At 41.3% G+C, this 135,248-nt stretch overlaps 1 protein-coding gene across 3 annotated transcripts; it reads left to right on the forward strand.

The window, feature by feature from the left end:
* Positions 1-55,424: 55,424 nt before the first annotated feature.
* Positions 55,425-121,666, forward strand: MPPED1 (metallophosphoesterase domain containing 1). Of its 3 annotated transcripts, none has more exons than XM_052790571.1 (8): positions 55,425-55,536; positions 56,607-56,702; positions 69,962-70,227; positions 75,374-75,555; positions 91,164-91,389; positions 110,358-110,473; positions 115,156-115,269; positions 118,869-121,666. In XM_052790571.1, exons 3-8 carry the CDS (start codon positions 70,076-70,078, stop codon positions 118,985-118,987), a joined length of 909 nt encoding a protein of 302 aa, XP_052646531.1. In that variant the 5' UTR covers positions 55,425-55,536; positions 56,607-56,702; positions 69,962-70,075; the 3' UTR covers positions 118,988-121,666. The 3 variants fall into 3 exon arrangements, with proteins under 3 accessions (XP_052646531.1, XP_052646530.1, XP_052646532.1); XM_052790572.1 differs by lacking the exon at positions 55,425-55,536 and adding an exon at positions 55,986-56,117; XM_052790570.1 differs by lacking the exon at positions 56,607-56,702 and having other exon boundaries at positions 55,429-55,536.
* Positions 121,667-135,248: the final 13,582 nt, after the last annotated feature.

Consider the following 135,248-nt stretch of genomic DNA (forward strand, 5'->3'; position numbering starts at 1 on the left):
TTTTAACATGGTGGATCATGATACGCCTTATTGAGCATTGCATATCTACAAATTCATAAGCTGCTTTCCCCTTAACTGTCTTATGAGCAGTTTTCCATTCAGAAAAATGCTTTAGCAGCTAGAGAGGTAGAAAAACGTTACTAGAAAGAGTAATGGAGATTATTTTTTTTTCTTCCTGCTTGGATTCTAACCACCGAGAGGGAAAGATGATAATACTAATGAAGAACTGGAACATACCACCATCACTACAAAGATTAGAGTAGATCCTCCATCACTAGTACTCACTCCATCCTGGTAAAAGGCATGTTTTACCAAGATGAAGGTTACATCTCAGAGGAATGAGGATTTGATGCATAAAGAGCTGGGTAAAACTTCATGACCTGCATTATGCAGGAGACTGGATACAGCAGTCTCCCTTAAAATGATAAGGGACACCTATAAAAGCTGCAAGAGGAATTGCACAGAACAAGGTTGTATGTACTACCTGTTATGAGATTACGCCACAGCGGGTGGAAGAGGAGGACAAGGACCTGTGGAAACATGCAGCTGAAAAGAACACCTTTCTTAAAGTCCTGTTTGTCAACTCTGTTGCCACAATACTTTTAGAGGTGGTGATGTGCCTTTGTGCTCACAAGGAGATGGGCAGCAGCATTTTTAAATGGTTTGGCTTTAGGAAGTGACAGCATAAGGGAGCCAGAAGGGAAATATCACAGAAAAAGAAAAAAAAAGAAAAAAAAAAAAACCAGACAGACAGACTAGGGAAACAGTAGCTGAGCGTTCAGATTTCTGTGCCAGTGGATGTTCTAGAGAAAGAAAATGGATGGTGAGAACACCCTCCCATTTAAACAAAAAACATACCAGCTGACAGAAGCTAAGGCACAGCATATTTACCTGAACTTCACAGAAAGATGTAGGAGGTGCTGAAATGCCAGCATTGAATCCTATCCTGACTACAAAGGGGATGATTTGAGTGGGGATCCCATTACTCTGTCCATCCACTAACTTTAGACCAGAGTAGGATCAGAATTTTAACTCAATGACTCCTCCACAGAAGCCTTCAAAACAGTGACTTTATGCTAGTACAAGCTCTGGCTCCTGATCTGGTACAGATTACTTACCATTGTATTCTCATCATTGGCAGCCCAGTTACTCGCAAAATGAATTTCACTGATTATTGTGATTACAAAGAAATATGCTGCATTGCTGCTGTTTTAACATGCTATCCTCTCAAATACCCAGGTTTGCACAGCCTGAAAAGATCAAGCAACTCAGAGGAAAATACTGTCTTGGGTATTTTAGGACTATGCCAGTCATTTCTTATCTTAAATCCTGGATAGTCATTAACTGCTCTGACTGCATGGGACAGCAACAAGAATTACAGTAACCCAACAGATAAGGAAGCTTTTGGGTGCTTTTAGGAGACATTTTATGATCAGTCTATTTAAAGTGAACTTGTCCTTCAAAAATGGCTACAGCTGGCTCCGATTTCTTCTTCAAAGCTCTGATCAGGGCACTCAAGCAGAGGTACTTTTTGTTGTTCCCTTTCTTACTGTTATCCATGATCTGCAGTCAGTTATCTGTGTGCTTTCCCGGTCTAATCAAGGCCCTGAACATGCAAGCAACACTGAAGCATGTACATACTCATCAGCAGGACTACTCTTGCATATAGACTTCTGCAAAGACTGTCTCAGCAGGCTCAGAATCGTATATTGCAAGATAAAGTGTAGGGGCCATGGCCTCTACTCACAGTCCCTTTATTCTTCAGCTTAGCTCAAAACCAGATGTGGGGAGTAACATGGCTCTAATCCACACAGGCAGTCCTCTCTGTTCTGTAGAACATACCATGACAGCAGTTCAGAGGAAAAAGTTGATTCCACTTCACAGAGGACTAATATTGTGAAATTTTATTTTGTTCCAATTCAAAGCCCTGCACCCACCCCACTCCCCCCCCCAAAAACCCAAACCAAAACCAAAACACTCCCAGAAGCCCCAAGACTTCCAGAGGCTGCAAATTTCAACTGCAGCTTGACACAGCAGCTGCAGAGGTGGGTGAGTTGGCAGGACATTTTGCCGAGTCATGGTAGGATCCCATAAGACCCCTGCATCAGTTCTTTTGGACCTTTCCTGAACCCAAAATGTTTCAGTTTAAACATTAACAGCAGCAACAAGACTGTAGGAAAATTCCAATAGAAGTTCTTTAATAAAAATTTTTCCTGACTCCACAATTCCACGAACAATTTAAGATTGTTTCTCAGGACACCTTCATGCAGACGGGAAAGAAAAATAATCTGTAATGCAGCCTGCTCCTGCAGTTTTCCTCCTTCCCCACCCACTCATCCTGCCACTGAGGGCTAAAGTGAGATTTGTGTACCAGTTCAAAATTCTGCATTCTTCAGGGAGGCCCACAGTACCAAAGCTTCTCTCAAGGCTTTCCCTTTAATTTGCCATAATATGAAAAGGGCCTAATGCAGTTGAAAATTAGATAATTTTGTATTGCAGCATCTGTTCAATTTACTGCAGGGAGAAGAACTCTTCCAGCAAAAACATCTGGAAGACCAAGCACCAGCTCAGGGCATCAATTCCTTTACCAACCCAAGTCCTAGCTATCTGTATAGTAGGGAGCTATGTAGTGGTGGAGATTTGCATACAAGTTTCCTAAAACCAATATGCTTATTTTGGTGCAAGTGTATGTATGTACTTATCCCCTTGTTTAGCTGCAATTTTTACTGCACATGATCACCAGTGTAAGAGCCCATTGCCATAAAAACTTAATCTTAAGCAAGAAGTATGTTGCTAAAGAGGTACTTTAGATCAAGTCCTGACTTTATCCAGTAAGCCTGGTCTATTAACAATAACAACTCTTATCCTAAACAAAACCTGTGTTGACCAAGTAGAGTTCTATTCCAAAGTAGGTGCCTTCACTGAAATATAAACACATGTAATTCTTTGTGCTGTAATTAAATACATTTTAATTCAGTTATTCTGTTCATCCAACACAGCTGAACTGAGATAAGCTTTGATCAGGGAGCCTGCATCTCCCCTGCTTTGACTGTAGCCCAGGCCTCTTCAGCTGTGACAAATTGGTATAAAATACTCCAGCTGTCACCTGGAAAGACAAATGAGTATTAGGTAGATGGCAGCAGAAAGTTAGGCCTGTAGTCTTGTAGCATGAAGATTGTGGTGTTGTCCTGATGAGAAATGACTAGCAGAGCAGCACCACAAGACAGTCAAAGGTTCAAAATGAGAACAAGCAAGGTTCTGTCTCCTATAATCCCGTAGTAAGCAACTCTGTTGCCATCTCTAGCTATGCTCAGATTAGCTAAGGATTGTAACAGATAAGAAGTTTCAACCACTTCCCAGTAAACAGAACAGTGCTTCTAAACAGAGAAGTGTTCAAAGCAGGGAGAAGATGATTTCCCTCAGTGTCTTTTAAGAGAGAAGGGAAAAAGAGACTGTCTTATTTCACAATAGGATCTTTATAAGAATACTTGGATGAAGCTTCTTTAACTACCAGAATATTGTTTAACTTTTCAGAAGACTGAGCGGAGTCTTTTATGGAAGGATAAGCTGTGTTCCTCACATTTTTAGATATTCGAACACTTAAAATGCTGATGCTGAGCACTGTTGTGAGCATTATCCAGGGAAGATGAGCATGTTTTAGGCCGAAAGACTAGCCAAAGTAAATGAAAAATAAAAGTTAGACCTAAGAATACAGGGTTTTAATGGGCACAATACAAGTAAAATTCAGCTCCCATAGAACTATGCAGCAATAGGCAAAGAGCATATTTTGAGTAGACTCATGCTGCACTTCTCAACACACCAGACAAATCTGATGGAATGAAACTAGCACGATCACTGTGGTTTAAGAGAAACTTCCAACATAGAAGATACCAGAAAATACCCAAGCTCAAATCTTTGCCTCTTGACTTTTCTACACCACCAACCAATGCCTCCTCCTTCCTAAAAAAATAAGTCTATACACCCACGGGTGTTGATATTTGCAGTTCTTCTAACCTGAGTTTGCAGAGAGTTTATCAAAACGAAAGGTCAGCAAATATTCATTCCTTCCTTCTCCCACATTTTCCCCAAGTCCCAGGATTATATTTCAGAGTCCTATTCTGACTGCACGTGCAATTCCAGTTGCTGTCAGGGAGCCCATGGTTCATGGGCCATGCTCATACAGATACCAGCCCCGCTTCCCAGTACTGCTGTGAAGGACTCAGCAGTGATCCCTCTCCAGCATAGAAAGTAAACATCCCTCCCCAAAGCCCTCATACTGAAAGCTTGCTGCTTCTCTATGGCAGAATGCTTGTCTCACACTTACATGTTTTTCCAGTAATCATCTTTAAAGGAACCAGGAATCAGGGTAGCCTAGTAGTCTGCTTCATCCTTAGAAGCACAGCCTGCTCAGTTACACACTTGCAGAGGCTTTTAAAATACATCATCCTACCCAAACACACAGTGAAAATTCCAGAACCATTTGGAAAACCCAATTATCATTTTCTGCTAAATGAGTTCTTCTCCCTAAGGGCTCTCTGGAGGAGCCAATGCTTTAGTGCGCTAAGCTACCTATGAGATAGCTGAAGCTCAAACTAACTCAATTCCTGACAGGCAGCTGCAGTTTCAGGTGGTGTGAAATGGCAAATAAAAGCGAAGATTATCAAATAGAATTAAATGCAGCATCCTCAAGAGGCCTTGATATAGAAAGGGTAAAATTCCACTCACTTTAATCCTGCATATTATCCTGTTCAGCTGAATGGGCATAGCTGCATGAATAAAGACAGAAGGATTTGGTCTCATATGCTTACTGCTTCTCTTTTCAAATTGTATGAAATGCACAGTGTAGACCTACTAAAAATGTTGCAGTTTGTTAGTATTATTATGTCATCAGAGATGGGTTGGATTAACATAGGTATACTAAATTACAGTGAAAGTAGTTTACAGAAGAGAACAGGATGGTAAGACTGGTTCACAAAGGTGTGCTCAGAAAGCTCATGAAATCAGGAAAAATGCATATTATCACTAAGTGAAAATACAGGAAGCAGAAGCTACTGACTGCTTGAGAGCTCCCAGATAAATTCTCATTGTACTTCAACTGATCCTGCTTTAATTACACATCTAAAAGAATTTGGAATAAATTTCAATCAAATGCCTACAGTAGAATTATAGAAAAGCAAAATCAGTACTTGTCCCACCAATTTCCAAGTGAATGTAAAGAATCCTTGGACACCAAAAAGGCCAAATTAGGTGTATGTAGATATCTACATAGGTCAAGACCAAGACTGCAGATAGCACATGTATGATCTTGTTGATGTTCAGAACCTGCTTTAAATACAGCATCTCAGGTTTCTCTCTTTATACCTAGAAATAGCCAACTTAACCTACACATAAGCCTTTATTGAACTGACACTGAACATGGTGATATCTACCTTCTACAGCTTTCCCTGTAGGTTTTGTCTTCAGCTAGCATGTGATTAAATGTTCAAACAGGGTCTCAATTCTCATCTGCTTTCAACTCAACAACTCAGAATAACATAGAGTTTTCTACTGGCTTTATTCAGCCTTCAGTTATGCACTGAAGTTTGCACCAGTGGTGTGCAAACCTTGCCAGATCTAAATGACAGATCACCAACTCTGCAGAGTGCAAAACAGTAGTGGTCAGCCCTGTGGGAAGCTTGCACTGCATGTGCTCGTTCAAATTGGACACAACGGAGGTGTAGTAGAGCCCACAGCTGTATCTGTAGCGGAAGGATACCACGAGCGGCTGGACAACAACTGCAAGCGCTGCCAGCTGTGCCAGCCCGAGTCGTCTGTCCATCACTTTGTGCTCCCATTGCTTGCCAGCCATGGCTTGTCAGCCTGGGACTGCACACGCCGTTTTGGGAAGAAAGCACAATATGAACTTTCTCTCTGTGTACCAAAGTTACATAAACGTTACTCCACACAAAGAACTGCCAGGATACAGCTCAAGAATGGCTCCTATACCAAGCTATAGAAACTGTAGCAGGTTTCCAATTTGCAATTTCAAAAATTATTTATGATGAGGCCAGTATTGTACAACTCTCTTCTGCACAAAGACATTGATAAATATTCATGACTTAGGTCTCATAGCACAGAAAAGGGGAGTATTATCCTCCCCTAGTAAAGATAAGGGAAAGAACATACAGAGAAGTTAAATGACTTTCTCAGGTTCACATGGGAAGTTTGGAAACCCAGAAATAGAGTCAGAGCAGAGACTTTCGAAGGGATTTCAGGTGTCTCCATTATACAACTCAGAGTGGCTTAATGCAGTGACTGTGAGCTCTGTGCGTGTTTGAAATCAGGCCACTTGAGAGGATCCACAATTAGGCAACCATTGCTACAAATGACCTTGGCAAAACTTAGTCCATATTCTTGACTCCTGCTCCACAGTCTTTAGTACTGCAAAGCACGGTGTGCTGTCCTACTAAGATACATTGGGAGCTAATTAAAGACTGTAACTTATCTTTAGCAACCCAAAAACTAAAGCTCCACGTTCATTAAGCACTGTTTTGTTTCCTAATCTGTTCAACAGAGTTTAAATATGTTATTTTTAGACTGGAAATTTGGGATAAGTCCTGGGTTTTGTAGAATAGTTATGCTCCAAGAAATCCTTTCGCTCAAAAAAAGATGATTACAACAGTTTCTATAAATATAAATTGTTTTACAGACAAAGACAGACATTACAGTTTGTTCTAGTTTTCACTGAAATAAAGCCAGCAAATCTCTCATGCCAGTACTATAACAATAATCATGCTGATAGTGTTACTTCAGCTTACGAAAGCCAAAATCCAATATGCTACAAATTAGATCAAGCACCAAATAAAATTAAGCAAAAGATAAGCAATGCTAAAGGAAATGAATACTAATAAAAAATGAAATGTTTACATTTCTTTGCTGGGTTCAGATACAAGCTTGACATATACAAGCAATCTTATGCTGAACTATAGCTTTCTTTCCCCTTGTCGTCGTCTGCCCTCCCTCATTTTTTATTTTTTTTTAAATTTAATAGCAGATTTTGCAGACAAAGATATTATGAGAGCGCACACTTTGCTTGTAAGGATACTGGCTTTAGGACAGGGGAAGGAAAACAGGGCTTAGACCAATTAAAAGCTTTAAAGAAGGCAAATCAATTAAAAATGCCAGAGGGCAGACATTGCTTAGAAAGAGAAGAGACTTTGACAAATTTGAAATAGCTCTGTTCTACAAGGTCTGTAATGGCAAACAAAAATAAGTTGCACTCATATACAGGAATACTCACAGGAGAATAAGGCATCTGATACATCATGGATAATACAGATCTATGCTTTCACAGGCTGAATAAACAAGCCACATGACTGAGTTAGTGTTTGGTGGGTACTTTGAAGATGAAAAGCAACATATAAAATGTGAGGTGTTATTCTTAAGACACCCAAGGCAGCCAGCCTTCAAACTCAGCTGCTGAATTATTAGTCTTATTGATCTGGCATTGCATTATTTTTTTACATCACAAAACCCGTTAGTTTTCAATAGAACCCAGGCACTGAAAAGACAATAGTCATAAAAAGATTTGTCATTTGGGACTTCAAAAAATTATATTCCAATTTTGGTAACTTACTAGGAATAAGAACCAAAACTGCCATTGCTGAATGTATCCTTTGACTGTAACTATAATTTAAAAGCTTTGTCCAATGTAATTTCTTCTTTTTTTCACACAGTGATTCCAGGCCAATTATTTATCCCCCCTCCCTCCCCCCTGTAAGAATAGTGTTTTGAAGTCAGCCAATGAAACATGTTTTATTTAAGGACTATATTCCTAGAGCAATGGATTCTTTGGAGACCTAAAGGTTGCAGAGCACTTCATTAGTTCCACATAATGAAAGAATGGTGCAATTGAAGGAGGTCTCTAAGGGAGAATGGTGTGAAAATTAGAGACCCGTCTGCTCACTTGCAAAAAAAAAAAAAAAAAAAAGAAAGAAAAAAATTGAGAAAAAGGAAAAAAGGAAAAAAGGAAAAAGGGGAGGGGGGAGGAAAAAAGGAGAAAAATGAGAAAAGGAAAAAAAATTGTGGATTTTCTAAATAAAGCACACCGTCTCCATTCAGCCCATGGAGAAAGGGTGCCTACTCAATCCTCTTACCGTTGACAATATAATAAAACCAGAGGAACTTTTTTGAAGTAGATCTGCACATTCCACATTTGGATTGAGGGGCAATGGACTGTTTAAATTGCTATTTACATTTCCAGCTGTTTTACCAGTGATTTGCCCAACTTAATAGCTCTTTAAGCTTTTAAACAAGAAAATAGCTATTCTCACGACTCAAAGAAGAAACCATGGTTATTTCAGACTGCCTCTATTGTAAAAGGCTTAGACCCCTCTGTCTTTATAGATGCCCTTGCCTTTATAGTACTTCCCTTTTCCATCTCCTCCTACTGTCTAAATCTTCTTCCATTTTTTACTTCACTTTTTACATTATATACTTTTAGCAACATAATGCATCTTTACTGATACTGCTGATTCAAGGAAAATGTTTGCAGGCAGCCACCAAGGTTCCCAAGGGAGACCTAAGTTTGCAAGAAAATTAGATTTGCGTGTATAATCTTCTGCTAGTTATTGGGGAGTTAGCCAATGTTAAACAAATGCTCTACAACTATTGAAAAATGTGTATTTATTTATCCACTTTCCTCTGGGGATGTATTAAAAAAAAAAACTAGAAGTGTGTACAGGCATACCATAAACTGTATTTTCTGCTTATTTTTCAGGCGAAGTGGAAGAGGAGGGCAAAGGGGCAGTCCACAGATAAGAATGAGACTAAGATAAAAGGTTAAAAGGGGGGGGGGGGGAGTTATTTCATAGTGGCTCTATAAACCACTGCAATTATTTTGTTATAATTTGAACCCATTAGCTTGTTTAACCTGGCACTAATAAACTGTAAAATCATGAAGAAGAAATTCAAAACCAAAACCTGCCTCCTGCTTTTCCCCTGATCAAAGCTTCAATGTTTTCATTTTATTAACTCTAAATGTCTCCTCTGTTTACAGATGATTGCAACACTAGTCAGATAGTGGGGCAAACAATCAAATCCAAACCTTGCAGAAAGTGGTAGCAGCAACTCTGAGTAAAATTTTTGAAATTAATACAGTTCACTAAAGAAAATTACAGTAATAGTTGGAAAAATGTAAGTTATTTTCTTTTTAGATTGTACCCTAACTTAAATATTTTGAGAGAAAGGAATTGCAGTTGGTATAACACTAAACATCTGTGATTTTGTTTTAAAGGTAACACTTCATATTTAGCAGTCTATATATTCTACACTAAAATTCTCGTTTTTTGTAAGGATTGTAAAAGGTAGTTTATGATCCCCAAACTAGCATATTGGCTGCTGATGAGCAAATGTTTGTCCTGGTGTCGTGCACTGGCACATCACTGACAACATTAACAGTTTCACGAGGCAAGATAGGACCAAGAATCAATGTGTATTTGAATTACTGTGGTTATAAGAAAATTGGCTTGTAACTGGAATATCTGTTCCCTTCAAAAAGGAAGGGAAAAAGCCTGCACATCTGAGTCACTGAAAGGTGACAAAGTTCTAGAGAAAGCAGGTTTAAAGGTAAATCAGGTGCTATCTTTCCCTCCAAAGAAAAAAAAGATTATCAAACAGCACAAAAATCAAGGTCCAGTAGGAACTAGAAAAAACTGGAAAGACATCCAAAAATTCTAAGTACAATTAGACTTTATGAACTTTGTCAGTGAAAAGAAATTCCATTGACTTCTATTACTCTGCAGGAGGGTTGAAAACAAGCAGTATTTGGCAGAATTTTTTCTGAAAAACTGTTTACTTCAATTTTGAAAATTCTGAGGCAGATCTGCTATTAATGTCAAAAAGAAAACAAATATACATGGGGCAGGGGGAGATGATTTTGTAAACATCTAATGTGACAAATCCAACCCAGCTTACGAGTACTGGTGAAAAACCAGCACTCTGCCTAAACATATAGTGTAAGAACACATGAAAATACTGAAAGAATAGCTTGAAAGGAAGTTCCTTAGAGCAGGCATTCATCTTGTGGCACTCAGTTCTAAGAAACTTGATGCTTTCCCACCCTACACAAAACAGATTTTTGGTTATACATAAAATAACTCCTGTTTCTACCATGTTCATTGTGTAGCAGTAAGAAAGGAAGACTGCAAATCAGATCTTGTTCTATGCTAAGGAGTTGCTCTATGAATTTAGTTACACTAGGTATATTCCCCCGACCTTGGTTTCAACAACTAAAAATAGCATTAAGATCAATCTTCATGGAAGTTTCTAACAAAACAAGAGGAGAAAAGCTACTGTATACAAAGTGAAAAGAATTAGCTTATGGTCCAAAGTCTATTAATAGCCAACAAACCTGTGCAGTAGAGTAGCCACAGGAAGTCACTCTGAGTAAAGAAATATTTGAAAGTAAAACTTCCCAGCACTGGCCAACATTAACAGCAGATGCACTCCTGTGAACAGCTCTACTAGAAACAATTGTTTATAATAATGAAAATAGGTACAATCACAGCTGCAGGATCAGGACCCACTCCTGAGCTGCCAGGAGCCCTGTATTAGAAAATGCATTTGCATTAAATCACCATGACTACTTTGTCACAAAGATGGAAGTTTTACTGCCAAAGGAACCGTAGTAAAAGGCCAATGACTCCACCCAAGCACTCTACAGCATATGAACAGTTACACATTTTATGCAGCATTCAGCTGCCACAGCCACCAGATCTCAGTAATGCCTCCTGGCAAATCTTGTTAGGCTTCTTCCTGCTCCATTAAAATCACTGGAGGTTAGGAAAGAAGGATCAAATCTATTTTGTGTTGCCTGAGGATCTGTTGCTGCAGATCCTCACGTATAGGTCTTTATACTCACCTATTTACTCACACAGGTAAGATTCAGCCCACAGATTATTTATTTTCTAAGAATCTGCATAATACAGATAGTTCTTAGTGCCCACGAGGTAGGAGCTAATCTGACGCAAGCATATTGTAAACGTGGATTAACACACAGTTTAGATGCCTGAAAGGCACAGCAACTCTGAAAGCAAGCACAAGACTGGCAGGTTATCTTCACCTCTGATCTCCTCTTCCAATTTCACAGTCTGCCTCCACCACTCCAAAAAAACCCCACCAAAAAGTGCTCCCAAGGACAACCAGGGCACAGAAGGCTCTACATCCTTCTCCCAGCAAGGCTGCTTCACAACCTCTTTGCAGACAGCCTGCCTAAGCATTTCCAGCTGGGTGTTAATACACAGGGTGTACACTCACCTCCCCAGGCTCCTGCAGACTCTCCCTGGTGTGCCTGGGCTTACACACCTGCAGCCCCTCTATCACAGTGCCTGAAGGTGACTGAGGTGGGGGGTGGAGGTGGCTACACCTACACAGGCTACACAAATGCAACAGCAGAGGTGAAGGCTATAAGAAACTACCGATTATTCAACATACATATTCCCACCTTCGAACTTCTTGGTATTATCTTCCCCAAATGATGTTATGAGCACAGAAGGGGATTTACAGCTCCAGAAATGGTGTTGCAAGCAGAAAAGTTTAGAAACAAAGGAGTTACTCTAATCTTTATTGCAGGCTGTTACATTTCCAAAGGCGTGCAGGTACTGGGAGATTGTTTGGAGATGAGGGATTGTTTGGCGAGATACACCCAACTAGCCATGCTCTCATGCTGCAGGAGATGCTCTGAGGTCTGAGAAAACGACCAAACTGCTTCCCCTGGGTACTGGAGAGAGGAGTCTCAGTATAACCCTGGCCCACTGCGAGGTTCACCAGGGAGGAGTCGGTCTCTAAGGCATGGCCAATTTCCAGTACTTCAGAGGAACTAAGCAAACACTAACCCAGAGTACATCTGGCTAATTGTATAGTGGGAGAAAAAAAATCTTTCTTGACCCCAGTGGTTACCCAGCTAAACCCCTGAAGCACAGGCTTTTATTACAACCATTATCTTTATGCAAATGATGATCATGCTGAGGACTTATTCTGCCTGTTACATATGAAGGCAAGAGCTGAATGAATGATACATTCTGGACAGATTCTGTGGCCAGAAGGGACCATTCATGCCAAAGCCAGTTTGAAAGAATATCTTTTAGAAAGATATCCAAACTGCCTCTTAAAGACTCCAAATGATGTCAATCATGCTGCCCCCTTCGTCTATTGTAATGTTCAGTTACCCTCACTACTAGGACACTATCTGAAATTGATGTAAAATTTATCTAGCATGAGCTCTTCCCCATCAGACCAGTATTTGCAAGCCTGAAAAGCAGTGATAAACTGCTTGGTTGCATTGCTCTGTGAACATGCCTACTGATGGCAGTTTTATAAAGAGCTCTGCTAGCCCTGCACTGCTCTATTTCAGGCTTCAGTGGGTGTCGTGGTTTAACCCCAGCCAGCAACTAAGCACCACACAGCCGCTTGCTCACTCCCATCTGGTGGGATGGGGGAGAGAATCGGAAGAGTAAAAGTGAGAAACTTGTGGGTTGGGATAAAGACAGTTTAATAGATAAAGCAAAAGCCGCGCACACAAGTAAAGCAAAACAAGGAATTAATTCACTACTTCCCATCAGCAGGCAGGTGTTCAGCCATCTCCAGGAAAGCAGGGCTCCATCATGCGTAACAGTTACTTGGGAAGACAAATGCCATCACTCCAAATATCCTTCCCCTTCCTTCTCCTTCCCCCAGCTTTATACACTGAGCATGACATCATAAGGTCTGGAATACCCCTTGGGTCAGTTGGGGTCAGCTGTCCCGGCTGTGTCCCCTCCCAACTTGTTGTGCCCCCCCAGCCTACTCGCTGTGAGGTGAGAAGCAGAAAAGGCCTTGACTCTGTGTAAGCACTGCTCAGCAATAACAAAAACATCTCTCTATTATCAGAGCACAAATCCAAAACATAGCCTCATACTAGCTACCATGAAGAAAATTAACTCTATCCCAGCCAAAACCAGCACAATGGGATTCATAAGGTGTCAGGGAAATTCTCTGTCAGATGCTGAAAGTTCTGCAAGGGAGCTAGGCAAAAACATGTTGGTTTTTTTCTTGGATGGAAAAACCAGACATACCAGAAGCAAAGAAGCAAAATGAAAATGACTCCAGTTTACAAGCTATGGCACAGAGCATGGCTGCAAGGCAAACTCTTTTATTCTTACTTATGCCTCTGTCCATTCCAGTAATATATATTGGCCACACACAAAAAGGCTGCTTGATCTCAACCTACCAAAACCGACCCTAGGAGAAAGCACAAGCAGGGAGAGAAAAAACAATTAGTGCAACAGTAAGTGGGATCTGAGACAGCAGGATGTTTCATGCAGCTATTGCCACAAACTCAGTGTGATGGCTCAGAGCTCTGAGCACTAGAAAGGCACAAACCATTAATCTAATTGTAATGGATAAAACGTGGGTTCTTGACAGCTGGAGATATTGCAACCAAGCATAGCAGAGGCCATCTTAGTTTATATCTTCTTGTTCCAGAAATGGCCAAGACAACAGAGAAGAGCAGTCACACACATCATCTGGCATTATGGAAAAACAGCTCCTCAGCAGCTCTGGGATGTGCTCAATCAATAGTTGGAAAATACTATTTGGTTGCACATTGAGTAGTAGCAGGTGCACCTACTATGCAGCTATTAAAATGCCTGTTCCCCCAATCAATTCCTTACATGGATACTCCTTGGCCTACAGACGTACCAGTTTTCAAAAGCCCTGTCACTTAAGGCTTCGCTCATCTGGCTCTGTTGCCACCACCACAGCAGTCACACAAGCACACGTGCACCCGTGTTAGGTTAATCACTGTGCTTCCTGCAGAACACGCTTCCTTTTTTGCTGGGTGACAGATGTGTGAATGCTGTGTCTGGTGCCCTTCTGCACTCATTTGCCTCCGTCCTTTACTCACTTCAGATCGAACAGGTGTAATTTTTGCTGTTCGCACAGTCACCCCACACCTGCTACCCTGCTAGGTGCACTTCCTTTCAACTGTAAATAACAGCCCCACAGCTAACAGAGAATTGACTGAAAACTGTTTCTATGCCTGGTGTCTGACTCATGTTGATGTCAGTCTAAGTACAGTACACACAAGCTGAAAAATCTTTTAGTCCCTAAGGTCAGAAGTACAGCAAAATTTGTGTTCCTTGACATTAGCCCACCCCAACATTACTGCTGAAAATCCTATGCTGAGAGTCCAAAATACGAGTGTATGTAGAAATTGCCTCCCCTAATTCTTTTTAGGACGCTGAGAGATGGGAAGCATTAGCTGAATAAAGATGCCAGGCAAAGCAAAGACTTCAGACTCTTCTTGTGGATCACACCAAAGAGTATCATTCAGTGTGGTTTTGCTGAGTTTCTTTTTTAGTGCATGAAGTTCAGTCACTGAGGATACAGTGTGTGTCTGCATGAACAGCCTAACTTGCCTTTAAATGCTCTATGCCTTAATATGCCTCCTGCCTGCATGTGAAAGCCTTTCACAATTTGATTCCCAGACTGTAAGTTCTGACCATTTGTAAATATGTAAAAATGTTCAAAAAGTGTGTAAACATGCAAAAATGCTCAAGATTAGATCCCTGGCACGCTGTGTTATGTGAATGCAAATATAGCTAGAACTCTGGTCCTCTGCAAGTACAAATCCTAAATTTGCTGCATTCAAAGAACCTCAGCCTCAGAAGCCAAATTTACATAAACTATTCCACTAGCTGTGCAGAGGGGAAGAAGCACGACAAGCTGTAAAGTGTAGGTGCAGCCCTGCGAGGCTGAGAACCAGAAGGGATGTCAGAGCTTGCGCAGCACATCTGTGTAGATGTTGCCTGCATCCTGATACATGTGTGCTGTGGTTCTTCAGAGCAATTGGCAGCAAAGTTTGCTCTCTGCCAGAATCTCTCTTAGCAGAGTCACTACAGCATGTTTCCAAGGCAGAAGAGCTTCTCTGGGGCCTGGTATTAACATTTTGGCAGACAGTCCTTTATGCTGTTCGTGAGCACTTCTGTTCCGAGGCGGGTATATATATGTGGTGTATATGGCACTGAGACTAAATTTCTCATCACTACTTTGCCTTCTGGTGGGAAGTTAACATATGCTATTGCTCAGCAAAGGACAACATTACATTGTAGTTCTGTTATTTAAAACAATAACAACTGTCTCCTGCATAGAAAACTAATAGGCCCTGTCCCCAGATGGCATAAATTAGCATGGCACCACTAATGTCTGATTTATAACAACTGAAGATCCAGCCTTCCCAATATACCACATGATTAAGCATGCACTTTACTAGCCTGGAAATGTCTTGAGGGCCATGTAATTGTGTGGTAATGAACTAAACTTTTAATTAAGTTCTCATTTTGAATTAGAATCAATAAGTCAATAAATAGCCTTCACTTGATTTAGATGATAAATATGCACAGCTGAGGCTGCGCTCTATGTCCTCCCTAGTTTTCAGGCCCTCCTTTCTCCTTCATATGTCAGAATCTAATGAAGGAGCTCTGAAGTATGGTCCTAATACATTATTGTCACACATGGTGATAATACTGGTAGAGCTAGGAGACTGCCAGGTTTCTATTATAAATCCTGTTCCCAAGGTTTTATAGCATGTGTTTCAAACTGCAGTCAGCAAAGTTGTTTTTACAAGGAGCTGTCAGCCCCAGTGTGAATTTTTGTCAAAATAAAATTAAAAATGGATATGATTGATTCAACCTGTCAATTTTTCAGGATTTCTGAAGCTATTTTTGCTAACCTCTGGCATAATATGCCTTAGACTTGAAAAATGCAGTTTCATAGCAAGCTTTTAAACAAGACTAATTGCTGATTTTTGTTGGAAGGAGAGAAAGGGCAAATAGGTTTGTATGGTGGTAATGACTCTTATATTTTAGGACTAGACAAGACCTTTCTGACCATCTAGTCTGACCCTTTGAATAGCTAGGTCACAGAATTTCACCCAGTAATTAACACATCTGTCCCAGTAACTTCCAGGTTGAATTATAGCAGATCCTTAGAAAGCTATTACCTCTCACTGGAGGGAATGTCACAGGCAAACTATATAATCCAGTACTTGGAATGGCAGAGCAGAAGTTATCACTTCAGACTTCTACTCTTCACTGTGATTCTGACTCACTGTGTGGTCTTAGGAAAGTAACTCAATTTTTCTGATTTCTCCATTTTTCCATCTTCTGCAATGAGGCAAATAATATTTAAAAGCCTCAGAGAGGGGGTGGTGAGATGTAATAAATTATTTGAGGAATGCTTTGAACTATTCAGATAAAAGATGCTATTCTGTAAAAGTAAAGAAAGCCACTACCATGTATTCAGATTTGAAAGCTGATTAGTTTTCAGAATGTGTTCTTTCTCTGCATTTGTGTCATGTTAACAGCTACTGCGGAATAAATCTGGTTAGGTGAAGAACTGAATCTCACAGTCCATTGTTTCAAATATTTTAAAAAGAAATAGTGTAAAAGTTGGTTTGGCTATTTTCACTCAACTTGCAATATTTTTCTCTGATAGAAAGGGTGGTTTTCATTATGACCAGACTTTGTCTTAGTTTCCACTGGATAAAGCACCTTTCAGTGGGACTCTCCTAGGGTCGCAAAAACCGTCCGTTTCTTGGCTGTCCAAATATCTGGTAGAAAATTGGGTTCTGGAGAGCAATTTCTACCTCTCTGAAATTAATGGGGCAGTTTGCACTCTGGACTCTCACTGTGGCTGGACACTCAAAAACTAGAGGGTTTCATCTTCAAGACCGTGATAATAATGCTTGGCACTGGCATGAAGAACAATTCAGACCATTATGCTTTAAAAAATACCCAGCATCATTCAACTGGAATATCCAGGACCCTTTTCAGAGTGACTTTTACAATTAAGTTCCAATAATAATCCTTATCATTTAGCGGCTATACCTACCCTGCTAAACACATCTGCTTCAAAAAGTGATCTTTGGCACTTAGGCTAGTGACACAGAGTGACCTGAACACAGACTGGGTATCCTGCTGGTCCAAATTGCCACCTCTGTGTCCCTAAGAGATTATTATTATAAGTTTATTGCAGCTTTCTAATTCAAAGTGTCCAAAAAGCAAGGGAGAAGTAGGACAGCAAAGAGGATAAGGTCCACAGTCTATGGTACTGCAAGTTCAGGGAGGTGCTCAGCTGAGTCAAATTAGTTAGCTGGCCCACTGAAGGACCATCACAATGAAAACCTCAGAGATATGTGCTGGGGACACCAGCTCTGCACATCTCGGCTCCTGGCCCTTCACTATTCACTAGGACATTTTCTGTGCAAGAGACCACAGCTGGGGCATAATGACTCCAGGGGCAGTATCTCAGTGGAGAACATGAAAGAGAGAGGAGGAATACACCAAAGCAATCATTGCTGCAGTGTGGTCAACCACTGCTACATACAGTGACTTTCTTGCAAGACAGAAAGTGTACGGGGAATTCTCCCAAAATAATGATAAAACTTTAGACTTACAGAAGTGGTTAGTTTGGATCAATGGAGCTATGTAGCTGGTCTTAACCTGTTTTCCAAGGTCTGTACAGCCAGGTGCTTTAGAAATAAAATTTCTATGGTAAGAACCTGTGTTCTTTGCCTCTGTGTTTTTCCAGCCCTGTTGAATTAGAAGTTCAACACCACTTTAGAGTGCTCAAAGCCTTTGTAGAACTCAAGAGAAATTTGTGTGATGGTTTGGGAGGTCTCAGGCTCTGAATCCTGGTCACGGAGAAGAATGCTAGACTGAAATCTAAGTTTAGGAACATGCCCTAAGCTCCCAAAGTCAAAAGTAGCGACCAGTCTCAGCCCTATCTGGGTGGGCTGAGCTAACAGTACAGAGAAATAGTGGACCAGACTGTAGAAGTAGCACTGGCAGCCTGATACAGCTCTACTAAAGTCAGTCTTCATCAGCAGAAACTCTGATCGTTCATCTATGAACAACAGAAGAGAAAGAAAAGCTGTTTATATTTTTACTTCAACTGGAAATTCTTTAGCAAGCACGAGAAACGGTTAGCTTTCTAAATGGCATTCACTAGTGCTTCAACAACTATAGCAGTTCTGCCTGACTCCATACAACAGCTTTAAGGGGGTGGAGGGGCAGGGTCAAAGCCAGTAGTAACAATTCTGATGATCGTTTAAATAGACACAAACAGCATTAGCGAGCTACTATGATCACATTCAAAGAATGTCTCCATGAAGGAGATACCGATGCATCCTGGTTCTGTCTGGAACGCACTACAGAAAACTTCTGGGCAGCAGGAACTGGATGAAAAACATAATTTTTCATACAATTGAAGATCAGGTTTTTAGCAAAATGAAAATTCTTTTGGGAATGCTCTGTTTGCTGTCATCATTTCCTATTTTTAACTAAAAAACCCAAACCTGAAATCTTTTGACAATGCATAAAAAAGTGGGATTTCAATGGTATTCAGTCATTTGTTGGGTACTGACATTCTCCATAGAAGAGAAGAAAAAGAAAAAAAAAAAACAAAACCAGACACTCAATATCCAGGCTGAGTGTATGTTTGCTTTTCCCCCCCATCTCTCTCTTGCTCTCTGTCCAGCTGCTGTCAATGGCAGAGTCACAACTTCAGCCATAGTTTGTAAGATGCTTTTGTAAAATCCTTTGTCTGCAAAAACATCTGGAGGACAGTAGATTCTCTTCTGATTAGGAAAGAGAAAAGATCTGCCATCAAAAAATGCAGAAAACTGAATAATCAAAGAGAATGGAATCAAACATCAGGGGTAGCATGGGACCTGCTATGTAGGCATTTGCCACAAACTCTCTGATATCCTGTACTTTGTCACAGCACTTGCATATTGCATAATCTTTACTTCACTGTAATGCTTGCTTTGCATATTGAAATTATATCTGCCTGGTGAGAATAAACAGATGCAAGCTTCTCTGCGCAGGTTCTGACTTGGCTGGAGAGGAGCATCCCTGGTTTAGAAGCGGGGTTGGCATGGTTTTGCATTCTGAGAAGTTTACATTGCCTCATGGCAAAATCTTCAGGGTGGTGATTATTTCACACATGCTTGTATGAAACTCAGCAGGATGGTTTTTGTTGGCCTTACTAGCTTCAACTACACAGAAATACCAGATAATATGTTCTTGTTCACACACAGTTTCAATGTCTTTTAGCAGTTTAAATGTGGTTGTTACTAGCAGGGACCAAAAAAGAGTCAGGAAAGGGCTTCTGAAGAGTATGCATCAGCAATTAAAACTTCTCGAGCTGGGGAAAGTTTAGATTCAGGACAATGTTAAACACAGGATTAAACAGCCTACAACATACCATGATTTCAGCAACCACTTAGAAACAATATACCAAATTCATTCTTGATTTATAGTATTACAGTGGGGTTCTACCAAGAGGTGAATTTAACATGCTGACACTGTTCAGTGAGAAATGCATAGATGTATAAGTAAGCATCATGAAAGCACTTAAAATTTAATTTCTCAGAATGTTTTCCTATCCCTTTGGGCATCAGTGGTGACCAGAAGCACAGTGGAACAGAGCTGGTCAGCAAAGGCTACAAGTATAAAAATACAGAGGAAGAAGAACCAAAAGCCATTCCTTTAAGTGAACAATACTGTTTTGTTATGACTATGTTTGAATATCTACAGTCCAGATTAGTTCTGAGCATAAAGAATTACCAGAATCACCTTTCTCTGTGAGGTGAAGCTCACCTTTGTCACAGATAATTTAAGAGTATAAATTGCCACATAATAGTTACTCATTGCTGTTGAGCCAACATCATTTCCCCTTAGTCTCTAGAGTTGAACAGTCTGTGAACAGGGTGATACAGACTGTGGTGTTGGGATAGGACACCAAAAAAACCCCAGACTGAGAACAGTATTATACCAAAGAGTTGGATGGTTTTCCTGATCTACCTCCTGACTCCAGAGCTGGCAGCTGCCAGATGTATGCCTCATATTTCAGAGTGTGCCAAGAACAAGCCCTTACACAAGTTCTGACACAGAGGATGACAGTGGCTTTCCTGGACGCCCCTCTTTCACTGTATGGTAGACACAGGGTTCCTGTAAACACCAGCTTAAGCAGCTTTTGCTCCCACTGTCAGGAACTGAGGTTAGTCAATAGCTCCTGTGCAGGCAGAACCATGATACTAATCATACGACATTTGCCTAGACAGGGAAGCACACTACTTACAGGTCACAGCTTGGCCAGCACTGATGCAGAATGGAAAACTGAATTTTACTCTCTTTTGGGTTACAAACATGGGGTTAACTGTTGCTGTCCTCATTCCACTAGACTTCATACTGAAAGTAGTGTGGAAAGAGAAGACCATTCCATGTATTATACACAAATGTGAATGTTACTGTGCAAGGAGATTCACATCATAGTAAGATCCTTTGCTGTAATGCATCACATTACCAACAGGCAGAAACCATATCCAAACAAATTGCTGGCTACCAGCTATTACTGGTGGGATTTCATATTTTTTTTTAATGTATTCAGGCTTGTGGGTAGGTGTCCCACACACCTTTGCCCTAAGGCTATTTTCCTTACAATGCGGAATAGCTCTTTTTTCTCATTTACCAATGTGCAGCAGCAGACAGCCAGAAGTAAGTGGGAATGTTCAGGGCAGCCATATGGGACTAGGTACAAAGAAACTTAGGAAGGTAACTGCACAGCTAACAAAACACTGTAGCACAGATGAAATTAACTTGATACTCATCAGTATTTATTCCACTGTGACAGTGCTACTAATCTCAACAGAATTAAAAGCTCCAGAGCATTTTGTCAATGATGTATGGCACAGATCTCTTTATACTGATACAGTCAGCTTTCCACCAAGCATAAACCACCCATGTAGACAAGCCCACCGTGAACACGTAGGGTGTTTACAGCGGTTGGCCTGTCATGCAGATTAAGTCTGAGCTGGAGCAGCCAATCGTTTTGATCTCCTGGCAGCGTGCAGGGCAGATGGAATATTCATCTTCTGAAATATCATACCATGCAATTTATAATAATCAGGGGACTGATGAGAAAAATCCAGACTGATATTATGGAAAATGGGCCATTTAATAATCTTGTTTCGGCAGACTTAGAGAAATGGGTAAGAGATTCCAGACATATTTGAAGACTTCGAAGGCACCAAGGAAATAATCCGTTTAATTCAATAAAAGTCCAGTCTGGAATTGCCTCATTTTCAGCTCGCTTGACATTTGCTGAAATTTTTGGTGCCAGTACAATAAAATTGCTCTCTCAGTATAATTAAAGCACTCAGTAACATATTGTTGAATGAGACATTCAGTGTCTGAATAAACTTTTTGTCCCAGAACCACGGACATAAAACATTTTAACATAAATGGGACATGAGAACTGAGAAACAACATTTGAATGTAGAGACTGGTCAGGACTCCTCTACCTCTTAAGAGGCTCTACCATTCCAGGCTGGCTTCTCCTTGCATTATAGGATGGGACTCCTGCTGTGCTCTGCACGATTTCAAAATCACACTTTAAAAACTTCAATTCACAGTGTATTTTTTTTTTCAGATGGACCACTATTGACACACTGTGACACCTCTGTCCAGAATGGAAGCTTGTTAGCTACATTATAAATCACATCACCACAGAAGCAGATGGCCTGTGGGTGCATGTCACTTTGCACATGCTGCAGCTTCCTATGCAGTGGCTGGCTGTAGGGCTGAACCATAACACAATACTAAACCATCAAACTAATATTTATGACCTTATTTGTCTTCCTAGACCAATGGATATAACCCAACTTCATGTTTCCATTGATGGAATGCATCCTCTGACTGGACATCGAAAGGCAATGACACAGGTCTTATTCAACTGCCACTGCCTGCAAAAACCTCGCTAACAGCAAGAAAGGAATCACAGTTCACAGCCGACAAAGGTCAAGAGCTTAGCATCTAACACAAGCACAAAGGCAGACGGGATACTCCTCTCTCACCTGTTAAAGGCAATGGAGAAAAATATCTTGTCAACACAGGCTGTCAGTGCCCTGCAGCTACTCCATGAACTGACATCCTAATATGACTAGCTGATATTGTAAAAAACAGTGACTGCACAGAATCATTTGCCTGGTTTTGTGTAATGCAGTGCTTTCACATTCATTTCCCAGGCCATTTGTTTGCAAATTGGCCTCTTACTTCACCAGTGAAATTGAAAGACAAATCAGTATTAGTAAAGAAAGTACAGAACCTGCAAAGCGTAACACCAGGGCTATTTGGCATTTCAGGTAAAAGGAATACATTGAATAAAGATTACAGAATAACTGATTGAAGAACAAAGATGACAAGAAATGATACAGACCATTTTATTTGCCTAAAAGTGAAGTGCTCCTGACAGAGGATGGATGGATGGATTTACTTTTACTCAGAAACACCGTCCAATTCTTGAAATGCCCACAGAAAAAAATTCAGGAAGTACAAATGTGGTCCAACGTCAAACAAAAGATGTAATTTCAAGTCATAAAACAACAGATTTCAGTGGAATGGCACATCCTTCATTTAGTCTGCAGATTGCGCCACACAGCTACAAACAAAGCAGTCCCTAAAACTTTGTGGGTGGCAACACAAAGGAGGCATAGAGACCCTCTGGATATATTACCACATTATGGTACAACTCTGTTTATTAAGTCAATCTTTCATTCTCTGCTTTAAAATGTCTACAGTTATTTTCCCTCTTCCATTCTCCTCCACTTCAGTTGTACAAATGGATTATTTGAACAAGTCTAACCCAGGCCACCATGGCAGCCCTGAGGCTGAACCTCAGCTTTTTCCTGTGGAGGCGAAGCAGGACACCACACGGCTGCAGGACTCGTCCCCTCCCTACCAAGGGGCTGTAGGGCTCCTGGGAAGCACCCTTAACGGATGAGGGCTACCCACCAGTATGTTCCACTCCTGCCAGCCTCTAGCTGCTTCCATGCAAAGAAAATAGAGGGTTTACTGGGTGCCTTACCAAGGTCTCATGGTTTCTGTCCCTGGGATCGCTTCTGTCAATGGAAGGAGGTGGGCAAAGAGCTCCAACACTAATGCCTTGTTAACAGGAAGCCACCTGAGCAAAAGACCATCCTACAGGAGCAACTGCCCTGTTGCACTATAGGGATGACAGTGATGAGAGGGGCTGAGCAACTGTACAGGGTGATTCAAACTGTTTACCCTACAGGAATTCCAGCCCCTTAGGCATACTCTTCCATATACAAGGGTAGTGACACTTTTCTCTGTTTGTCCTTTTTTCTTCTTGCGTACTCCCGGGTACTATTTGTAATTTCATTTCCTATCCTAAAGCATTCCACAGAGGCATCATTCACTACCTTTCACAATACAGTGATTAAAGTCACCAGCAATGAGATTTTTCTCTCTCTTAGAATGTTTTTGCTATCACACATAGCTCACGTAAGGTTTGTGCAGAGTTTTTTTGTCACAATTCTCAGAAGTAAATGAAACAATTTAAAAGCAGAATAATAGAATGATGGCGATTGCAGTTTGCTGCTGACCTGCTGTGGGGTGAGTTATTGCTCAGTAATTAGAGCTCCGAAGACCATTCTATACTTTTCTGTGCTTCACTAGCACTGGTACAGCATTGCTTCCTGCTCTAACACTGACACAGAAGTGATAATTATTTGCAAGACTGCTTTCTAGCTACCCAGACAAGATGTGCTGGTTAAAACATGACATCTCAAACATCATCCTTGTCTTAGAAAGTGACTAAAGGAATCATCAAAATGCATATCACCATCTGGATCGAGTCAGGATCATTTCTGGTTTGTGTAACTTGCCAGAGAATTGGTGGGTTATAAACACAATTGAACATATATTGGCTATCCTAAGGAAAGGCAAGGAAAAAAGCAAACACTTTAGACAGATGCGCTCCTATCATCCTGATCTTTATGCTGCCAATACAAATAAAAATAATTAAAGCAGAGATGGCTGTAATTGGCAGTCCCCAATATTTGAGATCAATAGAGCAATAAAGAATGTATAATGCGACTTTGAGTTAATTGCTCTACTTGGTGCGGCCAGAACTCACGTCCTTCTGTAAGTACAATAATTCTCGTTAGTTGCGTAGGCCCAGGATACCCCAGTTTGATCCCTATATAATATTGATATATCTGATAGAATTACAGAATAATAGTCAAAAATCTGTCTGGTGGTTTCTTATTCTGCCAACATTTGACAGCTCTGTGTCAGCCTCAGGAGACCATTGAGTCCATCTGGAGTAAGGCACGGTACATTGCAGTGGATTATTTGGGGCTCAGCTGCAGAGTTGTGGTGTCTTCCTCATTTCAGAAAGGATACAATAGCTCCACATGAGTTGGGGATACGACACTTTCAGGATGACCAAAGCAACTGCATTTTTATCTGTCTCTCTTTAGTTTTTAAACCAATGATAGGAAAAAGTGATGTTGTTTTTGGAACAAGTGAACAATAGTAAGTGATGTGGAACACTCCAAAGGCAAAGGCCAAAATTAGTACGTACTTGATCAGGCTGCAGATTTTTGCTGCTGAACTTAAGGCCATGCATTCACTGCCATCTCTTTCCCTGCCACCCACCCAAAAAGGGCAGTTGTTATACCAAATTAGCAGGAGAGACATTGACAGAGTAGAACAGAGGGTAGGGAGTTAAAAAAAAAAAAAAAAATTCCTTTGTACCCCAGTAAGATAGTCTCATCATGATCTTTAATTAGGACTGGTGATCTCATTGAAACACTCTGGGCAGTCTTAAGGCAGTCTCAAGGGGATAACATACAAACCCACATTCAGCTAATGGTAGAAATTGAGAAAGAGCCTTCAGATAAGAACTGCACAAATATTTTGAATTGTCACTTCAGCCAGCTTCTTCTTAAGACTATTTGTAGAGGTGCCAGTGCATGCAACTTTGGTCCTGCAGCCAGAATCTAGTATACTGACCTAGCGATGCTGCAGTCAGAAGATATTTCACTTCTTCACAGTGTGGTCTTATTGAGGCTGCATGGACTTAAGATGACATTTTTTCCACAGCTCCTTGAAAACCACCATTCTTGTGAATAATGTGGCGCACTTTGTATTAATTTGACACAGTTTAAGTTACAGGTATTAAAATGCAAGGAAATTGCCTTCAACAATTAATTAAGAGGTGTCTTCAGCTGAATACAAATTTAGAATTGGTCTCAATCTCTGAAAGTTACCACCAGTATCAAACTTACAAAAAGTGCAGGCTAGCAGAAAGCAGCAGAGCACAGCAGTAAATCTGCAAAGCTATTAGTCTTCTAGATGGCTGTTAAAAATACAGCAGAAGCTGATGGATCTACATAATCTCAAATGTAAAAAGTCACACCTTTCATTCAGAGGAGTGCTTTACAACCGTTAGTTAAACCTCACGACACTGCAGGGAGTTAGTAAAATGCTAATGCCAGTTTTGCAGATGTGTAAATTAGCCCATTTATCATTTAATATTTGAATGTACTTGATCACATCCAGGGGAAACTGAACTGGAACCTTTGTATGTATTGATTTTCCTATGCTAGAAGATATGATATCTCCAGAGACTTAGAGAAGGAACATTCCTTTTAAAAAATAAAATGACTTGGAACAGTAAAGACTGTTTAATCTTTTACCTTTCCCCAACAAAATTTAAAATAAATATTCTCCCTCTACTGTGCCTAACACTCCAGAAAAAAGATATACAAGTTTAGGAAGGTATGAATTAACTTACTGTTTCTCTATTTTATTTGTCTACTAAACATTTTCAAGAGTCCTTTTCCTGTAGAGATAATTAGAGATAAGCGTGGTTAAATTACCAACCTACTTTCAAGTCAACCTATTCCTAGATACAAGGAAGCAACACCAGTGCACAACAATATAAAACTATGATTTCCAAGGAGGAGGGAAAGGCAGATGAGAAGAAAGTGAATTCTTGATTTTTCGGAGAATTTGGAAAACCTCAAGTCCATTTGCTCTGGATGACAAATTTAGTTAACACTGGAAGCTTTCAAAAGATGAAACACATTGAAAGAATAGATGGAATAAAATATTTGGTGTTGTGCAGCCTCAGTGCCACACTCAGTAAAGGGTAATATAAGATGTCTGGCCTCTGAAGTCAACAGACACTTGAATGAATGGCAAAAGGACTGGTGGTAACTCTAGCATATGGCACTTATCAGATGTGTTAAGGAAGGCTTGATCTTGTAATTTAGTGGGCAGGAAAGCAGCTGAAGCTGAGTGGTCCTAAGGCTTTCAGCTCTCTGCCCACTTCCCATCTGTTTCAAAATCAGGACCCAGCAGAGAATACATTGCAGAATAATCACGTAACTGATCACACAAAATTACATGGTGCCTCCCCAATGAGCTGTATCCTATTTTGATTGTAAAACCTTTGGGAAAACACAGCAGATGCTGAACAGGTAACTGAAAGGGACAATGAAAAGAGGCCTGAATATGATTGCTACTAACATTACAGCTGTACAACTTACTACGCCAGGGGTAATCAGATCTCATGTTCTGGGCAGAAAGCTGAGTCCTGCACCACCTAAAGTGATATTTACCTCAGTTCTCTTCAGCCTTAGTTAGTCATGCTGTGGCTAGGTAAACTTATCCAACTTCCTTTGAAGCATCATGTCCTGACAGCTGCTAGGAACAGGATATCTGACCTGATAAGTATAGTAAATCCTAAATTCGTGGAAAGGCCTTGTTTGAGCCTACTCTTTGGTATTTCCTTTCCTACGGAAATGGGCAGAACTGTCAGCCACCTTGGAAACTGCAATTGATCCAGGATGAGGGGCTCATTGCCATAACAAAGATGCAGACAAAATTGTTTTTTCTTCTCAGCATGTCTACTATTCAAACATTTTGGTCAAGCCACACACAGTAGGTTCAGCTTTGAACTTCCAGCCAGAAAGTGCTCCAAGGCTGTGCTCTTGACCATGATGCCTACTATAAAGTGCTGCACTAAATAAATATCTGACATGTATCCGGGACTTATTCACTGGAAGGATCCCAAAGTGTTTTGCATGCTATATATAGGAATCACTTCATCTGTCACCAAAATGTGGTTACATCTGAAGGGAAAGGGAGGGCAGAGAACAGAAACACTGCAGCAATGATGTGAAAAATAGATCAACTAATTTTAAAGGCAAATGAATTGTCATTCTTGAGCCCAAATCACAGCCTTTGAATCCCACTTATTTAACAGATGTCATGAAAATCTTCAGTGATGCCCTATTGTCAGGTTCTTGGCTCCCCATTACTGCTGAAACACAGTGGTCCTGCGCAGCAGCTCTGATGTGCATTTGTCCTTTAATCGCAATACCATTTTAAATATAATTGGGAACACCAGGAGGACTTGGCATGACACAAAGTCCAAACACTGGAGATAAGGCAGCACAGAAGACTGATAATAAATTACCTGACAACAGACATCCCTGTAGTTCCGGTGCTTCACAGTCACTAATATATTCATCCTCACAGCAACCCTGTAAAATAAAGATAATCAGTTACACAGAGGAACCAAAGGCTCAGGAATACTCGCATCCTCCATAGCCAGCAGCTGTTCTTCAGATGAGACCACAGTGTTATAGCCTCATCAAGGCCTCTGGGCAGAGGCTGAAGACTGGCCCTTCTCTCTCTGGGGACTGGACAAGCCCCACCAGGGTTTGGGACCTCAGTTGCTCGGGCCTAAAGCACTCTCAGGGTCATGAAATAGGACCGACAAGGTGCAGTTCGGTGGCTTCACTTCTGGCTGTTGCTGCAGGAATGAAGTGTGTTCTAGGACATCTTCCTAACAGCTGCTAGGCTGTCCCCAGCATTTGAGTTCCCGTTTACCATCAACCATGGAGCTGGACCTCTCCTTTGGCTCTTCCCTAATGCCACAAACTCCATCTCACCCTGGGGCATCTAACCCTCCCTTCAGCTCAGCTTAACAGCTCTCATTGGGAATGAAGCATTTCCAAAGCAGCAAGGACAATGCTAGTGTTGGAGAAGGAAGCCAGTGGCTCACTAGAGCTTTACACCATCCATGGCTTCAAATTGCTGTCATTCATCTTCTACCTATAACCATGTTTCAAAGGGACTACACGGGTGACAACTCTGGTAATTAGTTCTGGCGCTTTTCACCCTGAGGTTACAAGTTCACTGTCTCCCTCAGTTAAGGCCGAAAACCACCCTTTGGTGCTTTCACTGACAGGCCTGTTGGTTGCAGCACAGTTCTACCTGTTTCACTGGAAAATTTTTTTTTTAATAGAACAGCATTGTTTGTGTGCAGCAAGAGTGGGGCTACTACCTGGGGAAGACCAGGAGACAACACAAGGTGGGCAGTGACCTCACCAAAAAGGCACAGTCCCCCAGCACCGGACACAGACAAGCAGAGCAGGATGGTGACAGCAACAGGTCCTCCCCAGCGAGCATCAAGCAAGGCAACAAGGCAGGTCCAAGGTCAAGCTAGGAAATCCAAACACCACAGGACCAGCACTGCAGACAGGGAACCCAGAAGCACAGCCTAGGCTGGGACTGAAGGCACAGCCTAAATGGGCAGATGGTCTGGTGGGGGCTCCAGGTGAGGCCAGTCAGGGCCACCAAGGCCCACGGTATTACCCTGGAGTGACTACACCTCATAGTGTTCTCAGGGCCCCGACAAGCATTTTGGTTGAATGCTTCCCAAAGAAGTGTGTTTTTATAAAAAAACCTGAAAGCTTTTCACACAGATCAAATTTGGAATTGTAGTGTTGAAAAACATATAAAGAAAATCTCTGCATGTGATAAAAATGCACTACAATTTTTAAAGCTTTTACTTTCAACAGAATTTTATGACGGACAGAAAAATATAAAATATTCCTCCTTGCCTTTCCCAAGTAGACGAGAGTTGCACAATGCAAATCTAGCACTGTGTTGGATAGAAATGACCATGAAGAGAGCAAGATCTTTCTTTCCTATCTCCAGAAGACCAGATGTTAAGTCAGTGAACCTGTGAGAATAGTCTGAAACCCTCAGTCTTAGCAGGAACGTAGGATTTGCCACACTGGATCAATTAATTGACTCATGAAGTGAGAGGAGTATTTTTGCAAATACACGGTGCTGCAAAGGAGTTGAGAAAGCTTACTTGGAATCTCTCCTGTGAAGTGAACTTCAGAGGCAGACTGATACCTATTTCAGAACAGTATGAAAGAAATACATGCTGCTCCTAGCAATGAGATACCTCTTCTGTAGATAAAGCTAGCAAGTTATAAATTATGAATTAGCTTGCATTTTTAAAAAACAATTAAAGTGAAAATCCGTCTTTTCTCTGAAGGATACACTTAAATTCAACTGCTTCTGACTGAAGCAAATACATAGTTCAAATCTTCCTGGCTTGTCCAATCTGCTTTATTTAAAGCATTTCTGTTTCCTAGCAAGCTACTCTAAGAATACAGGCAGTCCAGGAAAGTCACATGCAGTTGAATTTAGTGAAGATGTGGGTTTTCACATGTCCTTCAATATTTGCAATTTTTTTTTCAAAACCCAGCTTTTGGGGTCATGTGAACATGTGAAAAATATCAACTTCCATTTAGAAAAAGGGAAAAAGGAAAAAGAAGTAAGCTTTCAGCCCCTGTGGTTGCAATGAAACATTTTGAAAATATGGATCGTAAATTCTCACAAGTCTGAAAACAAACAAAAAGAACCTTATATTTATTATTTTAAAAATTTAATTATTTTTAAGCCAATCACATAATTTGGGGAGTGGGGTGGGTGTCTGCTCCATGATATTTGAATGCCTGGTTTCGAAATGCTGGACTTTATAGTATTATTATTTCCTACCTATTTTATATTTATAGCATTGAGGCCTAAAATTCCAAGTTTCAGCAGAGTAGAATGCTTTCTTCTCCTGAGGTGATAAATCCCTGAAAATAATGGAAATACTGATGGAACTTTAACTATACTGTCTCAAATGAGACACCATGATTTTTAGTTTCTAATTAAATGTACATTTCTTCCAAAATTGGCTCTTACATAACTTGTAAATCATTTTGGTGGCAGCTCAGAGGGAAATAAGGGGAATGTTAATCTTGGCAAGGTTTATCTTGGCAAGTAAAAAAGAATCTTCATCTGAACTTAAAATTCTTAAAACCTCTTATCCAAACAATGTATATACCGGGTAAAAGAGTTCTTTAGAAGGAAAAAAAAAAAAAAAAGCATCAGCCAGTTTAAGCTTGCAAACAAATTGACAGGTATTCTGCTGCCTCCCTGTGGAGGCTGGGATGCCTTACCTAGAAATTCTTTTGAAAGCAGAATCCAGTGCAAGAGCATTTTTAGTTCAAGCCAATTTGCAAGAGTATTTCTAATTACCTGTCTGGTTAATAAGTACAAACAATGCACTGGAGCAATACAGATGAATGCTGAAGGATGTCAAAGTACTCACTGGTCAGCCCACAGGAGGAAATGCCGTTAAGGTACACTCTGGTGTGGGTGGCTGCACAGTCCCCAAGCTCTGTATCTATCTGTTCCTGGACTAGGGGCTAGGATTGCACTTTGAGCAACCAAGGAATTGCTGTGGCATCCTGCTACACATTCCCACTACTCCTTAACTAAGATTAAGAAGGGAAAAAAAAAAGTTTTCTACTCGTTTAGCCCCAAACCTGCTCTCTAGAGAGTTAATGCAGCTAGGGAAGCAGTAACCTGGCACCAGTGCCGAGTTAGATGGGCTCAAACTGCTATGAAAATGTAACTTCCACCTTGGGTGTCCCTCATCCCTGTGGGGCACAGCAATGTGCATTTCTATTCTGTGCCACTCCTGAGGAAAAACTATGGAGACAAATAACTCTGACCCTTCACCAAAGAAGGAAGACAATGCTCATTTTACAGAAGACAGTAGCACAACCAAGAGGTTCTGGAGAAGCCTTTTGTAGGGAGCGAAGCATGGTGTTGCCCTGGAGTGACCAGGCACAGAGCAACCGCGCAAGGAGATGGGACACCAGCTGCACTTCTTGGCTAGCACTAGAGGAGATAATGAGCTACTGTTGACTCAGCAAGCACTGCCTGCCAGAATAAGGTCATGTCAGCAGGTCAGCATTGCCCTGCCCGCCCTTCTTTAGCACTGGAAGGACTGATCGGATCTTTGTTGTTCCTCAGCTCGTATTTCTGCTTCCCAAATTTCTTCAGCAACTGGCACTCTCACTGCCATGTGACCCAGATGCAATGGAGCCTTCTGGCACTTCAATTGGGGAAGAAAGAAGAAATGGTGATCGGATAAGATTGCCTCTTTGGCACAAAGAGCCTTAATCTGTACTTAGCTCTTTGTCATATCTCTGACCATGCTTTCTTGTTTTGCTTCTCCCTTTCCCCGAACTTTTTTTATTCCTGTGAAGGTGGCACGTTCTCACAGGGAGCTACTTGTTCTGTCTAGGATGGCCACATGTCCAGGGCTGACCTGGACGGTCCTGGAACAGAGGTTTTTACTTCGTGACCACAGCCCTGTTGAGTTTGTAATTACAGAAAGAGCAAGAAGGACATGGGTTCTCACCTGGTTTACACCCTACATGCTGATTATCTGAATTTACTCATCCAGAACAGATGTCAGCTGAGCAAGAGATGGAACACCAGCAATGGCTCTATTTTCCACTTCATGTAACTATGGAAGCCGGTTGGCAGGATTTTTTTTTCCTGACAAATTTCTCACGTTTTTTTTTTCTTCTGTTGAAACCCTGAAAGGAAATTTCAGTTTGCAGATTTTGACCAAAAAAGTGAAACAACTTCCACAAAACAGCAGACACTTCAGGGAAGGGGAAAAGTTATTTGAAAACCTAAGAAAAACACTACTATAATTCCTAGTACCACTTTCATTTGCTATCTTATATCTGTCTTTCTCGCAGGGAGAAATATTTTTAGGGGAAAAAAAAAAGGATTTTTGGAGGGGATTTATTCCAGTTCCGTGCTCTCTAAACCCCTTCTTCTCAAAGAAAAGGGCACAGAACTCAAAATAGAGTGTGTGGGAAGAAATGTTCTGTCACCATTTTTCTTCTTCCATGGAATGAAAAAGAAAACGTAACAAAGTAAGTAAAGAGCAAAAAGTCCTCTCATTTACTTTCTTCTCACCCATTCTCCATCAAAAAAAATTTGGATCACAACTCTTCTCTCACATTTCAAGTAAAACAAGGAAGGCAAATCCCTTTGCCGAGGGAAAAGATAAATTATGAAGAAGAATGGGTTTTGGTGCTTTCTGTTGTTTATGCACTTTTTCACCTGTGGGTAAGGAGAAAGAATGGAAAAGTTTTAAAAAAGCAGGAATTCTGCCCCCTTTGCCAAATAGAAGAATATGACTATTTTTAATGAGTCAAATGTTCCTGTTTTTTCAAAAGCCTCAAACACTATCTCAAAAGCTTAAAAAAAAAAATCCATAAAATATTTACTTTTTAATGCATCACTTCTGAGGCTGCATTAGTGATTAATGAATGACCTAGAAGAAGATGCCACCTAATGACTGATCTATAGATCGAGGGAGCAATCTATCTATGTTTTTATCTGTCTGTCTACCTACTTATCACGCATCTGAGTACTGCCCCGATACAGGTGTTTATTCAGCCTGTGGCTGTCAGATCAGACTCTGTGCTTAGCATTTTCACCCAAATATTAAAAACAATGGGCATAAGGATTGAAAGCTGGGTAGAGTGGTAGAGATAAACTACTATGACTGTGTGTAGTATGGTCTTTAGCAGAAATACTTGAGTGCATCTTTAAGTCTTCCAGGGCTGAGGACCTGAGCAGTGCCACCCTTCCCTCCGCTCTCCCAAGTATGATATACAGTTACCTGAAGAGCACAAACAGGCAGAGGATGCGTGTATTTCCTTTCTTTGGAAGGAGGGCATTAAACTGCGGGGCTTCTTTTCTCAAGGCCCCATTCCCACGTAGGACAATCTGTTGGATCCCAGTTGTAACAACTGAGTACGGGGCCCACAGTTTAGGCAAACAACTGGCCGGCACATCGATGGGAAACCGAGGCAGGCAGTTTTTCCAGTTAGCCTGAAAGGAAAAGGAAGAAACACGTTTGGGCTGCAGCCTGCGTGTATTAGAGTTCATTTATCCCCTTTCCTGCCTCTTGGGAGGGGAAGAAAACGTCTCAGTTTTTTTCTTCGCCCGCGTGTATATCTACCCCGAGAACTGCTCGTCCCCACCACATTTTGCCTAACCGGCGCTCGGACAATCGGGTGCTTTGGAGCAGGTTACCGTGAGCGACTGACCCGCGGGGAAGACTTCCAAGGAAGCAGCTGGCAGGGGACACTCACCCCGCGGTGGCCCAGCAACGCTCCTCCCGGCAGGGCTGCGAACCCCTCGAGCGGAGCCAGGAGGCGATGTCCAGCACAGCTGTGGCCGACTTGGGCTGAGGGACGCCGGGGTCCGCCTGCGCCCGGACCGACGGCCAGCCCGCGGAGGGGAGAAACGGCCGCGGGGAGCCACCGGGCCCTGCAACTAGAGAAAACGCGTGCCCAGATGAGCGAAACCCGCCGGGCTCTGCCCTAAACAAACCGTGGTTTTCCACCCGCGCCGCCGCCGCGCGGCTCCCCGACGAAGCGCGAACCTGCGGGCCGCGGCCCGCCCCCGGGGCTCGCCGACGCGGCGCGGCCGTCGCTGCCGCAGGGCTCACCCTTCCTCTTGACGTTGGTCGCGACGAGCCGGGAGGCGCCCGCCCGGCCGACCTCCCTCGCTGCCGCCGACAAAACAGGCGAAAGCGCCTTCGGGAGAAGCGCGGGAGCCGCCTCACGGCCCCGGCCGCTGCCCGCCCGCCGCGGCGCTTCCCGCCGCCGGCCACGAGGGGGCGCCGCCGCCCGCCGCTCGCCTCAGCCCCGCGGCGAGGCCGAGGCCGGGCCCGGGAGGCGGCGGGGCCGCGGCCGCCGCGTGAAAACCCGCCGCGTGAGCTCGGGGTCTGGGGTGAGGTGGGTTTGGGGTTTTTTTTTTTTGGTTTGGTTTTTTTTTTTTCCTTCCCCTACGTAAATCCTTGCTGCGAGACGGGGGCGGACGGGAGGGGGCCTTTCCCGGCCCGGAGCTCCTCCCGCCTCTGCCCCCGCAGGGCGGGCGGCGGGTGAGGAGGAGGCAGCAGGCCCTTGAGGTGTTCCCGACTAAATATCTTGAAGAGCCTATTTAAAAAAAAAAAAAAAAATCAGTTTGGAGGGGAAATGTCTTAATTAAACACACGTTATTTACGTATTTTTCTTATTTTTACCTTGGTCCCAGCAAGAACGTATGATGCAAACACTCACCGAGCCATCACCGTGCTACAGGAGACGAACTTCTCTTTTACTTCAAAAATGATTAAGAGTAGCTATTTCTGAATTCTGATTGAAACGGCTTTTTATATTTTAATGAAAAAAATCGACATTTTGACACTTCAGTCTAATAAAGAGAGGATTTCTGCGAGTACTACTGTCTTGTTTTGAAATAACATGAGTAATACATAGAAAAACAGAAAGGCTGATAAATGAAGCCTGTGAAGCAGATCCTTGATTTTTTTCCCAAAGTGAAAAAGATCATTTCACTCATTAAGTATTGATTTAAATGAAATTGATTTGAATTTAATGAACCAAATTAGATTTTTCTGAAGTAGTTCTTAAGTGGCAAATTTCTGGCCAGCTCTGTCAGTTTTGCTACATCTGCGATAGTCTGCAAATTTCTCAGTTTCAGGGAATGTTCCTTTATTTCTTAACACTTTTGAAAGTCTGTTTCTCTCTACCTAAATAAGAATGCATTAATTATGGTTATGCTGAAGAGAGTGGTGGAATACAGGCTTCCATGCTTTCTCTGTTTCAGTTCTATACATTTCCATCCATAGGTTTACACATCTACATGTACAGATGTGTTCGGAGCAGTTCAGGCTACATGGAATTTCACCGAGACAGGCGGATTAAAAAGTCACAGCTCCCACTTCACCTCTCTTGCTGAAGTAAGTCTATGCTTCCATCCCCGTGTAGTGAAGCACGCCTGTACCCATGCTTGCTCTCAGCAATGCTACTTTTAATGACCTCAAGCCGCTCTAAAGAGAGTAATCACTAAATTTACATAAAACCGTTTGGAATTTTTGTTCCAAACCTTTCCTGAAATAAAAAATGTTTCAGAGAGAAAAATGTTGCCAGAAAAAAAATCATTCAATGCACTGATTTTTCAGCAAAATCCTAAAGAATTCTCCAAGAGGTTAAAACCACTGAGTTGAATGAGTTTCTTATCTTCCCTTATTCCTTTTAAATAAACACATATCTAAACCAAAAGAGTATCTGCCTACAGGAAAATATTAAAGAAAAAAGCCTGTTTTTTAACTCACCTTTGATTTTCAAACCTTTAGAATTTCTATATTCAAACTATTCTCTGCAATCACAAAAGCTGAAAACCAGCCATTTTTGAGGGGGGTATAATCATGATTCCAGCAACTGAGGCACCAAGGAAAATGCTACATGTTGTGATGAATTGCAAGAGAGAGCAGCCCTTGTGAAGGGATGCTCAGATGGTGAAGAACGGCAGCAAAAACTGAGGCAGTAATCTGCTTCACTGCCAGTGGCTGAAGAGGCAAAAGTCAACGAAGAGATGACGGACACAGTCCAGTGTCCACAGAATGTGTCCCCACACAGGGTGCCTTGAGCTGGCAGTGGGACAAAGCCCCCGCAGGAGTATGACGGGCAACTTTGTTCATCACCAGCTATTTCGCACAGAGCACTATACTGAGGGAGGTGGCCCTAATGCCTTTTGCTTCTCGGCTACTGTTTGCTAAACTGCCCTCAAACTTCGCAGGTATTTATAAGCACCGTTGTTTTCAAGTGGGGCTGGGGACCTCTGTTCAGAAGAAATTAATACATTATTTAATTTGGAAAGCGTACTAAATTCCTTTTTTAGTTCATTACACTTCACTCCCCAGTGAAAGCAGCTCTGTCATTACTCAGTCAAGTAAGACTGCTTTGATATTTACCTGAGCTCAAAGAATGCCATTTCTCAATCTTACTAAAGACGACAAGTAATAATTAGGAGGGGGAACACTGTCTGAGGAATAAAGGATAATAACAAAGGCAGCATTGCATCTGTTGTTAAAATACTGAAATAAAATAAGACTAGGCTTGTACCATCCCATTTTCTTTTACAAATGGTACGGATTTAAGGCTGATTAATCTCATGTGGCGTTATCACCATCTTCCTTAAATGAATGTTCTTGCCAGGTCAGGTTTGGGAGATGAAAGGAATATGTTTATTTTTAAATTTCTGTCACTACAAAGTTAAAATAACATGGGTACCTATGTGCGCACCTTCTAGTGAATCACGTATCACGCTCATCCACTGCCTCTGCTGGAATCCTTGGACAGAAAAAATGATACTTTTACTGCGATCATGGGCTGTTGGGAGAGCAATTCCAGAGGAAGGCAGCATGTTTCAAGAGAATAAGGAACAGGGGAGGCCGCAGACCAGAACCCAAGCACTGGCTCTGTTATGTTCCAGGTACGAGGCAAACACAGAGGTACTCCTCTGTGACTCTGTTCACTCCTCATCATTTGCCATAACTATTTTATCACAAACTCTTTGAATGCAGAGACTGTTCCTCCCCATGAGTACACAGAGTGCCTAGGATGGTGGAGTTTTAATATCAGCCTAGGCTTCTATGCTCTACTCTAATGCAAATGATAAATGAAAAGCTTATTGTGTCTTCACACTGAAGACAGTGCCTCAAACACAATCATGATAAATGCAAAACAATCTTTCTCATTTTATGCAGGTCTCTTTTTGTTCTGCCAAAACCACAAACAAAGCAAGAAAGAAAAAGAAGGTAAAAATAGCACATTTAGTCTTGCATTCCTGGTAGGGCTTTGATGACAACCACACACAGTGGATTATATATACTTCACTTCCCAGCTAATAACACAAACCATTCATTCCTTTCCAACAGACTATACATTCCAAAAATATTTCATGTATGTTTAATAGACTGATTATTTCCTCCATCATGTTACTAAAGGCAAATTAAATATACCTAATAATCCCTTCCAGTTCTATAGCCCCTTTCATCCAAAGGTCCCAAAGCATACTACAGTTGTTAATTTGCCATGAAAAACACCCTGCCATGGAGCTGTGTGAATAAATTATTTTGGTAGCTGAATCCAATATACTTTTTGGTTTCAGTACGACCCACAGTAACACTTTTGGCTTTAGGGAAAGGGAAAACATTCCTTTTCAAGTGAAAGGAAACGTTCTGTTTGACCTGAAGTGTTACATTTCTGAAAAATGAAAATTTGGAAAGAAGTGGCCAGATTAATAAGGAAAGTTGTTCAAATAAAATGGAGGTTATTATATGCCCTTGCGTAGTTTAGTGTCTAGTACAGTTTTGGAGAAAAAGGAAAAATAAGAAAGGGGGTTTGAAGATGGGTCTATTTCAGAAAATTTTCTTCTCTCTAGTTAGGGCTTTTCCAGAAAAGCGGAGAATCCATTAACTTCCCAAGAGCCAGGCATCAGAGGTATGAACTCAGGTTTGCCCCACAAGTACTTCAGGTAAAAGACAGAAAGTTTAAGGGCGCATCTGAACATTGCTTAGAAGTCCTTTGTCTTGTAACCCTAATCACTCAATTTCTCTCCTATTTAGATATATTTTTGCCTGTTCCAGTAGTTTGTTTATTCCCCCTTTTCCTCCTCCCCCTAGAAAATGTTTTCGCAGGAGAAAAAACTTCATTCTATTCTTCATTCAGTTCCTTTTTAGTTGAAGTAAATCAAGGCATAAGAAGATAGCATGACTTGAAACAAGTCACTAAACTCAGTGCGAGTTTTAACATTAACATCAGTGAAAGTTGGACAGCATCCAGAATCACTTCTTGGCAGACCTGAGACTAGACCCAGGAGTCCTCCCTCGCAGCCTTCTGCTGTGACCTCGCTACAGCACAGATGCCTTAGCACAGTTGCAGAATTAACAGGTTTAGGTTTTGTTATACTTTCATTTGTATAGCAATAATTATTATTCATTTTGTAGATGTTCTTTTATGTGGTTTAACATTATGGGAAGTAATGAAACAAAATTAAGGATAGTAATTAGGAAAAATGTAAACAAATAACAGAATAAAGAAGCTGGAAATTATTGCCTAATATACATGCAGAACGTAGTATGAATTTTGTATACAAAGCCCCCAACTTTGTAAAATCTTCTGACTAAGCATCCCTTTAGTGGATTTAATTTTAGTATGTATGCAGCATGTTTAATGACATTTTCTCTCAGATGCTATTGCTTTGTGATTTGGGTGTTTTAAAGATTCATTCATCTTCTAATTCTAGTTGTTCCAGATCCATAATCAGGGTCCTTCTATCAATCTGGGCATGGTGCAAATGCTGAGAAACAATCAGACCCTGCCCCGTGGAGCTTGCATGGACACTGTAATTCCATCGTCTCGTTTTCTTTTTTAACCCTGCATTTTAAATACTTCTCTTGTTATTGTCCATATTTAGACAAAGCTAGTTCTGTAATTCATTACATTCACAGTAAAATCTAAACAACATGAAGGTTACAATGTGTGCACAGATCTCTGTTATATTTTACAGTGTCCCATTCCGAGTCATGCTTTCTTAGTGTAATTACACTTTAGCTAAAGCCCTAACACAATCAGATATCAGAGAGATGATTTTATGCCGCTGTCATTTCATCCACTTTAGAGAAATCACTCAAATCTTTTTACCTGCTACAGCTTTGGAAGGTTGTAGTGCACTGAGTTCTTGCCTTTGAAAGAATTTGCATCAGCGAAACCAAGTGGAAATCCTTCCAACTTCCAGATCTATTTCAACAGCTACCAGTTGTACTGCCCTGCACCCATTTGGCTTTGTGGTTTGAATAATGTCCAAATGTCCATGTCTCAAGTGAGTCTGTTTAGTTTTTTTAAAATTTTCTTTTTGTTTAGTCTTGCTTTTATAAAGTGCCCAACATTATTGCCAAATTGATTCAAACTGTGTGAGCTCTGGAGGACCTTAATAGAGTGCCCAAGTTCTGTGTTTAGACATGTTAATAAAGCATCCCTATTTGCAAATTGGCCTGCCCAAGTATCAATGACTATGTGCTGAGCGCTTGCCACTGTACAAAATGCAGACACTGATGTGACCTCTGCCACCAGAACTCTTTGTTCTTTCAACAAAAACAATAAAACTGAGAAAAGAAGTATCCAACTTCTATACACACTGGTACAGAACTATTTTTTCAATTGCCTTGTGCTAAGTTACAAAATCCTCAAATCTACAAAGTAGTAGAACTTCTTGAAAGCAGTTTACATACATAGTTTTATACATTTAAAGGATACACACACTAGCTTCTTTGCAGACCTATTTTAGCAGGTGACGGTCTGGACAACAACAGAAAAGAGAGGGAAACACCTGATGCCACCTATAATCTTATACCCATGTAAACTTAATCAAGGGAGTGCTTATATAAGAATGTGTTACACCTAATAAAAGGTGTAGTAGGTGAGGCAACATTACCAGAAATGACAGTGAGAGAAGATAAACAACGTCTGCAACAATAAAACAGCTTGAGATTAATATCATGCCTACAAACATTAGAAGCTTCTTTCTAGGCTTTTTACTTGTGCAATCGTGTTCGCGGTGTGCACATGTACATCTGTCCCTCCCAAAGTACCTCTACAACTCATTAACAGCTTTTAACCAAATTTGTCAGACAGCAAGGGTTCCAAACTGAGTAACTGAATTCTTACAACATTAGTGAATTCAAGTGACCAGAAACCCTACAATTGCCTCTGCTGAGAAGAGTGTCATTTAGATTAAGATATTTTTAGATGTCAAGTATCCATGTGTGCAAGAGTGACCATACAAACATCTCAACCATGAAAAAAGTTTCAGTCAGAGATTGCTCTTCCTTAGACACCATAGCGAATGATGAGATGTACATCTCCGTAAAGCACCAGAGTAGTTTTAATATTTAAGGAATGGATTTTTCTTTTGGACATTTAATATCATTAATGGCAAAGTTCAGAATAATGGAGAGGTTACTGCAGTGCAACTGAGGGGGGATCTGAGGATAAGTGAGGCTGCAGGGCACAACATCCAGCACAATGTTCTAGGCACATGGGTTTGGTTAAAGGAAAGATAGCAGGGAAGGAAGATGGTCCATACCAGGTTGTAAAAGTAGGGTGTTTGCCAGGTTCAAGCTGACAGATGTAACAGCAGACAGGTACTGAGTGCTGAATGGTAACAGTAATGAGTTTCTGCTTGGTGTGAAAAGCCAATGCGGTGTTTTAGAGTGGGGAGGGGAAAAGAAACTGGACTAGGAGACTAACATGCAAGGACTGTGGCTTCTAATGGCCTCACTTGAATAAGTGAGGTTACTATTACAAAGCCAAAGGAAAGCAGATTGTAGTACCTATGACAAGAGATACAGTATGGCAAGGACCATGATTTTAGCAAGAGAAGAAACCAACATCATGTTTTGAAGAAATATTTGGCAGAGTGGGGAAGAGAAGGAATGAGACATCAGACCATGCTTCTCAAGTTGGGAACCCCTTGGACTAGTTTGGCTCCAGTTTGCTTGTTATCCTATCTCTGCATATAATATCACCTTTTGAATGATTAGCAAAAGCAACTATGTCACCTCTGCTTGAAGGGGAGAAAGTCAAGCATATGGCAGCCCTCTCAGAACCAGGAAGGCACTTAAAAATTCATTAATCTTCTAGAAATACTACCAAGCCTACCTTTTCTAGGGGGGAAAAGGGCTGTTAGGAGATTTTAGCTGCATGGAATGAGTACTTTGCTGAAATGTGTGTACTGGGTTTTGACCAACAGCCATTTAAAGAGTCAAAGAGACAAAGCTACTTAAAAAGCATATAAAAAGTAAGGAAGGGGAAAAAAAAAAAAAAGATGAGACTGGAGGAATTATCTACTTTGAGAAGGAAGGGAAATTTGTGTGGAGAAAAATGAAATGGCAAAAGGTAAAAAAGGTAAAGAGCATATATTTAAATTAGATATTCAGGGTGCGATTTCAAATAAACAACTGCTGATCTCCATTCGCAGGAGAATGTTAAGGAACACAGGTACAGGAATACACAGAGTCACAATCTCAGTTGTGTGTATGTACAGGGGATGGGTATATAGGAAAAGTAACAGGGAAATCACCAAAGGTGGCAGGCAGCCACCAAGTGGAGAAGAGGACATGAAAAGAACAGCTGCTTAAGTTCAGTAGTATGAAGACCACCTCAGCCAGAAGCAACTCTTAGAGAGCTGGAGTCTCTTAGAGATTGCAGTAAGATCATAGGATGGTTTGAGTTGGAAGGGACCTTAAAGATCCTCTAGTTCCAACCCCCCTGCCATGGGCAGGGACACTTTCCACTAAACCAGGTTGCTCAAAGCCCCATCCAACCCAGCCTTGAACAATTCCAGGGATAGGGCATCCACAACTTCTCTGGGCAACCTGTTTCAGTGCCTCACCACCCTCACAGTATAGAACTTCTTCCTTACATCTAATCTAAATCTACCCTCTTTCAGTTTAAAGCCATTACTCCTTGTCCTATCACTACATGCCCTTGTAAAGAGTCCCTCTCCTGCTTTCTTGCAGACCCCTTCAGGTACTGGAAGGCTCCTATAAGGTCTCCCCAGACCCTTTTCTCCAGGCTGAACAACCCCAACTCTCTCAGCCTGTCTTCACAGGAGAGGTGCTCCAGCCCTCTGATCATCTTCATGGCCCTCCTCTGGACTTGCTCCAACAGGTCCATGTCCTCCTTATGTTGGGGACACCTGAGCTGAACGCAGTACTCCAGGTGGGGTCTCATAAGAGTGAAGTAGAGGGGGAGAATCCCCTCCCTCGACCTGCTGGTCATGCTTCTTTTGATGCAGCCCAAAATGCAATTGGCTTTCTGGGCTGCAAGCTCACATTGCTGGGTCATATTCAGTTTTTCATCCACTAATACCCCCAAGTCCTTCTCCGCAGGGCTGCTCTCAATCCACTCATCACCCAACCTGTATTTGTGCTTGGGATTGCCCCAACCCATGTGCAGGACCTTGCACTTGGCCTTGTTGAACTTCATGAAGTTCACATGGGCCCACCTTTCAATCCTGTCAAGGTCCCTCTTGATGGCATCCCTTCCCTCCAGCATGTCGACCGCACCACACAGCTTGGTGTCATCAGCAAACTTGCTAAGGGTGCACTCAATCCCACTGTCCCTGTCGCTGACAAAGATGTGGAATTAACACAAAGCAGCCCAACTTCCACTTGGACTTTAGTGTGTGCAGTGGTGGAGAGGGCTGTCGTATTGCACAGGTTATACCAGACAGTGACAAAAAAAGCAACTCGGTCAGAAGCAGCAGGCTGGAGTACTGAGACCCTTGGGAGCATGTTGCGGACACATATTTAGCTAACGGTCGCAAGAGCATTCCAGACGTCTTTAGAAGGCCTTGAACAGAATAAACAAGACGACAAAAAAAGAAAGATGCCAATTAGAAGAACACAGGTGCGCATTCCACGATAAAGGGAACTTGGCACGAAGAACCTCAATTCAGCAGTTTATCTTGACCAATTAGACTGAGACAAGTTTCACATGTTTTAGTTAGTATAACCAATTGTGTCCTATGTTTATGCGCGTGTACAGAGTTAGTATAACCAATTATATTTTAGCTTATGGCGTGTGGACAGCTGATGTTTAGCTTGACAAGGTATATAAGCACGCTATTGGGCAATAAAGGGAGAACAACTTTAACCGTATCGGTGTCCGGTTGTTACTCGGCTCACGTCTCCAGATGGTTCCCTGCAACAGGAGCACACAGCAGATTTAAAGTGGCCAGGGTTAAAGATAAGGAAAATGCAAAGGCTTGAGTATTCATTTGTTCTATCAATAGCTGGGGAGAGGGGGGAGGACTAAAATAAATTAATATAAGGGCAGAGAAAGACAAGAAACTGTCCCTGTAAATCAAGAAAAGCAACAGGAAAAAAAGTAAAAAGGTGAAACTGAGAAGATTAAAGTAATGCATGAAGCAGAAAGGGGACAGATATCTCAAGGTCTCATTCTGAGAGATAGTTCTTGTAGGAAAGATGGACCAGTATCTGGTGTGAGAGCAGTTTAAGCAAAGTAACAAGAGCCAAACAAACTTTTCAGTGTAACTTCAACACCACAGGTAGGATTACACCCCCTCTGTCTCTTCTTTGTTGAAGCCATTCTTTTAAGAAACAGTATTCTCACACCTGCCTGAGTGCTGTAACTCTGAAAAACGGATGTGTGGTATTTTCTGTTAGAAGAAATAGTTTTCAAGAGTGCAAAAGTGAGTGTAGTCAGCATTCTCCCTTGTAATACTATATAAATAAGGTTATCTTACCTGCCTACACATAGTACATTTAACAGGTTGAAGACAAATTGACTCAATGAATTCTCTTGTCATAGAAAATAGTGAGAACAATATGTTAATGACATTGAAACAGTAAAAGATTGTATTCTAAATGTTCCAACATCTTTGACACATTATTTCTGAGGCTCAAACATCACTGGCATGAGATTCCTATTTTCCAAGCTTAATAGTATCATCTTTCATGCTTTTTCTTGGCACCATGAAGAAAAACATTCCTACTGTGGACTTTCCTCTGTGCTTGTCCCAATGCCTTAACTTTAGTGTGCAGGATCCACTTCTCCCTGTGCCAATATGGGTTTTTTTTCCCCTACTGTCCTTTTGCAAACAATGAGATAACAGACTGGATCCATACGCTGAATAGAGGAGAGAAACTATTTTCTAAACCATCATAACCATTCTAGCAAGTAATGCATATGTGTTATAACCGCTCTTACCTGCTAAGTCACAACTTTGGGCATTGCAGGTTGTTCCAGTTAGGAGGAGAAACTGGTTAGTGAAGGAGTCGGCTATTTCTCTGATGCCATCCTGTTTGCCTGAACAGAAGAGGACTCAAATAGCAGGAGACTGTCTCTGCTCACAGTGCCAGTCATCTGACACAGTTCAGCCCAAAAAACTCTCCTCTGGCTTTTTGTTAGGACCATATTCCCAATACTTGTTAATTTTGCGTACTTAGCGTTCTCTTCTCTATTTTTCATACACGCGTACTGCATTCCCTTCAAAGGGATTCCCAATGAAGACTCTGTGGCCATACACCGTAAATTCCTGAACAGGTTTTTGTATCTTTGGTTCTGGACAATGAGCTTTGGATTGAAATCTCCCATCACTTCTGCTGCAGTGTTTCATGAGGGAGCTTTACAGCTTCTCATCACTCACTAGAAGTATAAGGCAGCAATTAGGATCAGATTCAAGGCAGTTCATAGCCACATCTCAGTTAACCTCACTCACTCATCACTGCAGCTCACGACAGAAGGCTGACACCTGTAAGTCACCTCCAAAAGGAAATAAAAATAGAAGAGTCTTTATAGAAGATTCATTACAAATTATATAATTTTAAGCAGCTGTATCCTATCTTTCTGTTAGGATGTTTTCATGTGCTACTCCAATCCAATCATACCTCATTGCATCTGTCTTTGGAGGTTTCCATTCCCTGCCCAGATTTCTTTCAGGCTACATGGAGGCACCCCACACATCGTGTCCTAACGGAGAGGGCTTGTTACTGAAACAGCTTTTGCAATTTCAAGATTGACAGGTATTCTCTCCATCATTAGAATGAGAAAGGGAGGAGAATAAACTTAACCCTGGAAATGCTCTCAGTTGGACATGACAATTTATTTCCAAGACTGAACCCCAAATTATCTTCAATGACACTGCTTGTATTCACATCAGGTCTATGTGGGGTCCCACCCAAGGTTTACCCAGTTTAAGGTTTCCAATCAGATCTGGCTCAAAAGCAAGATTTGCAGTTCAATGGAAATTTGAGGGGGCTTTTCAGATTTGATTTCAGTCCAAATCAAATCTAAGTGAGATATTTTCAGGAGTTCTTCTGAACTGGAAGTTCCCCAAACCATTCAGCTGCTCAGTGATTATCACAGCTAAAATGAGCATTGACTTCACAAAGCAGTGATAGGGACTCAAACTCCCAGTTCCAAGTAGTTCCATCTGTGGCTTACTCTGTGGGGAGGACATGACAGTCTCCAAAGTTTGCCAGAAACTCAGGAACTATCTTGGATCCAGTGAAACCAAACAGGGCTCAAGATGTTTCTAACAAATCACCTTTGTTTCAGGAATTGCACTGTTGCTACTGAAAAAGCATCATCTGTGGCACACCCTGCAATCCTGATCTCTCCAATTGAGAAACTCCAAGCTTCCTTTGAATCTCTCAGTGAAAATGGGCATGTAAAGGGCTGGTGTACTCTGGGTCTTGTCCCACCATAGCACCCACACCCAAGAGCAGGGAAGTGCTCCTGGCTCACACACACTAGAAGCATCAGTAGTAGATAGTCCCATCTATCAGACATTGTCTTTAAATACATTCCAGTCAGGACACTTCAGTTTCTCTTTTCGGAATTAAAAACTTCTGAATGACCTAAGTAATTGGTAGTCTACAGGAACTCCAGGTAGAAGATTTCCAGAAGTCTCCAGCCCCCAACCAAGAGTGAGGAGCACTAGCCTACGCTCCTAGAAGTTATAAAAGGAATAAGGCTAATTCCCACCTCTTGTTGACAAGAAAGCCAGCTGGACTGCCAGCATCCACTCTGAATTCCTCTACTATCACATCAGAAGTTGGTACACTGAGATAGTAGTTATTTAATGGATTTCCTGTAGTCTCACAAATCTACAGAAACACTTTTGATTCAAAATTTCTTCCCTGACCTGTCTATGACCCACCCCAAAAAATCCAAAACTAATTCATCCTCTCTGCTACAGTCTGCTCTGCTTTATGTCTGTAAGGGAACAGGCAGGGCAGGGCTGTTCCCTAAAGGAAGATGAGTCTAGGGGAATGCTGAGGCCACCAAGGCAGGTACCTCATTAGCCAGGGCCCATCCCACAGAACTCAAGGGATGTAGCAAGACAAACCCAGAAATGGTGGCCAGGTCCAACCAAGAATCCAGATATTAAGCCAATACCATCATGATGAGGCAGGTCTCAGGTCAAGCTAGAAAATCAGTCCATAGGTCAGCGTTAAGATCAGGTCCAGTGATCACCAGCCAGGTCCACAGCAACAAGGCAGGTCCCAGATCAAGCCTGGAAGTCAGCCCATGGGTTGAGATCCAGATCAAGCAGCTACACAGCATGGCCACAACCCATCACTTCTCCAGCAAAGCTCTAGGATAGACTGAAGGGCCAGGGCTGAGCTTAAATAGAGGTCCTGGGCCCATGCGTGTGGGTGGAGGCCTCAGGTGAGGCTGGTCAGGATCATTAAGACTTATTAGTGCACACAGGGCCCTAACAATGCCTTCCCAAGTAATATTTATGCCATTTTGTGAACTAGTTCAAAAACTCCAAGCAAATAATAATTACTAGTCCTTATTAAAAAATATCAGAAAGATCTGCTTAGCAAAATTACTGCCTGACAGAGGCTTTCCCTGTCTCTTAACAGTTCCTAGCCACTTTTTCTACATCTATTTTGTAACTCGTGCAAAGGAAATCATACCACTTTGCAGCCCTTCAAATATCCAGCAGTTTTTAAATGATGACATTACACTACAGCCTTCTTTTTCAAAGGATCTAGAGTCAGCTAATAAAGCTTATAATCTACTGCTTTCTTCCCATCTTTTATACAGAACTTGATCTTAAACCCCAAGCCATTCCACTGTGAACAGAGTTTTCACTGAGGTACATTAAGGGAGAGACTATATTCCAGGAAAACTGTTGCCAATAGCACGGTAGTCTGATATCAGGTTCTCTCTGTGGGAATCACCTGGTTTCTTGGGAATCCCTGTAGCTACTGTTCCACTGGATTTGCACTTCTCCAAGACACAGGAAGGGAGGAAAACAATTGCCTTTCCCCAAACATGTTCATTTCCCTGAACAATCAATTCTTTGCTCCTTGCTTGTTTAGACTGGCATTTGCAATCAATCCCACAATGAAGCTATCTGGACAAAATATTAATAGCAGTCAATGTTAAGCCTGAACCCATGCTTTTGGGTTACTACAAAACCATACCACTGCAGTTATTCCAGTCTGCAGTTGGAATAAGTTGCCCCTCTGGTTTTGAATCTGAAGAACCACTGCTGGTCCATTCCCATCACAAGCTTCTTTCCATACAAGTAGTTGTGAACATGTTCTATAGTTTTAATCACTAGCAGGGCATACGATAATTTTTCCCAGGAGAGTTTATCTATTGACTCTTAATAAACTGTCATCCTCTCAAGTCATTTACATTCCTGTATCAATACCCAGTCCATAAACACTAGCATCTGTGTCTAATTGAAAATGAGGTTTGAAGCCCTGGTCAGTTAACAGAGAAAAAGTCAGAAGAACCTTTTCATCTCTGAATACTAAATCACACACTGACCACTGAACTAACATTCTTTTCCTACTCTTTTTATGCAAATGTTATGTAATATTGTGAAACACAGAAATAAACCTCCTCTGGTAGGATTAAAGTCCCACAAAACTGCACATCTGGGAGTCTCTGGGGAGCTGGCTGGTGTTCAAAGATGTTAAGAGTAGAATTTCCCTCCTCACTGTTCTGCGTGCCAGACCTAAATTCATTCTTTTTAACGTAATTCCTATTGCTTTGTGTACAGTTTCAGACCAGCAGCCTTGAGCTGATCCTGGCCTATTTGTAAATATATCTAATTTTGTTCAAAGATACTAGCATGTGCCAGGGTATTATCTAGGTGTAGTGAACAGGCCAGGAGGAGTTCTGGACCAAAGCCTCCTCTGGTGGTTCCTCAAATGTAGCTGCCCACTATGAGAATCAAAGGCCATCACATTGAAATGCTGCAAACCTTGCTTGCAATAAAAGCATTTCTTCTCATCTTAGGGCCAATTTCTATCGCCAATCTTTGCTTAATATTCAGTCTGAAAAATCAGATTAAATTGTTACAGGATCTGGGCAATCATCTATTCATGGTCATTCAGAGAAAGCCTTTTAAAGTGTTCAAGGTAGTTTCTATACAGGAACCCAGTCTGCCATAACGTTGTGGTTTTTTTCTAACAAGAATTGTGCTTGATGCACAAGAACAGCTGACAGCTCAGTTATGCTCTTCTGATATGTTCTTTTCTATGTCCTTTGTGGCCTCTTCTTTCTCTGCTTGATGGCAAAAACAGATGAGGTGAGTGTTTGATGTGCTGGTTCTCCCTCTGATGGCCTAGAGCTGGCTTGGAACACTGCAGCCTCGGTCTTTGCTGAATCAAGAAGAAAATCATGACTCTTAACCAAAAGGTCTTTTGGGCCATTTTGCAACTGCCTGTTTAAAGCAACAGCACTATATCAGAACAAATCTAACAGAAACCTTCAACTCCACCTCTTTAGTGTTCCTCCTATACACTATTCATTCAGTCCAGTGGGTTTACATTTTTACGTTTTACATGCATCCCTTTTTTCCTTACGGCTGTTAATAACACATTAGCCACATTATCAAACACAGAAAAATTCACCCCTGCTCCAGATCTACTAAAAATGTAACGCATAAGATCCTGCTGTAACCTTTGTCTAAAAACTGGTTTCAGCCAAGTGTTTCTTCCTCTGGAAGACTACCATAATACTGAACTGCATTTAGTGTTGCAGGACAGTTTGTTCACACTGTTAGATTACTTACTCCACACTAGCAGATCTTCAGAGAATTTGGCACAGGCTGGATTTATAAGGTACCACCTGTCAACTAACAGTCACTATTAGTCACCAAAATTGTACAAGCACAGATTCATTTAGAGTCTGTTTAGCCAGGCTGGCCTAATAATTGTCATGTTTGAAGCTGTGTCTACTTTGGTCAGTAACCAAGCTCCCATTCTGGTTGCTCAAGTACATGCTGGGGATGGTCCTGGCTCTTCCATGCTTTCCCTACTAAGTATAGTGTCCCTTGTTTCTGGCTAGCTGTGTCTTTCCCTCTCTCTGCATTTAGTCAAACTACTTCTTTGCATTACTGTAAATTTACTTTGCCCTATAAGCCACCTGTATTATTTTTATTGATAGCTTGAAAAATGAGACAGGCTATCACGCCAGCATGTATGCTAGCCTCAGAACCGTGCCTACAGAGCTCATGGCAGTCAGTTCTCAACCTCCTTATGAGCGCTTGCTTCCCATCCTAGAACACTGCTGCAAAGAATGACAGGTTTATGGGTAAATTCCATTGCCTTTCTGAGGGCCAGCAGCTTCTTCACTCGCCTTGGTCCAGAGAAACACACATAAATTAATCTACTGACAATTTACCTACCACAGAAACGTTCAGTGGTATCTGTGCATTTTACAAGCCTCCATAGTCCTCTGCAAGTGAGGTGAGGACTCTGGTTTCTCCCTCTTCCTGATGCTTGGCTATCCTCTAACCCCTACAGACTTTAAACCAAAGGCCCAGAACTTCTTCAAAGGTCATGATAATGCCATCTCTTTCTGGTAGGTAAAGTGTGTAATTCCGTTCGACCTGTATGTTATGACCCACATCCTTTCTGTTCCTTATCCAGCTGTCCCCTATCAGGGAGATAACAGATCATTTGAAGGAGAAGCTAAATATTCCCTTTATGCTTAAACCAAAGGTGCAACAGAAGAGGAAACACTTGAGGCTTTTCACCAGGCTGGAAGAGAGTGGTTACGCAGATGCTGGCCATAACATCTTGCTGAAGGTTAAACAGTGCGGCCGCTGTAGTGCTAGGAAAGGAAAGGAAGACTCTTTACTCATGTTTTTCTCTAAATGGTAGATACACACTTCCCTTACCTCTGAATTTCCTTGTCATGATGGGTTTATTTGACTGTATTGTGTGCTTCTGTGATTTAATTGTTATGTTATTAGGGTGAGTAAAATAAAGCTGCAGCTTTTCTTTTGCTGTATTAGTGCAGTTTAATTACATTTGGGAAAGGCGAAAAGGAGAGTGGGAGCTTGCCAACATTAATGCTGTCTGTCATTCACAGCCCATTGATGACAAGGAGTTGAAAGCTTGGCAGTTACTCTGGTAATCAGCAACCTGGCTGATGACGAATGGAAAAGATTATGTGAAATTTCCTGAAAGGGGGAAAAAAGAGTTCTCCAAAGAAATAAAATACAAAACAAGAACAAAGGGCAAAAAACCCCAAACCCCAACTTCTAAATCCAACATTAAATCCTTTTTATAATGTTTACATGAAAGACACTACATGAAACAGTTATAATAAATGAAAAATTTCCACTAGTAAACTGTGTTTAATGTCTATAAAAGGGATCTCTGTTCCTAAAATAGGAGCACAAAAATGTCCACTTGATGGTTGAAATGGAGTTTTTCCCCTGAGCTGAAGGATATGTATCACTGGCAAAAAAAAAGAACACCTTTCATCGCTATAGATGGCATCTCAGTTATATTTTTTAATTTATAGCACTGAAAAGAAGCTAGTCTTTAGAGCTGTTCCAAATATAACTCCAGATCTTTCAAAATACAAATACTTTCTGTTTTCTTTTTTATTCACTCTACTTAATTTTCTCTTTTTAATACAGGAGAATGCAGACATTTTGTCTTACTATTAGTAACATAAGCAACTGCTATTCAGGTTTTAGAGTTATTTGTAGTACTCCAGCCTCTGACACAGTAGTAAACTTCAAGAAAAATGCCAGTTAAATGAAACTGGGAACTACATCAGTGGTTAGGAAGGAGAAATTCTACAGTAGTTACGTGGTTTTGCTGTGACCTGTACAATGGATGATTTGTGACATTTCTCATTTGTCTTAATTAAAAGCTGAATATCATTCCAAAGCCGGTTTTGGCATCTTTGGGATGAAACAATGCTGGCTTGTCTGAGGTTTTGTCCTGTCATTTTTATGTAGCTGCTGGATATACCTACTCAGTTTCACAACTCACATAATTGTGCTTTGGGATTCCGGACTTCGGCCTTTCATTTTGCTCGTGACGGGCAATTTAAAAGGCCTTATGGTATCCATAGTATTACCAGACCATAGTTTTAAGAATAATAAAAGCCTGTACAATTGGAGAATGTACAATTGTTTGCTCGGTATGCAAGCAATTGTGAGACTTTTGTCTCTTCTATTTTGTCAAACACAACATAATACAAGAAAGAAACAAACGGCTTTTAATCATGATGTTAAGCAACTCTGGCAATTTAAAGTTTACCATCAGGTAATGTTGACTATGCAGGACTATGAATCGGGAATTTCTCTTTCACACTGTTGTACAGATACATCACTACGTGGCTTCAGGCTTTTTCCCCACAGGCAGAGTACCGCAGTTCCATATTTTATGAGGAGTTGGAGGGAACGCCTCACCACAGTTGAAAGAAGATCACTGAGGTTTACTGGAAAACTACATGAGACTGATTTGATTGATATGTTTAGTGTTAAGAACTAGCTATGTATTTATCAGATTAAAAATATAATGCATATTAGAGACCACCTCTCCGCTAAAGAAATGACAATGGGATTTAGTCATGCATCAGACCCAGTTTTAAATTTCTGTGGAAAAGATGTAAAATTCAGGGTAAAAACCCTGTAACACATTTTTTATGTTAGCAGTGATGTTCCACTGCCCAAGTAACAGGTCTCTCCATTCTGGACAATGAAGAGGTAAGGCTACTTTATAGACAAAGCTTCCTACATATGTTGCTCTTTCCATGTGGTAATTATGCCCAGGCACAACCTGATGTTTTTCTGTATTTGTCCAGGTTTTATGGACATACAGCAATGCATCAGAGCTCATGTACGCTAACTCTGACTTCCATGCTATATATTCAGGTGTCCTGGCTAAGACCACACTGAATTTACAGATCAGCCGTTACTTGCACACGTGCGTTAAATCTGATCCTTCAGGAAAGCATCATAGGAGCATAAGTCAGACAAGTTTAGGAAGTATTGACTTTAGTGCATATGCATAGACTAGCTCTGCAGTACATGTGCAGGAAGTCTGACACGTCAAAGAAGCACAGAGGATGGGAAATGGATAACGTAAGAGAGGACGGATTGCAGATTTCAGAGCTATAGGCTGTCACTCAGCAGTGGTCTACTGTTCCTCTTCTGCCATGACACTGTGCTGACAGAAGTCTGCCATGAACTCTTATCTGTAAAAATCAAACTGCTCTAGAATCATAAAAAATCCTAAAATAGGCTAGATCTGTTCACTTAATGGGTGGTTTTGAAGTACAGATTTAAATTAAACTACACATAAATAGTTGTCAACCACCGAAAAGCCAAATTAAGTAAAAAAATTCAGCAGAAATAAAGTGATGCACTGTTATACAGGATTATATTTATTATCCATTTCCGCCTTCCCCAGTCATCTCCTGAACGTCATTTTGCCCAACTACCTTTCACTTTAGATAAGGGGATCATTTCCTCCCCTATCACTTGAAATTAATTTTTGTCTGTTGCTATGTAAGTGGAGGTTCACATAGAGCAATTTCTGTCATCAAAACTAATCATTCAAAAAATAAGATATATAAGCTCTTCCACCTTAAAGTAACAACCTGTTTGTACAACCAAGGGTAACTATTTAGGGGTTCCTTGCTTCATTATCCAATGAATTTGATCAAAATCCCATTACAAGTACTGTCCTAACTGCACAACATAATTTCACAATATTTTCCCCCAAAACTCACTATTTAAAACAAATCAAATAACATTTTGTGGATATCTTATCTGCATCTCTTCAATTTACACTTGGTATCACAGCTAACTTAGGTTTTACACGTGCTGTTGTGTACTGATGTGAGTTAAGATAGTCAATCAAAAAAGATGTTTGCTTGCTCAAGTTTTGAAGGTGTTGCCACTCAACTGACTGAAGTCACAGGCTAAGCAGATGGCACAGGATGTAACTGATCGAGGAAAGCGATTTTTGAGAGCTGCATTTTCTTCTGCAGGCAGGGTGAATATCTTCTTTGTTTCAATCCATTCAAGTAGTTCAGTTAAGAACTATTTAACTCAAAGTTGAAAAATCAACGTAAGAGTAGAAAAGGTAGGATCGCCTATTTTCCTCTGTCAATCTACAGCTAACCCTAAGTATGAGAGGATAAGATCTACCTTCTCTAAGATTGTGAAGGACACGGCTACCAGAAGCTTCTAATTTAATTCCCATTCTGCAGGTCATGATTTCAGTTGTTTCATAAAATATTTTCGAATGCAAACATGCTTTTGAAATGCATCAAGCATATTTAAGGTAGTCTTAATGAACAATTTAAAATGACCTCTTGTAAATTTTAATTGAATGTCAGTTTTCATACGAGCAGAACTTGACGCAAACACTAAATAAATAACTAAAAATGTGAAGTACCATTCACTATTTTGTAACAATAAAAGGTGAGAAATTAATATTCTGAATAAAAGATTTTAAAGCTAAAATAGATTAATTCAATGTGTATGGATACAACATCATCTCTTAGTTGGGAAGAATCAAAACAGCCAGATTTGGTAATACTGATCAGTTGCCAATTTTTGTTTACGTGTTCACCAAAAAAGGAAAATAAATTTCTCTTAACAAAGAAAACTAAAATTTAAAAAGTAAAAAGAAGATCTAAATTACCAAGATCAAATTTTTCTGCTCGTTCTTTTAGACAATAGTTAAAATGAAGGATTTACATCCAACAACCCTTACCCTACCTGGAACATTTAATCAACAATTTTTAATATTATAGAAAAAAATAAATAAGAACAATGCTTAGCACATTTGCCTCTTTTTTTTTTGGTAGGAACTTATTACTCATATTTCCCATGGGGAAACTACACAGCCTCAAGATTTCCAAAAAAAGGTGCCTGTAATTACTTTTCTAAGCTTGTATTCATGCATCTGAATAAGTGAATTGATTGTGAATATGTTCTGCAGCTTCTAATAGGTCCTAACCATTAGGCTGATCAAAAATTTTTCAAGCACATTTATATTGTTGTAAAAACGCTGACACGTCAAAATGCAAACTTTCAAGATAAATGCATGTTTTGCCAGCAACAAAAACTGTGCGGGAGGGTTCTCAGGTCCAATTTCCCGTTTCTGATACACAGCCCAGCCTCATCTCCATCTGCACGCGGAGCAGATAATAGCTCGGTGGGTAGCTGAGGTATTCCCCCCCTGTGCCGAGGCTTGCGTTCAAGTTTGGCCTCTGCTTTGGTAATACACTGACTATGGGGCTAGGCTGAGAGGCATTCCTTTATTTCCTCCAGAAAATTTCCTAACGCCGTCTATTTCATTCTGACATAGACCAAATGTCCAAATCGCAATTTTCTTTTATAGAATGGATATTTTCCAGCTCAGGATTTTTGAAAAGACTGTTTGATCAGTGATAAAGTCACCATGTGCGCCGAACGCAGATGTAACTCCACTAATTGTTGCTAGATATCCAGCATGCTTCCTTGCCTAGTAGGCGATACGGGAACAAGCGTGCAGGAATTAAATTTATTCTTGGACGGATTTTAAAATATTTCATTTTAGAATCGCTTGACAATTGTGCAGTAAAGCCCTTTATATGTAATTTGCCTCTCCTCGATGTACGCATTTAACTCTCCTGCTCTCCGCTCATAATATCATAGGAGTGCAATATTATATATTTATGATTCTATCATGGCCTGATTTTGAAGCGCAGGGAAGCTGTGCATGCTCAGTGCCTCTGAGAAATACACCAGGCGCTGGCAGGGAAGGGGCCTTCCCTCACGACACCCCGAAGTTCCCCGCTGCCGCACCAGTACCTCACACCGGACCGCGGCTCCTCGGTCCGTCCCCCCCCCCCCCCCCCCCGGAGCCCCCGAGTCCTTCTCGCCCACCACCACCACCTGCACTGCTGAAGCGACAGCCAGCGGCTCCCCTGGCCCCGAGGCGCTGGCCGGAGACGAACATTTCGGCCGCGGCGGGGACGCGGGCTCCGGGCGTGGGGACAGCTGGCCCTCACCCCAACGGGCCGCCCGCCCGACTAACGGTCGCCAAGCCGCCTAACGGCCGGCGCGGCGCGGCCTGGCTGCGGGCAGGCACCCGCGGGAGCCCCGCGGCCAAACCTCCCCCCGATCTCTGAGGGGAGAAGGGGGGCCACGGGGCACGGGAGGCCGGGACACCCCCCCCCCCCCCCCTTCCCCCGACAGCCCGGCGCGGAGTTCTGCCTTCCCCCGCCCGCTACACACGCTCGCTCCCCTGGGTGCTGCCTCAACTCTGCCCCGGGGCGGGCAGCCCCGCCGGCGGGCTCCGGCGGGCCCCTGAGGCGGAGGGCCGGGGGGCGCAGCCTCCCCCTCCCGCCGGAGGCGGCCCCGCGCCGCGCCCCCCCCCCCCCCCGCTGACCCCCAACCCGAGGCGGGAGGGCGCCGACCCGCGCCTCCGCCGCAGCGCGGGCCGGCAGCGCGTCCCGGCGCCGGCCGGGGGCCATGGAGCACCGCGGGCCCCGTACCCGGCCGGGCCGCCCCCGGCCGCGGCCCCGGCAGCTTCACAGCTCCGGCGGCGCCGGGCACGGCCGGCCCGTGGGGCTCCCCGGCCGGGGGGGGAGGAGGGGGAGGGCCGGCAGTGGGGGATTCCTGGTCCCCCAAAGGAGGTGGGGGAGGCGGGGGGGGGGGGGAGGGGAGGCGAGGGGGGGGGGGAGGGGAGGCTGGGCTCCTGGAGAAGGAGACGATCGCTAGCACAAAATCCTGCGTCTTCAAAGCAGCCCCGGCGGGCAGGGTAAGTATTTTGGGGGAGCCCCCTCCCCGAGCCCTCCCTGCCCCTGCAGGGATGGGGAGCGGAGAAGGGAAGGGATGCGTGCGGCCGCCCCGGGCGGGGTCTCCCCGCCGGCTCGGGGCGGGGGGGGGGGGGGGGGGGGGGGGGATTGTGCGCAGGGCCCGTTCCCCGGCGCGGGATCGGTTGAAGGCAGCGAGGTTCGAGCCTCGGCGCTGCCTTCCCCGGCTGGGGACCGAGGAGGCGGGGGGGATGGGTCTGCCTGTGTTGCCGTGCGAGGGTCTGAACCCCCCCCCCCCCAGCCGCCCCACCCCCCCCAAGCGCGTCAGGGCTTTGCTTCTCCCAACCAAGCTTTCCCGTGGCTTCGCTTTGCGCCTTAAAAAAAAAAAAAAAAAAAAAAATTATATATATATATATATGCCCCAAAGCTAGAGAGAGTGAGGCGGTCGGGGGGAAGGGCTTCTCCGAGGAGCGGGAGAGAGGCGGAGGGAGAGCCGCCGAGAGCCTCGCAGCTCCCCTTGCTCTGCCTCCGTGCTGCTCTGCCGGCGCTCGCCTGCCGCCGGGCGTGAGGAAGGGGGTGTGTGAAGGTAAGGGCTGTCACCCCGCTCTCGGGGAAGGGCTGCCGCTGCCCTGCCCGCCCCTGGCCTCTCCGGGGGCTCCCCTCTCCGGCACGCGGGGGAGAGCAGCCCCCCCCCCCCCCGGCCCCACGCGTGCCCCGCCGCCTCCCGCGAGCCAGCCGGGAAGTTACTTTGTTCGCAGAGTTCCCGCGGAGGCTGGGCTGCCGCGGGCGGGCGGCGACCCGCGGGGAGCCCCGGCCAGCCTCTGTCACCCCCCCCCCCCCCCCGTCTGCCACCGCCGTGTTCAGGTGTCACCAGCCGCCACGGGTGACCGCCCGGGAGGGAAGCCCCCGAGGAACATCCGTGTGCGCCTACCCCGATAGCTTCCCCTGGCGTAGCCGCGGGAAGGGGTGGTGGAAGAACTTTCCTTTGTCGTAGGAGAGGATTTAGTGACCTCCAAAGTTTTGTTCCGGGAGGAAAGCGCTCGATAAGTTTTTTTTTTTTTTTTTTTTTTTTTAGGATTCACGCTGATTTCCGTGTAATTTATTGCGCTGTTATTTGGTATCCAGCACGCTCGGAGCAGTGGGGCAGAAAAAAAAGGCTAGGGACGTTTAGGTAGGGATTTCGTTGCTTTTAATACATTGCTTTCTTCATGCCAGCGTTTTATATTTTGCACTTTCAGATGGGTAATGTGGAGTACATTTACAAACGCGTATACTCGTCTGTGGATAACACAGAGGATAAAGATGGGAAACATGCAGAAACTAGACAGATTTTAAACATTCCGTTCTCTTTGGCGGAAGATGAATAGCTGAAGATTTCTGCTTACACAATCTATACCTTGACAATATCATAATTAAGAGATCTGCTGATAATGTACGGTATTGATAGCCATTTCAACTTCAGTTGAGGCTTAATGAATTTCGTAGGTAATTTAGACTAGTATAAAGGAGCTTTGGATATTTTGGATAAATGGATAACTAGGCAAGATTATTAAACTTTGTGATTGGCTCCTGATGAAGTGAACTCTCGGTTTTTCAAAAGAATACCAGTAGATATTTAAAATACAAGGCTGCATTTTAAATGTGCATGTCTGAAATTTGACTCCCGAAAGAGTGTATCTTTTGAGAAGACCAATTAAGGACTCTTTATATGATGGTAATCCGTGTTGCACCCACTCGTAATAAACAGCTTCATGATGCCAGGTGCTGTAAATTTTTTGGTAGTGTACTATACAAAGGGGAGGGGTTAATTTCTATTCTACATACGGATTTTTTAAAAAAATTATTAAATGTAATGGCTATGCCATGTATAATACATACATGAATTGATTGGTATTAATTATTACCCATGAAATTTAATGGTATGTTTAAACAGTTTTAGCTTGGCTCTTCTGGTTTGTTTCATTGTCTCAAGCTATCTGAGACGGAAGAATCTTAAAATTTCTTGCTTGTACATTATTCCTTCTACCTCGTCTCTCCCTGCTCTCCTTTGGTCTAATTTAAAGCAGAGTAACCACTGAGGATACCTGTGTATGTTCCTGTCAAGAAAAATACCCATTTTAAAGGTACACAAATCTTGGTGGACGAGAGCAAACCCCTCATTGCACTGCACAAAAACCTACTGGGCTGGCATTAATAAGATACTTGTTTTGGTGTTAGTTTGTCATGCCAAACAACAAACATGAGAGAATGCAAAGGTAAAGCTGGCGCTCTGATCTTTGTTTAAACAGGTCATGTTTTTTATTTAATGCTGCATGCTCATTACAGGAACTGTCAGCAGGAATGTAAAGCGGACTGGAGTTCTGATTTAGCATACATAGCCAATTCTGACATTCATGTTTCTGCTTCTTGAGTTAATGGCTCATAGAATATAGTGTTGTTTGTGATCATATTTATTTAATTGAATTTATTATGTGGAATTAGAAAAAAATGTCCAGATTATGGCCTTTTAGGAACCAAATATGATCGGATCTGCTGCCTCAGGTGCAGTCCTCCTCACCTGAAGAGTTACACAGGAGTGGCCTCTTCCATGTAGTAGAACATGTAGGGGTGTATAAAAAGGTTACTGTTTTTTAAGTCAACTACATTTCTACCACTCAATTACAAGGAGGGAGACGCAAATCCCCTGAAACCAGGTAACTGCTTAGTCAATTATCCAGGCAGTTTCTTTTTTCAGACATGTGGAAACTATCAGAGTAAATTTAAAAGTGCATTTATAATTGAGAATTTTAATATTTTTGCCCATGAAAACAGTTTTCATCTCAAGTGATTAATAAACATAGTAAAAATAAATCAATGCAGTCCATTTGACTCTTGCTGAACCTTGTTTTGAAGAATTCAGAGAGGATGTGTAAGGTAATCTGAAGGAAGAGCCTTTTCACGTGTTCTGTTACATTAAGGTATATTAGAATATTACAATGTACAGTTTGACCTGTCAGAATAAGACTAAGTGTAGTGCTGGAAACTTTTAATTGGGATATTCTGGATCGTACATCAGTTTGGATTCTGTGATTGTCGTCCATAGGTAAATTGGGTTTGTGTGAGAGTGTCTGAGAGCAAGGTGGTCTCTAATTGTTACTTCTAACTTAAAATACATGCTTCTGTTTAAATTCTGGATATTCTAGGTTATATTTCAAAATATAAGCAAGGTTAGTAATATAAGAGGGTCCTTTAAGGTCACTGGACTGATCCTTGACTTCCTCTTAGAAAGTCATCTCAGGCTGATGTTTTTACAGATAAAACAACACGTGAATGTAATGCTTGGGCAAGGTTGCAGAATGACAGTCCAGTATAAGATCTGTTGCAAAAAGGAGCAGAGTTGTTACGGTAATGGCTATTCACCTGCTTCTGCAGTGACCGCCTCTGGAGGGTAAAACAGTTCATTCTTTGTAACTGCTCACTGCTTGACCTCATTGTTGAAACTGTCAACAAGTGTGACAGTTTTGCTGTGATTTGATAAGACAGTGGAAATCGTATTAAGATTAACAAATAACCATCACAGTATATATGTAGTAACTTGCAGTCATAACTGATTTAGGTTTCATTACGCTATTTAAAATGCCATTATTTACCATGGGAGTAAGATTGGGTTCATAATGTCATTTAAATATGCTGCATTGTGTGTCACTATAGAGAGCCATACTGATATTAACGTAATAAGGACTTGTCTTCCTTTTTACTCAGATTCAGAGGTGTAATACATCTGTGTAATACATTTCAGTTGCAAGTATTTGCCCTTACTTGTTATATATTTTTAATTTATACATTTCTGCTAAAAACAAGATTACTATATTTAGCATATATCACTTTTTTGAAAGCTATTTTTTATGTGGCATGTCTTCTCGACCTTTCAAATTCAGTTCCTCTGCCATACAGCCAGTCCAGCTTCCCTTATGGCAGGTGAGGATCTTGCCATTCAACCAAAGACTGAAGCCAGCAGAGCAGCTGTAGAAGCAGCGCACGAAGGAGACTGACGGTTACTGATATTTCTGACTGTTTTTTCTTTCCCTTTTCCTAATTGGCTGTTTTGCTCAAGCTCCCTTTTTGCCAGCTCTCGCAGTCGCATCACTTTGCTTAACGTACTGTATAGCTCAAACATCCTGCTTGCCACTTTAATTCTCACCACCTTTTTCTTCCTCTCACTGACTATCACATCCCATCTTCTCTCTGCTTTTGTCTTTTGTGACGCTAATCTTGCTTATTTTTTTCCTTCTCTGTAAAAGGAAATGGAAGGAACATAGTATTCTGCCATTGCACTGATCATTTCTCTGCATTGCTGTATTATTTTTCTCCCATATCCTTTGTTGAGTTTCTGAAGACTGTAAGCTGTTTGGGGCAGAGACTCTCTGTTACTGTATGGTTGTACAGTGTCTAGCATAGTTTGCTCTTGGATTTCACCTGGTCTGTGGCTATTCATAATATGTAGTAGTACTAGGATTATTTCGACTTTGTGGGACAGCCTTTCTTCTGGTTCTTTGGTAGAAAAGCAGAAAATTTCTTACTCGGAGCTTATCTTAACTGTATCGCTGTTCTGAGGTATATCTCAGTTTTACCCCTCAGCACCTTGTCCCTAGTGTGAGTAGTTTTTGGTAAAAGTTCAAGATACCTTGCCTAATGCACCGGGATGGGATGGATTAAAACTTAGCTACTGCCAGTAGTTAACAATCTGGTACCTTGAACAAGAACCCAAACAAAAAAATGTCAGCTTCAGCACATTTCAGTGGAAGCTTCAGATTTGGCAACACCAAAAAAATGTTCTGGTTTCACCACGTTGATCAAGAAGGGAAAAGAAAAATCCAAAAAAGTGTAGTGAGTTCATTTCACTACTTTGATATTTTCCTCTTAAATGTTTTTTCATTTTGATTTCTCTTTACTTTTCACCCCTAAACTATTTGGCTTCGTTTTAGCATCTTTTGTGTCATGTGAAAATTTGTAGTCAGTCCAAATAAAATTTTCAAAAGAGTTTTTCAAGTGGCTGGCGAATCAGCTGATGTACAGTGCATACAGCTTGGAGTCACATTTGGAGACGGCCAGCCCAGTCGCTGACCAACTATTCCTGTCACTTGGCACAGCCTGCGCGGTGTTTCGCAGTGTGATAGCTTCCACCTGAGCCAGCCTAGCTGCCACGGAGTACTGTGAGTGCACTCTCAGTGTAGATCTTCTCCTGAATCTTGCTTCTTTTACGAGTAGCCTCTTCAGCTTCAGGGAGAGCAGTGATTTGAAGCATCCCTGTGTGAGAAAGGCACTGTAGGACTGGACGCTCTGCTAATCAGTAGGATCCATTTTAGGTCTGAAAAATATCCAGAGCTGTTTGACCTGAAACGCTCCCTTTCAGGACTGTGTGTCTGGGACTTCCCCCATACTATCCTTCTTCTCTCGTTTGAAGGAAAGGGCTTAGTGGCCTTTGTTTTAGTTTCCTGTGCACTATGGGGGTTCCTTGTGGACATGACTTTATGGGTAGGAGGAGTGACCCAAACAACTGTTGAGTACTTTTTCTTCATATCAGTCCTGGAGAGGATACCTGGAAGAATAAATAGAACAAACCCAGTGACTCCCTCCGTGAACATTAATCAGATGACATGAAGGATTTCAATGGGATGGATGCAGCTAAGTGAGTGAAAAGTGGAAACAACAAAATGAATAGGACAGTGTACTTCATTTTCAAAGTTTTGTGTCCAAGAGAAAAAAAATGTAGCTGTTAAGGATTTGCTTGACTAATTTTATAATTTAACTCCGGGCCTTAATAGAAAAAGATACACTCATCTCAGAAGTAATATCACTATAAATATGTGTACATGTAAGCTGTGTTCTGCATTCCACCTTAAATATATTTGTGTGCTGGTACTTTGGCATTTCATTCGTCTTAAACTACAGGAATAGATTGGCCACTTTTATTTTCCGTTCTGGTGTATTGACACAGAGATCAGCAACCTTTCAAGAGCTGTTAGTGTTAGATTTCTTTCTGAAATCGGACGAGAATATTGGCAACAGAAATTCATCCACACCTGAGAGGTGCTGCTGCACAAAAAGGGAAGACCCTGTGCGCTGTCTTACCGCTGTTAACTTGCCGGTGTGTGAAGCGGCAGCTCCCGGCTCCCGCTAAACTCGGAGCAGAGGAGTCGCTGCCTCTGCCGCTGGCTGTTCCAGGGGTGCTCTGCACCATCCACCTCCGCCCCGAGCCACCCCGGCACCTCTGCCGTCCTTCGTTGACCCACGGACTAACGCTGTCGGTGACCAGCGCTGGTTTTGAATGCTTACGTGAAAACTACTCGAACTGTCTACTGAAATAAGCCTCTGCTCAGTGTTAGGCTTTGACGTATTCCGATGTAATTTCGGTATTGGAGCGAACGTGCTAAAGCAGATGGGATGTATTCTGCCCTCAGATATGCATGAATGATCAAACTGGTCAAATTCTGTGTATTTATACACAATTTCCATTGAAATCGGTTTGGATAAAGTATGTGTTGCAGGCAAGTAGGACTTCACCCTGCGGGATTTGTATAGATGAAGGCTAGGAAATGAGTGTGAGGCCAGTTTCACAAAAGGGTGAAGAAAAAGAACATTCCTCAGTTAAAAAATAAACCAAACTGTTTCTTAAATATATAATGTTTCAGTACTTATACCGTCTTCTTTTCAGTAAATAATATTTTGAGAGATTCAAGAGCTTAATCAGATGACATGCCCAAATTGCAGACTGAAATGTAGAATCAAATCCCCACAACCCTAATTTATTCCTGTTGGAATGTCCGTTTTTGATAATTTTCCCACATAACCGGTATTTGTAGCTATTTTCCCTTAGAATGAGTATTATCATTTGGGGACTTGTAATTTGTCTTTTATGAATGTATACTCATGATTTCCAGTAACATAGTAGATTTTGAAATACTGCCAGAGATGAAGGCAAATTTTTTTAGAGTGAGGAATGAGTTTTGTGGCTTTTGGATACTTATTTAAAATTTCCTTCCCTAGAGGTAATTACTTAAATAGATTAGCTACCTCTGCAGGTATTTTGGGATAAATACAGGTGGTATTGAGCCAAAACAGTATATTTTTCAGGGAAAAGATTTGGTTTTACTTAAGAATAATGTATCCATTTAAATATTTTATCCAAATATGATACTGTTTTATACACTCGGGCAAGATCGTATGTAGGATTACAATAATGCATTTAGCCTTGACAAATGTTCAGTCTATTTGTAAATCTTAGAGTATTGCAGTGTTTAAAATATATTGGATATATTGTAAAGTGGAAGTTTAAGGTGAAAACAAAGCAATATTATTAGGTTGTGTTTATTTTTAAAATTGAATAAATGAACAGTTATTTGTATGGATCAGAATTTGATTCAGAAAATGATACTGCTGATGAGCCAAAATAAAATTAAGTCTTCATAAATAGAATATTCAGTTACTGTAGTTTTGGGAACCTAGGTAGGGAAATGAAAAAAAGTAGTAAAGACTAGCTAAGAAGGTTTCCAAGTGGTAACTACTTTAAATAAATACAGAATTAGATTTCGTAGGTAAATATGCAATTTTTGTGTTTTCTGAACTCATTCATCTATTTCTTTTCTGGATGCCTGGTCAGAACTATGGCATATAGTAGGTACAGTATATTTTTGGAGGCAACTCCACAGAAGTGGATGTTAGGGCATAGTTCTGAAAGACAAATAATTTATCTCATTTCCTACTTGCTCTGTCTTTATGATCTTCTTACGACAGTTAAAGCTAACAACTATGTTAGTGTTCTTTATAAACAAAGTAATGAGAGGAACGTATAATATTTGTGTCTGAGAGCAGTGGAAGAAAACTAATTTGAAGAAAAAAATGAGTTTCAGTGAAGAGTTTTGTCATACTGTATTTGACAGGTCATAATAATCAGCAAAGGAGAACAACGATGTGTGTTTTAGCCTGGTGAGAAATATCTTGGGGGATTTTGTTGGTTTTTTTCCTAATGCAGATTAAGGTAATTTTAATTACAGATAAATAAGAGGTCTTATTTAAGTCACTGAATTTTTTTCATGTTACAAAACAGATTGTTCAGTGCCCTGTAGATCTGCAGTTAAAAAATATGTGATATATATGACGAGGTGCTGAAGTATTCATTGATAGGTGAAATGGGAGATTCTAAAGAGAAGAGGGTAGATCTTGCCTTTCTTCTCATTGAAATCAGCAGGATTTTGAGGCATACAAGTAACTCAGAATTATGCCCCCTGGTTTTGGTTATATGGGTGGGAATAGCTCTGACTCCCAGGGAGAAGATACGGTCACAGAACTGAGTATTATTTGACTGATAACAGTTAGCAAATTTAGGTTTGCTGGCACTGAAAACCATCTCGGATGTGTTTGGTATAACTTCTTTCAGCAGAAGCCACTGAAGAGAGCAGAGACCGAAAAACGGGATGCTTAAGATCCCTTTTGATTAAAGCTGCACCATAGGCAAAGGTTTTTGAAAATACCACAGTGGAGCATATGTGCTCTAGTTGCCAGATGAGGATTGTGAAACCATGGTAAGAGCCGTAGTTGAGAGGTGTTTGTGAAGGTTTTATTCCGAGTTCTGACCTTAAGCCAACTTTACAAACTTGCACAGCAGTACACCTAGATGTTGCGCCCCGAGGAGCAGCTGGAGCAGCGTGCGCTGCCATCTCACGGTGAGGGCGTTCCATTTTTTTCGCGAAGATAAATCTGCGTTACAGAACTCGGCCTCGTTCGTACGTTTATTTGCCGCTTACAGCCGGGACTTCTTAGCCTGCGTGGGTGTGAGGTCAGAGCTGCCCGTCAGCCGTGCCGAGGCCTGAGGCGCGCAGGCGGGGGACGGAGGGCTGCAGCCTTGAGGGCTGCCGCCCTGGCACGTCTCACCACCGCTAAACCGGCATTTAGAAAAAACGATGCTCTCGGACGCCGTACTGCTGCTGTAGCCGAAGTAGGGTTAGGTTTCCTGGCAGGGTTTCTAGGTCGCTCTGTTCATCGTGGAGAACCCCGGGAGGTTTGTAAGGGTGGTAAACACCTTAAATGGCACCGCAGGTTATGGGATTGTAATTCAGGTTATCTTCCGGGAGTCTGTTCGGTTTTTAACGCTGTTTAGTTCTCGTTGACGCAAATTGCAGGTAGGTAAAGCGTTTGCTTTGGGTAAAGGTCTTATAAGTGCATATTGCACTTCAATACACGGCAGTTTCATTTGTTTATTTTTTTAAATGCAACGGGGTATGTTTCTGTCTAGGACAAACCGTATTCATTTAGAAAGCCTAATGATGCCATCAGTATAAATGTGCATGATCGACCTTAAAATCTACAAGTGTCTCGATGACATTTGATTACGCTGCCTTCGCTTTAAAGTTCTCATTTGTCAAGTGAGTCCAAACCAGTCTGCTAAGGGGGGACTTGGTGGTTTTGGTTTGCCAGGACTTGCATTCTGTTTCAGACAATGAAGAGGAGAGTGTATCCCTTTGGAAAAGCTTTCATCTGCAGAGTGATTTGCCTGGCTCATCCTTTCCCACAGAATAATGCCTTTTGAGGATTATTTCAGTGTTCATTTCCCGATGGCAGAACTGAAGATAGTAGACTAATTCCATTGATTGGCTTCTATCTGGAGTATCTGAAATGGGCATTTTAGACAGCAAAAAACCTTTAGCATTTTCAGCCTGTTTCTCATAGTAAGTGATTGCTTTACTGGTTCCAGTATGTTTGCTTATTGCTGGTCAGTCTAACAAGATTTTTGTGGGGGGTTAAAACAAAAATAGTAATTTGTGATAATGAAGCCAATCACTAGTGGTTATAGGAATGTTACTATAACAATTGGGACCATTGCTGCAGAATACTCTAGCGCTTTTGGGGGGTTTAAATAAAGGGTCTGCTTCTCCGTGTAAAGGATGACCTGACAGTTTATGAAGAGCACTGTAGTGCAGTATAGGGGATGAAGCTCTTGGAAGGGTTTCTGGTTAACAGTACCCAAGCTTTGCACAAGAAGCAAGTGTGTCACTATGCAGTCTATCACAAACTCTTACATGCTTCTTTAAGTTATTTTACTGCTATTGTCTTACTGGCTTTCCCTGAAAAAATACGGCTTTGATGTTTTATAGCTGCATGAAAACGCCTCTTTTTTTTTTTCGATACTACATTTCATTTCTTCATTGCCTCCCCAAATCCTAGCTTGTCAGACTTTCTGAACAGAACTAACGTGTTTTCTGTAGTTACCTCTTTGCCACTGATCTTGGTACTGCCGAGAGTCCCAGCGTCCTCTTCTTTCTTTATGTTATCTCACTATTACTAGTGCAAAATCTGGCAACTGCACCTCTTCAACTCTTGTCAAGGTGTGCTATAGCCATGTGCCTCTTGACCTCCAGATTTTTTGTAAAGTAGTAAAGTTAAAGTTCATTGCTCAACAGGTTAACTCCTTCACAGTTTTCTCTGTTAATTTATAACTTCTTTTTTATCATCATCATCATCGGTATTTCATCTTGGTTTCTAATTATTATTTTAGTGACATCTGCTTGAGCCATGTTGTTTTCAAGTCTAGATTCATATTGTGTGTTGCTGGAATAATTTTCAGGAAGTCTCAGTGTTGGTTTTAGGCTTGAGACAAAGGGTAGAAGATGGAGGGAACAGTGGGGACGATGGAATGAGATATGGCGAGAGACAGTGGACATGAGTGTGAACTGAAGGATGAGCATAGAATAAAGTAGAATCTATGAGTGAAGAAGTGAGATTAAAATAAAACATTGGCATTGAAATGGAAAAAAAGAGAAATAGGATGCATAAAAAGGCTGGAAAATTCATGTAAAAGAGGGAGATAATTATTCCAGCTATACAAGAAGGCTGTGAGGTGAAAATACCAGAAATTTCAGGCTGAAAAAGTAGAAAAATCTTAATACAAAGATTTATTTGAGGACCTTATCAAAGTACTTAAATATGCATCTGGGTTCAAGCACCTGCCTAGTCCAGTAATTCCTCAGGAGAGCTGGTGCAGTCCACCTAGTTTATGGCCTGATGCAGAGCCTTCTGAAGATGGTGGAGCAGTGTCCGTTGTACACAGTGGGCTTTGGGTCAGAACTCTGTGAACGTTTGAACGCATGCTGGAGAAAGCAGCAGAAAAATAATGTAATTCCTGCCATCAGTAAGAAGATGGCTTAGCTGATTTAATAGCTTTTTCTCAGTCTGTGATTCTAACAGCCAGGTTTGTGATATTTATTTTAGTATTCATGTTCTTGCAGTCCTTTTTACATTTCTCTGTTTTTCCCTGGCAGACATCCCGCAGCTCCATAAGTCTGGGGGAAGAGGATGGTTAGCATGTTGTTGCTGTGGGGATTTGAGTCTTAATGCTCTGTGTTGGTAATGCTGGGCATATAATTTTAAAACTTGCATGTTATAGAAGCCAATAATTATTTCCCTGCTGCATTTTATACACTGGTTTGGGAAAGGAAGAAATTTCAGAATATTAAAAGAAAGAAAAAGTTATGATTTGGGGGACTATTGGAAATGGAAACAGAAAGAGGGGAGTAATGGGTGTCAGTCTAGTTATCAGTCAAGCTGGAAAGAGACAGCTTGTTCCGTCGAACACCAAGAATGTTAGTAGTCAGCCAACCACTTATGCAGGAAGAAAACCCTAGACTGAAAGGTAAGGTTCAAAGACATCTGTGTATGTTTCTGAAATGAGCTTGAATTAAGCTTGCCATTGAATTATGCTTACTGATTATGTGTGTTACATATCTGATTTTTGTTTAGCACAGGCTATTCATATGATTGCTAGTTATTTTATTTTATTGCAGGAGCTGGCTCTTCCTTTTCTTTTCCAGTCTTGGATGCTTTTTATGTGTCCAGGGTTGACATTGGGTGAATGTCATTTGGCAGAAGGCTTAGCAGTGCTGTGACATATCTTTTTTTTTTTTTTCCCCTTACCAAGTGAAATATGTTGTCTTCACATTTTTTACATGTTTATATGATGAACTTCTTGCTGAATGTCTGTGGCTAGCATCCTCTCAAGCTGGCCTAATGGTGTGATTCATACAGTCTCCCATGTGCAAGGATTGATTCCCGGCTTAAAAGAATGCTTCAGCACTAAAGGGTATATCAGCGGTGTGCTGGCTGTGGTTTGTTTCTGTTTGCAAACAAATTTGTTCTTTTGAGGTAGTTTGTGTTCGTAAGTGCTATTTTCCACTTACCCAGAAAGAGGAAGCAGAGCTTAAGAGTGGATATTGGGGTACCTGCATACATCAGCTGTTTCTGCAGCAGATTTGATCTATAACTTGAGAGAAGTCATAAAAGACAGGACCCAAAGGAGGAGGCTGATAGAAGCCATTTTCTCAGCTGCTGTGAGCTCCTGAGAACTTACTAAGGCCAAAGGGAAATTCTAGGTCCCTAAGGCAGTGCCTTAACTCCTTTGTAACTGCGGTTCAGTTGTGTGTAAAGTGGGCATAATCCCTGAATTACAAAACAAAGGCTGTGTTTTTCAGGTAGTTTGAAATCCTTATGTAGAGCTGTGGAATCATAAATTATTAATCTTACTGGAGAATATTTCTAGAGGTCACCGGTTCTAATAGTTTCTTTCAAACAGAAGTAGGTTCACTTAGAACGGTTTGCCCCCTATAAAATCTCTGACCTTGCCTATTCAAACTTCTTTACAAATGCATCATTTAATACAGGAAGCTCCTCAGGGAGGGTTCTTCACATCTGCCGTCATAATTTCTTATTTCCTAAATGCAGCAATTTGTATTTGATTATTCTTACAAGGATTGTGCCTCCCTCCTCTCCCGCTGCTCTGGCACATTCCTTTGTGCTGCTGCGTGTTCCATAGCCTGAACACGGCATCTGAGAGTGTTCAAAATCCAAAATTTTCTTTGTTGTTATTCTACCATTTCCTTACCACGCAGTTCTAGGGGAGGGCATGAAGGAGTCTGCTCTTTTCTTCTCAGACTGTTTTCCTGGGGGTTGTTAGTGCCAGGAAGTTGTCTTCATTTTACAGCCATTCAGCAAGTAACAAAACTGAGCTGAGTCTCATTTCAGTTTCCTACGACCAAGCTTTCCCAAAACAAAAATACACCGCCACTTCTTGGAGCGCTTAACATCGGTAGTAGTTAAGCAGAGGACTGAAGCCCAGATTTCTAAAGATGCTTAGGTGCTTGACTGCCACTAGAACTGAATTGGACCTAAGTACCTGTAAATAGCTTTAAAAATGTGCCTGACTGTGAAGACCTCCCTCATCCATCACTCTTGGCAGTGGTCCCTTCAGAATGGAAGTAAGGCACATCACCAAGGTCATGTAAAATACTTGTAGTTCTGCTTTCCAGAAACTGCACATATTAAGTGAATTGCTGCATTCTAGCATGGCTTTTCATGAATATATCTTCTGAAGCAGATTACTTGTATTCCCTAGAAGAAAAGAGCTCTCGCTTGCATGAAAGTAAATATTTAAGACAGACAACTTTTAAAAAGGATGCAAAATCATACTGTAAAAATACCCACCTTTATCATCCATTTTTTATTAAAACTGGGAAATAAAAGTAAAATTCACAGTTAAATTACTTTCTGCTGTTTCTAGGGGATACTCTTTGCATTTCAGTTGGTTTCACTTTGCTGTTCCTCTACCCATTTTCATTGCTGCTGTTCTAGACTTGCATAACCTTCAGGGAAAAATTTATTCCCACACATAAAACCTGTATGGATTTTACTTTTTTTTAATATTTAATAATATTTAACTGTGTGTTAGCCTTTGAATTGCTTTCTTTTCCAGTGAATCCAGAATGTTGGGCTAGTACTGACTGAGAAGAGAATGTGTTTGAAGGGGGGAGCCCTTCATATCTGTGCCAGGAGTTCCTTCAGTGGTACTATAAAACCAAGAGCAAGTGCACAGAAGACCGTTTGCTCTGTTCCTTAGGATGTAAAGAACAACCACTTGCAATGCTTCCATGTAATAAATGGCGCAGGCTTTCTGAGGAATTGGTTAAACTGATTAAGTCGCATTTTAGTCATGCACAGCCGTGTCTTCAGTTTTAGGTTTGATGGGATTTTTTGGAAGGAGGATGAGGAATAAACCTTCAGCAATGCAATAAAAGAAAGTAAATGATTGTGTTGAAGAAACATTATTATTTGACGCACCATTCTGAATGACTGCCTTGTCTTTTAGATTCGTATTAAATGTCTGAAATATTTGAGCAAGTTACCCCTGTGTTCTTTAGCAAGTTTACTTTCAGTCCCTGCTTCCCACCCCCAGCTAAAGTGCATTCATCAAATTGCTGAGCTGGAAAGGTTTGTGATGAGTTCTTTGAGCTGTGTGTCTTCATCCCTGCATATCCCCCCTTCATCTTCATCTCATATTAAATAGAGCAAATTCCAAACAGATTAACTGTTGAACAGTTATGTTCCATCTCTTCAATCTGCTTTTAGGTTTTTCAAAGGACAGTGTGCTGAGTAGGTAAGGAGATGTCATGGTCTTCTTCCGTCGATGTAGGAAGATAGCAGATATGATCGCCTGAAAAAGCTGAACTACACAGTGCAAGCATGGCTTTCGCCCAGTCGCACATTATGGCAGCTAGAAGGCATCAGCACAGTAGACTTATAATTGAAGTGGATGAGTACAGCTCCAACCCCACACAGGCTTTCACGTTCTACAACATTAACCAGGGACGTTTTCAGCCCCCACATGTGCAAATGTAAGTATTATAGTTTTGTTATTGCTCTAGCACAGCCTTCTGAATTGTTATTGCCTTGTCGATGTGGTATTTGATGGACCAGTCAAAAAGAATTCAAAAAGAACACTGTTTTCCTGCCTTTCTAATAATAATTACTGTAATGATACAAAATCAGTCCATTTGGAAAGTATAAGTACTTTGTTAAAGGATGGGAGAAAGATCGTTCCACTACCGTAACTTTAATACATAATACTTAGGTATTAAAAAGAGAAATAAACAACAAGCAGTGGTAATAAAATAAGAGATGCTACAAGGATGATACTTTCTGCAACCTTAATAATGTTTGCATTGTGCATTTACTTATTGATGTAAATAGCTGTTGAAAATACCAAGCCTGTATCTGTACAACACATACTGTTTGGTTAGTTATATTACAGCTACATACAAGGGAAAAATCACATCAATAAATAAAATAGTGTGGGCACCCATCCGACAACTTACTTTCATACCGATGTGCTGAAGATGCCAAGTGCTTAAAGAGTAATTAAAATAATGTGTTTGTTTCTGACTTCTTATATAATGACAACATCAGTAAAATTAACTGCTTTATATGATTTACTTGTAATGTAAAGTGGAGAATTATAATTACAAAATGAAACCTGCCATAAAGTTTAAAGCCAGAATGAAGAGCAAAACAGTGAAGCTATTACAAATAAATTAAGTATAAAATTCTACTGTAAAATAGTTTTATAGGGAATAAAAATGTCTGCACCATTTTATTGTGTTTATTAAAGAGAGAAGCAGCCTTATCTTTAGATCAGAAGGCCGGTTTTAATTTTTTTAAAGGAAACATTTTTCCTTTAGGAAGACTGAATAAATAATCACCTCATTCACATTTTTGGTATTTAATATGATTTGATAATTTACAAACATAGGCCATGATTTCTGCAGTTAAAAATCACAGCAATTATGACTGGTTGAATGCTATGTGTCGATTTAGTGAATGCTTACGTACATTGTTTGGCATAAATTAGATATTATACTAAAAAAATCTGAAGACTAACATATATACCAGGGTGGTGAGCAGAATTTTAGCTTATGGTCTGTGTTGGGGGTTTTTAGGTACTATTGAAATGCAAACAGTAAAATGAGTTGAGTGTTAGCACTGGGAAACATCTTCTGTTTATAGAGCTGGCAAATGGTAGCAAAAGTACAAACAAACAAGCGGGTTCAGAAATACTTTTACAAATGAAAATGCCAAATGCAGGTTGCTTTATTTGTCGAGGCTTAGCTATTCTTCATCAATATTCAGACAGTTCCTGGGCACTCATGAATTTGTTCACTGGTCTTAAAAACTGAATGTTTTTTACTGGGCTGAAAATAAGTTATTTATTAGTATCCACTTGGTACTCAACAATATGCTGTTTAAACTTCTAACCAGTAACAAATCATATTACCAGAGGGCTTAGAGAGTCAACTGCGTGATAGAAGTTCAGCACCTAAGCAAGCAGTTGAAAATAAGCTATCCTTAGAAAATGGTTCCTCAGAAGAGTTTAGCAATCTCTCATGAATGATTAATACTATTAAAGAAGCTTGTGCAAATAGAAGAACAGGCAAAATCAATTGAAACATTTACCACAATCTGACCTACTCTTTCTCCTGGTACAGAAATTGTAAATAAAGTTTCTGAATACCAGCAGGATTGCTTTTGCCTCCTACCAGTGAATAGAATAGTAACAAAGAAGGGAAAAGTAGACATAAAAAGTGTAACAAAAGCACCTTTTATTCACGTAATTGTTATGGGTGAAATCTTAGCCCTGCTTTAGTCCATGCAAGTTTTGTTGTTAACTTCAGGGAGGTGAGGTCTTTGCCATGTCTTTGTGTATAGTTCAAAATACCTAGATTAGTGATGTTGCAGGCAATCATAAACAGATTTCACATAGACCTGTTAACATCTGAATTCATAGTAAACTACTTGAACCACAGGGGGGTTTTTGTGCTCCTTTTCTTCTGAATTCAGTCTTGCAGCTCTTCCTTGATCCTCTGTGGAGTTTTATATTTCTTGTTTTACTTCTTAGCACTCATAACATGCTGACAGACCTTTCCAGCTCCATCGTAGTCTGGCATCCCTGTGCTTGCGAGATGACTGGGTTGCCACTGACAAGAAGGGTGGTAAATTCTGCCAGTGTTTTCAAGTCCATCAGTCGTTTCTGGAAAGTTCCTGTCTTGCTCCTTTGTGAAACCACTGAAATCTAGCGTATAAACTAACCTCTGGCAGTGTTTTTGCTCTGAGATTTTTTAACTTTGCCTTTCAGTTTCCCTGCAAGTTTTCATACTGGTTTAAAGAAAAGCATTTGCACAAAAATAATCAGCAGATCTTTATTCCTCTGCTCACGCTGCAAGCAGTGCATTGGGTGTTGGTGTGACAGCTGCTGTGGGAACGCGTTACACAAGAATATGGGGATCGAGCCTTCAGAAAATATTTCCAGTCATACAACTTAGATGCGTTTGTGAAACTTGACATACGTTTTTACCTATGTACGGCCTCGGTGTGTGCTTATCACTTCAATGTGAAAAATCTGCATCTCATTTATTTGGGTTTTTGTATTGATGCCTTTTTCCCATGAAAATTCTCTGGCCCATTGCACAGGATTTAAAAGTTACACATACCTCAGCAACCAGGAAAATGCTGCCCACATCTTCCCTGTCCCCATCCAAACTATAAGAAAAAGCCTGTGTATTATGTGCTGCATGGGTTGCCATGGTAAGCCTGTTGTTTTTTCCATTCAGCTTCAGAGGAGCAACATGTGAAATACATGCTACTCCCCAACACCCAACTTACTGCTGTGCTAAGCTTTGAAAGATTTCTGAAGGGGAAGAAGCACCTGCTTTAAAGGCTACCCTACCATGAAAAGTCAAAAAGTGGTATTTTAGACCAGTTCATATCCTTATGTTGTGCCAAGGTAGTATGCATAAGTTAAAGCTGGCTTACTAATACAACCTGTAACTCACTTTGGGAAGTGCTGGGCAGGGAGAGCAACAACCAGAAGTCTGTTTACTGAGCTGATATTTAACTGCAGCGATAGCCAGGGCCAGCTCCTCGTCATTTTTATCCAGCCATCCTAGTTCATTTTGTGGAGGAGCTCCATGAACTCAATGCATTACCCTTCACATAGCTCGCACCTTATGACAACCCTCACTCACTGGTCTAAACCCACCATTCACCACCCATATTCCTTTTCACCCCTGCTACCTTCACGCGCCAGCCATGGAGCTCGCTCTATGGCAGCTCTCTTCCCTCCAAAACAGAGACATTTTTAACATGCGATGGCAGTCATGCAGCTGCAGTGTTTGAGGTTGTGACCACCCATGCCTCACTCCCCCTGCATCTAACGCTCTTTTTCTCATCTGCCCTTCTACACGTGCCTGTGGTCCTCTCGCAACATACGCACTCCCTCAGCCCTACACGCAGCGTTCGCAGCTGCTCTCTCTCAGGGTCCAAACATTCTACTCTTTGTCAGCCAAGTTTTACAATTTCCAGTACATGCTTGCTTACATATCCCGCTAGCATGTACGTACTGCTGGGCATTCATTAGGTATGATTTGATCACAGCTGGTTTTACTCCTTACTTCATGTTTGGTTACTTTCTGCTCAAAAACTGGAACTTCAGAAAGACGACTACAAGGTACTTGTAATAAAAAGCTGTTTCTCCAGTACTGCTGTAAAAAACCCAACACTACTTCTTCCAAAAAAAGGTATAGGAAAGACAGGTACAAAATAATTTGTTCATACTCTAGTTTTGTAGTTAATATTGTAGAAAATGTTAAGAACTTTTTCTGTATTTAACAGGATTTCAATGTTTTAGATTTATTCCTCACTCTCTCACTAATCTTGTGAAGTTGTCAAAACCCCTCGGTTTACCCGCCTGTAAATTTCATAGAATTCTTTGACTTAGAGAAAAGATTGCATGATTAAAGAGTATTATCTTATGTCTTTCAAGCAATAAAATGCCTTTTGAAAATTTACCCAGTAAACAGGGGTAGTAGTATTAATAGCAAAGATATCTTAACTTTTTTTTCTGAGTTTATTTATATAAAAGTAAGCTCCTGAATTGAAGCACAACCAGCAAGGAATAGGAATATATATTACATACTGCAGCAGTGAACAAAACTAACTTTATTTGTCGTTTCAAAATAAATGTTATAAAAGTAAAATAATTCATAACAATTCTGTTTATCTCTCTGGTTTCTAGTGACACAAATATAACTCTTGCATCTCTGGCTTTTTGATTTTATTCCACCAGAATTCTCTAACTGGAATAGGAGATATGGTATAGCTGCATATAGATACATTTGGTTCTGTATATTCTAACAAAATACGGATAGAGGGTAAAAAGATTGAGTTGAAAATAAGTATACCTCATATAGCAGAGAGGTGTTCTCTGCTTTCCTCTTCTAAATCATAAGTAAGTTTCATCAAACTGGGTCAGATCTTTTTGTTTCCTCAGTTCTGAATGTCGAGATTGGGCTCTGAACAATGCAGCCTCACCGGTCACAGCATCTGATTTCATTTAGTATAGTTAAGCCCAGAAAGTTGCCACATTTGTCCTGACAATAGTCAGGCTTGAATGTACATTTACAGCTGTTGTCAGGAGAGTTCTTATCTTGCTTTGCATTAACACACTGAAACATATCTCCAAAATGTGTTAATTAAATTTGCTGGAATTATATAACTTGCAGGAAAAAAGTTGATAATTAGAAAAAATGTATTTAAATGTATTTATGTATCTAAAATCTTTTCCCTGTGTACCATGTAATCATATTTAAACAATGAAATGGGATAGTACTATTCCTTTGAAACTGGCAATGCCTTTGATTTATTTGTAAGTATTTGTTTCAGAGTTACTGCCATAGTCCAATCTCTTTTCCTTAATCTCTTTAAATTAATCCATCTACCCAACAAATACTGAAAATGTTGTGATGTGAACATCAAGAATTTTTACACCTCCCATTAGTGTTAGGTTTGTTTTAATAAATCCCTTCCATCAGACAGATCTAGAAGCCTGTGTAATCTTTTGTAAAGGTAAAAAATAGTATTAGAATTGCAAAGTAGACACTAAGAAGTACATAAGTACTTTATAACCTTGTTATGATGCATTTCCTACAGGGTTGATCCGGTGCCCCATGATGCTCCCAAACCTCCAGGATATACACGATTTGTCTGTATTTCTGATACCCACTCAAGAACTGATCCCATCCAAATGCCATATGGAGATGTGTTAATACATGCTGGTGATTTTACTGAGCTGGGACTTCCTAGTGAAGTAAAAAAATTCAACGAGTGGCTAGGTAGGTATTGAATTCTGTGTGGATTTGAAAGTAAATTTGTTTACTGATTGTATATGCCCCTTCTGCCTCCCAGTAAAAACCATCATGCACTCAGAAATGATGAATATTAGTTTACCTTTTACATTTGAATGGCAGTGGGCAGGAATCGATTTTTTTTTTCTCTTTTTGCATTTTTCCAACTGAGCAAATAAGATTTGTGAGACTATTCATCTGTTCTGCCTTCACACTCTCAAGTGTACATTAAGCAACTTCTTGGTGTTAGCAACAATTTAAGTCAGTAGGCCTTTAATGATTTACATAAAACCTCTTACATACATTGTTATGGCTTTGCTTCCTCACAAAAAAAGTTGTTGTGACTGAAAACATTTGTCTGTTTAACCCTGGAGGCTCATAGTTTTTTTTTTTTTTATCTGAGGCTCAGCTGCACCACAGTGATGAATTCCAAACAAAGCAAAACGTGTGCCTGTGGTTGCTGTCTTGGATGTAGCAGACCAGATGTAGATGCCTTCTGTAGGCAACTGTTGGCATTGGTAACTGAAATTCTGTTCCACTGGGCAAGAGAGTGGTGATTTACATGTGCTTCTGCAATGTTTTGTATATGCTAAAAAAAATGACATTGAAAATTGGAAAGCATACACTGTATCCAGACAAAAACCCTGATCGGTATTGTTTCTGCAGCAGTGCAGATACCTTAATTTAGAATAAAAATGGATTTTGGATTCTGATACTTCATTATCAAAAAAAGGGTGAGAGGAAATGAAGGAGTTGGAGAGAGAAAGGACACAGTTTAAGGGTAAATGGATTTCAGTTTTTAGGTTCATTTTCTTTCCTGTAGTTGATATATTTGCATTTTTCCTGTCTTTTTTTGCTACGTATTACAGCATTCCACACTGGGAAGGCACAAAGCAGACAGATGCATGTAGGCTGAAATGGAGTATAAAAAAAAGTCAGGACTTCACAATTTAAACAAGTATTTAGTAGCAAATAATTATCAGCAAGGCTGATAAATATTTATTTGAGCTTGGGAACCCAATAATATGCCCCACATGGAACAATTGCAATGTTCTGTGAGTATTAAGGTAGGGACAGCACGTGGAAGTAACACAGTCTGTTAATAGTGCCCTCACCTCTGTCTCTGTACCCGAATGGAACAGGTTGGTTGTAAAACAGAAAGCAAATTTTAATCCTATTTTGTAGGTCTCTACTATGTATTATAATAATGTACTGAAAATAGCATATAAAGATTATACAAACCATATGGTTATCCCTTCTGAATAATACCCATTTTATTTATCTGCTGGTGTGGGAAGGGGAGTGCTTTGGGATATTGCTAGCGAGCAAGGATGGCGGCTACACACATTACTTGCCGCACAGTTTTTGTCTCCCTAGTTCTCCATCTGCCTCCCTGCTGGTCACAGCTGTACAGTGTTCTGAAGAAGTCCTTAAGCTGAAATCCTCTCAGTATGGTAGGGAGATTTCCCAAGGCATTTCTGTGATTGTCTTTTCATCATTTTTATTCCAAAAGAAGGCTTAATTTTCTGACTTTTCAGGCATGCTTCCAATTCCGTGGTGGTGTGCGGCTTGGGAAAAGGTGATCTTTGTGGTTTAAGTTATATTTTTGCAAGAGCATCTTTGAGATATGCAAATTTATCAAGTTAAAGATTTTTTTTTAGTTTCTTGGCAGTTCGAAAAAATGCAAGATTTAACAATTTTTTAATTCATTCTGGAAAATCCAATAGAAAAATAATTTGAGGTCACTACATAGGTTTCATTTAGCTAGCATTTAAAGTTTTATTCCAGTTCAAAATTGTAAACTTTTTTTTTTTTTAATTACAGTAGATGAGATTTCAAAATGGAAACTTTACTTTTTTTTGAAAGTTCTTTTTTGTTTTAAATGAACAATCTGTCAACTCTTGAATACCTTGAGTGTTTGCAAAGTAGTGTAGTAAATGGTGGAATGGTTAAAAGTGTTCTCTTTGAGAAGAAGAAATTGCGAAAGTTTTTGCTGGTTGTCCATTTTGTTGTGAAAGGCACTAGTCTCCAACAGTTTTGATTTTTCTAGATAGCTGCTTCCAGTACCTGCCATGATTTTGCAACTCCCACAGCCTACCCAACCTCCTTCTTCCTTGTCTGACATTTTACTAGTTTCTTGAGAAAGTAATTGACAGACTCTGGCACGGACTTTGACCTTCACTGTCATTCTTACCTGCTGCCACAAAATTGCCCTGTCCCTTCCTTCATACCATAGCACAGGGCTCACCTTCCCACTTAGTTATTTTGTTCTGTCAAATCTGTGTCTTCTGGCATTATTAGACTATAACTTTGTTTATGCCTTGGAATAAACGCTAGAATATTTGTTTGTTACACCTTCCCTTGATCTCAGCTTCCTCTTAGGCACTAGATACATATCCTACTCCTGCTTTTGCACCGTATCCTTATGTCTAGCATTGATTCCTACCTTTTAGCTTTCTGTTCTGTCATACCCTCTTGGGTCTGTGCCACTTTGGTTTATCAGCCTGTTTCATCTTTTCAAGAGGCCCTTCAGCAAGTTCAGATTTTATCTTTCTGTTCAACATAAAATTTCTGTGCCTGTCTGATGCAAAGTATATTTTACGTTAACATCATTAACTTCCAGGGACCTTATGGTTATATCAAGCACATGCTCAAGTGTGCTAATAGAGGCTTGCTGAGTCATGCCCTAAAATATGTTCTCTTTTTTAGGCTAACTGTATGTGGGTACACAGGAAGGCCTGTACCAGCTCAGATAATAGTCTCTCTAGCCCAGTATTGTCTTTGGCTGTGGCTAGCAGCCAAGGTGCTCTGCTTTGTCTGCCCCTTAGTCACCTAGTTTTAGACTATTTGTCCTCTGACCCCTAAAGCCCACCACTTCATTTCATTTCACTTCGTTCTTTTTGGTAATTAGTTGTTTTCTTTCACTTTTCTTTTTCTCGAAGCCCCGTCCCCCCTTCCCAGGAAGGGATTTAAGGTTTTACTAGGGCTAGGTTGGTGCCTAACTGTATGGAGGAGATTACATGCTGGTGATAACTGGATGTGCGTATTTTCTCAGCTTTCTCTAGTAGGCAGCCCAAGGACAACTTGAGCCACAGAATTACTTTGTATTTAATATATAGATTTTTCTTCTCTGAGTTTTTTAATTGTCTTTTGGATCTATGCAAATTTTGAGTGCCAACACAATGTTGCATCGGAGTTCCACAATGTGATATGAATTGTGTGAAGAATTTTGCTTAATTTGAACCTGTCACCTCCTAGTCTCATTTGGTATTTCCTAATACTGGAAGAGGCAAGTGAACAATTTCATTCTTCATTCTGCTTAAGAATTTATAGGCTCTTTCCATATCTACCCTTAAGATATTTTTCAGGCTGAAGACTGTTTAGAAGTCCTTAAATGCCTTTGATCATCCGTGTCACTCTTTGTACCTCTTTGTTCTATATCCTTTTAAAAATGGTGAGACTAGAACTGCACATGATCTGAGTACACCACAGATTTATCCCCTGGCATAATAAAATTTTCTAGTTTGTTCTCTTTTCCTTTCTAGTGTTGTGGATTATTCTGTTTTTATTTTTGACTGCGACTGAACAATGAGATGGCGTTTTCATAAAATTGCCTATTATAACTCTGTGAACTCTTTCCTGAAAGGTAATACCTAGTTCAGAACCCATCAGTGTGTATCTATAGTCGGTATATTTTTTCCAGCACTTGAATTATTCTGCATAAAATTATATTCAGTTTCATCTGTTCTCTTATTGCCCAGTCATGCAGTATCATGATGTACTTTTGCAAGTCAGATTTCTATTTTGCTACTCTTATTCAGGACAGCTTAGAAAAAGAAGGGAAAAAGGGATGGATAGTCAGTTTATAAAGCTTGCCAATGGTGCCAACCTGGTCATTTCCCTCCCTTTTTTCCCAAATTGACCTTTCTCCTGTTTTTATATTTCATCTTTTCCTTTTTTTACCTAGTTTCTTCTCTGATTGTATTTTTCTTCCAAATTTGAAAATCCCGTTTTGGAGAATCAGAAAAAATGAAGTACAAAATACGTATTACAGTAGGGCCAAATGGAAGGCCATGAGGCCAGTGAAACTTTCTGATGACGTTCTAAGGGTGCATGGTATGACAGCTTTGAGCATATGCTAATTTTCCAGTATGTCCAGGAGATTTTAATGACACCACTGTAAACAGCCGAAAATAATTCGGGGGAATTGTTTCTAAATACATGGACCTGTTGGAGCAGGTCCAGAGGAGGGCCACGAAAACCACCAAGAGGGCTGGAACACCTCTCCTGTGAGGAAAGGCTGAGAGGGTTGGGGTCGTTCAGCCTGGGGAAGAGGAGGCTCTGGGGAGACCTTATTGCTGCCTTTCAATATGTAAAGGGGGCTTATAAGAAAGATGCAGAAAGACTTTTTACCAGGGCCTGTAGTGACGGGACAAGGGGCAGCAATTTTAAACTGAAAGGGTAGATTTAGACTGGATGTAAGGACATAATTTTTTACAATGAGGGTGGTGAGACACTGGGACAGGTTGCCCAGAGAGGTTGTGGATGCCGCATCATTGAAATTGTTCAAAGTCAGGTTGGATGGGGCTTTGAGCAACCTGATCTAGTGAAAAATGTCCCTGCCCATGGCAGGGGGGTTGGACTAGATGATCTTTAAAGGTCCCTTCCAACCCAAACCGTTCTACGATTCTATGTAATCAAGGGTAGATAAGGCAGATTATATCATGAGATATATCAAGCTCACTATGTGCTAAGCTCACTAGCTGTCCTTGTCCTCAGCTTTTTCATTATTTTTGTTTTGGTATTTATTCCCTACCTGCATATAAATCAAAAGTGTTGTAGGACAAATACAAAGACACATGTCCTACTTTAGTGCACTCATCAAATAATGACTCCAAACCCATCTCTATTTTTTATATCCCATATTGTTGGCACTGGAAATTGCCTGCTTGGCTCAGTTGCTCTTGTAATTCCCTTTGCTCAAGTCTGTAATATCATTTCCAAATTGTGTATGCTCCAGGACCCACCATCACTTTGAGCTTGTGGGTTACTTTCCTGGAAATTTAACTAAATAGCCAATCTGTGATAGAAGCTGCAACGCATACTTCCATATTCTCTCTGAGAATTATCTTCTGTGCATGGATTGGAAAGATTACTTAAACTAACACATTTTATAATATCTATTGTTTCAGTGTGTTTGCCTGAGTTTTCCAATGTCAAAGACAGTCTTCCTATTTGAAATTCACATTCAAGCTAAAGTTGAAATAAAAAAATAGAAGGTGGCTTTGCACTTGGAAAACAATAATTAGCTCTTCAGAGCATTTTCCTAAAAATGTTAATCTTACTTGTATATTGTACACACACACAAAAAAATGGATTAAATTATTTGACATGCACTTCAGGAATTGACCTGGGCAGCAGATTCAGCTCAAAAGATAACGTTTTTATTTCAGACTAAAAATATTGTAGAGTGAAGATGCCTTCCCAGCTATAGTAACTAGCACTACTAGAATCACCTGTTTCTAGTATTAGATTGTAGAACAAAATCAGCTAATTTCGGTCAATAAACATCATCTCTACCTTGAAGTTCTTGATAAAAAATAAAAGATCTTCAGAAAAGCCTGAAACAGTAGGCTTAGCTTTACTTTTGCTTTACTGTTCAATCTTGCAAAATGATGGTAGTTATTTTTCTTCCTCTCTTAACAGGTATTTTATATTTTTAGGTTCAATAATACTCACATTTAAAACAGATTAAAATTGTGTTGAAGAAGAAAGAAAATCAGCTTCAGAGCAGCAAAAGAAATTAGAATTTATAAATTGTAGTCATGCCATTTTGACCATCGGTAATTACACTATTTTTATGTTAATGTAGAAACCCCTTGAAAGAAGTATTTAAGCACTAATTATCTATTTACAAAAGAATGGCTTTGGAAATGCAGTGAAAAACATTGAGCTGTGTAGGGATTTAGAACAGATGTCATTTTTAAAAGACTGGGCATACTAAAGAAGTGTTGGTTTATATTGCATTTCTTAAATGTGTGATGGCTCAGATCGGTTTGTACATCTAAGGCTCAGACAGCACAGCACAGAAAAGTGCACTGCAGCACACTCTTCCAGTATTTCTCTGGTGCTGGGGAGTTAGTACGTCCTGAAGACTTTTGAACGTTAAACTGGCTGCCAGAGTCTCAGGGAATATTTAAGCTACATCCCTGTGTTGGGAAGATGACCCAGAACAACTGTTTTCCAGGTACGCCTCCCATGCTAGTGGTGAGAAGCTGTAGAAGCTATAGGAGTGGTAGGTGCTAAAGGATTTTTCCTTCATTCCCTCCTTCCAAACATATGGATGCTTTGGGGGGATTTCTTGTACTTTGGACTAATACCAAGGTTGCTTCTTTTCACTGATGGAGTGGAAGGTAGCCAAACTTCAAGATTCTGAGTCTCTGAGATGACTCACCTAAAAACGTGCTGTGATTTTCATAAATATTGAGTTCCCTGACCCCCCAAAATAAGCAAGTGAGTAAAAATACCCAGTCTTATTCCAGACTAGCAGACAAGTGTAGCTTTAGGAAGGCGGTGTGGCCCAGAAGTGCAGATAGCAACCAGGGAACTGAAAGATCTGGAATATGATTCTGTGAACTGTCATTGCCTCTGGCAGAGATATTTGAAAGAGCCTGAGGAAGACAGGCAACCAAACTCTAGTTAGTCCTCTTCAGATTTGACAGCCTCTTTATCGTTCCCCCTTGTAAAATTGTGAAAATGATGCTTGATCCACCTACCACATGAACGTGTTGGAGGATTAATTATTCTCAGTACAGCACTTTGAACAGCTATTGCAAAGCACTATACACAAACATTAAACATTGTTATTAGTGCTGTGCACCTCGTACGGTGACATGACACACAGCTCTTTGTAGTCTTCCCTTCCAGAAGGTGACAAGTGGGAGATGCTGAAAGCACCTTTGTGGAATCTGAAGACCTGAATAGGAATCTGTATCAGTGTGCAGAGAGATCCATGTAGGAAGTCTAAAGTATTTTTTAATTGTTACTTTTTAACACAGTTCTCTATCTCCTTTGCTTTCATTGTCCCCAGATACATGTTGTAAACCAAAACTAGTATATTCTGAAGGACAGAAAAGCTGTTGTAGAAATTTATCTCCTCAGAAACATATATTATTTAAGACTACAACTATTCCAGGAAGAAAAAAGGAAAAAATATTTATGAAAATGGACTCTGTGGCTTATGTAGTTGGGGACTTTCAAACCATTAATTGCCACAATCTAAGGGGACATACCAAAGGAAGGTTCAACCTAGGCAGACCTTGCAGTTGTACAATTTTCTAGGCGCCTGTTACTGACCACTAGTGGACAGAAGGTACAGAGCTACATAATCTTTTGGTTTGAGTCACTACAGCTACTCTAATATCCTAGTTTGCAGCATGCACTGGGTTGGTTCTGTGTAATTACAGGGTAATTAAATAAACCCAGGGTAAGAGGAAGCCACTTTTCCTTTAGAAGTAATTTGGGCCAATTATTATACATGTGTGCGGGTGCGTATAAAACAGTATATCAAAGAGCCCAAGTTGGACTATTATCAGATATTTTTTAGTTTGGTTTGCCTTTATCTATTTATTTTAAGAAATCCTGTTTTGCAAATGTGAGCAATATAGTATATGTTTGCTGTTTTAGTGTTTGATATAATTACTGGCTTTTACAACGCAAGAATGTCTAGAGCTAGCAGGTTACAGATGACTTAGGAGGGAGTGTTCATTTACAATGTTATTCCAGATTACACACCATACAAAAAGTATGTTAATGTGAATTTCCCAGACATCAGCCCCAGTGTTTAAACACAGAACTGTCAAAGAGATGCTAAAAAAGCAATCTGAGACAGTTATGCAGTCTTTTTACTATATCACTCACTGCTGTATTCTAAAAGGTTGAAATGAGAGGGAAAAAAGCATTAAGTGGGCACTTATATGATTGTCGCTGCTTTTAATGAATACTAAAAATTCTGCTTAGTACAATACCAGGAGAGAAGCAAAGCACATCTGCTTGTATAAGTTTGCATTTATCTTGGTGAAGTTGCAAGTTGATAACAATTGTAAGCTGCAAAGGAGGTCACTGGTTGATAAAGATGCCTAACCTCTTAGTACAAGAGGAGCCTGGAGTGTAAACATCATGCATTTGCTTTTGAATTATTTGCAGTGTTGATCTAATTTACGGAGAAGACGACTTGCTGGTAGAACAGGATGAACCTTTAAGCACACAGAATTCTACTTTGAACAAACTCAGATGCAGAGAAATAGCAAACAAAGGCACATTGTTCAGTGCTTTGCATTATGCAGTTTTGTAGTTCAAGTAATGGTTCCCCAGCATTTCAAGTTATTTTGTAAAAATTATGTTCACCATAAAAAGGACCTACTGTAGTTTAGAAGTTAAGAATTGCTGTAATAATTTTGTAATTGGTGCATAAACATGCAAAAAATTAGATCGTCACTTGATTCTCTTAATTAGTAATCTACAGTAATGAAAGGAATAAACAAAGATGTTACTAGCTAAACAATATATATAATCTTCTACACATTATATTACCAGAACTACGATCAGATTCTTATACTAAGCAAACAAAGGCTAAGAAACTTTCTGAGGAGGGTTTGCCACAACTGGCAAAATGTATCTGGTTAAGAAGTTAGTAAGATGATAATAGCATCTGGCTATATATAAGCTAAACATGATACCCCAGGCTTTTTGATAGTAAAATAATCTCAAAGAATAATAAATTATGTTTGATTTAGGAGATTTAGGGCAGAATTTTTTGTATGATGAGTTGTTCTGGGAGCAGAACCACTGTTGCCTGACTTCTTGGATTTTGTCTCATAGACTTTCTGTGGGTTCTTAGGTCTCATTTCATGAGACACCTAACATGTCTCAGTCCTTTGAAGCCTCTCCTTCAGACTGGGCATTAGTCTTCTCAGACACTTTCAGGAAACTGAAGGGAACATAATTATCTTTGAGGCCTTTACTCCTCTGCTGAATATAGTAAATGACTTTTGAATCTGTTGGGCATTTTCAGAGGGATATTGAGAGACAAGCATACAGAAGTGTAAAGTGTCGTACTTCTACAGGTTTTGTTTCTGTGAGAAAAAGATAACCTTGCTAAAACTGCTAAATTAAGTGCAAGATAATGTGTCTCCAGCATTTTTCTGCATACAGGGGGAGATTACAAAACGGAAAGGAGAAAGATGAAGAACCATGTAGCAGAGAAGAAAGAAAAGGAAAGGAAAAATCTCTCATCCCATGTTAAGATAGAGGCTGAAAGAGTGGATGGAGCTCCATTCCAAATTGGCAGAAGGCAAAAGTTGGATGTGGCCCTGAAGCCCAGGGCAGAATTGGAGCCAGTGTGTTTCTGACAGAATTTTGATGTGTAGATATTTTTGTTAATTCCAAATCTAAATAGGATGAAGTGGCTAGAGGTTGATTATGGAGGAAAATAATTTTAATTTCTTGCAAGTTAGACATTATGGGAGGAAAAACCCCCTTATTTTAGAAAAAATGTGAAGTTTTGCTTAGAAATGAAATTTTTATTCACCCCAAAATATTTTAAACTGACATTTTGCTTCGTTTTGTTTCCTTGGTAATGTCAGAATCACTACATGAATTTCCAAATATATCCCATTCCATCCAAGTGGTATTTTAATAATTTTAATACAGAAGACTGTTCAGGTAAATTTTTTCCAACCGATTCTAGTTGTAGTTTGTCTCCAGGTTATAGGGATATTTTAGCAGAAGCTTCTGAGGTGCCAAGACCAGGGGGATCCCTGGTCTTTGGGCAAAAACACTTGTCTTGTTTTGGCTAGTCAAAATATGAGATCAGAAAAAAAATGTAGCTTTCTCCCAAATTCATAACTTTTCCTTTTTTTTGGTTTGAAAATACATCTTTGACTCCCATAACATATGTTCTTGAATGTGTTTCTTGGCACTCCTGAAGGGCAGATCTATTTCTTACATGCTTGCTGCCTTAATTTTACTGGGGAATGAATTTTGTCCTGGATATGTGTGCAGAATTCCTGTGACAGCCATAAATTTTCTTTAATATCTTTGTATACATAGAGCTTCTGTATTAATACCAAGTTGCTACCTGCCCACCAGCAAAGCCATATGCTAGCATCAAATGTTAATTGGCTATCAGTTGGGTGTTTAGTCCTACTCATCTGCTAAATGGATAGTACAAGAAACTTACACCAAAGTTAATGGAACATAATCTCTAGTCCTGTTAAATTGCTTATCTACCATAGATTTGTTCCATTAGAATCACAACACAAAATGAGTTTTTAATTTCTTTCAGCATTGCAGGCTCTTTAAAATTCTTGTTCGTTTTCCAGTGTAGACTTACAGAAACCTAGAATCACACAGGATGGAGGGGACCTCTGGAGGTCATTGAGTCCAACCTCCTATTCAAAGCAGGTCTAGTTAGAGCAGGCTGCTCAGAACCTTGTCGAGTTGAATCTTGACTATCTCCAAGGATGGAGATTTCACAGCTGCTCCGGGCACCTATTCCACTTTTTGACCATCCTCATGGTAAAATTGTTTCCTTATGCCATGGTCCCACTTGTGTCTGTGGCCTCGTGTCGTATCTGTGTGCACCTCTGCAAAGAACTAGCTCTACTTGCTCTTATCCTGAGATCAGGTAGTTGCAGACAGCAGTAAGGTCTTCCCTTCATCTTCTCTAGGCTGAACAGACTCAGATCTCAGCCTCTCCCTGTATGCCACATTCCCCAACCATCTTGGTGGCCCTCTGCTGAACTTGGTTCAGTTTGTTAGTCTTTTTCTTTTACTGAGGAACCCAGAACTGGACACGGCACTCCAGATGTGGTCTCACAAGTGCTAGACAGAGGAGAAAGATCACTCCCCTTGTTCAGCTGGTTTCACTGTTACTAATACAGGCCAGTATGTGGTTGGCTGTCTTTGCCACAAAGACACACTGGTGAGTCTTGCTGAATGAAGTTACTCTATCCTAGGTGCGGGAGTTTACATTTGCTTTTGATGAAGTTTATGAGGTTCCTCTCAGCTCGTTTTTCCAGCCTTTGGAGGTTCCTCTGAATAGCAGACAGGCCCTCCAGGGTGGGTCATCAGATCCCCACCCCTGATTTGGTGTTGTCTGCAAACTTGCTGAAAGTGCACTCCATCAGATCATCCAGGCTGTTAGTAAAGATGGGAAGCAGTATTGGCCCCAGCATCACTAGCTGAGGGATACCTCTAGTGGCTGACTGCTGGATGGACTTTGTACCACTGATTCTAGCCCTTTGAGACCAGCATTCCAGGCGATATTTGACCCACCTTATCATCCATCCTTATCTCACTGATTTGGCTATAAGGATGCTATGGGAGATTGCGTCAAAGGCTAAAATCAAGGTGAACAACATCCAGTGCTCTCCCTTATCCAGAGAGCCAGTCATCTCCTCGTAGAAGGCAATTGCATTAGTCAGGTATGATTTACCCATGTTAAGTCAATGATGGCTGTTCCAAATCACTTTCCTGACCTTCATGTGCTTGGAAAATTACTTTGTGGGAGATTTGTTTCCTAATTTTCGGAGGCCTGATGTGAGGCTTGATGGCATATATTTCCCCAGATTCCCCTTCTTGCCTTTCTTGAGGATGGGTGGGACATGTACCTTTTTCCAGCCATTGGGAACTTCTCCAATCCTTTTCAAGGGTGATAGACCTGTGACAGACGGGTGGTAGGCCTGTGTCCGTCCATTGCGGCACTCCAGTCAGGTCACCTATCCCACCGTCTACATGATCTCAGAGATGTCACAGCTCTCCTCCCTCCTGGTTGTACCCAATGCTGTGCCTGAGAGGAGCCGCAGTGAGGCTGCTTTTGCAAGGGTAATGCAAGAGCCTTTGCCGTCCCGTTGTCCCCCAGCTGCTCCCTCGCTGCCTGCGTGCCTTCCCTTCTCTTCACAGCGTGACAGCCCTTCCCCAGCACACCTAAAACTCTTCCCACGGTATTAGCGAACCTGTTGGCAAAGACACTCTTGCCCCAGTTTGCCAGGGGAATGCCATCCCTGCGCAGCAATCCTTGTTCTTCAGAAAGGGTCCTGTGGTCATAGAAGCTGCAGGCCTGCTTGCAGCTCTAGCCACGCAGCATTGTGTTGGCTGTGGGATGCATCCACTCCCACCTGAGCAGTGAGCCCCCTCGCTGGAAGGATTGAGGAGGTGCCACCAGGGTCACATCCCCCTCACTGTTATTTCAGTCACTCATGATACGCTCAAGGTTGCTCTAGTGGTACCATTGGTGCCCACGCGGATGAGCAGTCATGGAACTTAATGTTTAGCATATGGCTATTTTGGAAAAGAAGAAGAAGAAAAAAGGGAAAATTGCTTAGCAAATGAAAATGTTAGCCACTGCCTTTACTAAGGCTTGTGTTCATGGAGTTTGTAAATGGAAGACAAAAGGAACCCACTGCATAGGTACGTTGTAGCCACTGCTGTCTTTGGTAGGAATCTTTCTTAGCAAAACGCAGTTGTTACAGAAGCCATGAAAACCTGCATGAGTGGGAATTCAACATTCTCAGCTCAGTTTGTTGAACGAGGGACAGGAGATGTGCCTGGTGTCTTTTCTACCCAGCTTGTCAGTAGCACCCACTAGCAGGTGTGGGAATAAACTGGTCAACCTGGAAGTGTTCAAATTATCTCTGATGAAGGGCTGGTGGCACAAAAAATAACAGATGGAAAAGTGGTTGTTCTACAGCTATGGACAGATGTAGAAGCACAGCCATACAGCAGCTATTAGGCTATGTGTTCTTGGGGAGGTCTTGGTCCTAGCAAAGGACCAAGCCAAGGCTACAAATTGTGCAGTAGTCTGTGCCTAGGGATGGAAAACCATGTTGGAAGGTCATAACGAAATAAGAAATTACAGAACAGTTTAAGTAATAACATATAAAAAGGAAAAGTAAGAAGTTGTAGGTCAGAAGTAGGAAGGAGTTGCTGCTTTAAGGTAGTTTTCAGGTAAGTATTGATCAGATATTGCTGGTGTTTGGTGGATCTTCATGCTATAAAAGGCATTTGAAACATTCGCCATTTCTCAGGATTGTGCTGACACACCATGTTGGACTGTGGTCCTGCTCCAGTAAGGTGGTGTTGGTCCCTCTGAGGTCAGTGGTAGGAGGACCATGCTTTAGTGCAAAGAGATGTTTAGCATTCGGTGTTGATTTCTGCATGTGGGCTAGAGTGAGGTAAGTATGGATCACACTGGAAGCAGGGAAGATGGGAAATGTAATCGATATTGTGGTCTGATAGCTGAGAGTCTTCATCTGCAGCCACTCAACTAGCGTCCTATAGTTCATGACAGTAGTGACCAGCCAAGAACAAGGGTTCAAAGATTTCTACCTAAGGTTGACTTTGCACTTTGAGAGCACTTGGGGTGAAAAGTGAAGCATGTTCTAAAGTCTTCTAAGGAGCAAAGTTTAAACAAAATATTGTTAAATTTATGTGCAAGCAGCAAAAAATACCCCCGTTAGACAAAAAATTAAGATTTAAAGGGTAAAGAGGGCTTGTGGAGACAAAGAGAGGGAAATAGGTTTAGGAAGTTGCTGCCTGGTATGGAATGAAAGAAAAAAAACCTGAGCTGCAAACTCATCAAAAACACAGTTGTTAATTGAAAAGCTGACAGACCTGTAACTAAAGCAGCGCTTCTGGCCGCCACTATAATAAATGTAACTGTACATTTAGAGTAATTTGCTAATTTGCCTAAGTAACACCCACAGACAGCAACATGACATAAATACATTAGTGGAAGCAACAACTATAACCAGCTCGTACAGGTTCTTGGCTGCTAGATGGATGGATCAGATGAGCTGGAAAAGATTTACAAAACAGAATAGAAATGGAATTGTTAACAATATTGCGGCATACAGGATTTCTTTATTTTCCTATTTCCCAAGAATGCTTTAAGGCCTGTAGATGCCCATACAGACTGTGGCATGTAAGTAACATTTTTAACTTGTGTGTGTATGTGTGCACACACCCAGAAAACTTGCAGAGATGGAGTACACATCTGGAAAATGCTAAGCATTTCAGAAGCAAAAATGACAAAATTTACATCTCAACTAGTCTTTCAGGTAAATAATTGAATCTCCAGCATTCAACGTGTAATTATAAATATCTGAAAAGAGTTTCTGTTAATAAATATTCTAAAGGCATGTATGTCTTGGGTCCACAGGAAAGACTGAAACCTGTACAATCGATTTTCCTAATACAGGTGTTACAAGTGCCTGAAACGTATTTCAGAGTTACCCAGATCTTTTCATTTGGCAAATAATGAGTTCAGCCATGTGGCATCTCCTCTGGGCTAGCACTGTTCTCTGTCTTCTGTTTCTGTAACTCCAAATCATGCTGTTGCATTTTATTTTTAAGTCCTACTCATGCCAACTTTTGCCACTGCACATTGGCTGGTGTTTTACATTCTCTAAATATCCTGCCTCTAGGTTAGGCTTGGGGTCATCACTTAAGGTTTCTATGTTATCAACAACACATTTTTAAAATAAAAAAAAGACATGATTGCTGCTGTGCAGGGTGGGTCTCATTTTCAGTAAAATATTTCTTTCTGCTCCCAATCTGTTCCAACTGTCCTCATTCTGATGCAAATTAATCGTGCAGAAGCAAAGCTATTGAATGCAGCTTTACACAGTTTCTGTCTTCGTTTCCTCTCAGATATACTTAGAAGTTGAGCTTTTTGAGACAGGCGATGCCTGCTCTCAAGGGCAGAATCCAGCTGATAACCAAATGTAGAGTCAGGTGGAAAGTTTCTGTTGCAGTGCTGCTCTCTGGAAGAACCCACGTGTGTGGGCATATATATTCTTGCCTTCAGCAGGAGGTTGTTGTAAAGTTTTTCACTAAATACGGGTTGTAAAATATTCTTGAACGTGAGTCACTTTAAATTATAGTCCATGGATCTAAGGAAGTCACTGAGAAAATGGAGCAGGAAAAAAAATGGGATAGAGGCAAACCGCGAGACTTCTCTGTGGGATGTGGAGTTTTGACAGCTAAACCCAATCCCTGTCTTGCTTGAAGGCTTGGTCTTAATGTCAGGGCAAAGAGGGCAGCAGACCTCTCTGGCTGACCCAAGTTCTGAGTCTGTAAGACCTCCTCAGTACAAGCTGATAAAGACTACAGGTCTGGGAGAAGGGAGGTGACATTATTTTATGAAGCGTTGTGGACGATCTTCTTTGAACCCTAATTTCTGTCAAAGAGTTATCATCACTGTCACAGTAAGTGATACTTGCAGCACAAATGGCAATCAACTAGCAGTAAATAGTAGAGCAGGAGTCTGCAGACTGGTTTTTAAGGTTGATGAGTTGAAAGTAGTTTCAACACATTAATGCTAAGCATGCTGAATCATAGTGTGCCCTGAAAAAGACAGTAATGTCATTTACCTGAAATCACCGGGAATTACAGTAACACGTAGTAGGGATATGCTTGATTGTTTCAAATATGTGAGCATATTATAGGAATCGATAATAGTTTGTGACTCTGTCTGTTTTCGTTTATCAGAATTTCCATAAAACAAGTAATTTGTTTGTTTTTCACTGTTTTAGGTAGCCTGCCCTATGAATACAAGATTGTGATAGCAGGAAATCATGAATTGACCTTTGACCAGGAATTCATGGCTGACTTAATCAAGCAGGACTTTTACTATTTCCCCTCTGTTTCTAAGCTGAAGCCAGAGAGCTATGAAAATGTACAGTCTCTTCTAACAAACTGCATCTATCTTCAAGACTCTGAAGTGACGGTGAGGGGATTCAGAATATATGGCTCCCCTTGGTAAGCAGGTTTTTAAGCGTACATTAAAAAAATACTGTTGATTGCTATCACATCAGCCATTTCATATGCATCACCTATATCTGGATTGCTGTGTTAGGAAGAAAAGTAATTCTCAGTTTGATAAAGTTTTTATATATTCTTGTAATGAATCAGTCCTGTGACAAAATAATGTACTTGTATTGTAAGTATTGTTAACCAAATAATGATGGGAAAAAAGATAGTGTGCCTTTAAACTCTCAGCCAGGAGCAGTTCTCTAACATAGTCCATGTAGGGGGTTCTTGTGTCATAAAATGTTTTCTATTCTTAGTGAATTTATATAATTACAGGTTAATTTTATTGCAAGGGTACATTCTTTTGACAATTTCCATCCTACAGATAATATTTAAGGTTCCTTAGCGTATACAGCAGTCATTTAACACAGCAAGCTTGTTTCAGTATTTGTTTAGGCTTTTTTTTTTTTTTTTTAATATCCCTCAGAATCTTACTTTCTTTTATACAGTAATAGCTTTCCTCAAGGTATAGTTGAGCTTCTAAACTAAAGTCAACAAATCAGTGGTAACCTAGTATTTAATGGATTTTGGTCTGCTGCATAGAGTGAACACTTAGAACTCCTTGACAGTATTGGAGACGGATGGGCTTTGGCTTCCTGACTTCCATCTTGGACCTCTTATGCGCTGCTTCTGTGTCTCTTATGTTACATTAGTACTATGTTATTTCCACTAACAGGACTGTAAATTGGGTCTTTTATGAGCGTTCAGTATATATTTAAAATAAGTAAAAATTTATTTTAAAAGGCAGGTTTTTAAGGGAATCTGTTTTTCTTCCCTTTAAAATCACATCAGGCTGGAATGTAGCAAACAAGTTGTCAAACCTGATGCATATACCCCAATGTGAATTTTCAGTGTGAATAAACTGTGAAGTCTCTTGGATTTTTTTTTTAATGAAAATTGGCATTTTCCCATTTGGTTACTTGAGATGGGTGTTAATTTTCTCTGAGCTTATTATTCTACATTTGTCTACATTAAATAGCTTCTCTTCTAAATGCACCCTTCTCTCTCTCCGTCTTAAATCTCCAGCTCTTTCTGGGTTTTTTTCAACCTACCCACCTGCTGTGTTGTAGTTCATCTTCCTCTTGTGTCTACTGCGTATTCAATCAATGTACAATTTATTTCATTTTCCAAATTATTAAGGAAGATATTAGATAGTATCAGTCCCAATATTAACTTCTGAGAAATGCCACTTGGCATCTCTTCCCATTTTGATGTTCAACTGTAAATACTGTAATTATGCTCTGTTTACAATATGTCTGGCAACTTCATATCTTCATTGCAATATTCATAACCAGGCACCATATTTCCAGTGTCAGTAATAATTTTCCAGGCAGTAAAGTACCAAAAGTCTTATTAAAGTCTAGATAAATTAAATTAAAGCAAAACACTACCTATAAAGTAGCACTAAGTAGAGGCTAAAGGAAACCATTTGAACTTTCTGTGTATGGTTAGATCTGTAAAAATCTGTTGAGAAAACTTTTGTCCACCCACTAACCCATAAATAATGTTTCTGTAAAATCAGAACTGCTGCATTCCCTTTGTGCACTAATCCTGTCATTTTGCAGAATTTGTCCAAGCTATCTGGCATGACCTATTCTTCATGAAAAAAGATTGCTTTCTATCATTTATGCACCTTCAGATTATATCTAAATTTCCACACTACACATTTCACAGTGTTGCTAACTCATCTCCCACCCCTCATGGTCCTGGAAGATGAGTGTTGTAAGGTCCTTCGAAGATCTTTGCTTACTCCATATGGGAGAAAGTCTTGATGCAAGTCTTCCAGCTATACTGGTTTTTTTGCTTGTTACTATGCAGTGCTGAATGAAGTGTCCATGCTAATTGATGTCATGTCCAGTGGAAACAGCAACAACAATAATAGCAATAAGAAGTCATTCTTCATTAGTCTATCAGAACAGCAGATGCAGAAGTAATAAAGTCACATCAGCCAGCCCACCAGTCAGAAAACTTAGGAAGAGAAACAGCTGTTTTGTGTGGGTTAAACTAACTGCCTGCTAGATTGAAGGCTGTAGTACGAATCCGTGCCTACTGATGACTACTGTTCTTTAGCATTTCTTTTTGCTTCTATACTTCATTCACCCTGAAAAGAGAGGTTTGTCATAGCCTCTCTGGGAAATCAATCTCCGTTTCTTTCTACATCATAGTAATGTAATCTCTAAAACCCTACAGAACTTTGGTGAACTTTCCACGGTGAATCTTTTTTTTGCCCTTGCATCACGAAGCCAGTCCTTTAGAAAATGCTTTTGAACCTAGTCGAAACTTAAAGTTCTTTAAGATCTCAGAACTCAATAAAAAAGCTAAATTTCATGCAGTTGCTTGTTTAGTATCCTAAAACAATTTTCTTTTCTAGCCTTGAAAATATGCATCTAGCTTTTTGAATGGATTTGTTTAATTGGAGAACTCCCAATTACAGTTTATGTTTGTTGTCCATACGTGACTCTATTTAATAAGGTGAGCTATCTAGAAATTAATAGGCTGGGGCCCCAGATCCTGCCTTTCCGTTTCTGGTTACAGCCCTGACCTTTTGTCTTACTTCACCCTTTGTAAAAATAAGTACAAGCTAGAGATATCCCTCCTTTATAAAACAGGTTAATCTATAGTTGCAAAGTACTTCGAGAACGCTGGAGTAAGGTCTGAGTGAATGCCAACCAGCATTAACTTGGTGTGTTTACCTGTAGCCATCTCCGTTTTTATATATGACCTGTACACAATTCATTGTACTTCTACTTAAGATGTTTTAGTTGCTTGACTGGTTCGTGTAACATGCCAGTCTCTAAGGCCTTTTAAATATGTACCATTTGTGTGTGGTTAAATATTTTCAATAGCTCTTGGGTATTTTGACCTCTATTATTATCTAAAACTCAGTGGTTATTTTTAATTGCAGAGAAGAAATGGGACACTGTTTTGTCTCAGAAACCAATGCTCTAACTCTGCTGGGCTCCAAGGGCAAGATTTCAAGTGCCAGACTGAGCCTCTATTCACTAACGAAAATTTAACTGCCTTAAATGTTAATTACGCTAGTATTATCATCAAGCAGGGAGCAGCCATTTTGAAATGCAAGCTGCAAAGCACAAAAGCTGCTATTTAGGAATTAGTATTTGCAACACTGGTATCTTGGGCTGTGGATTATCAGTATAGATGATGAGGGAGAGGCGTGTAAAAACATTAGATGCTTCATGAGAAACTTGGGAAATCCACGATGTTAAATGTGTCAAAAGCAACCTTGAATTTTAAGGGTGGCTATGTCTGGCCTAGGCGGCTGATGCTTTTGACAGTGCACTGTACAGTATTGGTTGCCAGATCTGGATGAGCAGGGCATCAGTAAGAATGCAACATGCTTCCTTCTAGTGTAGCCCAGATGCTGGGAACTGTTGGTTTTTTTCCCATATAAAGCCAGGACACCATGATTTTTTTCATAAAAAGCTAGGCACAGGAAGATGCACTCTGGTTTCATCCCAGCAAAACACAGGACATGGCCAGAACATATTCGCAGACCTGGAAGCGATCTTGTGTAGAGAGTAACCATAGTCGCTATGAATGTAAAACAAAGACTTTGGTTCCTCAGTAGCATTTGTTGTAAATCGGAAAGCTTCTGGTTGGAAAGTACTTTTAAACACCCTAATTTATTCTGGACTGCTATGAGAAAAGTCAAACTGGCAGATAAAATAACCCAAATAATTCTATGTAATAATTCTATATAATGTACTTTTGACTGCTCAGCCTTCCCAAAGATGAAGCCATTTTCCAGAAGGGTTTAATTTATTTTTTAGTAACATACAAAATCATAACACAGAAGTAAAAATAGAGCAAGCAGGAACATGAGAGAGTTGGCAGAGAAACCATCCCTAGGTGGTTTGAAGACTTGGCTAGACAGTCGTGGCTGACCAGATCTAGTGGTGGTGAGTGGTAGGGAGTGGTAGGTTGGACTAAAGATCTCCAGAGGTCTCTTTTGAGCAATGTTTCTGTGATTCTGTCAGTCCCACTATGGAGCTAGAGCTAGGTGTCAGTGTTGATACCTGAAATGAACAGGTATCAACAAATTCCTTACAATAGGGAGCTTTGCTGTTGCTATCAAACTACCTACAAACAGTAGATGGTCCCAACAGGTAGTTTGGAAGTCAGGAAGCGGAGATAATAGCGGAAATTTGAATTTGGATTTGAAGCAGGAGGTGTTTTCTGTGTCATCAGACTGGGTATTATCTCTATGACAATGCCATTCATGGAACCATATTAATAAATGATTAGTGAGTATTTCAGTTATAGATTTTCAGCATTCTATTATAGTTCATTACCCCACAATGTGTTACTATTTTGCAGGTCAGAGTTTTAGTGTTAGCTACAGCTGGAATGAAGGTAGGCTATACAACCCATGTGTGCTTCTGCACTGCTGAAGATTTTAATTGCACAGTTACAAACTGTGTTTGCACAAAAACACCTGATGCATTCAGTGCATAAGATCTGCTGTGCTTGCTGAATGAGTCAACTATATATTATTCCTTTTATAGTCATTATTCAGAATTGCCATGTAAAAATAAATGTCTATAGAGGTGCACGTACATTTTTGTCTCAACGTGAGAACACCTCTCTGAGGTTCATTCATACTTGCATTTTTGGTCCTGAGTGTTGCTACATCTGCTTCTCTGCTGCACAAAGTTCCAATAATGGACTCTGCCCTACTACATGTTTTTTCCATTGAGTTTTTTACAACTGGATGAGTAAGTAACTTGGCTCTCTGTTCTCCTGTTGCATGCAATAACTACTGATAAGACCTGAAGACTAATGAATTGACGCCTAATCAATAATCAGAAGCTGTTTGTGTCTGGCAAAGGTTATACTGGCTGTTCCCCCAAAGTCTAATATTGCACCCCTGCCTCAAATTTATAGAAAAGATGTGCATCTGCAGAAGAACAGGTATTCAGTGTGTATGCTCTGATCTTGTGGAAAATGGCAGGAATTCAGTGGCATTTTCTATTAAGAGGTGGATTATTGTGCATTAATGGCAGGTTAAGAGTACACATTTTACTTGACATAGCAATAGAAATACAAGTGGCAGAAGGAAAACATCTTCCTAGCCACTGAATTTCCATAATGCTTCTAAGCAGCTGTACACAGCTGCAGGAGAAACTTTGGTCCTCCTGCTTTCAAACAGGCATACAAGGTGGCATGAGAGCATTTTATCTCTTTCAGTGCTTTTTTTCATTTTTCACAATATGGGAAAGGAAGGGACAATCAAAGCCCACTTGCCAAACATATGACAATTTGTTGTGGTTTAACCCCAGCCAGCAACTAAGCACCACGCAGCCGCTCACTCACTCCCCCCCACCCAGTGGGATGGGCGAGAAAATCGGGAAAAAGAAGTAAAACTCGTGGGTTGAGATAAGAATGGTTTAATAGAACAGAAAAGAAGAAACTAATAATGACAATGATAACACTAATAAAATGACAACAGCAATAATAAAAGGATTGGAATGTACAAATGATGCGCAGTGCAATTGCTCACCACCCGCCGATCGACACCCCGCTAGTCCCCGAGCGGCGATTCCCCTGCCCCCCTTCCCAGTTCCTATACTAAACGGGATGTCCCATGGTATGGAATACCCCGTTGGCCAGTTTGGGTCAGGTGCCCTGGCTGTGTGCTGTGCCAACTTCTTGTGCCCCTCCAGCTTTCTCGCTGGCTGGGCATGAGAAGCTGAAAAATCCTTGACTTTAGTCTAAACACTACTGAGCAACAACTGAAACCATCAGTGTTATCAACATTCTTCACATACAAAACATCAGTGTTATCAACATTCTTCACATACTGAACTCAAAACATAGCACTGTACCAGCTACTAGGAAGACAGTTAACTCTATCCCAGCTGAAACCAGGACACAATTTCATTGTTCTAAATGACATATTGGCCTGGATAGCTTAAAGAAGCCCTTTAGGATGAGATTGCCTCCAGACTCATTATCCAGAGAGTGGATTTTTTCTTGGCTTTGATTATCTGGAGGGATCTATTCCTGTGAAACAGAACCTCATTTTTCTTTTTGTAGAATTACATTTTTTTCTAGTGTCTATGTATTCTCATTTCCTCCTTCATTCTTTTGTTATAGGCCATCTGGAACTTCAGAAACTTTCATTTCCCAGTCAGGGAAAATGGGAGAGCAGAGATTGATATCAGCCTAGAAAGACATTTGTGACCATTTGTCCTGAAATGACAGGCGCTGGGGCTGGACTTCTGTATTTTTGTAGCTTCTCTCCAGTGGAACATTGAATAGATATGGCCTCTGCATGTTTACACATGGGCCAACAGCTCTTGTACAACATTGTTGTTCAGATAATGGGAACTGAGTGAAGAAAGGTAGGGCTGTGTATGTGGGGAGTGTTTTTTTTCTGTTCAAGTATTGTTTTTACTGAGCGTAGCATTCTGGGTCAGCGCCATTCAGTGAGCTCTGGCTGTGTCAGAGAAGATGGCTGAATTCCTTCAGCGTAAAAGACATCAACCTGTAGGTTGCATTAGTGAGTATCAGCCACCAGCTCAGCCCAAAGCAACCTTGACAGGGGGCTTATTCTCCAAATCATCATCCCACGTTGGTGTGAGGGCTGGAAATTTATTACAACCTGTTGGCCCTTTTCTTGGTGCACTACAGCTATCTGTACTATTCCAGTATGCAGCCGAGTGTCTTCACTCAAGCTGTATAGTCCAGCGTGATCGGTAGTGCTTAGCTATAGGTGTGTAACTCATCTGATTTGTTATTTTCTTGTCTGATTTGCTTTTTCATCACAAAGTAGGTGACTTTGCTATATTTCTCAAATGTTCTCTCTGTGTGTGTGTGTGTGTGCACGCACACGCGTGCACGTGTGCACTTTGGATAGAAAGACTGGTAACTTCTATGTGTAATTGGGGTAGTTTCAAAGACCATGCAAAGGGCAAAATGGGGCAGACTTATTTTTGTTCCACGCAGACTCCAGGCCACCCATACCCTAGGTCTCCGTTTCAGTGCCTTCCTCCTCCATCTTTTCAGGAACAGCTATAATAGTCTCTTTCATTCCTCACTGAACTCGGTTTCCATCAGTAAAATAATGTAACAAAGATTTATAGATTCATTTCATGAGAGGGACACGCTTTCATTTTGCCTGTGATGAATCATCTAATGTTTACTTTCCCAGACCTTGTACAAATCTTTACAGTCATTGAGGTGAACATCAATTAAAATGAAACTGTATTAAAATAAAATATTGACTTCATTTAACATAATATACCTCCCAAGTTGGGAGTGTGGCTTCTGGATAGAGCAGCGGCAGCAGCAGCAGTGCAAGTTGTTACATTGCAGGTTTCATTCCCTATAAAATTCACAGAAAATAATAACTTCTGCCTCAAAGTGACCACTCTGCTTCTTAGTTCTTATGCCCCCTTTCAAATCTGCAAAAAACTATTTGGAACCTTGCACATGACTAAAATATATAGGGACTCAAAAATTTGTGTTATTGGACAAAACCATACTAGAAGTTTTTCCAAGTAAAATAGCTGATCCTCCTGTGTTCTTTCTGCACCCTCACTTGGTCAAAAGATAAAAGTACAAATAACTAAAGTGCAATGGCTTTTGTACTGTTTTCTATGGCTTTTGTACTGTTTTCTACAGCAATAAAATACCACTCTAAAATTCTTGCAAACCTCAGATTAAGTAGATTTTTGAGCAGGTGGCTTGTTCGCATGTCTAGCTCTGTCAGTGCTACAGTCTTGTATGGATGGATGTGGAAATGCTGGATGTGGACATATTACAGAGTGCTGGGTTTTGGTTGCTCAGAAATGTTTTAAAAATGGTAGATATTCCCTGATTTTTAAAGTTGGAAACTATTTGGAGCTTTTTAAACTAGTGACTTTGAGGCAGGCAATGTAAGTGAGTAATTTGGGTAGACTGACATGGTTCTTGAAGAAAATTAAAATCATGAATGGGAATAATAGACTCCACTCGTTATTTAGAATTGAGGCATCTCAAGTTTCAGAAATTTTAGGGAGAAGCTTGGCATCTAAGCCTACCTGATCTGGCTGCTTTACTCTGGTTAGAATGCTGAAGATGTTTTATTTCAGCCATTCAGAAAAAGGTAGGTAAGATGTGACAGGTGTGTAAGAAATAGCAATGTGTTGAGAGAAAGTAAAATTCATCATCCTGTTAAAATATATTAATTAACAGTCTGAGGCACATAGGTACAGTTATATTTTAGTTATATTTTAATAGAATGCTGGAGTGATTTTTATTTCCTCTTCCATACTTATCAGAAACCATTTTCCATTTTGGAAAGTGCTGCTTCTAAAAACACTTAAAACCACAAAACACTGTAGTTTAGTTTACAGCATATGGAAGATCATAAGAATGGTTTTTCCTGCGAAATGATTTTGATCTATTAAATTCAGCTGTTCAGGGAAGGTGGTGGGGAGAAATGTAAGATACTGAACTCCTGAAGTGTGAAAGGTTTTCCAGTGGCAGAAAGTGAGACTTAAGAGCGCATTCTGGCTGTTTTAACATCAGAAACAGATCACTGGATCATTTTTCTCCTCATTTTTTCTTTTTTTTTTACTAATGGCACTTTGCTAAAAGTGGTGCATTTCACGTGATAAACACATCTTGGAAAGCAGTTATTTACATGACTTGGAAATACAGTAATGTGTGTCTCATTCAGTAGACACTAGGTGTACAGGTGCTATTGCTCATGTGAGCAATCATACTGAATTCAGGAGAGGTCTTTTTAATGAACACTCCTGTACAAATGAAGTGACTGAAATGAATTAGCAAGAACCATTAACATTGCTGGAAAAAAAAGTGTATGGAACAAAATAAAAATTTCTCAGAGACGCCAAGTGAATTTTCTATAGCATGTTTAAAGAACATAGTTATTAACTAATTAAACTCTGCAATAGGTATGTAAGTGAATGAAAATGTAAAATGAACTACACCTAATGTAGCCCATAAATATCATCAAAGTCAGACCAATGTGATAAATTCTAGTTATTATGTTCTCCTGAGAAATTTTGTTTTTCCATTTCCCACAAGATTTTTTTTAAAGTCACAGCAGTTTAGAACATCCCTTTTTTCTTTTCTTGTTAATGAACGTTCCAGAGAATGTTTTCTCTCAAATAAAATTTCTTCCCAACGTTGCCCAGGGCTGAGGAGTCTGGAATAGTTCAATCCTAGAATAGTCACAATAGAGGAAAACAGTAAGTCAAACACCTTTGCATGCTGCTTACTTGTATGTCTTTGCGTATTAGGGATACGGATCAATTCTCCAACACATTTCACAGTGACCTCTTGCAGAGTGAGCTTAATCAGTTACTGAAGCCAAAGATGCTTTGCATCCACTTTGCAGTTGTGTTCCTCCACTGTGTCTGTACAAGTATTCAGGACATTACACTGCCTATGTGTGCATATATGCTGAATATAGACCAGAAGTTATGTTGATTTCACATAACATTTTTGGACAAGACCTGTTTCTGGTAATGTCTGAACACATTGTGTGGCTTTATATTTCTGTATGTTAGTGGGGATTTGCATTTACTTGTTTTGTTGCAATGTTTCTTGCTTTAGTTAAATTTAAGAGCAGTCGAAAAATACATTCCTTTAGTTTAATTAGCTTGGTAGAAAAAAGTCCTTTCTTGGGCAGTAATTATTAGTTGCATATTATTAAAAGGAAGTAGTTCACATTCAGTTACTTAGCAGAAATAATTGAATCTTCTGATCCAGTAAACTAGCTCACTTTGGATTCAGCTGGTTTTTAATTTAAGACCTATAGAAGAGGAGACCTGTAATCTCACTACAGGGAATTGGCTTCACTTTCCTGCAGTTCATAAACCACAAGAGTGAAATTGCAATCCCCCACAGCAGTTTTCTCTTTATTTTTCACATTTGCTTGAAAGTTTAATTTTATGAGACAGAGCTGATTTTAAAGTTTAAAGTGCTTTTTTTGTTGTTCTGGTGCTTTTTTTCCCATTTTTTCTTGAACAAAAGGACTACCAGCTCTATCTGTAGTCTGGGCTGTAGTCTCAGACAGCAGCAATTTCAGGATGTTTCAAAGATGTAAACACAGTTGGGTACTGTGATGAGCCCTTTGGCGATATTCCAAGAGAAACACAAATAGCTCACTAGTTTGGAGCGGATCTACATGGAGCTGATTCTCAGCTGGAGTAAATTGGCAGAGCTCCACTGGCTTTTGAGCCATTTACACCTGGTGAGAATCAGCCTCCCATACTTCACAGTAGCTTGTATGTATGCATTTTCCCTAGGTTTTTACACAGTAGATGCATTACTACATCAAGAAGTAGATTGTAACTTTACATTGTGCTCTACATGAAGAATGGTAAATCGAGTCACTATCACAGGAACTAATTGTAACAGAGTTATCTGAGTTCTTTCTCTTTTCCCTGACCAGATTTTAAGGGGAAAAGTAATTTACCACTTGTTGTGAAGCTGTTTAACATCAGAACACTTCCTTTGGATTTGTTGTTCATAAATTAATTTTATTTAATAAATTAGCATCATTTAATATGAATTAATATGAAGATTTTATTCCTCAGTAAGAAAGTGAATTGGAACCAGTATTACAACACAGGGCTGCACCTGTGTGTCAAATATTCCTAATTATGTAATTTACATCAGATAAGTATATGGGTTTTTTTAAGGTTATCTCAGAATTCCTAGGTAGCTGAACGAGCATCCGCGTGTTAAAGCTGTACCTTTTTGGTATAGAAAGTTATATTGCAGCAGTTGGTTTCCACCACTGTACTGTGGGGTGAATTTAGGACTGCAGGAAAACATGGATTTGGAATTTAGGATTGCTTGGATGTTGTTCACTTCAGGTAGAAACATGGCATATGAAGTATCAGTACGTGCTTTTTTAAACAAGAAGTAAGTTCATCTGTTGCTAAATTGATAATGTTAAAAATAATACACTTTACACATATATGCACACGTGCTGTATTAATTTATTGGTTTTGGAAGCATTTTCATGCTTGTTTAACTCAAAATGACTTTGAACTTTCTAAGGAAAAGAAGGTAAAAAACCAAAAAGGAAGGAAAACCAGAAAAGAACTGGCAGACAGTTAGTCCATATGGCCTAATTACTCCTGGTATTTTGAGAAAAGAATGTAAACCTGGTGGGTTCCTAAACTGAGAAGTGGCTACCGTGGGGGCCTTTTTTATCAATTCTCAGTGCACCTATTACACATCCTGTGTATTTCAGTCATGTTTCATCTAGAAGAGTCCTTCCAGGAGCTGCATCATAAAAACCCCCACAAGTATAGCATCTCCATTTGACGGGATATTCCATCTCCACAGTTAGCAAACTTTTGCAAACTCTTAGAGGACTACAGTAAACACTAACTAGCTGGACGTGTGGAAGAACATTTTTTTTTCTTTAGCTGTCTGGTCATCTGATGATAGTGAAAGGGCTTCAAATTAGCATAGATGGGCTTCAAATTATTTTTCCTTACCGATTGGACCATTCATGGCAAGTTTTACATTTAAAATGAGATGGTGACTGTACTGTGGACAGAGGGGCTGTTAACTCCTGTCTCTTACCCCTTCTTCTTTCTATGACTATCACCTACCAGTATCTGCAGTACAGTCTGGATAACCTGGCTGTACCTGTATTTTTACATACTGAGAATCAGGGAGACTGAGGTAACAGACTCTGAGACATCAGGAGCTCAAGACCTTAGTCCTGCATTAAATCCATAAGACCGTACTGAAAGTCTGTACAGTTCTACATCTGTACTCTCAGCATTGAATCTTTGGCTAATTATTGCAAATTAGCTTTTATGTTTGTTTGTTGGGTTTATTTTATTATTTTTACAAAATATCAGATGGGATATTATCATTTGCCTCCCAGCAGAATGAAATAAACTATTTGCATTTGGTGTTGGCATGTTTTAAATTCAGTCTTTCATTAATTTTTCTCCTTACCTGTTATCTTCTGTTTTCTTGTTATGAAGATAAAGTAGATTTCATTTTATTTCTCATTGTTTTATAACAGATTAATGTTTAGAAATGATCAGTTCCTATTAGTCACAGCTCATTCTTTCTTCTTTCTAGTCGGAGATGTATGAAATCCTTTACTAAACAAAAGATGAATGATTTCATGTGTAACTCAAATTGCAAAAGAAATAATTACTGACAAAGGGCCATATTCTGATTTTTACCCTCCTTTCCTTTTGTGAAAACAATAATTCAATTTGATTCAGAGTTTCAAGAATGACAACCTTGGATGCAAAGCAAGTAAGGCAAAAAACCAAGAACACAGCAAACTTCCCCATGGAAGAAATGTTGTCTGTTGTGGCCAGCAGACTGATAGAGAATCTGAGTTCAGTTTGCTGCTCACTACAGCCTCCCGAACTAACACTGTGCAAGCCATCTTGTGTTTTAGCACCTACATTCCCCTCCCTTCTGCTTTCTCCTTTCCACCTGCTGAGCTGTACTTCGTGGCCATGTGTTCCAGGGGATAATCTCTTATGAGATTAACCATCATTTGCATTTATTAGTTTTAAGTATAAGGCCTAGCTTTCATCAAAAAAGCCCAAGTTCCAATATTATGAATGAGTGAATCTAAGTTTCTTTTTTGCATAATTTAATTCTTTTTTTACACTGCTTTCGTACCTCTTCTCTAAAATCATACCACCCTTGTCTCTCTCCCATGGAAGTTAGTCATAATACTGTCACCTCAAAACTTCTGAAACCTGTTTTTCTTTAAATCTCAGTTATGCTGTTAAAATGCTCAGGTGCCAAGATGTTGGAACAGTATTTCAAAGCCTACAAACAAACAGTGCCCTGCCAGTCCTTCTTAGCACTAATGGACTAATAGCTAGTTTCGTCCCTGCCTGCTTTGGACAGTCCTCTTGAATGCAAGGAAGAAAAGATGGAAAGATGAGTGTTACTTCACAACTGCTTTAGATGTTGAAACAGCCAATACCACCCCCCACAACCCCCCCCCCAAAAAGGTGAACTTTTATGAATCCTTACTTGGAGAGAAAATTGAGTAAAAAGCAGTAGAAATACTCGGTAAACTGGTTAGTTACTTACCAAGGAAAGGCTGAAAAGGCAATTACAGAGATTGGGTAAATTAAACTAATACAGTGATGGGGAGCATAAAAATACAAACACCTGAAGGATGTGAACACCAGGCATACAAGGAGGGTATATAGTGTATATAGTACTGTATACCTGTGTTTGCAGGACTGTAGCTGGTTATAATAGTAAGATAAAATCAAACCTAGGAAAAATTAGACTTAAATGTCCAACAGTGAGATTTCTTGGTCTGGGAATCCGGATGTGTTGGAATTTTGCCTGTTATTGCCACTGCTTTTTGGTGCTCCATGGCCCTTGACTGGTTACTTCTACCAGTATGACTGTCAGCATGCGTAGTCCAATCTTGTAAATGTTGAATATATGCAGCTCTGCAATTGTCAGGAAGGGGAGCAGGAATGAGAAGACTTCATTTGGTCCATTCTTTTCCCATTGAGCTTCTTTACAGTCACTGGCCAGTATCTGTTTATTTTCTGATAGGAGAAGAATGACAACTGTTGTGGAGGAAAGACTAGAGCAAGTTACACGTTTGTGAACCTTTGAAATTTATATTGTAAGTAGAGGAATTCTAGTGAGAGAACTTGCCTTTCAGCTACAATAAAGATTTGTGTAGGAAACTTTATAGAAATTAGGAGGTACGTTGATCGTTGTGTTTTAGTTCTGTATTTTTTGCTACCGAGGTGTTTGCAAGATGCTGCCCACCAGTCCCTTTGATACACTAATGGCTCTTCAGTAAGTTGCCACCCATAGCTCTCCACAGGTATTGGACTATGCAAGGGAGTTTTCCCTTGAAGTCAAAGAGAGTAATTGCATGCCTACGGGTGGCAAGATTTGTCTTGGTCAACTGGACATCCTAGATGCAGCTGCTGCCGTAAATCTTGTAGTCCTGAAGTTCTTGTGGTAGCTCACACCCCGCAAGCACTATGGGCAGCGCCGTGGTGGGAATATTTCTTCGACTGCCCGCTGGCTGCCTGCCATGTTCGTTTGTAGCCGATGACCAAGTACTGTGGAGGGTCCCCTTGAGCTGGTAAGTGTACAGAGAGGAAGGAATCCATTCTTTAAAGTTAAAATGTTTAAATTGAATCAAGGTAATGGAGAAATCAGATTTCACTCTCTTCTTGCTTGTAATAGAAAAATCCATGCACACTGATAGTTTTCCCCAGTCAAGTATCCTTTTTTGCGTCCCCTTTTTGTATGTCTGCTGAGCAGATTGAGACGGGTACCAGTGGTTTGAAAATTGAAAATTTTCAATTTTCACGTAAATTACAGGTCAAATCTGTGTAGTGCATCACTGCCCCTTACAGTAAATCACATGTAAAACTAAGTTATGCCGCATTTAAATGACAAAAGAATTCTTGGACTACGTGGTAGCTCTTTCCGGTAGTAGCTGGAGAAAAGAAAAAACTAATAAATAATTAAGGTGGTAATATGTTTGACCACTATTTTTTTACTGTGACTTTTTTCTGTTATTATTGTAACAGAAATGCCCCTTTCAAAGACAACTAAAGCGCTAATGATAGCTAAGAAGGTCATTCCTAGGAGGTTAAACTGGTTTAATTAGAATTTATGAGAAGGTTACTATAAGAGTGCAGAAAGATGTTAAGGGGTTAACCTATAAGAGATTACATTGTAGTCAGTGTTCTGTTAAAGTTTGAATTAATTTTTCCCATGGGTTTTTCACATTCTAATTTTCAACTAAATGAGACATCTGTTTCAGAAAAGGAAAATTTGCTATGGTTGTCATAGCAACTATCATTCTGTAAGAAAATTATTCCAATGGTTACTTTAGAACAGAAAGATAGAAATTCAGTACATAAAGCAACATCCGATTGCTAGCACAAATTCTGATAATTCAGCCCTTTTTGTATGGTAGATTATTTGACCTGCAAGACTTGTTCATATGTTTTTAACATAAGGTTAATTGTGCTGTAAACAAATTCACTTCCAATATATTTTCCCCCTAGAGTCTTATGTGTAGACAATCATTATTCTTATCATAATAACGTTGAATTTCAGTAGTATGTGGAGAGACTCAAACCGTTCGCTTTAAGAAGATAAGACCTAAATCAAAGTACATTTCTACACATGAGCGCTTCACTTCAGAGGTGAAATACATTCATGATGTATGTCTTTAATTGCCAAATACATTTTTCTTGGGGTTTTTTTGAGAACAGCGGATTTTTCACTTACGGAACATACATGACAGTATTTTCTTTGTAAACCGTAAAATACTGTTGAAAAATAATTAATTAAAAAATTGCATTTCTCCTGAGCGAGCAGTAAGTGGGGATCCAGAAATTCAGTGCTCGATATGAAGACTTTAACTTTGCTTTCAGGTTCCATTGTAAATGGAAATTTTAGACAAAGTTGTCTTTGCACGATATCCAGGTCACAGACTCGTTAGTTGGTATTAGAGAAGATTTTTTTTTTCCTACTCAGAAACTTTGATGGCTGTTTTGCAATACATTTTCAGAAAAGGGACTTGGGATTTATAAAATCCCTGTGTGCATATAAAGATGGGTTTGCTTTGGGGGTGGGGGCACTGAAGTGTATGATTTTTCTTTCTTCTCTCAGCTAGAAAGCACACCAACATCCTCGGCTGAAACCTTTCTTGGAATTCAGATTTTTTTTGCCAGAAATATTCCAGACATTTCTTTCGATCTCGGGATTGTCACAAAAGACAGCACGATGGCAAATCACACAAGTTGTAACATCTCCCCTTCACAAAAGAACAGCTCCAGCACGCATAACTTACCAGCCCTGCGTTGGGGCGGCTACGCGCTGCAGTCACCACAAAGGGACGGGGGAGAGGGCTTCTTGTCTTAATAAGCAGATCATGCCTATTCATGAGGGGAAACGGGCTTTTGGAAAAGTGGCCGTGTACAGGCTAACCCTAGTAGAGGCGGGCAGAGACTCTCACAGCCGCGTATGCCATTCGTGGTCTTTTGGATTTCAGCAGGATTAAGCTGACTTCTGGCGAGACCTGCGACGGTCGCGATTATTTCTCTTTATAAACGCTTCATTGTATCCTTAGAATAATTATTCCGTAGGTTTTTGACCTTTTCTTCTTGGGCAAACGTTGATCTTTCCCCTCGGTGTTGTTCTCGGGGCGCGGGATGGCCACGGCCCGTTGTGCCGTGCCTGGCACGCCGGCGGGGCGCGGGACGAGGGCACGATTCTGTCCATGCCCCGCAGCTCCGGGGGGAGCGACGGCCCCTGCGCCCACTGAATCCGTCAGTGGCTTTACGAGCATGATTTACTATGCCGACGCTTCCTTCGCCTCCTGTTTACCCTTGCAAATATTTTCTGTCGGTGAGATTTTGCTCCTGGAAAACTTGCTCCGGGCCTAAAGATGATTCGCCAAACAGTTGAATATTTTCCTCTTGGTGAGGAAAGATACTTGGCTGTAAGGTGTGGAATGCAGTCCTGAGGCAGGAACGGATGGAGAGTTTAGAAAAAGCCTAACCTCTGTATATTTTTATAAACCCTCCCACTTCTGTAATATCTGAGCACCTCACAGACTTCAGTGTATTTATTTTCAGGGCATTCCTGTGAGATAAAAATACTCCCATTCTGTCAATGGTGAGCTGAATGTGAAGACAGACCAGGGTTTGGTTCTGTGTGACAGTGTTACACGGTAACGTCGCTGGTAGCTTACTGCAGAATAAGTCAGTAACTGGAGTCATAGAATCATAGAATCACTTGGGTTTGAAAAGACCTTTAAGATTATCAAGTTGAACCGTACAGCTAGCCCTGCCAAGTCCACCACTAAACCATGTCCCTAAGTGCCGTGTCCACACGTCTTTTAAATACCTCCAGGGATGGTGACTCAACCGCTTCCCTGGGCAGCCTGTTCCAATGCTTGACAGCCCTTTCAGTGAAGAAATTTTTCCTAATGTCCCATCTAAACCTCCCCTGGTGCATTTCCTCTTGTCCTATCACTTGTTACTTGGGAGAAGAGACTGACACCCACCTGGCTACAGCCTCCTTTCGGGCAGTTGTAGAGAGCGATAAGGTCTCCCCTCAGCCCCCTGACTAGACCATGAGTTCCTGCCCCAGCAGCAGGAAGGCAAGAAGTCATGTACCTGTGAGCCAGGTGCTGTTCGTTCTGTGAGGAAAGGCTGCTAGGAGGTGAACAGGTAACCAGAAAAGTGTGATTTCATATCCCTGATACAGGGATATGTCTTTTTCTTAGCCAGCCACCTTGGTCTGAGCAACCTGACTCAGAGGAAGGTTTCCGCTTCACTGCTACTGGCATTAGCATCCCTTCTTCACCTGCCTCATCACAGCTTCGGGAGGCTGGGATATATTTCTGGTCCCGATGGCAGATGTACAAAGTTTCACCTTTTTTTTTTTCCCCTGGGACACCTGTTTATCCAGACCCTGGTTATCCAGGGTGTGTGACAAAGAACTAGGAGATGAGCTCTTGGCTGTGGACACAGAGAGCCTTTCAGTCATCTGTTTAGTATAGTTGAGGCTCTTTTTGGCTATGAAAGAAAGGCAAGAAACCTTCTGCAAAGCCCCCTTCTTCCTTTCCTTTTACCAGAATTTTCTGTTCTTCCCTCTGGTAAGCCACATCCCTTTATATTTTAGCAAGCTCTCTATTTTTACAGCTGTTTTCAATAGGCATGTGCTTTACAGCATTCTGAAAGGAAAAGTAGAAAATATATCATCATGAAGACATGCTAATTTTTGAAATGTTAGTCAAGCATCAGTAATGGAAGAGGATGAATAATAGCTTTATGGGCATTTTCTTTTGTCTTTGCCATACATGATGTAAAGTGGAGTTCAGAGAATTTGTTTGAAAGAATTCTTTCTGTCTTTTGATGTGGCGAAGGAGTGTAAAGCTTTCTTCAACAAAGTAACATCTCAAAGGGAACTCTGGTTGATGCGTGTTTGTATAAACACTATGGCTGCAATTATCATAAACCTTATTAAATCACAGTAGCCTATTTGTTGTTCTCCAAATATGGATATGGCCAGATGTCAGTCAAAAAATTATAAAAAAATTGCAACCTAAAACTAACCCCTCAATTTTATGACCTAGAATTAGAGCATAGTCAGCAAGACATAATTTACCACTGTGATATAATTGCTGTGAAATACAGTTTTTTAATCAATGGGATAGCAAGATACAGATAAATTGTGTTCTGACTGGCAGTGTTACAGTCCTGCTGCTCTATGATGAGCTGCTCCATAAATATGTTTTAAAAAATGTAAATGCCTGTCTGATAAGAAATCCTGAATATGGAAAGTCTTACTTAAAAGCAAGTCAACACACCAGAGGACAGAAGAAAATGATGTATAAGAAAAGAAGCAGTATTCTTGTTCTGATGAGATGCTTCCAATTAGGGAAACAAAGCAGCATAGGTAATTTCTCCGACTTTGGAGCAGGATCAGTTGCTGTGCCAGGGTCTGTCCTTGCCCAGCTGGTCATAGGCTAAGGGCTGAACATGACGGGAGCCAATGTGAAAACATATATCCACACCTAGGTGTCTGAGACAGGTGTTCTAGATGTTGTGGGAGTCCAGCATGCTAATCCACACAGGGAGATCTTGGTATCCAGGTCTTGTAAGAGTTACTTTTCACCTTGTTAGAGGAATACTGTGAATATTTTACTGTATGCTGCCTACTGAAAGTGGTAAGGACTGCACTGATGTACCACACAAGTTAAATAACACTGTTGTATGGAAAGAGGATTTTACTGTGCACACAAAGAAGAAAATGAATGCTATTTGTGTCTCCAAATTCCATGTTAGTAGAGAGTCAATCTCCGTATTTTAATTAGATAACCAGTACATGGAAGTAGCACTGAAGACATTCTCCTCCTCTCTTGGCAGGCAACCTTGGTTTTATGGCTGGGGCTTTAATCTTCCACGAGGCCAAGCACTATTAGAGAAATGGAACCTTATTCCAGATGGAATAGATATTCTTATAACACATGGACCACCTCTCGGTAAGAAAATACTAGTGCTCTTAGCTGTGTATTTCAGATGATTATATAGTAACTGATGGCTCTCCTTAGACAAAGTGCAATCCTGACTTACTTAGAAAAGTCAAAAGTAACATCCGTACTGATTTCAGCAGCACCAGGACTTCTGCTCAGGTTTATGTTTCATGATTACCTATGCTTAATAGTAGGGAATTAAATAATGGCTTAAAAAATAAAGCCTTAACACATAAAGCCTTAATAAGCTTTATAAATAAGCAAGGTCTGTTTTTCCTGTGCATCTGTCCACTCTGCCACCGGTGAAATTAGTAGATTTAAAGCATGGAGCCTGCTTGAAGAGAAATGCAGGATTGGGATCTTATTTTTTTAGGACTGTCTGCCTCCCTCACTTGCAGTAGCATTCCCCCACCAACAAGTACCCAGAGGCTGTATTTTTCCTCATCATGCTGACTTGGTGCATCTTCTGCCTCACAAACCCAACTGCTGCCATTGTTTGCCTGTTCTTTGGACAGCGTGGGTGAATTGCCTGTCTGTAATACAATCTGGCAACACTAACAGACCAACAAGAAATAGTTTTACTTTTGTGTTTTACAAATATTAATATAGATACAAAAGCCAGGAGAGACTTCTTGTGTTCCTAGATAATAGTGAAATTACCGGTGTTACAGAAATAATACAATCACAGAAACTTGTCCAGATTCAGTAAAGGCTTAAGGCTTTTAACATGTTTTTCAGTGTATTTAACATACAGCAAGCTATATTTAATGCATCTATGTGTTTAACTCTCACTGATTTAATAAATGGACACGAATGTGAAGCATGTACTTAAGTGTTCTGCTGAGTCTCACTGTGGAGGAGTGCTTTGTGTGAAATGAAGGCAGTTGGTTTCTTTAAACCTTTAGATTCCCCAATTTCCTGAAGCTAAAACCCTCTTGTCTTCCACCCTTTCTTCTCCTCTTTCAGAGCTTGGAGGAGAAAGTATCTAAAGGGTTTGTGTTTTGTTGTTTTCTTTAGAAAGACATGTTTGCATTCCACTGCTCACTAATCCTGGGGGAAAGGGCTTCTTTGTGAGCAGGGTTTCTCACAGTAAGGGCATGTGTTCTGATACTTCAGCTAAGTGGAGTCTCATGCCATGCCATAGACTGACTTTAATATGGACCTGTATCGTAAAAGTGGATGGCAGAAATAATTGTTTAGGCCTTGAGATACCAGCTCCAAGCGGTTAGTAGTGGGGATAATCCCTGTTAGGATCCAAGGCATGATGCTGAGTCTTTGATATAGTTTTATTTGTAAGTCATATTTAAAACTTTTTCAGAAGCTTTTTCAGCACTTTTAAAGCTGTTTTTAAAACCGTCTGATCAGCTGTAAAGAAATCCAACCTTCAGCTGATCCAAAGAATATCCCTGTATCTAGCACTTGAAATCCAGTGCTGGGAAGTGGAGAGAGGGGTTCGCACCACCCAACTTCAGCCACCTTGCTAATTTATCCACCAGGCCTCTCCAGGCAGCCTCTGGGATCAGCAGAGGGAAGAGAACCTCTAGAGAGCACTGCAGAGCTGGCACTTAACAGACGTGCTTTAATAATAAATTGAATAGTAAATTTAATAATTGAAAAGTAATTTAATAATTGTAGTAATTCTGAGGAAGAGCTGACCATCTCCACTGGCTGTAATGGGATAACATGAATTCCCCCCATCTCCATGTCTCAGTGTTTGTTCTCTTTTTTTGAATTCTTAAGCTTCAACCGTCCTCCAAGGATTTTCTTTTTTAAAAGTTCCCATTTCTTTGTCTTTTTTCTTACTGATGCATTAATAGATGGCTCAGGCACAGAACCCTCTGCCTGAGGGCATCAGCTGTTGGTCTCCCTGACACCCATGGCAACAAATACATGACGCTTCAAAAGAAGTTAACACTCTGCCTAACTTACAGAACCTCCTTATTGTGTAGCTCTGTCCACAGACATTTTGGGAGACAAGATCCTCCTTGACCTTCCCAGCCAGTTATTTTAACCAGAAAGCTGATTGATTACTGTTGTTCTGATCTTGGACAGCATCACTAGAGCTGTCCCTAATGATCATAAATAGCAATCAGTGCAAATTCCTTTTTTTTCCTCCAGCATGGCTGCCTAAATTGTGTCCATCATCCATTTTCTGTGCTGCTTTCTCATTCCCTCAGTTCAAAAGAGCGCGCATCCTCCTAAACTAATTAATACTGCATTATTAGATCTAGAATTGTCTGCATAGATGCAGAAGCACCATTAAGAGTTAATGGACTTCGTGTTTCTAAGTCAGTTAGTCAACGTAACAAAAATCTGAGTAATTTTTCTTTTCTGTTTTAGAGTAGTACTTTGGGATGAAACCAGGGCGGGGATACATAGGAGGTTCACGCAGGATGAGAAAGCAAAGGTTAAAACAGCTATTATTGACCATTTTATTAGTAACCTGTTTATTATTAATGAAGATATGATATATAGTTCATAGCTTTTGAAATACAGTATTCGTGATTATGGGATCAGTACTAATGCTCATTTCTATATCAGTGTATTTTTGTTACTTTTATGTATAGTATAACTTTTTAAGTCTTTTACCTGCTTCCTAAAGATCTGCACTTATGATTCTTTTGTTTATCTTCAAAAAGTTCACTTTTCTTCTCTTTGTTTGTTTTTAATTTAATTTCACCTTTAAGTCTTCATTTGTAGCTGTCTGCTTGATTGTCTATGACAAAGATTTATACTTTCCTGACAGCTGCAGAAACCTGTTTCAAGTAACCAAACATTAAAAAAACCCTAAGATGAACTCTAATTGTTAGCTAGGTGTAATCAATTATTCTTAGTTTGTGTAGTCAGGTGTACATAATAAGCTGCAAACATATGGGAAAGCTTCAGAAGGGTGATAATGCATGTAAACAAAAACATGTTCAACATAAATAATGCTTAATTTAATGGAGAAGTTAATTTTATGGATTTTTGTTTGTGAAGTTTTTGAAGTGGAAATACTTTTGGCTTTATGTTCACCACAGACATTTTGACAATTAACTGTTTCAAATCATCGAAGTAACAAAACCTATGGTTATAATGCATTTGCTCTGAAAAAAGCATGACTGTATTCCAGAGCAGTTGCTGGCCTCACTTTGACATCTTAAATACTTATTATTTTCTACAGTGAATTTTGACCTGTGTTGGATACCAAGAGCGACTGGTAAAATCAGTTACCAGAACTGAGCATTGCTCTGCTCTTTCTGTAATTCAGTGGGGTTTTCTCTCTGTACATGCCCCAACAGGAGCCAAGCATTATCTGAATGAATTGGGAGTCTATGGCCATTATCAGAACTTCCTCTTTCTGACACTTAGGATGCTGCGTTCCCAACTAATTTCTGAAAATTGGACTTAGCTCTCTGAGTAACTATGATACAAGGGCAAATTTTTACTATTTTCATAAAACCCCACAGTATACTGAGCCTAGTTTTCAAGCACTGGCATCTAAAGCGGTATTTCTCAATGTGTGAACCTACCCTGAAGCTGTAGCAAATCTGAGAGCTTTTCCAAGATCTCCAATACCACCGTTATGGTCTTTTAAGCCAATTGGTTAGCTGCTATTTAGGCATGCTTGAGTGGATGTCAAAAGTAAACATATGAAAACTAGGTCCAGACTTTATAGCGCTCTGGCTGACTACTGTTTTCTCAAAGGCATGCTGTTGAAGCAATCGAAGAGATACAAAGCTATGACAGGCACACAGGGAGAGCACCAGAACAACTAAAGAAAACCAAAATGATTATATCTTTTAGGTTTCCAAACTTGAGCCTGATGAAGGTGGCAGAACAATAGAAAGAAAACTAGATTGGTTATTGCAAACCCTCTAATACAACAACATGCTTCTTATACTACTACTCTGAAGGAAACATGAGACTTCAGTTGGCAGTAAGCTTCCCCCTGCAGTATGTTTTCAGACATATAAGCAAGTTGGTAATAAATTTTTGTCTGTATTAATAAAAACCGCATTTTTATACAAACTTTGTGCAAGTAAATATAGCACTTAAAAACATCTACTGCAGAAGGGCTGAGTTTCTCTTCCTGTCTGAGGTCCATAGATTTAGGCTAGTGGGGCTTGCTGTGTCATGAGGTGCTTAAACCAGTTTTGCTTCAGGATGTTGATTTTAGGCATGCTGTGGGTTCCTCACCTGGGTTCCACTACTGTAAGATTCAATGTGATAACAATATAGTTTTATTATTAGCAACACAGATTCCATTACATCAGTTAAAGTGTTCAATTTAAAAAAACAGATCCCAGAAGTAGATTTAAATAGCTAAATGTTTATTTAGATTCTTTAGAGACACTTTGGACATACTTCTCTTTACACCTCACTCTCTTGAAGAAGAATGGAAAAAGCATTGAGTTTTCCCATTAACAAGAGTGTAAAAATGCTTTAATTGCAGTGGGTTTTTTTCCTTGAAAAACAACTGGCAAGAGTTCTCATAGTCATTTTTCTTCAGATGAGCTTTTATGGTTTTCCTCAAGTATTTTTCCTTCCTTCCTCTTCTACTTACCAAGGCAAACACTGTTTTTTCCCTGTCAATTCTTCTATGGCTGCTTATGAAAAACCATAAGACATGAAATCTCAGAACTGCTGTATAGCAGTACAGCTTTGTAGATAGCCTGTCTTCTTTTAAAGTTTTCATTTCTTTTCCAAAGGTTTTCTAGACTGGGTTCCTAAGAAAATGCAACGGGTAGGATGTGTTGAGCTGCTGAACACTGTCCAGAGACGAATACAGCCAAGGCTTCATGTTTTTGGACATATCCATGAAGGTCAGAACACATTTCTTTCTATATATATTTAGAAACCACAAACACAGAACTTGTCTGGTTTAATTAGCATTTTCAAACTTGAATGTCTGAACTGAAGCACTTCTGGATTTCAGATACTTACTTAGCTGCATATATGGAGATGAAATTGGCTGATACCCACTTTTCAATATTTGTACATCAGCTTCTTTCAGTTCCTGCATCTGTAAAACAGAGTGATGCCTCCTTCACAGAGGATTACTGTGAATTTTAAAATAAGAACATCAAGTCCAGTAGTTACAGAAAGTGACTAAGTATGAGGATTGATGGATTGTATTTCCCTCTGCTGAATCTCTGTGACTTAAGATAATTCATGTAAGCTCTCTGTGTCTCAGTTTCTGTGTTTGTAAAATGGGTAAGAATGCTTTGAGGGGTGCTTCCAAGGCTTAATCTTTAAGATTTTACAATAAAGGTTGTCTCTCCCCATCATTGCGTATATGAAGTTGAAATCAAGAGAGATGTCACCACTGACTTGTGTAGAAGTTCAAGGTATTTATTCATGTATTTATTTGCTTTGGCAGGGGAAACATTTTGTACCCAGAAAAAACAAAGTGGTTCTCTTGACTATTTGATTTTTAACTGGAAAAAAATGAGTTCCCTTCACATAAGTTAGTAACCAGTGACAAACATGCTCCACTGAAGTCAGTGACAGCAGTTCATCACCAGGCAAAGGGAAAGGTAGATGCTGTCTGCTATAGAAGTCTGTCCTGTTCACATATCGTGGCAGCAAGACTTCAAGCAGTGCCCCCACCAAAGAAACCACTGGGCTGTGCTGAAGTGTACCCATTGGCCCGTAAGCATGTATTATCAGCTGCTTAGTTCTTGGCAATGTTAACTTACTGGCAGGAAAAGGTGCTCCACAACTGCCAGTTTTCTGCTTCTGGGACTGCTCCAGCCTTTGATGTAGGATCTCTGTGCGTCTCACCAGTGTAGAAATGAACAAATGGAGAAACTGGAGTAGCTGGCATTCAGGTACTTCTGTTTTTGTGAAGAACCATTACTCTTCACAGAAATCCCGTTCTGACTTGCTGCTGGGGGTTTTCACCATGCTAAGTTAGAAGTGACATTGCTGAGAGGTGTGCTGGTGTGAAATTGGTGGAGAAGACATTCAGATCATTATTTGACAGCTCAGGGATTAAGTTCATTCTCCTCTTGTGTCTCATCTGGGGTTACCTAATGCCTAGTTAATGTCTAAAGTGCTGTTAAATCACAGAGTAAACAAACAATGCATAGGCAGTATTTTTTTCTAACTCTTTGCTGTTAGAGCAGTCGTTGAGATTCCATACAAGAGAGCTGGTGAATACAGTTCAAACTCATTGTCTTTTCAGAAATTGTAAGCCAAGTGGTTTGCAGGGGATATAAGCAAACAGTTAGCAAGCCATGAAGCTTCAGGCAGGTAAACAAAATCACATCTGCTAAGACCAAGCCCAACTTTGGCTCCCAAGGGAAAAGAATGGCACCTCCACAGAATGGTAAATCTTGTGAATTAATACAGTTGGCAGAGTAGGTATCGGAAACAAGGTACTCTTCTTGTTAACTATCATAATTTAGAGAAAACAAATGGGGAACTGCATAGCCTGTTTTGCAGTGGGATGCTAAATCTCTGCAGAGGAGAATTCCCATTGCAGACAGCCTGTGCAAACGAAGCTGCTCTTTGTAGAGAGAATGCATGATTTGAACAGATGAGTTCTTCCCCTGACTGAGCATAGCTACATCTGCAGAACTCATTTACTGAACATCCGGGAGGAAGAGATGCTTAGAAGAGATGTTTCTTCCCTATTCCCCCTCTGCACTGCTGTCTGCCAAAAAATACCTCTACACATGGGCTTGCTGCTGATTGACCCATGGAAGTGACAAGCAGCATGGCAGGGACTCCGGCTAAAATCCTGGTTTGCCCATCACAGCCAGTACTTGGCTGAGGTCATGGCCAAAGAAACTCTGTTGGCAGTGGGGTAGGAGTGAAAACTGTAGCGTTAGGAATCTTCCAGCAAAAAGAGCGTATTAGCAAGCTGATTCTGTTCTCTCCAAATGTGTAGCCGAGGAGACGGAAAGTCCCAGCAGCAATGCTGACTGTCCTCCATGCAGTTTGTGTTTTATACAGAACAATTGTTCTGTGGCAAACAGCAAATGATTTAAAGAAATGTCTGTGACAGGAACCTGACAGAGTTTTCTTCCCTCCCTAGTCCCTAATTATAGTGTGTTTTTTCCATGGGGAGTCCAGGAGGCCCTGCATTATTCAGGGTATTCTAAGGAACAAAAAAGAAAGGAATTTGGCTACTGTTTCTTTGTTTGTAAATTATGCAACTATCAATGCTTCTATAAGACACGAAATCGTACTCAGGAAAACTGTAGGATCCTAGATACCTAGGATTTGAATAGCTGGAACTCAGTGTATGTAGCAATGAATACATTTCACTATTAACTTCATTAACGGTGAGACTGAATCTTAGTACAAATGCTTTTGACCAGGTAGTTTCCCCAAAGTCATATATTTCTGATCGTGAATGCATTTCTTCATATTGATCATAATGTTTCAGTGCAAGTTTCCAACATTAAGCTTTTAGTTTTAGTGTAATCAAGCTTATGTTTTTTCCTAGTCATTCATGAAAAGATTTTTGACAATGGAGAGTGTGTCTACTTTTTCATAACACCAGGGCAGTTAAAGGTTGCTTCTTGACTTTCTGAAACGGCATTTCACTGTATTTCTACAGGCATTAGAGCTGGAAGTTTGATTTTCTGCAGGTTTAGCTCTGGAATTGTTTGGCTTGGGTGTCCAGTCAGACATGAGATGTAGTTAAAGCTTTTTTGCCACTGGTGAGACATACAGAAGGGTGTTTTCTCCCATGGAAATGTTATGGTGTCTTAGGGCGTAAATTCCCCTTGTCTGTCAGAGAACGCATTAATAAAGCCATTTTTTCTCTACCTGGGCAGGCATTTTAGTGTCTTGCCATCAAATTTGGTGGAAATTGGTCAACAAGTTCAAACACATAGGAAAAAGAGGTTCCTACTAGACAAATCCCACCCAGGTGCACATGCACACATACTCCCCTTAGTCAAGCAATGCTTTTTCTTCATTGGTAGCTTAAAAGATGTACAACACAGGACAGAAAAAAAGGTGGAAAGATGAAAATTGCACAAAGTTTGCTGCACTGGTGACTGCAAACCTAAATGATCAGAAGTGTGTTTTTTTCAATGCTGCAATGGCCTAAGCTCTATCTTCTCATGCTTTCCAAAACTGAGAAGGTTTTAAGAAAAAGCTTTGCAGAGGGATATATCTGTCTTTCTAAGGAAGTTTGGTGAGCTGGCTGCCAGAGATTATAGCCACTAGCTAGCGAGGGTCCATTTTGCTTTTCTTACACAATTTAAAAGATGGCAAAAAGTTCTGCTGTAAGACAAAGATGGTATTAATTCAGGAGACGTTTATGTTTTGCATGAAGAGAATTTTTAAATTCATTCTGAGTAATAAATATGGCATTTATTGTTGTGTGATAAAGGTGAATAATTAAAAAAAAAGAAGGTAATAATGAATAATGAGACTAATCAGAGATGTTCTTTCTTTGCAGGTTATGGTGTCATGGCTGATGGAACTACTACCTATGTGAATGCATCTGTGTGCACTGTGAATTACCAGCCACTCAATCCACCTATAGTTATTGACTTACCTACTCCAAGGAACACATGATTATAATGAGGATTTAAAGTTGTACCCAACACATTAGCAACTTTATATTGCTGGCTGAGAATCCCAATAGGGAACCATTCAACAAAAAAGCAAAAACCTTCTTCTTTTTTCCCTGCTAGCTCTTCACAGATAAATTTTGAGTGACAAAAGTGGATGAGAAACAAAGACATTTTGGTGCCAGAAACAGATTAAAGACTTTAACATTTCACCATTAAAATATTTGTGAACACAGAAAAGTGAATGCATTCCACATATATATATACATATACATATATATATATCTCAAGTAGGGACTTTTGTATATACCGTACATTATATTGGACTTATTAAAAGAACAATGTCTTTCAAACGAGTGTTTCTTTAAGAAAGTTTGCAGTTTAAACTTAAGTGTTTAGACTAGGATTTCCTCATTTCAGATGTTTCCCAGTGAGCTCTTGGTAAAAGAAAAATGATGGTAAAGATGTTTTCCCTTAATTAACACAGCAAATATAAAAGATGGTGCACGAATGACCAGTCACAGGAGGAAAGCTATTGCTTCAAGTCCTCCAGGTCTAAGTCTTTGCATCTATTCAAAACCAATGCAATAGAGGCCCTAATTCACTGTACTGAAATGAAGTTTTACTACATCTGGCATTACAGATGGTAAGGGAAATGGTGCATATTGCTGGCATGCTGTAAACAGCTCAACATTCAAGAAGGGAGACTGTGTTAAGTGCAGTATAAACTCAGGAATTTGTAACCTGGCCTCGCCTGTGAAAAAAAGGATGACATTTCCCTTAAAAAAACACCAGACACCCCCCTCCCCCCGTGTTTTCATATGGTAAGGCGATATGTGATTGTATGTAAAAAGAGAAAAAAAACCCACAAAAAACCCAGCCAATGTTCAGTAGTGGTATTTTAAATAAAACCCACTGAGTCTATTTGTTTAAAATCCGTTAATGGAACATGCAGCCAGTGATTAGATTACTGGTTTGAATTTGGCCCCAGTCAGAAGTGATTAAATGTCATTATGATCATTTTGTCCTTGAGGAACGTTACGGATGTTGAGGGGAAGGGGTCATCCCAAGGTGGAGTTTGGGCGTTCACTTTTGGGTAGCTATGTAGTAGCATAAGTGCGATGAGTAACAAGTACACCCCAATGGGTACAGAGCAGGGGTCACCTCACGGAACTTGTCATTGCTGTTTGCCCGCTCATGGACACCGCTGAGAGAGGCCCAAGAGAAAATCATCAGCCGAGTTGAAATCCATCTGTCGTGTTGCATGTGATGCCAGGCAATGTGGGGGACGTGTCAGGAGCTGGTTGGGACGGCCAACTGCCATGGTACTGCCCATGCGGCTTTCCTGCAGGTTAACAGAGATGTTGGAGCTGCTGGGATTTCAGTCCCATCCTAGGCAGAAACTTGAGAATTGATTACAAACCCACGAAAAAAAAAGTGCTTCAAATGTGTCCTACAAGAAATGGGTTTCTGCCTTGAACTAATAAACATCTCCATGCTCAAATAGGAGCCTTTTTGCCTTGATGGAGATAATTTAACTAACTGCTGTATTCTGCACGTGGACATCCTGAATTTGGGGCTCATGGCATCAAGACACTGATCTTGTTCACACACATTGAGCAGATTATCGCACTGCCAATACAGGGTTGTTTGCGGGTCTGTGCATAGCCCACATCTGCGCATAGCCCACATCTGCATACATGCATTGGATCATTGTGTATGTTACTTTTTGCCTGATACATGGATGTAAATGTGAGCTTCATGTAGCAGCTGCGTGTACGTTATATGCATACCCAATTTAAAATACCTGTGTTGCAAAACAAGGCTATGTCAGCCTCAACTCTAAGCAAGCTGGGCAGAAACATTGCGTTTTGCTGGCTTCCCGTGGCAGCAGCTCTTCCAGCTGCTGCTGGGAGCAGTGACGTTGGAGCCCAGTAACTAACACATGCTGTGGACCCACCAGAAACCACCAGACCACCAGAAAACATGAGAAGTCACAGGTCTGTCATTTCTTGTAAGCTGTTGGGTGACTTGGGGTCTAAACTAATGTGCTGCTTTTTCCTGAAATGAAAGCCTAAAACGATCGGTGATGCCTGCAGCTGGTTTTTGGGTGAATAGTTCACAAGCACATGAGCAGTCCGCCGTGAATTCAGGTGGGGCCACTTTTGTCAAAACTAGTGGTGTAGAAATTGCAGGATCAGCTCCTAAATCAGCAAGGACTGAAATTCATAGTTGAATATGAATTCCCGCCATCATTGGGAAGATGAGCAATAGTGTGTAGTTAGAATAAAAGTGTCTTAGCTAGTCACAATTCAAGCGGTTTGCAACAAATGTGACAGGAAATTGGCTGTTCGTTAAAGTCTGAAATGTTTACATTCGCTCACGGCACTTAAGAGACTAAAATGTTAAAGTGAGGGAAGAGGTCCTTTTATTAGCCTCAACAAAATTTCTATGTCGACCATAAACTATTCTCTTAAAAATAATTTTTCCTAAGGTATCTTCAAAATACTGTGTATTTTTATGTGGAAAGGATACGAAAGCAGCTGTTACTTCAAAAATATCATTTAAAGTACTTGGGGTATCAAAGCTTAAAGATTATTTAATCATTTTGGCATATCTTGATTGTTGTTGTAATTTTTGGTCAAGCATGTTAGACAAATAAAGTCTTAAAAAAACCAACAAACCACCAAAAAATAAGGCCTCTTTATATCCACCTCATCTGTTCAGCTCCGTGTGGGAAAGGCTGCCTGTCTTCTCCAGGTGTAGGAGCCAGGCTGTGGGACATGGAAGTCGTTATCACGAAGGACTGCGGCTCAGCTGGGGGTTCAGCTGGCAGAGGGGCTGGGGGCAGTGGGCGGAAGGTACCGCGCTCGCTCTGCCGGCTCCAGGCTGCCGCATCTCCTGCCGAAGGGAGCGAGTTGGAAGTTGGGGTTGCAGAGAGAGGGGAAAATAGCAGCCGCTACCTGTCGCTGATGTATTTGGGTGGGGAAGTGTGCCAGATGTGCCTGGGATGCAGGGAAAAGCGAACGTGAGGGAGTGCTGCAACAGAGCTGCGAAGCAGTCGGGAGCCGGGATGCCATCCATCCTTTGGGAATGGGCGGCAGTCAGGGGAAGGATGGTTCGTGCTCTGAGTTGAGTGTAAGGACACGAACCTCAGAGAGAGGGAGATTAAGGCAAGGAGACTTATTTTTATTTTAACTTTGTGGGCACAGTCAAGGCCTGGGCTTCTTGCCTCAAATCTGATCTACTTCAGATTAGGGAGGCCATGAAGAGGAAGGTTTCCACAAACGTACTTTTGCAATTGTCGGCTCTATTTAAATTCAGGGATGCTCGCTCAAGTCATTTCCCGCCCCACCTCCCCATTGCTGACCTTCACTGATATTTATCCAGGTAGCATCGCTCCCGAAGGTGTGCTGATGTGTATCACTAATACACGCATTCCCATCACCAGGCAGAATTGTTACCGAGATTAATTTCTGTTCGACGACAAATAGGGGAGATATCACTGCATGTCAATGAAAAAAAAGACAAGATTATTTTTACCTCCCTCAGGCACATATGGCTGAGGATGTGAAATGTTCCTTGGCTACAAGGAACGAGCAAGCTGGGACTCGGCACCCGCCTGAGCAGATGCCTTTTCCCAGGCAGCCCCCACCCGCCGCAGCTGCCCCCCAGCCTGGGGAACTGAGTTTGGGCTTCCAGATGATGCGATTTGGTATCCCCTGAAGCCAGAGACTCCGAAACTGCGATGGTCTTCGAGGAGGTCGCTGTAGGGAGCAAGGCTGGCGGCAGCCGCACGCCGGGCTGGCCCTGCCGGCTGCTCCACGGGTGAGGTGGCTGTGGGGAGGGAAGGTGAAGACCCCCATTTCAGGGCGATGCGCAGGGACAGAGCGGGTGGGAAGGTGCTGCAGGAGGGAGCCGGAGGGGATAAGAAGTAGTTCGTCTTCTCCAGCGGCTGATTGCTGCCAATAGCCAATGTAAATGCTTCAGAGGAAGGAGGAACAAGACATTCCGTAGAAGGCAATTTTTGGAATAATCTGCCCATGGGGATCTTTGCCCCCCTCCCATTTATTCTTGTTTGTATGAGAATTTCTCTCTTAAAAACCTGTATTATTGCTCACTGCTAATGTAACTCACATATAGCAAATATAACTGCAAATGTTCTTTTCTTTCAGGTACATTCCTGTCCCTTTCTTGCAAGTCTCTCTGCATCTGTGATTTTAGTGATATTTTGGAACAGTGAGCTCCCCGGGTGATTATGCACAGTGCATTAGAAAAACAGTATTTCGCTTATCCTTGTACGTGTGCTGCCGTTCGGGTTTATTGACCGTCCCTTTGTTCTCTTTTTATGTGAAAAGTGTAAATAGGAGTACTTATATGTACCTTCTTTGTGCCATTCATTATTTTGTATACTGCCATTATGGTGCTTTTTACTCACTTCATCTAGAAATTAAAATAATTTCAATTCTAGCTAGACTCTATTTCTAACCCTCTTACTTCCCCATCTCGGAAACGCTCCCCTCCTCTCTTTTTGATGTGTCCTTTGGGAGTTGGTGAGAGGCAGCGATGCCAGAAGAGGACCTCCTCTTCCTTCCTATCTGAGCATTTGGACACAATTCCCTGCTACTTTCTCTCCTGATCGCTATCCAATTCTGCTCTTCATTTGTTTAGCATTTGGGGGGGTAATAGTATATATTTGCAACTCCCAGTGGAGGACTGCGGTGAGCTGCCCATGGCCCTAGCTGGGTTTCCTCTTCGAGAGGCGACAGCTGACCTGGACTTACCTGGGTTTCACAACCATCACCCCCTTCCTCCCAGGGGCTCTTACCCAGGCGGTGTCCATGGGGGGATCCTTTCCCCAGCTCTGGCCTGTTCCCCCGGCTTTGCTGGTGCCCTTGGCAATCCTCGTCACCCCCGGTCGGGCTTTGCTGTTGGGGGCACCTCATCCGCCGCGGCTGGTGAGCAGCCCTGGGGCTGGGGTGCTGCTGGGTGAGGTACAGAGCCGTGTGATGTTTGCCCGCTCCTCATCCTGCTTTTGGGGTTTTTGTTTCTCGGCCAGTGTCTAACCCATGACCCTTCTTTGCCTCCCACAAATAGCTCTTCCACAAAGGTCTTTATCAAAACCTTTGCAAGTGTCCACACCAATTATATCGGCGATATCTCTTGTTGCCAGGACTTTGATGTACCGAAAGCTTTCAAATAGATTAAAGGAACAGGCTTTTCTTTTCCACAAACCGGTCGGCTTTGTTTTGCCCCCCGCCCAGTGAAGCGTATTCCCCCTCTTGAGCACGACGGGCTAAAACCGAGTGGCGTTAAGTAACCAACCTTACTACCTGCCACTGGGCCAGCACACAACATGCCCTTGCACTTGTGCCATTTGCTCCAATTCAGTGCAATCTGGGCCCAGTTAGTGGAAAAATCGCTTCCCGCCACTGGAGAAGAGGCTGTTCGCTCGCCCGGAGCAGACCCCGCAGTGCGTCTGCTTCTTCCCTGGTTTTGCCGGGGGAGCACCGCTGCATGGTGAGGTTGTGCTGCCGGCTCGCAGCGAGCCTCATGGAAGGGGGGGGGGACAGCCATAGGAAACAACGACCCAGACAGGTTTGCCATTTTGCTTACTCTCATTACATTTTTCTTTTAATGCTTTCTGCTTTCTGGATGGGATTAGCAGCTTGGGGAGGGCCAGATGGGAAAATGCTGGATGCTATAAACATGCTGCAATGGCTTATGGCGGCATTAAAATGCAAAATCAGGGTAAGGAAAATGCTCTGCCCCACCAGCTGAGCTACCCAATATCCAGCAAAGGCTGGGGAGAGTCGACGGTGCCGTTGAAGCACCGTCCCACCAGCCCAACCCCAGCTGCCCTTCCCCACTGCAGTTAGAGCCCAGCCACGGGGGCCAGGGCTGGCCCAGCTCCCAGATGAGTGCAAATTGGGAATATTAGAGGATACTGAGGTTGGTGGTACGAACCTTTCCAGAGAGGCCGCTGGAGCGGTGGGAAGGGGTCACAGAGGGTCCTGGGGTGCCTTCCCCCAACAAGTGCCCCCTTGTTCATGGGGGAACGGCTGAGGACACCGCAGAATTAGCCCCGGCAGGGACCCTGCCCACGGGCGGACGGGGCTGAAGTCGATGGCATGGGGTAGGTGACTCCATCCGCACCTCTGCGTGGCGCAGAGCCAGGCGGCCCCGGTGTTGTATGTTGTGGATTTCGGAGAGAGGCTTGTCCCTATCCTTTCGGGTTTCCATTTCAGACCAGTGGTGCTGCCCCTTCACCGCGACACAAGGGAGACGAAGAAGCGCTGGTCGGGTTCCCAGCTGCACGGCGCTGCGCCTCGCCTCCAACGTGCTGACAGAGGCCTTTGTGCAGACAGAAATACTCTCATCTGCATGGTGTAATAACCTGCCCTGGCCGGCTGCTGCAGTGGGAAATTTCATAGCCTCCTGCAAACTTTACTTCCCACCATAATGTCCTGGGTCAAATTTTCTAGAAATAATGAGGTTATGCAGGATAAAGCAATTTAAGTGGTGTGGGCAATTAAACCTGTATTAGTATTTCTTCTGCTGTTTTATAAGGCTGTTGCATGGCGCAGCCATTCTGATTGCATGTTACCTGATATTTTAAAATGAACGGAGAGCTGCTTCACATGGACATGCGTCGGCTGCCGATGACCTTTCCTTTGTCACCGACTCCTCTGCTTCCCACGCTCGGTCCGGTTGGTCCCCGCCACTTCGTGGTACTCGTGGCGGGGCTCCCCGAGCAGCTTCTCACCATGGGGACCCCCACTCTAGATACCTCTATGGTCTCCCCAAGGATGATGTGCAAACCTTAACCCAACCTGGTTTTGCTTTTGAGCCCACAGACAAACCCCGCCACCTTCCCCGGCAGCACCAGCTCCAAGGACCTGCAACAAGCTGAGTGGTGTAGGACAAGGGGGCAGGTCCTTCTGCTTGGGGTGAGCCTGGGGACATCTCCCGGCATCACCCCGAGCCTCTCCGGGTGAGTGGGTTACCCGCATATGGGGTAGGTTCCCACCGTGGGGAGGGAAAAGCCCTGCTCCCGGGGCAACAAATGCCAACATCAGCCAGAGCAAAGGCAGCTCTTCACTAGGGCAGCCAAGGCGAAGCATGGCAGAGCAGGGCAAGCCTCCAGCGGCAAGTGCGCAGCAGGGTCACCCAGCCTCCCAGCATCGAAGTGTGTCCCATCTGTTTGTGAAACGGTGCAAATGTTGGCATCTCAATAACCCCATGGCCTGCCCACGGCGCTCTGACCGGCATTTCCACCCCTCATTCACACGCCTCTGCCCTCGTTTGCAGTCCTCTGTAGCCACGTACACAGGAAAGGAAAAGCTGCTGTGAAGCCACCAAGGAGTCAAGTAACCATTTTGAACCTGCTGCCCCATCATTTCAGCCTGTACCCTCTGGGTACCCATTGCTGGGGAGCGATGGTTTACCCACACACCTTCAAAAGCACCTTCTTTCCCTGCCTGTTATGCTTGTAACACAGTGTGCGTGTACATAATTATGTTTATTGCTTGTTCAGAAAGAAATAATAGCTCTGAAGTGTTACCTATCCAGTTTGTTTCTGTGGATGCACGTAACAACAATTAATCATACGTATTAACACGCGGTCAAGAGACTTGTCAAAACTGGAGCTCTCGAGTGGTAAACAGAGCTCACACAATTAGCAGTCCCTGCTCTGAAAACGCTTGGATTGATTCATTGTTCCTCCCAACACCTAAGAAAGTCAGGGAAGTAATAAATCATGAAAACATAGACAAGGCACTCAGCAAACTATGATGAAGACACTTCATCAGCTGCATTTAGCTCTGCGTCAGTGTGTTGCACTAAAGTTGACGCTGGCAGAGCTGGTTGCGTGACAGCTGTAACCAGCGAGCGCTCACTAACACTATGGTAAACTTGGAAATACCATGCTCTCTTCTAAGTTAAAAGTAGAGGATTTCTTAGTTGCTTTTAATTCATCTGCTACCGAACACGTCGTCCCTTAACATAAAGGTATAGGAACATTTTGTGGACAGATTTTAATCTAAAGTATAGGACCTTCTCCGCCGCCCCCTAAGGTTGGGTAGACCAGAGGGGCAAAGGGTGCAGCTGACTTCGCTGGTCAGGAAATGGTCCTCCCAACCCTCCACGAGCTCAGGATGCCGCAGCGCAAGACACCCGGCTCTCCTGGATCCTGGGTGTGCTTTGTTAAAGCAGCTTCTTTTAACTTGCAAAAAAATCAACATTTGCTAAAGGAATAAAAGAAAAAAGGACAACAGTGGCAGAAGAGGAACGGTTCCTTCAAACTTTGAAGCTGGTGTTATCTATTAGAAACAACAAAAGGAACTCAAAGCTGGAAGATGGAAAGCAACAAAATGTATGAAAGCAAATTACTTGAATGGGGCTCTCAGAAGTGAGGGTGATGTTTTGTGCTTCCTATTGGCTTAATTTCTGTTTCTGAGCGAAAAAGGAGAGTGTCCTTTAAAGAATAGTATTGTCTCAGTAGTCTCCGCACTGGCGTTATTAACAGCAGTTGTGTTCTGCAATTATGGTGTTGGTCTAAAAATCATCAAGAACTCACAGCACGCATGTGGAGTTGAAATAGGAAGGTGGTATGTGGGGTTTTTATTTTTTAATAAAGAAAAAAAAGACTGGTTTTATTCTTTAAAAGTTCCTTATAGAAGTAAAAGTCAGTTACTTCTCTTGACTCTTTGGTGGCTTCACAGCGGCTTTTCCTTTCCTGTGTACGTGGCTACAGAGGACTGCAAAGCTGTTCCCTCAAGAAGAAGGTGCTGATACCAGTGGGAGTGCAAAGCTGAGCTGAATCCATGCAAGACTCTGTCAGAAGCCCAGGGTCCATTGAATCTGCAAACAAACTTACTCTGTGAGGAGCAAAATGACCCAAGTCTGGTTTCCGAGTCGCTCAGGTTGGAGCACCTCTGGCAGTACCCAGCCCAACCTCCCACTCTAAGCATGTCCAGCTGGGTGGGCTGCTCAGGGCTCCTCCGGCTGAGTTTTGAGTATCTCCAAAGATGGAGAGAGAGCTCATCACCCCTCTGGGCATCTGTGCTGCTGTTTGACCACCCGCACGGTGTAAAGTGCTCTTCCCTGTAGAAGGGAAAGCTCGTGTCCTGTGTTCCCAAGGGAAGCCACCTGCACTGCTCCCTGTCCCCAGTGCCCCCCAGCCTGTGTGGCTACGCAGTGACGTCCCGCGTGGTGATGTCCTGCACGGCGGCTGGCTCAGAGCTGGCACGTGGCCTCCAGACAGCCGGCACGTCCGTCTGGCTGCCCCAGCCACTCCAAAACTTCATGTACGTGGGGACCCACAGCAAAACCCTGGAGCCTGCTGGTTTTCTTTCTTCTGCTCTGATGTCTTCAGTGCAACAACTTGATTTGCTTCGGCTGCTTTGGGAGAGCAGAACGAAAACCTACTTTGACGAAAAGTGTGCTGGAAAATGTCTCGGTCCTATTGAAGTCAGCAGAAGTATGAGCACTGACCTCAGCAAAACGAACATCTAAATAAGTTTGAGCCAAGAGCATCCTCATATGACCTCACCCTAAGGCTTATGCAGTTTTTTGGGAGTAGCCATGTTTATCTCTGCACTGTGCCCACTTCTAGCTGAGCTGGAGTAGTCGAGAGGGACACCTGCCATGCCGGACCTTCACTTCACCTGGACACTTGAGAGCAGAGGGGAAACACTCTGATCATGTTTTAATGGAATATTGTGCTCATTACATCTGAATTCACAACCCACTTGAACTTTATTTTTGTGACTGTTTTCCAAGGGACATTTCAACTTTTTCAGAGGAATACACCTTCAAAGTGGAATGACTCCTCAGCGGGGCACAGGTACGTGCCCCTGCGCCACCAGAGTTTTATCTCTGTAAGAGTCAGGGCTATGTAGTTATTTGCAAACCATGGTGGTTTAGTTTGGGTTTAGCTGGGATATGAGACTTCAAATGCAGGAACTTGAGCTATAGCAAGCAAAAAGGTTCATTCTTTGGGGAAGGATTTTGCTTTAGAAGTTGTTCAATTGATGATTTCCTTTGATAAGTAAATATGGTGCACAGTGTTTACTATTTCCACAAGACAAGTGTAAGAAATTTTGTGTGCTGGGACAGTGAAATGCAGGGAGCATCCCCTCACTGGGTACCTGGAAGAAGCAGAAAAAGACAAAACCAGGGAGGCAGGTCGACTCCTGTTGCATGGAGAAGGGGAGGACGAAACATTCTCCAAGGGACAGGCTGGCACCAGAGTAATGAACAGTGTCACAGCACACAGGTCAACACTTCATGAAATCAGAAGACACTGCTGCACTGATTCATGATCCAGCTTAGTAAAAATTACACTCCAAAAGGAGCTGAGGGAGAGGGATATCTGAGGTATCATCTTGGAGGAAAATGAAGGAAATCAGAAAGTGCAAGGACCTCACAGTGAAAATGCTGCTTAACTAGGAGGCATAAGTTAAAGAAGTTGGGCTTTTAGGACACTGGAAAAAACTGCAGCTTGGAAGAGCTCCTCTTCTGCAGAAGACTCGGCTGTCTGGACCTACAAGGAGGGGTTTCAATCAATATAATTCAGTGAAAACAAGGGACCACCAAAGCTTCAGACTGTACAAAGTCTTTGTGTTGGCAACGTATATCGGAGACAAAGACCATGCTTTGCAGAAATTCATAAATTGATTATGTACCAAGATTAGAAGCCCAGGTAATAAATGCAAGGAATAGAAATTGCTTGTTTAGAAACACGCATTTGAACTAGCTGATATTAATGAACCCTAATAGGATGACACATGACAGGAATGTTAAGTTGTTTATAATCTCTTTAGAAAAGATCAACTTGGAAAAAGGGAAATAAAACTGGCTCACAGTATAAAATGGTGATGCTGGCAACTACGAAGTCAGTTAACTGGAATATTTATTCATCCATTGCACCTAAGAAGTAAAGCTTGCGGTGTCCCTCCAGGTGATAATCATTTGACACTATTAAATTCAATTGAGCTTTACGAGTCATCCCCACAGAGGATGACCACTACTTAAACATATCAATAATGTTTGCAACATACCCCACATTCACTGTTGCAAGGCAGTTCGTTCTGAATGGTATACATTGGAGATTTCAGTCTTCCAGAATTTCTAAAGTCCTTGGATGACAATTTTCTGACAAAAAGGCTATTTCCAGCAGGAGCAACATTTACATCACATCTCATCTTGATGGATGAGGAGACCTGGTTCACGGAGCAAGGATGCTGATGCAGCCTGAGGTATCAGCAGCCTTGGCTTCAATCACATCCACTCTGTGAATGTAAAATTAAGGAGAAAGAACAAGTCGGATAAACTTGCTGTCTTTCAAAAAGGGGAATTTCACAAAGGCAAAAAGTAACAAATCAGTTGGGAGAAAAACCATTTAAACAGGAAAAGATAGATGGTATTTGCAAACTGTTTAAGAAAGTTTGCCAAAGAACAGTCCCAGAATCCAGGAAGACCCAAACTGGTTTTAAAAAAAACCCACCACCCTGTTTTTCAGGGTAAATAAAAGCAGACTGAAAAAAAATAAAGATGTATGCCAAACTGATGAAGGAAGAAGTTTGCATTAAAAAATGACAAGGAAAGCAAACGTGCACAGGGAGTATCAATGGCTTGAAATGGTAATGATAAGAATACAAAAGCAAATGGGAATGGGAGATTAATCAACAGTATTATTAAAAAGGTGGAATTTTTAAATAAATATCTTTGCTGAGTGCAGACAAAAAGGCCAGGTGGTAGCAGGACGTTCCACAGTGCTGGTGACCAAGTACTTTTCAGCCCAGCAGTCCTTAAACAGCATGTTAAACAGCAGTTACCAAATGTTTTGAATTGGGAACTTTGTACCTGAGAAGTCGGCTGAGGAGCTTTTTAAACTGCTAATAATGAATTTTCAGACACGTTAGGACATGAGAGAAGCCTCAGCAGTCCAGAAAAAGCAGAAATTGTGCCAATATTTTAAAAAGGGAAAGAGGATGGCCAAAGTGAGAGAGCGTTAGCCTGACTTTGATCCCGGAAAAAAGCAGTGATGGGATTGATTGTACAAGGCTTGAGTAATAAAGAATTAAAAGGGGCTAATAAAATTAAATGCTAATCAAGGTGGGTTTAAGTAAAATGGATCTTCTCAAACTAATTTGATAACTTTTTATGAGATTACAAGTTTGGATGACAAATGAAATAGTGTTAGGGTAATAGACTTCTGTAAGCCACATGACTTGGCACCATTGCCTAGTATTTTGAGGAGGAAACGGGAATGATATAATTTTGACATGGCACATGTTAGATGAATTAAAAACCACCTAACTGATGTAATTAAATGAGGAATCATCTTTAAGAGGCTATATGTTTTGTAGGGTCCTCCAGGTAGTGGTTCCTGTCCTGACATAATTTAACTGCTAGATCTTGACCGGGAAACCTGCCTCCTCCCCCCCAAAAAAAGGTGTTATTGAAACTTTTTATAGGTGAAACAAGTGTCGGACTGCAGGAAATACTGAATAGGACAGCTCACATGTACACTCTAATCTCGATTTTTTTTTTTTTTTAGAAAATGAGGTACAGCAAATTGGTCTATGTTTCAGTATGGCCACATATGAAGTCATATCCCTAAACACAAGGACATGGGCCACAGTGACTTTGCCTTGGGGAGGACAGCTCTAAAAAAAAGGACTTAGATATAGGTCTGGCTGGCAGAAAGCGCCTGGTGTGTCCAGTCGGTGCCACAGCCAGAAGAGCAAATGCAGCAGTTGAATGGGCAAAGCCGGCAGAAGGAGGTTATGCATCCTCTGCATTTGGCATCCCTACAGCTGAGATTTGAAAACATCCCAGTATGGACATCTCCAACTCTAGCGTGATTTTGAGAAGTTGGCATTGACACTAGGAGGACCTGTGGAAATGTGAAAAGGACTGGAAAATTTGTCCCAAGAGGTGAAAATCTAGGGAGCTCACTCTGTCTTGCTGAAATAAAGAGGTTCAGGATGATTTCACTGTGACCTTTATGTGACTGCAGGATGCACAAGCTGGAAGCTGCACAGAGGCAAATTCATATCCGAAATAACATCGTCTTAAAAGTACATATATATGTATTCATATGTATATGAATGGTTATATGGTGTTTTCTTTACAAAGAGAGTAATTAGCCACTAAAACAACCTTTGAATGATTGTGCTGATTCTTTGCGATTCTCTGGCAATTTCAAAATCAAGCTATGATGTGTATCTTCAGACAAAAATTAATTATGGGAGTACCATCCGTTAAAAATAAACAAACAAACACACACCCATGTAAACCATTTCAGCTTAATTTATCAGGCTTTGGATCAGGCCCTGCCTTAATTGTGGGTAATTCTGCAAAATAACCAGTGGCCAGGGTGCTTCCACCCCTGTCGCGTTGCTGGGACTGTGCAAACCACTGGAACTAAGAAAAACACTCCTTTACCCAGACATGTCATTTCACACCCTGGCAGGCAATTAAAATGCAAATTAAAAATGTTAATTAGAACTGTTTCAACATCTATTCTAATGCACAAGATGGGAATTCTGTACAGTGTACGGAGAAAGATGCATTGTTCCTCAGGCAAAACCCTCCCGCCACTCTTGCTCTGGAGTGAGCAGAAATAGCTGCTACTTTTTTGAAAACCCGATTGCAGAAAAAAAAAAAACCAGAAGTGCCAAGGCCTGATCCTGATCTCAAGTGCTGGGATAAATCCATCGAAGCCAGGGGATTCATGGTACTTTTTTGATTTAACGAGATCAGAATCAAGCCCTGTAAAAATACTTCTACTGAAAGAAAGTGCAAAAGGGTATCCACCTCACAATGAGCTGTCTGTGTTATAGTATTTTTACTATTTCCCCCCTCCTTTTTTTAAAAATCACAGCCAATTTACATGTAGTGATAAAGACAGACCCTTAGCTAACATAAGGCTCAAACACGCTGGACGGCAGCCTGGGGACAACCTTGTTTCAGTGGGGATTCAGGAGGGAAGAAGGAGGCTGTGCCGCAGCTCTCAGCCCCCGTAGCTGAGCCCACACAGTACCAGAACCGGGTTTTTATAACGACAGCAGCTCCGTAAATGCACACCAGCAGGTCTCCTTTCCACGTTAAATATGCAGTTGCTCCACTAAGGCTCATCCTGATATATCCTGATGTTTAAGACAACTTTCTTCCCTTTCCGACTTAAAATCTACCTACATCAAAGACAAAATCTGGATGCTCCTAGAGCCGTGATGAGGTTGTTTTTACAGCTATTTGAGCAGCACGTTATACCTGCTTATTTGAAGATGATGATATTTGTATTGTTGCTAAGAATTCATGCCAAGCATAATTTTGGGGCGTTGTGAAGATATCATATTTGCATATTTTAAGTATTGATATAATACAAAATTCTTTTTATGACTCTTTTCACAGCATAATAATGCTCTTTCCATGGCATGACAGTCTTGAGCATAGAAAAATTCAAAAACAGAAGAAAATGTATTTTTTTTAATCTGATTTTCATTTTCCCATGTTTGGAGCATTCCTTACTGCTCATGACCTGCTGCATATCATCCAGATAAAAACAGTAATTGCACAGAGATATAGACATTTCACACAGTAATGCCTTAATCAAACAAATGACTACATTTTGAAGAAGTTTGATTTTTTTTTTTTTTTCTGAAGCGCACTCTATTTCTAGCCTTGCAGGCTTTATGCCAGTTGCCAATGCAGAAGACGGCCCATATGAATCTCTCCCTTCTTTCCCTTCTCTTCTGTCCCTTTGCCTAGCCTCAGCCCTCTCTCTGCCCTTCCCTACTTCTTCATCGTTTGAGCGGAGACTCTATTTCTGCTCTCGCAGGCTCCACGCCAAGCCCTAGGATAGAAATAGCTGGTGCGGAGTCTACAAACCGCTTCTTCCTTCCCACCTCTGACTGATTCCCATCTCTCATTTCCCTTGTCCTGCTTCCTCGTGCTTCTCGCGAACAGCTTTTGTGCCGTGCCTTTCTGCCCAGCTCCAAAAGGGCTGCCCCCCCCCCCCCCCCAAACCAGCCCCTGCTTCTTGGCAATAGCAGCAGGCTGGCCTCGGGGCAGGGGATTTGAAGAGGCCAAGTAGCTCAGGTGGGTTTGAGGATGTGCTAATGAGCAGCACATGTTATGGGTGAGCATCCATATTTACAGGGGCTTCGAAGTGAGAAAAACCCGAGAGGAAAGATGGGGCAGGGAAAAAAAAAAAAAAAAAAAATCCAGGGACAGACACTGTCTCTTCTTCTACAGGAGGCTCGCTTTCTGCGTGGTGGGGGATATTTATATTGTATTTTAATTGCCTGGAAGCCCTGTGATGCTTGGCCGGTGTGAGGTTTCTTGCGGTGCAGGGTCGTAATGGCTGGTGCTGGTGGTGACCTGGTCCCTCTGGGCGGGCTGTGGCTCTGGGGGGGGCTTCTCCCCGTGCTGGTGGCTGGTATTCCCGTGGGATGTTTTCTTACTGTAAAAGGGTTTTCTGAACGGTCGGAATACGTAATTTGGCAGTGTTGAGGAGGAGGCGCCTGCTCAGCAGCCCCCTGTTAGAGGTGAGCGGCTGCTTTGCTGAGGGACGTAGCAAGGAGAGAAACCTGGACACGCGGGTGGGGAGACAAGGGGGGTCCGGTGGGTGGGTGGCCGGGCAGTGACGTGAGGCTCCTGCGCAGCAGCAGGTTCGTTAGCGACTTCACCCTCCTTCAACTAGCTTATCCCGCTCTGGAGTAAAGGAAACGAAGCATGGAACGACGTTGGAACGCCGCCGAAGGACCCATTTTCCTTTTGTCTCCAGCTGGGAAGAGGCCCGTCGGCAGTCGCGGGGGCTGCCGGCCTCAGGGACGAAGCGGCAGGGGAGCGCTGAGGCCGGGTGGAAGGAAGGGCCTGGCAACGCTCCGGGTTGTTGTCCGCAGCCGAGTTAAGCCCCGGGGACCCGTGTCTGCTCTTCCCCAGGCTGTGCTGGAGAGGCTGCCGGAGGCGGACGTCTCCCCGCGTTACGGGGCGCGTTTGGCCTCCCTTCGGGCCCCGGCGGGACGCCTGGCGGGTTTGTTCCTGATCAGCCCAGTCAGACGCTCGACGGCCCCCCCACCGCAAAGCCGAGCGCGGGGCCGTGCCCCCGCTCCGGGGCGCGAAGGCCAACGCCTCGCTTCCCGACGCCCACCGCAGGACCTGCGGGGAGGGAGGCGAGAGGCCTCGCCTCAGGGCTTTCCTCCGCGGGGCCCAGGAGGTACATCTGGAGGAGGCAGCCAGCCATGGCTCCC

The sequence above is a fragment of the Harpia harpyja genome, chromosome 6, assembly GCF_026419915.1.
Source record: "Harpia harpyja isolate bHarHar1 chromosome 6, bHarHar1 primary haplotype, whole genome shotgun sequence".
Taxonomy (NCBI): domain Eukaryota; kingdom Metazoa; phylum Chordata; class Aves; order Accipitriformes; family Accipitridae; genus Harpia; species Harpia harpyja.

What these genes read in the sequence shown, in the direction of transcription:
- MPPED1 (XM_052790571.1), top strand. Translation starts at nt 70,076, where the DNA reads ATGGCTTTCGCCCAGTCGCACATTATGGCAGCTAGAAGGCATCAGCAC. An exon ending in CAGCCCCCACATGTGCAAAT is followed by an intron (nt 70,228 to 75,373) that starts GTAAGTATTATA and finishes CATTTCCTACAG; the next exon opens with GGTTGATCCGGTGCCCCATG. An exon ending in AGAATATATGGCTCCCCTTG is followed by an intron (nt 91,390 to 110,357) that starts GTAAGCAGGTTT and finishes CTCTCTTGGCAG; the next exon opens with GCAACCTTGGTTTTATGGCT.